Source organism: Neofelis nebulosa, chromosome 4 (genome assembly GCF_028018385.1).
Source record: "Neofelis nebulosa isolate mNeoNeb1 chromosome 4, mNeoNeb1.pri, whole genome shotgun sequence".
NCBI classification, from domain to species: Eukaryota; Metazoa; Chordata; class Mammalia; order Carnivora; family Felidae; genus Neofelis; species Neofelis nebulosa.
The window spans coordinates 64144815-64276369 of NC_080785.1; the positions used below are offsets into that span (position 1 = coordinate 64144815).

The following is a 131555-nucleotide window of genomic DNA, read 5'->3' on the forward strand; positions in this document are numbered from 1 at the left end:
TAGACTCCTGGCTTCCTTTTACATTTCTTACTTTCAATTTTCCTTTGTTTCAATTCTTTCCTTCAAAAAAAAATTCATTAATTTGTTTTATTATTACAGAAGCAATGTAAGTGTGTTCTAACAATTTGATCTAACAATTCTATAAAAAAAATTAAGTCCTTTTCTTTACTCCAATCTCAACTCCTTAAGATACCAAGTATAAAAATTTGATAAGTATCCTTAGACATGTTTCTATTATATATATTATATACGCATACACATAGTGTATCTCTAACTGTTGAGTTTCCTTTTTCTCTTGATATATAATGGACATCTCTAGAAAATAAGCGTGTCAGATCCAATTCATTCTATTACGGAATATTCCACAGTCTCACAATGTTTTCAAGTATCTTAGGAAACCTATATGAGGTAACACATATCATTATATTTGAAATTACCTGGCACAAAGCAAATTCTCAGTAATTTTAGCTGTCATTCAGAACAATATAAGGAGCAACATTTCAAATTTTTACCCTTAAAGTATCTTTAAAATCTGTTCCCTTTTCGGCATTGCTACCATGACCTCCAATTTTATTAGGAAAGTTTATAAAAATCCTCACATACTAAATATATGAGCTCTTAGTGAAATGAGCTCTTAGTGAAATGAGATGACAAACAGCTTAGGCTTTTCCATTGTAGAAGTGTTTATATTTTCTTGTATTAAAATAATGCCAGTTATGGTTTTGCTTTACAGTTGTGTCTTATTGTATTGTGGTAGTTTTAAATCAAACCAAAATTTTTTGATTCTCTTACAACTGATAGGTGGGGGTCTCAGCTCTTGCCTTGAATGTACAGAAGTTTATGGTGGCTTCTATCGTTAACAGTAAAAATAACACTATGTGACTTCTGAGCTAGGTCAGAAAAAGCCATTCAGCTTTCACCTGCTTCTCTTGGGATGCTTGCTCTGAGATAATCCAGCCACCACATAAGAAGGCTGCCTACTCCAACTCTACCAATTTGGAACAAAAGAACATTACAGACAATTGTTATATGTTGAGGGACAAAGCATGATGTAAAAAGGGGGATATAAAAAAGGAAGTGAATAAAGACAATATGGCAACAGTGGTTGCCTCTGGCTGTCGATGTTATAAATCATATTTTCTAGCCCTTAAAATTATATTGGACTTTCCAAAATATTTATTTAAAATTTGTATTTCTATTATTGTTAAAATCAAAGTAAGCCAATAAGAAAAGGGAAAATAAATTATGTTATTCTACATAAGTGTAAACCTTAATATAATGTTGTTACTTATGGTTGGGCAGAGCACCTGGGTAACTCAGTTGGTTAAACACCCAACTCTTGATTTAGGCTCAGGTCATAATCTCATCGTTCATAAATTCAAGCCCCCAGTAGAGCTCTGTGCTGACAGTGAGGAGCCTGCTTGGGATTTTCTCTCTCTCCTTCTCTCTCTGCCCCTCCTCTGCTCTCTCTCTCTCCCTCTGTCTCTCTGTCTCCCTCAAAATAAATTAAAAAATACATACATACATACATACATACATACGCAAGCTTCCCTTTGCTGTTCTCAAAATAGATAGGTATTAACTAAAAATAAAGCAAAATTTAAAAAACTGAGGATAGGTTAACTAATTACATTTATTATTTCTATCTAAAGAATAGACAGATTAAACTTACTCATTGAAACCTCTTTGTGGAAACTATTGACTGAATGAAATGTTTTTATTTATTTTTTTTTTTTCTTTTTTTTTTTTTTTTTTTTTTTTTAATTTTTTTTTCAACGTTTATTTTATTTTTTGGGACAGAGAGAGACAGAGCATGAACGGGGGAGGGACAGAGAGAGAGGGAGACACAGAATTGGAAACAGGCTCCAGGCTCTGAGCCATCAGCCCAGAGCCTGACGCGGGGCTCGAACTCACGGACCGTGAGATCGTGACCTGGCTGAAGTCGGACGCTTAACCGACTGCGCCACCCAGGCGCCCCTAAATGAAATGTTTTTAAATGAATGAGTGATTGGGGTGCCTGGGTGGCTCAGTCGGTTAAGCGGCCCACTTTGGCTCAGGTCATGATCTCGCGGTCCGTGAGTTCAAGCCCCCCGTTGGGCTCTGTGCTGACAGCTCAGAGCCTGGAGCCTGTTTCCGATTCTGTGTCTCCCTCTCTCTCTCTGACCCTCCCCCATTCATGCTCTGTCTCTCTCTGTCTCAAAAATAAATAAACGTTAAAAAAATTAATAAAAAAATGAATGAGTGATTGCTGATCCACAAGTAATATAATAACCAGAGGTGATTTATCGCATGCCGGACTTTAATGAATGATAGAATAAGCTGTATGGTATAAAATAAATTAGAGTATGTCATATGAAAGTCAGATACCAGGTCTGTAAGTTAACATGCTGCATTTAAAACCAAAAGTATTTACAGGAGTCAATTGACACCTGCACACACACAAGTGTACACAAAGATGCGAAGCTGTTTTCTTCTTACCCTGTTCCAGTTGAAACATTCTCAGACTTCATTTTTTTCTTCAGAAAAACTTCATTTTTATTTTATGATTTAAGCAATACGAATACAATCATGTTATTAAATAATGACCATAAACATATAACTATTCAAATTGTATATACAAACCAGTGAGAGGTGATATCACTGCATTAGGTATTTCTTAGTAAAATGATTGGCAATGTTAACTCATATGTCAGAAGGAAAAGTTTAATGCTGATTTATTCAAATAAATAATGTTAATACGTTGTTCTTTCAAATGGTGTTAAGAAAGGAAAAAAAGTGCTGAGTGAGAATTATGTTGTTGTTATTGCTACAGCGCTGCTGTTGTTTACAATGTTGGTTATTACAGAGCCTCACTACCTCGTCAAGTATCAAAGGAGGCAGAAGAAATTTATCAATTTTGTGGATATAAAATTTCCCAATTCATACACTATGCTGATATTGGAGAAAGAGTAGAATCCTAGGATTCCATAATCTCAGTAAATGTTTATTGACTAGATAAAAGATGAAAATTGATTATTTGACAAGTATGATTATCCAGTATGTACTCACTATTAGCAAAGACACTATCACAAATATGAAGTTTCTATTGGAATCAAACAAATACTATCTATGGAACTTTAACAGCATAAAATATTCTGTGCCACTCTCCTCTTTTAGGAGAAGAGAAGGCTCATCACCATCAGATTGCTGTTGTTCCCAAGCTTCTTCATCATCCTTGATCTTCACCTTTAGTAAGCTATCTGTTTTTCTTGGTGGCATCTTCACTTTCTAGCCAGTGTAGATTATTTATTATGGGAAAGTTTTTTTGTTTGATTTCTTTGGAGACTTATAAAAAAGGGTAAAAACATCAAGTTTCTTTATAGATGGCATCTATAATGAAAACAAATCAAAAGTAACAATCAGGTTACTTATGACCTGACTTGTTATACAAAAATTTAATTCTACAAATTACTAACAAGTACCTTTGCCAACAACAATACTATTCAATTAGTTAGAAACAGTACCTAGATTTTGGTACAAAAATTCTGTAGAATATCCTTCCATGAAGAGGAGCTTCCTGCTTTGGGTGGTGGGAACAGATTTTGGGAGCAGAGGGAGAAGACTGATCCTCAGGGACTGACTGGGACACTTGCATTGAACATGACAATTATTGTAGTTCCACATAAGGACCGAAAATTTTGGCTCTCCATTTGAAATGAAAGCAGGGTGCCCTGAAGTACTAGAAGACGTGGCCACGGAGAGATCAATTATGCCGTTTTTGTAATCAGTCAAATCCAAAAGACAGCCTTCAACGACTTCCATGAAAAGAGTGTAAGATTAGGGAAATAGGCTGCTGACACCATGCTCCTTTCTTCATTGCACCCAAAATATATCTTTTTCTATACCTATACCCATACCAGTACCTATACCTACATATACCTGTACCTATACATATATATATATAAACTATATCTATATACTCTATCTATCCTCTATTAATGTTATCTTTTTGGGAAACTAGTATTAAGAACGCTCTCAACTTCTATCCATAGCTATATGGAGTATGTTCATTGACTTTTAAAGGTTTGTGTTTCAAAGGAAAAATAAATGAAGAGAAAACAATATTGTGATACATAGGGAAGATTATCTTGACACTCATAATATTACAAGAGTTCTTACAAACTGATAAGAAAACAAATATAAAAAGAGGGCAAAACAGGGGCACCTGGGTGGCTCAGTCAATTGAGCATCCGACCCTTGATTTCTTGATTTTGGCTCATGATTTCACAGTCCGTGGTTTTGAGTCCCATGTTGGGCTCTGCTATGACAGGGCAAAGCCTGGGGATTCTCCGACTCTTCCTCTCTCTCTCTCTGTCCTTCCCCCCACAAAAATAAATAAATAAAAAAGATGGGCAAAAAATATAAAGAAAACATATGAAGGAAAAATCACAGATGAGGAAACACATGTGGTCAGTAAATATGAAAAAATATTTTCTCTCACCACTGGTTGGAGAAGTGCAAATTGAAGCAATATCATTATTCACCCATCAGATTGTTGATAGTTAATAAGTTTTTCTATTCAGTGTTGTCATTAATGTGAAGAAAGGGAAAGGCTCATGCATTTTTTTTGCCATTTTTAAGTGTACAATTCATGACATTAATTACATTCATAGTGTTGTGCAACCATCACCACTCTTGATTTCTAAAACTTTTATCACCCTAAACAGAAACTCTACAATCATTAAGCACTAACTGTTATAACCCCTTCCATCTAGCCCCTACTTTCTAAATCTATGAACATGCCTATATTAGATATTACATATAAGTGGAATTATGTAATTGTTTTTTGGGGTCTGGCTTATTACACTTAACATAATGCCATCAAAGTTCATTCATGTTGTAGCGTTGATCAAAACTTCATTTTTTATGACTGAAAAACATTCCATTTTATGCACATACCACATTCATTTGTCAATGGACACTTGGATCATTTCCACCTTTTCGCTCTTGTAAATGTGCTGCAATGAACATTGACATACACGTATGTGCTCAGTTCCTGTTTTCAATTCTTTGGAGTGTACACTTAGGAGGAGAATTGCTAGGTCATGTGGCAATTCTCTTTTTAGCTTTTTGATGAATCACCAAACTGCTTTTCACAATGGCTCCACCATTTACACACCCATTAGCAATGAACAAGGATTTCAAATTTCTCCATGTTCTCAGAAACAGTTGTTCTCTGTTGCTTTTCAGGTTTTTACAAATGATTACTATAGGTATCTTAGTAGGTATGAAGTGATATCTCATTGTGCTCTTTATTGTATTTTCCTCACAACCGATATTGTTGAACATCTTTTCAATTATTGACTTACTGCATATTTGCATATCTTCTTTGGAGCAATGTTTATTCAAATTCTTTGCCTTTTAACTGGGCCATCTTTTTGTTGTTAAGTTGTAAGGGTCATTTTTATAATTTGAATATCAAACCTTTATCAGATATATGATATCCAAATATTTCCTCCCATTCTGTAGGTTGTATTTTCACTTCCTTGATAATGTTTTTTGAGACATGAAGATTTTTAATTTTCACGAAGTCCAATTAATCTCTTCTTCACTTTTGTTGCTCATGCTTTTGGTGTCGTACCTAAGAATTTATTGCTCAATTCAAGATCTTGAAGATCTACCTCTCTGTGTTCCTCTAAGAGTTTTATAGTTTTAGCTCTTATAGTTAGGTTGTTGATCCACTTTGAATTAATTTTGGTAGACGGTGTGAAGTAGAGGCCCAATCTAATTCCTTTGCATGTCCAGTTGTCTCAGCATCATTGGTTGACAAGACTGTTCTTTCCCTATTGAATGGACTTTGCCACTTTGTCAAAAATTAATTGACTGTGTGTCGGTATATTGCTGAACTCTCAATTCAATTCCATTGTTCTCTGTCTATTCTAATGCCACTACATACTATTTTGATTACTGTAGCTTTGCAGTAAGTTTTGAAATTGAGTTGTGAGTCCTCCAAGTTTGCTCTTTATTTTAAAATATTTTGATTACTCATATCAATCTAAGAATCAACGTCTCCATTTATGCAAAAAGCTTGCTGAAATTTTGATAGGGATTGCGTTGAATCTATAGATTACTTTGGCTAATACTGACATCTTAATGATATTAAGTCTCCCTATTCAGGAGATGTATTCCATTTATTTAGAGTCTCTTTAATTTCTGTCAGTAATATTTTTTAGTTTTCAGTGTACTAGTCTTACACTCTCTTGATAAATTTATTCCTAGGTATTTAATTCTTTTAGATGCTGTTGTACATAGATTTGCTTCATTAGTTTCCTTTTTGGATTGTTCACTGCAAGTATTTAGAAACATTTGTTCGTGTGTGTGTGTGTGTGTGTGTGTGTGTGTTAGTCTTGCACCCTGCAATGTTGCTGAATTCATTTATTAGCTTTAGTAGCTTTCTCGTGAATTCTTTGAGAATTTCTTTAAAAAAAATTTTTTTTTAATGCTTATTTATTTTTGAGAGAGAGACAGACAGAGCATGAGCGGGGGAGGGGCAGAGAGAGAGGGAGACACAGAATCTGAAGCAGGCTCCAGGCTCTGAGCTGTCAGTCCAGAGCCCGATGCAAGGCTCAAACTCACAAACCGTGAGATCATGACCTAAGCCGAAGCCGGACGCTTAACGACTGAGCCACCCAGGCGCCCCATTGAGAATTTCTATATACAGGATAATATCACCTGCAAATTGAGATAGTTTTACTTTTTCCTTTCCAATTTGGATGTCTTTTATTTCCTTTTGTTGTCTAATTGCTCCTGATAAAGCTACCAGTACATCACAGCGGTGAAAGCAGGCGTCTTGTCTTGCTCCTGATCTTAGGGAGAAAGCTTTCAGTCTTTCACCAATGAGTATGATGTTAGCTATGAGTTTTTCATAAATGGCTTTTATAATGCTGTTGGGATTATTAATTACTTTTGCTTTTCAGGTATTTTTTGGTAATATCAGTAACATTAAATATATTAGTACTTTTGAGTTCCTGTTCATATATGGTTTTCACGGAGACAAAAGGACCATTTCTAAGAGTAAATTATAAAATATCTATAGAGGAGTATTTTGAGGGGAGGCATTATTAAAAGCTGGTATCAACTTAGTTATCCATAAATATTTTCTTTTTTTTTTTTTATTTTTTTTAAAAATTTTTTTTTTCAACGTTTTTTATTTATTTTTGGGACAGAGAGAGACAGAGCATGAACGGGGGAGGGGCAGAGAGAGAGGGAGACACAGAATCGGAAACAGGCTCCAGGCTCCGAGCCATCAGCCCAGAGCCGGACGCGGGGCTCGAACTCACGGACCGCGAGATCGTGACCTGGCTGAAGTCGGACGCTTAACCGACTGCGCCACCCAGGCGCCCCTCCATAAATATTTTCTATATTTTGGTATGTGTGCATTGTGGAATACTTTGAATTTATTAAAAATAATTCAATATGTACATATGGACCTGATCAAATGTACATGATCTGTTTCCAGGTTAAAAAAATATTTTATATATATATATATATATATATATATATATATATATATACAACATAAGCTCACTTTTATAAAAACAAGACCAGAACTACCCTAAATATTATGTGTGTATGCATGTGTGTATGTGTATTTCTGTAAGTATTAAGTATGGAGAAGGATACATACCATGTAGTTAAAATTGTTTACCTAGAAAATAGAAGGATGGAAAAACTTTGCTAATTTTCGTTATTAATCTTTTAAAGATTGTCTTGCACAATGGTATAAATTTTTCAGAATATGTAAGTAATATTTAATTACAAATTAATTGATGAGTACTTCAGGAAGATTCATTAGGGAATGAATAATAAATACTTGAGGAATAGTCAGAAAAAGAGGTTCTTAAGTCAAGGAAAAATATTGTTACAAAAAGAAATTAATCCACTTCATAGTTTTGCTCAATGCCTAACGAACAAAAATGTAGCATGACAGGACTACATAGAATAAACTGGAAGGAGTGAGACAATGAGGTTTTGTAAATGACTCTGGAGATAATGAGTAATTAAGACAGGAAAACACTCACTTCAAGGAGCTTAATAGATTGTGTTCTCTTCTTAGCGCTTCTGTAAAATTAAAGTTTACATAGTTGTTATTCATGTAAAGGCCAAAATATAAAGTAGAGTATGCCATTTTATCTTGTGATCAACTGAATCTATGCACAGACCATTTCCCCCTAATTTTAGAGGCTTGCTGCCACCTATGGATAAGAGTAGAGTATGACAGTCTGCATGAAGACTTCCCAATGTCCAATAGTGAATATCAAATGCACATTTGAGTTTCGTACATTTTAGTTAAGTTCAATTCAGTTAAAATAATATTTAATATCAATATTAAACATCAAATTATGCACTGGACATTCATATATAAATAAGGCTTTGATTGTCAAGGAGCTTATAGTAGCTACTTGACAGATAAACCTAGAAAAAGACATAATTTCAATACCATGAGATAGAAGAAAATGTATTATGGGAAAATAGCAGAGTTCAATTTTGATAATGTGTAAGATGAAGCAGAAATTGTGAGGAGTAAAGGGTGAGACTTACGTCTTTGCCTAATGACAAAGTCCAGATCATGGAAAACTGTGTTTTAAGGTAGAAAAATATTTCATGTAAATTAATACAACGTGTGTGTATGTTGAGTGATATAAAATAGTTACATCCTAGAGATGTTGGATGGAGATGCTGATCATATGAATCTGAAGCTCAGACAAAAGTTCAGGAGTGGATATTCACATTTATGAGCCAGTGGACATGAATAATAGATAAACCATGACAGACAATGAATCATGAAATAATACTATGGACAAAGTGAGACAAACAATGAGGCAAAGAGAAGAGTCAGGAGCACATTTATTAAGAGTCAGAAGAGTTGGGCGCCTGGGTGGCTCAGTCAGTTGAGTGTCCAATTCTTGATTTCGGCTCAGGTCATGATCCTGGAGTCGTGGCATCAAACCCTACATCCAAATCCTTGCTGAGCAGGGAGCCTGCCTAAGATTCTCTTTCTCTGTCTCTCCACCCCTCTCTCTCTCTCTCTCTCCCTCTGCTGTCTCCCCTACGCATGAGTGCACTCACTCTCTTTAAAATAATAAATAAATAAATAAATAAATAATAAATTAATGTTAAAAAAAAAAAAAAGAGAGAGAAGGGCAAAAAAAACCTACCAGGAGATAATTTATAAGGGTATAACCAGAAGACTCCTAGGGCACTGAAAAGGGATTTTTATTTTTTTTCCTGTGTCACAGGAGTCTTTAAAAATGTTTGATAAAAATGTATGGATGCTTTCCCAGAAGAATACAAAAAAACTTGCATAAAGAATAAAGAATAAAATAGGTATTGTGCTTATTTTACTTCCTTTAAATTAATTTAAAATGTAAAATCAATATAAAATAATTTTAAATAGAATATATAATGTTAACAAATAGTACAGTATAACTAATATAATCGCTATCAACTTGTGGAATTTAATATCATTCATACAATCAGTTATGGAACATAAAGCAATATCAACAGATAGTTCCATCCTCGTTACTGTAGTTTTATATTTTCAAGTACAGAAATGAAACTTGGAAACAAAGAAAAAGCATAGTTTAGTAAAGGATGTTATATTTTGAGTCTCAGTTTGCAAAATAGACTTCTGTGTGCAAAATAAATATTATATTTTATATTAAATTAATATTTTACATTAATATTTACTTTTAAGAACTAAAAATGCTGTCTCATAAAACGACATAGCCACATATAAGAAACAGACTATGTAGCCTAATTTGCCAGAAAAGTGTAAACAAGTGTAATACGACACCAGATTTTTCTAAGACCTGACGGAGGATTCATTTCAAAGTCTACTCTACTAAGGACATGTCCTTGCCAGTTGGCAGCTGTCTCAGAACTAGGGAAGGTAACTCAGGACTCCCACTTCATCTTCAACAAAAGCTGTAGACACACACTGACCTAGATGATTTCTCCAATAGATTTGATATGAATTTCAATATAATAAAAAATAAGACCATATAGGTAAAATTAAGGAGACAGCCAGGCAGTCTACGGAAGACATGTGGACAGTTATCAGAGTAATCTGCAAGGAATGTGTTAGCAAACTGTGGCTAGTATGCCCAATAAAGCTGTGTTCTGTACTTGTAAGTAAAATTTTGCTGTAACACAGCTATACCCATTTGTTTACAGATTGTGTATGACTGCTTTTGCCTCACAACAGCAGAGATAAGTAGTTTCTGCAAAAGACTGGTAAGGAAAACCAAAAAATGTTTACTACCTTATCCTTTACAGAAAAAGTTTGCCAAACCTAGAGCAAAAGCTGGACATTACCTATCAAGTGGAAAGATTCTATCTCACTTAGGGAGTACTTAGAAATCCTCGGCTAAGTGTTGACTAACACAGATTCTGCATCCTCTTAGATCTTATATTCTAATTAGCATGTTTACTCTGTCACCAACAATAGAAAAAGATATTCCATTCACCATGTATGTAATAATGACCCAACAACAACAGTACGGTAGGAATCACTGTTAATTTAGTATTAACTAGGTATTATGTTCAACATTGTATATGCATCTTTTTATTTAAATTTTATACTAACTTAATGATAAGTGATTATATATTATTTCCATTTTTAAGAGGATAAAATGAGGCTTAGATTTTTTTTTGTAACATACTTAAGATCACATTTAAACAAACGCAATCAATGTCAAGAGCCTCAGCTCTTGATAATATGATTAGGTGGGGGCACCTGGGTGACTCAGTTGGTCCGGCTCTTTTTTTTTTTAAGTTTATTTATTTTTGATAGAGACACAGAGACACAGTACGAGTAGGGAATAGGCAGAGAGAGAGGGAGACACAGAATCTGAAGCAGGCTCCGGGCTCTGAGCTGTTAGCACAGAGTCCGATGCAGGGCTTGAACTCACGAACTCTGAGATTATGATCTGAGTTGAAGTCGGATGCTTAACCAATTAAGCCATCCAGGTTCCCCAGGGTTGAGTTCCTTTGAGTGTAGCTGATGATGCATGTTATCTTTCAAAATTTTATATAATTCCTAAGAGAGTGATTTCCAAATATAAATGGTTGAAATATAATTCTTATTAATATATTATTTGCATTCCATTGGACCTTCTAGAATTCTATTGTAGAAGTACTGTATTTTTAAAGGAATAAATTGGTCGACAATTACTTTAACGATAATTGAGGTTTGACATGACCAGCTGGAGATATTTGAAACATTAAAGTCTGTTTCTATATAAGATCAAGATCTGTAAAAGTTACTTAATATTTACTTTAATGATTGGTTTAAAGGTAACAGAACCTCCTCTCCCTTCCCCCTCAAAAAAAAACACCCACAAAACAACAACAAAATCCTAGAAAAACTTGTTAGGGTTTTGTTTTTTCATTCTCTTTAAGAATTTTCTTCATTTTTAAGATATGCTTATCTTTTGCAGATGCATCCATTGTCATTTGGTTGAGTTTTCCCCCCTGAGTCCCAGAAAACTATATTAAGTTGTTTATTGGTTTAGTAATAATTTTATAGACCAGTTTAGAGAAGTTGGCTTACATCCACAGGAGAGCATACATATATATTAAAGTAAGACCTCCCTCACAGGGGCACCTGGGTGGCTCAGTAGGTTAAGCATCCAACCTTGGCTCAGGTCTTGACCTCCCAGTCTGTGAGTTCAAGCCCCGCATCAAGCTCTGTGCTGATAGCTCAGAGCCTGGAGCCTGCTTCAGATTCTCTGCCTCCCTCCTTCTCTGCCCCTCCCCCATTCACACCCTGTCTCTCTCTCTCTCTCTCTCTCCCTCAAAGATAAATAAACATTAAAAGAAAAAAGACTCTTTTTATATATTCTTTAGAATTTTTTTATCCATGTGCTGCCTGTTTATTTTTAGACTTGTTTTTAGATATTTTAACTTGTCAATAATTATGAAAATATAATATTTTAAGATGTTAATCTTTGTTTCTTTCATTTGGGGGAAATTTTCTTTCCTTGAACTAGGCTCTTTGTATAATCTCTGAGCGACTAGATACAACAGGAAGATAACAGAAATTTGTCTAGTATGTTCTAGCTTTTTATTTTGAAAAGCTTAAATCTTGGAGGAGGGAATTTGGAGAGTGAATAAAGTATCTTGGGGAAAAAGAAGGTGAGAACAGTATATTCTCCTTCAGTTATCACTCTGTACAAACACAAAGATGTGTGCATACCCTAACCAGGCTCCTCTTGATTTAGAAAAGGGAAAAGAAAGATAGGTAAGGGCAGAGACTTTTAGGGGATGATTGTAGGGCAGGTCTAGGCATAAAGACTAAGATCACCTTTAAGAAAGTTTCCAGTGCCCCAAAAATGGCTGTGAAGCAGTAACAAGCTGGGAGGACCTAAGGATCCATCATGGCTAAGCCAATGTCTGTTGCAGGATGTGCGCAGCACAGCTGAAAATCCCTCCCTGGTGAAACTTTCCAACACTCTAGGGCTCCCTGATGACACCATGGCATTGTACCCACAAAAACAAACAAACAAACAAACAAACAAACAAGACCTCCCCTGTTTTCCAAAAAACTCCTCTGTCACACACACACACACACACACACACAAATGACTTTGTTGTACTGATGGTACGTTTTCTTATTTAGCCCCCCCACACCAGCCTCCCATCATTTTCTAGACTTGTTAGGAATTAGGGCGTGCTATCCCATCTCTCAGCCATTTCAGGTGAGAATACATTGATACATCAGTTGCTGCTATGTTTACTGAATTCTGTGAACTACTCAAAATTTACAGTTACACATGTTATCTCAGAATTTTCTCTTGATTTGTTCCACATTACACTGAACTTGGGATGTAGTTTTTCATGGGTTGATATTTAAGAAAGAAATTATTTGGGGCTTAGATTTTTAAAATTGTATGAGGTTTGTAAATGCCACATATGACACACATAATTGTAAGTAAATCCAAAGTACATAGTGACTGTGTGAGCACAAAGTCCTCTCCCTGTTACAGCACCTTAACCAAGAGAAAGCCAATTGGGATCAAATCTTCCTTAACCTCCTCACCCCTTGCAGTGCTGGGAAGCTGGACTACAAATAAGATTTTGGTTTATGGGCATGAATCACCAATGTGACTGCTGCCCAACGCTTTTATATTTTTCCTTCTAAAATAACAACCTCTATATACTTAATGTACCTTCTTTGTGTAGAGTTCTGAGTATTTTCATAACATGTTCTGTGTGTACCTACCTCTCTCGCAAGATATAAAGCAGGTATCTCACCCCAAAATGTACCTCTTGTTCATTGAAATTCAACAGATCTCCCCGCTCCTGCCCCTGGCAACTGCTAATCTGCTCTCTGACCAGATAGTACTGTCATTGCAGTACTGACACGTAAATGAAATCTAACAGTGTGTAGCCATTTGAATCTGTCTACTTTCACACAGCACAGTGGAACTGAGATTAATCCTTATAAAAATGCCATATTTGCTTTATGGCTCTAGTGCTACCTGTTCGGCAACATTCTTTCCAAACACAGCCTGCCAGTGTTGCTTATTTGCAAGAAATAAATCATTTTTAATGTTGGAGAGAGACATATAAAGTTTATTAAAATACAGCCTGACAATTACTATGCAAGTATGGATGAAGATTAATGGGTGCAACAATGAAGGGGCTTAGAGAGCAATGAATGTGACACTCTGGAGATGACTTACTTTTCCTGGCATGGAATTTACAATGCCTTTATCACTGGATTTATTTCAGCTGAATCATGAAGAGGATCTTGTCAGTAATAAATAGTGGGCAAGTCAGTTTAGGCAAAGAAAACAGTGTGAACAAGGGTATGGCCGTGTGAGGACATGTAGCACATTTTGGTGTCACAATCTAATACAGTGTAATTATAGAAAATGATGTACATCAATCTCAGTTTCCTAATCCAAACACAAGACCTTGCCATCATCTGATATTCTGTAGTCTAAATATAATACCACTGAGTTATATCATGCTAAGCAAGTATATAACTGGAATTATACAGCGACTTGAAAAACAATGGTGGATTTTGTATATGATTAATTACTGAGCGTTGGATCATAAATTGGCCCTTGTGCAATGAGGGCAAAGAGGGAATAAAGACAGAGGCAGACCACTCCAGATTGGGAGGTTTAATAAGCAAGGGAACAAGACTTGTCTTGGGCGGCTGCAAGACAAGTAGATCTCTGCATGTACCTGCTAGAATCTTAAAAGTTTATGCAGAGGCCTTCATTGGATTCAGTCATATATAACATCCATATGGTATCAATAACACACTACGCTCTCCAGGTTGTGTCCTTGAAACAGCCCCAGCTATGGGAATGGTGGGTAGATCACACATTCCACAGGCAGAGGAAGAGATGAGGAGACAGGTGCAGCTCTCAAGTCAAGCAGAGGTCTGGTCCTCTTCATGCTCTCCTCCAACAACTTGGTGGGGCAGGTAGAGCCAATTGGCAGTGATTATGTATCAGCTTGGGTTTTAAATATATGTAGGTGAAAAAAGTGAGAGGACAAAGCAGCTGAGTTTTTAAACAGGTTATTTAACAACTTCATATATCAAAGCTGAGTCTCGCAGCTGATGTTGCAGAAGAAACCATCTTCTGACACCAACAGTGGGCCTATTCCTAACTCTCCCATGAACCTACTTAATAACTGTGTTCTCTCAGACCCTGGACCTACCTTCCCTCATCAGCGCAATTCACAGTGTTACCAGGTTCAATTTAATCAGGCAAGTAATTTTTGGGTGTCATCAATGTCTCATTTACTCAGCAATCCTCTGGAGATAACATGTTGACCCAGACAATCCTTAACTTCAAGGATCTTCCAATTTGGTAGGATAGGCAGATGAGGAAATGGGAAATTTTCAAGCAGAGAAGAACATAGAATATTTAGTACATGGAACTATGGGAGTCTTTCTTTGTGGTTTAAGGAAACACTGGAAAAAGTGATGCCTCAGGTGAAAGTTAAGGCTGAGTAGGTGATAGCCAGGTTACAAAAAAAAAAAAAAAAAAAAAAAAGAAGAAGAAGAAGAAGAAGAAGATGAAGAAGAAGAAGAAGAAGAAGTAGAAGAAGAAGAAGGAGGAGGAATAGAAAAACCTTCAGGTCAGGGACCTATTATATGAAAGAAATGAGGCTGGTCGTATCAGGAAATTGTAAGCTGTTGAATGAGGTGTGTGTGTGGGGGGAGGGTACATGCTGATAAGAGAAAAAGAACAAATAAGGATGGAGGGGAGTCCATGGTGAAGACTCTTGCAGCTTATCTTTTGAACAATGGGAACTTATGCAAAGGACATTGGGTTAATTGACAGATTTAAGTAGAAATACAGGCAAACAAGAAAGCAAGAAGACATATTGTCCATAACACAGGAGAGAGGTGATGGCTGTCTGCACAAGAAGTGTCAGGAATAAAGGAAGAAGATGGACGGAAATGAGTTTTGTTAAAGGAGCAGATAGATAGGTTTCGGGGATTGCGGGCTATAGAACAAAATGAATAGGACCAGGCTTCCAGTTGAGAGGAAGCGAGGGAATCATTCCTAAGACAGGAAATCATGGAAAAGAGAATTTTGAAGCAGGTCTGTGAATCAAGGGAGGGATGGGCCTACTGGATCTGGGGACCATGGGGCAGCTGTTCAATCGGCGTTTGGTTTTCCTGGTACGGAGCCAGCAGAGAGGATATGCTGAAAGAACTCTGGACTCAGCGTCGTACCGTGGTTACTAGTGCCGCGTGTTTGAAGCATGAGTTAGGCTGTTCCTTTCATTTCTTAAATCCTGTGAAAGCTGCAGGGAAAGGAGGGAATGCTGCTATTGCAACCTGAGCCTTCACTGCCTCACTGAGAAGGAAGGTGGCAGAAGCTTCTTCTGAGAAGCTTGGTTTTCGCAAGCAATCCGGCACAAAGGATTGATTGGAGGATCTGTCTGCTGGGACAGTCAGGGGCACTGCCCCTTCCAACGGAACCATCCAGGGCCACATCAATTGGAAGTTCCTCTCTGCAGTTTCTGGAACTACTACGCCCTCCTCAAACAACTGCGCTTGGCGAGGTGCGCGTGCCAAGCCCCACGGGCGAGCCTTCCCTCGGGTTGCGCGCGCCCAGGGGGATGCGAGGGCGGGAAACAGCAGGAGGGATTGGCGCGCGCGCTGCGGGCTGCGCAGCTCCCCCACCTGCGTGACCTCCTGGGCAGGAACCACGCAGGACGCCGCGCAGGCGGACGTAGCTGTCCGCGCCCAGGGGTGGCAGAGGCGCGAGCCGGGACCCGCGTCCCACCCAAAACGTAGCAGGAACAGCTGGGAAGTCCGCCTGCCGCCGCAGCAGCGAGTGGCTGAACCTGGGCCAGGTCATGAGCAAGGTCGGAGAGGTAGGGGGCTGAGTGGGGCGCACGCCGTCGGGTGGTGTGGACGTGGGGGCCTGTCAGGTGACAGGACGAGTGTCACGGGGCATCTTAATGTACGGCGGGGTGTTGTGGTTTGTCGTGACCGGCCGTCGCCCGGCCCCTCCCCTGCCTTTGCCGTGGTCACTTTGCTCCCGGTGGTTTTAGTTTCCCTGTGCGTACTGGCCGCAGTTGTGTCCTGTTCGCGGGCCTGCATTCTACCCGCTGATACCCTCGCTCCTTAAAATCTCTTTAAGTACCTTTGAGAAACTTCAATTCGGTTCTGAAGGCATCCTAGCGGCAGGAAATTGTGCTTAGCAAACAGGAGAATCAGACGCTGAGTCTGTTAGGATCCCTTTTGCTACTGCTGTAAATTAGATCTCCATTGAGGGAAGATTCTAGGCCCCCAACTGCTTTGATTTAGGCAAAGAAAGCGTAGCTTAATACACAGTGCTGTTAAAACAGCAACAGTATTCATTAGCCATCCCGGGTACTGTTCAATACTTACACAGACAGGAATATTAAAGGAAACGTACTTTTTTTCTTATCTTCCAAATACCCTTATGTTTCACAAAAACTACATCTGTCATACATGGGACGTACAACTCTCTACAACTTTAAAAAGGTCACGTGGAAGACTTAATAGCCGTTTAGGATTTTGTCTTTTTATGTCGTACTGATTTTAGTCCGTTTTATTTTGGCTGGTTTGGTTTGTAGAAATGGGAAGCTATTATCTCACCCACCACACGATTTAAAAATGAACATTAGACTCAATTTATTAGGTATGTTCAAAAATAACACACCTGAGTGTAAGTGCTTTCCATTTTTCTCCAGCAGAAATACCATGTCTTCAAAAAGAATGTTTACAAGTGGATTTATGTCATATGTAAAATATGTATTTACTGTAAATACACAAAATATTTTGTAAGGAAATGCTTGACCGACCTTTAAAAAGGCAAGAGACTTCAAAATTTATAATATTTTTACTGTAGACCACATATCCTTTTTTGAGCCTTCAGTAGCCTTGTCGTCTCTCTACTTCAGGCAAGCATTGTCACAGGGTTCAGTGTTCCAGGTATCATTGGTTGGCGCCTCCTTTTTGCAAATGTACCAGGGATTTACCATGTGTTCATGCACATCTTTTAAAAATACATGCATATAATATAGTAAATTGTGCATTAATTTTGTTTAGATGAAATATTTTTTTAAAAACTTGACCAAAGTTTAATAAGGAAAGGTATTTCAATTTTTACTCTAACTACATCTCGTTATCAGCCTTCACATAAATAGTAACGACATCTCTCTAGGACAAATGTTATCACTTACCAGGTTCTAAGCTCCTATAAAAGTGAAGTGGATAATACTTTTGTTTAATCGAGTAGAGACATAAGGGGAAGTGAGAGGAAAGGAATGTTTATGGAATATCTTTCATATTTAGTAAGCACTATAAGGGCATTAAAATAATTAATCTTTATTAAACTGGAATATAGTTTCAGTTGAAGCATGGTTGAGTCATTTACAAGTCGCTAGCACCAGGGGTGCCTGGGTGGTTCAGTCAATTAAGCTTCCATCTCTTGACTTCAGCTCAAGTCATGATCTCACAGATCGTGAGTTCAAGCTCTGCGTTGGGCTGCACACTGATAATGTGGAGCCTGCTTGGGATCCTCTCTCTCGCCCTCTGTCTCTGCCCTTCCCCGACATACATGAGAGCTCTCTCTCTCTCTTTCAAAAGTAAATAAATAAACTTAAAAAAACCCAAGTCACTAACATCAGAAATACAGAAGATTTATCTTTGAGACGTGACATTAGAGAACACCTTAGTTGTATGGTATATGCAAGCAATAATGGAGTCAATGCCTTTTCATATTGTCATAGTTTCTTTACTAGAATATTATCATAGAATTACAGCTGATATTGCATTTTAATATCAAAATAAAACAAGAAAATAGAGCCAGTTTTCATTGAAATCCAAACTCAGGCCATACGGAAACATTTGTATGGGGACTAAGCTATGTTACATCTGTTCTGCAGGAGAAGCTGTAGAGAGGAATTAACTATAAGTCAAAAGATGAGGAGTTTGTTAAAATAGTTAACATATTTCCAATTGTGAGACATATTCTGTAGACATACAGGAAGCACTGGGGAACATTCTCTTATGTATTTTCACTTAAGATTTTGTTTGTCCACATGTAAGGGGGTAATAGTGTCCTTTCCTTATTGTGTGTTTCTTATGGGGTTTTTGAACAGATAGCCCAACAAGAATATATGACATTATTAAGTATTTGCAATCATCACAGTCTCTTAGTTTCCGAACCAATACTACTTTGGAATTTATTCAAACATAGGCAGAACTAACAGAGATTTGAAAGTAATCTTCATCTGTTTTTCTCCTCTCTTGTACACACCCACCACAGCAAAGGTGAAGTGAAAATATCCAAGATCTGATGCTTTACATCAGAAAATGAGTGGAATTAGCACAAAATATTATGTGGCAAATGAGTCTTTTTGTTCATCTTAAAAAAATATTCTAGATGATTTTGTACTATCAACAACAAAAGCGTTTTCTTTCATTTCCAATCTCTTATGTTTACACTTGGGTGCCATTGGTAATAGAATATACATTTAAAGAGCTATTTTTGTTGTATTCCATATTGGGATTTTTTTTGATAACTACAGTTATCAAAAAGAGTTGTACTTTGTACTGTATTATATGATGAAAAGTGGAGTATATTTAATGCTGCAAAGGAATTTTACTTTGGCATTCATTTATTTATATCATTTTAAATAGAGTTTCCTAAAACTTAAAGCAGACTTTGAACTTTTTAAATTTACATTATATTGGGGCGCCTGGGTGGCGCAGTCGGTTAAGCGTCCGACTTCAGCCAGGTCACGATCTTGCGGTCCGTGAGTTCGAGCCCCGCGTCAGGCTCTGGGCTGATGGCTCGGAGCCTGGAGCCTGTTTCCGATTCTGTGTCTCCCTCTCTCTCTGCCCCTCCCCCGTTCGTGCTCTGTCTCTCTCTGTCCCAAAAATAAATAAAAAACGTTGGAAAAAAAATTTAAAAAATAAAAAAATAAATTTACATTATATATCATGAATTTTTTTGATATGTAAGTTTTTCTCAAACTTAACTGAAGAATCTTAACTGGTCTTATCAGAACAAAGTGACAGTGGTTTTGGTTTTGAACTTGTTTTTGTAGGTAGCGCTATGTTTGATACACTTTTTTCTTTATGATTCTTCATGGTATTCTGTTTTGTACATTCAGAGTTTGCATTCATGTCTTCATGAATAACTGAATCAACAAAATGCATTTATTAATTCAACTTGTGTATAAGCACCTGTTGTATGTTAGTTCCAGAGGAAATTTTACATGAATTGGGAAAAAGCAAAGCAATGCAAATTCTCCAAGTACTCTGTTTTCAGGCCAGTGTATATCTAAGTGAAGAAAGCAAAATGATACATGTGACTATTGAAACTTTTGATATTGATGGTTTTGGAGTTTTAATTTGTGTTGCTGTTGTTGCTGCTGCTAGCATTATATCATGATAGAGCCTATTTAGAGATTTAAATGGAATAGGAACTGGAAAGAAACTGGGACAATTTTAGATATAAGAAACATCTCAAATTCATATAGTGTGTTGATGATGGGGAGGGGCTAGAATCATAGGAACCCAGTAGTTTCAGTAAATGGTTGTTGACTGATTAAATGATTAAAATGGTTAATTTACCAAATCTTGTAACTATCCAGGATGTGCCCAATCCAATTTGAGCAAAACAAATGATATATATGGAGTTTTTGCAGGCTAAATTAGGTTAGCCAGTCTACCTTTAGACAAAAAGAATGCTTATCACCATCTTATTACTGTTATTCTAAAACTCCACCATTATCCTTGATCTTCACCTTTAGTAAGTGTTGTTTTTCTACTTAGCTGTCTTACTCTCTAGGTTGTGTGGATTTCTTATAGTGAGTTTTCTTTAAACGTTGGTTTGTGGGTTTAACGAAAAGAATAAGCATCAAGATTCTTTATGGCCTACAATTGTAATGAAAATAAATCAAAAGTAAGAATATGGTTATTTGTGACTTGGTTAATACAAGAATCTACTTCCAAACATTACTTTGAATATAAATTAGATTTGACAATAACAATTAGGCTCATATTACATATAACTGAGGTGTTAATAAATCAATGAGAAGTGAGAACTTACTTTAGAATAGTAACTCAGGGGAAAATGTCTTGAAGGATAGCTTCCTGGTTCTGATGGTGGAAAGAAAAATTAGGAAAAAATACAAGATGAAAAATTAGCAAACAAATACCAATTTGATAGATTTAAATAAAAAAGTGTCAGTAGTTTCATTATATGTAAGTGGTATAAATATTACAATTATGAGGAAAAGATTGTCAGCCGCCTACTTACCTGTCAATAAAATAATATACACTTAAATTATGGTCAGTTCACATGATGAAATTCTATGCTGTAATGCATTATAATGGATAAAGTTTACCAATATAATGTTGAGAGAAACAATGCATAAGTACGTACATAATGAACTATTTCATGTGTATAGTGTTCAAAATCACAAAATAAATAACAAACAGGGAAAGAAATCAGAAGAGCGATTTAGCTTTGGCAGGATCATAAGGGAGGCTTCTGGGAGGTGATCATGTTATAAATTTGAACCTGGTGGTGGTAATACAGGTATGTTTACCTTGAAAAAAATCATCCAGCTGTACATTTAAAATTTGTATTCTTTATGTATACTTAATAGAAATGTTGATAAAAATATAAATTATTAGTGTAGGCCAACAAGAAAGTTGGTTTGGTTTTATTTTAAATGGTAGCACAATGTGGTATTGTGGAAAGTGCTGAGTTAGGAGCCAGAAGTTCTGTGTTCTGTTGTTAGGTCTGGCACTTACAAAATGTTATTCCTTGGGTATGTCATACCCTCCCAGAGTTTCAGTATCTGCATCTGTAAAATGAGTAATATATACCTAATGATACCACTGTATCTTCTGCCCTGGGACATGGGTCCTCCTGGTTCTCCCACCCTTGACTATGGACTGAAACTATACCACCAGCTTTTCTAGGCCTTCATCTTGTAGCCTACAGATTGTGCAACTTCCCAGACTCATAATTGAGTGAGCCAATCCTTCGTATGAATCTCTTTCTAATCTTTCTGCATGTGTGTGTATATATGGTAGCACAGACTAAAATGACCATAAAATGGTATTTGTGAGAGATCTATATGGCAGCATTTTGCGTGAGGGAGCATCTAAAAACTGAAATCACTTTCATTATCCATTGAGAAAGGAATATTGAATAGGCTGTGATAGGTCCACAATGTGGAATATTGTGTAAGCACATGGAGGAATGGATATTATATGTTTTAGTGGAGAAAACAGTTTGCATAGATAACTATAGTGTAATGTCAATTTTGGAGAAACAAAAATAGAAACTCCCAAAAGTTTTTCTCATGTGCCTGTGTGTGTGTGTGTGTGTGTGTGTGTGTGGTTTCTGTGAGAGTGTATGAATATGTAGAAGACATGGTACTACTGGATTACCTAAGAAATAAAAGAAAGATAAAATCCTGTGGTATTTTTGGTTTTATAGAGACATCTTATGATACAAATATTTCAGAGTACATCATCTGTATTTGTATATTTTGTTAGAAATTAATTGATGAATACTCAAGAAAAAGCTATTTGCAATGAAGATAAAGCCTTCAGGGCTGGCCAAAGAGAAGGTTTTCCATTTTGTTTCATCTGTCAGGGGATAGAGAGCAGTTACCAAAATAAATTTAACCAGATTCACAATTTTGCTCAGGTACCATCAAAGAAGAAAGCCTACACATAGATTTTTCTTATAAGGAAATATCCACTGCCCATGACACACTTATCCCCTGAGCTTAACTGTTTGCAGGGTAACAGAAATTTCTTATTTGGTAAGCAGTCATTTTAAAGACCAGATCATTTTGAATGATCTAAGAATTGGTTTTGTTTTGTTTCACAAAACAAATGGTGTTTTCAGGAAGTTGGTAAATTAGGAAACCCAGATGTAATGTGGATGCAATATTGTCTTTGATAACTTTAGTGAAGAACAACTGTGGTCTTTAAGAAGTTGGTGATATGACATTTCATTTCGTGAATCACTTTACTACTTTATGATCATATCTATGTAGACACTGATTCATTGTGTTAAAATGGATTCTTAGGCCAAAAATATTACATTTATATTAATTATATTTAATATAAATTATTAAATTAATTAACTATTTATTATTATAATTATAATTATAATAATATATATTATTATATATTATAATATAATAATATATAATTATATATTATATTATATAATAACTTATATAATAAGTTAACTATTCAAATTAATTTAATGTAAATGCAGTATTTATATTAAATATGAGTATTATATTTGATTATATATTTATATTATATTTATATTTAATTATAGTAGAATTATAATTAATATTTATATTAAATATAATATAATTATAAATATAATTAATAGTTATATTAATTATATTTGCTCAACGTCAGGGAAAAAAGTCAGCTTTTTACCTATCCAAATGCTGTGTATTCTTATTATAGATTATCTAGATAGTGTGGTAAAAGCAGGGATTTTAACTCTCCAATGAACTAAAAGTTTGGGAAACCTCTTCTGATCACTTGGTATGGGCACTGATACTGGCTCTGAGTTTATACTAAAAGGCAGCGTTGGAAAGAGCGAGATAATGAGGTTTTGTAGGTGATTTTGGGATCCTGAGTAATAAGAGAAACACACTTTAGAGAGCTCCGAGTTTGAGCTCTTCTTTTTGCTTAATACTTGTGGTAAATAAAAGCTTATTCAGCTTCTGTTCACATAAAGAGTAAGTTTTATATAAAAAATTATTTTAACCTGTGTGGTAAGTTATATCTAAGGCACATTTAAACCATTCCTCCCTCATTTTAGCCGCTTGCTTCCTTAGATTGATAAGAATAAAGAATTACAGTTTTTACCAGGATATTGTAATTCAGATCAACAATGATTCTGTTATTGATATTAAATACTGAGTTAAGTACTGGACTTTCAAAGATTAATTTAAAAAGGCTCTGATCACCAGGAGCTTGTAGCCTAGTGTGTAAGATAAATCTCGAGAGAGAAAATTTCAACTCCATGAGACAAAAGCAAATGTGCTTGTGACAAGAGCAGAGATCAGTTTTCATAATGTGTGTGAAGCAGGAAGTGTGAGTGATGGACGCTGAGAAATGTGTGTTATAGCTGAGTTTTGCCTTGGTCATTTTGGGAGGAGATGTCAATTATATCAATCTGAAGCTCAGGCAAAATGTCAGGATTAGAGAAACACATTTGTGAGTCAGTGGATGAGAACAGTAGATAAGCTAGGACTGTATATGGGTCATGTAAGAACAGTAAACAGTCAGGGCACCTTGGGGGGATCAGTTGGTTGAGCATCCGACTCTTGATTTTAGCTCAGGTCATGATCTCATGGTTGATGGGATAGAGACCAACATGCTGACAGCGTGGAGCCTACTTGGGATCCTCTCCCTCTCTCTCTGCCCCTCCCCTGCCCCACTCTCTCTCAAAAATAAATAAACATTTAAAAAAAGAATGGCAAACAGGCGAAGTGAGAAGAAAAATGGGCCAAGGGAGGAAGTTAACCACACCACTGATTAATAGGGGAGAAGCAAGAAATCTTTTGGGAAATAGTTTTGGTAAGGAAAAAATAGAATACACCAAGGGCATTTCCAGAGGATCTTGTGTTACAGAATCCTTTTAAGAAGATAGAAAAAAAAAATGTAAGGTTTCTTTCCAGAAAATCTTTATGCAAAAAGCTGCATAAAAAATAAATCGTGGATTATACTTTTATTTATTTGAAGATAACTTCAGAATGCAAAATTAATATATAACAATGTATTTTAATAGGATGTGCATTCAGTATTGACTAATAGTAGTTAATATAGCAAATATAATTAATATTAGTTAATATGGTTTATATAATTAAGTAATATTGCCTTTTAAGTGCTGGTAAAAAAAAAAAAATACATGTCCACAGTCATACTTACCCAGTGAGGTAGTGTGGCCTGTACTTCCTCTGTATTCACTAACTTACATCCAATTTTCATTGGATCTAAAATTTATTAATACCTTTATTTATTGTGATTAACGTATGTAAGAAATGGGGCTCAGTGCATCCCATTAGTCACCTCACCTAATTCTCATCACAAGACTATGAAACACAGTTTACTTCCTTCTCTTATGAATAAGGAAGCTGAGACCCAAACAGAACCCAAAACTGTGACTCCAGGACAAGAAGTCACAGAACTTATGCTACCCAACTGTGCCTTACTCAAGTCATGAAGCTTCCTGTTCTCCCATCCTCTTCTCTGTAGCACCAGAATTCCTGGTGCTTTGTTACTTCTTTTACATCTGCTTTCTTATTTCAGTGCAGATATTCTTTTAAAGTAAGTGCGAGGGGTATGTTAATACTGTACACCATGTTAAAATTGCTAGAACTAGGCTCCACTTAGACTGTGACCTTTTCCTTGTCTTATCTGCTACATGAAAGCATAAGAATAGATGCAATTCTGGTATCTACTTTCATCTAGTTTCATATTATTCTTTAAGAGAACCCCATGTCCACCAGCACCATTGTTGTATTAGAATTTCAAGTGTAACCCTCTTGTGCTGGGCTTCAGAAGCCTTGAGAGCCTGAGAGGCTTCCCACTTGTTTAACAATGTTTCTTTTCCTCAGGGTCCTCTGTTGAGGTCAGTGGCATTCTCTGCATTTCACACTAGCTTGATAGCCTCTTTTCACAGGCTGGAAGTTCAGGCTTAATCCAACTGTATGTTTTTTAAAGGTATAATAGTTTTGCTTTTGAATAAAGGTGATCCACTTAGTGATTTTAACCAGGTTTCTGCAAGTGGTTTTTGGCAGAGACAGTTTGTGACCTGGTTTTTATTGCTATGCCAGGCGTCTCCTATAATGGTAATTGATTTTCACAATCATCCTTGTCTTTCCTGGAGACCAGAAATCACAAACTTGATAATATTTTTGAACAGAGTAGACATGGCTGCTGGGGAGAACACTGTGTCAGCATAGTTTAAAGTGAGGACCCCTCTCCTTTAAGTTGACTAGGTAAAGGACACTTAACTTTTCCAGTTCTGATTAAGGGATAGTACATCCCATATAAAGTTAGGGAGCTTTCTGCCATGTTGTATTAGAGGACACATATTTCTATGATTTCATCAGTTGCAGATTTTTTTTTTTTTTTTTTTAGGTAGGTACATTTTCTGCTAAATTGTAAAGTCAGAATAATACAGTGCATTCCACAGGAGTTATTTGTGATTTCTAGGTTACTGTCTTAGAGGATTTTTTTTTACTTCTTCTTCCTTCCATTGCCATATAGCCAAAAATATTGACTGTATTATTGCTGATAAGTTACAAACACAAGCTATTATTTAAAAAGATGCCCTATTGTAATAATAGAGTGGAACAAATAATGTCCTATTCTGCCATCATTGAAAATGGTGGATTCCAAGTAAAGTGTATTTCATCTGTATCAGTGGACTTGAAAATATTTTATCTTTTTCAAAGTTGTTTGTTATTTAAACTATCTTATATCATTTTAGACATTTTAAGGAAAGCAGATGTCTGTCTTTCTAATTTTTGTAGCTGGTTTTATTTGTCATAGTCACATATGTGGTAGTTCTGTTATTTTAGCACACAGCTAATCTTTTACCCAGGAGAGAGGAAAATCTGTATTTAAGCCACATTAAAAAATAACAATGTATTCATATTTTGTCAGAAAGAGACAGAGAGAGAGAGAGAGAGAGAGAGAGGAAGGAAGGGAAGGAAAGAAAAAAAAGAAAAGAGAACGTTTTATCTCTAGGATAACCTATAAAGTAATAGTAAAAGAATATATAACTATAAACAAAGGAGATGTCGTATTGAAAAATAACTTCATTATTCCAAAAGAAAGAAAAGGAGGGAAAAAAGGGACAACAAAGAGATGAGGAAAACCATAAAACATAGTAATTTGGGAGATTTAAAAAAAAAGATAAGAAATTTCATTCAGTGTAAATGACATAATACTTTAATTAAGCAAAGATTGTGAGAAACAACCCAAATTCCAGTCATCGGAAGAATTCTAATTAAGTTGTGGTTTATTCACACATGGATTTCTAATCTAATGAACTTCTGTCAATACATTGGTAAATCTCACCAATATGATGTTAAATGAGAGTAGCAAGACTGAAGAGAGTACATACTGAATGATTCCATTTGAATAAAATTCAAAACAGGCCAAAACTAATCTATATTTAGAGAAATCAGAATAGTACTTTATTTTGGCAGGGTAGTGATTGAGAGGAGGCATGAGGGAGGCTCCTGGGATGTGATAATGTTCTACATTTGAAACTTAGTGGCAGTTCCACAGGCATGTTTTATTTGTAAAAGTTTATCAAACTGTACATTTAAGATTTATACACTTTAATATATGTATAAATCAACAAAAATATGGAAATATAAATTAGTAGTCTAGGGTATTCTTTGTGAGTTGTTATACCCACTTTGTCTATTTTCTCTCCTAAACCTCCTTTTTTCCTCATAGAGTATAAATGGAGTTGACTGCATATCCTGGACTAAATGAACTACCTACAAGGTGTAAATGAAGTATACTCAGAAAGGTAGTAATATTTTCCACCATAATAGCCTGAATTGTGTCAGTCTTTGTGTCCCCTGATATTTAAAGTTTTAGTATTCAAAGAACAAATGAGAGAAGGAAGGAAAAAAATTGCCTCATATGTGGAAAATAGGACAATACAAAAAAATTGAATATCAGTAATATTCCTATAGGTATTAAAATTGATAAGAAAAGACAACCCATTATAAAAAAGAGTTAACATTAAAGAAATAATAGATTAATAAATCTAAATGATGCATAAATATGAAAAGATGCTCATCCTCTCCAGTGATTGAGAATGTACAAATTTAAGCAACAATGGGATATTATCATTAATTGATAATGTAAAAGTTAAAAAGTTGACAAAAGTTAAAAAGTATACTGTCTGATGCTGCCATGAATGTGAAGAAGGGCAACTCTCATGCATTGTTTGAAGTACAAATTATTATTGCTTTCTGAGGAATTCATTGACAAAATGAGACAAAAATTGTAAATATACCCTTGAGTGAGCACTTCCTCATTTAAATATAAATTCCAGAGACATAAAAAGTCCACATTAAGTGTATCTGGAAGAGATTTTTATGGCAGCATTTTGGGTAGGGAGCATCAAAATGCTGAAATCAACTTGATTATTCATGGAAAGAGGAATGTTGAATATACTGTGATGTGTTCACCATGTGGCTATTAAAATTAGAGTTAGATCTATACATATGGACATGGAGGAATGCACAGCATATGTTTTCAGGAAGAACACAAGTTGCATAGCTGAAACAGCATAACCTCAGTTTGTAAAAACAAAACCAGTAACCCCCAAGCCTCCCTTGTGCCTATAAATGTGTGTGTGTGTGTGTGTGTGTGTGTGTGTGTGTGATTTTAAGTGTATGTGAGTATACAGAATGACATATAAAACATGGTAAAATTGGTTTACCTAAGAAAGAAAGCAAGGGTGAAATCTTGTGGAACTTTTGGTTGTGATTTTTTTTTAATTTTTAATGTTTATTATTTTTGAAACAGAGGGAAAGACAGCACAAGGGGAAAGGGCCAGAGAGAAAGGGAGACAGAGAATCCGAAGCAGGCTCCAGGCTGTGACAAAAAATTTTCTTATTTGGGAAATAATAATTTTGAGGACTAGAAAAAATTTCTTTTAACCATGTAGGAAGATTTTTACAAAAACAGGTATTTTCAGTAAGTCTTGATAAACTGGAAAACCCAGATAAAATGTGAATGCCACATTATTTGATAACTTTAGTAATAAACAATTTTGGTTTTTAATGATTTTGTACTATAACATTTCATTTAATAAGCCACTTGCTACTTTAAGGTCATAGCTAAATAAATAAAGTTTATTCCTATAAATTAGATCTAGGGAGAAATTGTGTTTACATTAAAATAATTATATCAGCATGAAAAAAAGTCAACTTTTCACATCTAATGCTGTGTATCCTTATTAAACATTACCCACAGAATGTGATTTTTTTAAAAAAGAGGGATTTGAGCTGCCTGTACTGAACTTTTATTTTTCCTTAACAGTTGTGGGGCAAGCTCTTCCCATCACATGGTCTGGGTAAAACTAGCACAAAGTTTATATGAAAATGAAAAGGCTGGAAAATGTAAGACAATGAAATGTTGTAGGTAACCCTAGGTATCTTGACTATTTAAGACAGAAAAACTTCACTTCAAAGAGCTCCCACTTTAATAGACTGTCTTCTTTTCTCCTTGCTTACAATTTGCAGCAAATGAAAGTTTATACAGTTACTATTTTATATATAAAATAGACTTAAATTATATATATAAAGTCTTAAATATAATTATAGTTATATGTATGTAATAGATATAAATATAATTTAAAAGTCTTTATATAATTAAGTCTTAGGGTAGACTTAATTTTCAGTTTAAAAATTATAAATTTAATCTTTGTGCTCAATTGTACCTAAAGCCCATTTACACCTTTTGTTTCCTTAGTTTTATGAGTAGAATATTATACCACCTATGGATAGAATAGAGTATTACACTTTTCCTTTAGGATACCCCAGTAAACTTCCAGTAGGCAATAGAGCTGTGAATGTCAGATGTAGGTTTGAAATAGATAAATTTTAGTTGGTCTTATTCAATTCGACAATGTTTTTATCATAAGTATTAAATACTAAGTTAGGCATTGGGATTTCAAAGGTGAATAATAAGGCTTTGCTCCTCAAGGAGCGTAGAGCTTAGTGGGTGGTGAAACTCGGAACGGGTAAAGTCTCAATGCCACTAGATAAAAACAAATGTACTTCAGATTAGAACAGAGTTCAGTTTTACTGAACCAGGTGTCGAAGTGAGAAGCAAGAAGTATGAGGAGCTGAGGCTGAGGAGTTAGTTACACACAGCCCAGACCATGACGAATGCATACATTATGAATGAGCTAAGTCTTGGTCATGTTGGAGGCAGATTCTGATTATATGAAACCGAAGCTCAGGCAAAAAGTCAGGACTAGAGAAACACATTTGTAATTCAGTGCACAAGAAAAATAGATAAACCATGAGAATTGATGGATAATGCAAAAATATTACCAACACACAGAAAGCAAGAACAATGGGCCAAGGAAGGAAGTTAACAACATCATCAAATAAGAATCAGCATAGCAAGATACCTTTCAGGAAAGAGTTAGATAAAGAACAGGAGGGCACTTTGAGACTTTCTTGCTGTACTCTGTTTTAGACTCTTGTAAAAAAAGTTTGATAAAATATAAGGTTCCTGGGGCGCCTGGCTGGCTCAGTTGGAAGAGCTTGTGACTCTTGATCTCAGGGTTGTGAGTTCAAGCCCCACATTGGGTGTAGAAATTACTTAAAAATAAAATCTAAAATAAAACCCCCCAAAACACAAGGTTCTTTTCCAGAAAGTCTTCATGTAAAATTCAGCATACAGAATAGATCACACATTTTATTTTTTATTTATTTGATGATAATTTTCAAAAATTAATATGAAATAATGTAGTATAATGGAACATGGAACATTCAACTAATATGAACTAATAGTACTTAATATAATATAATAAATAAAAACTAATACTAGTTAATATAAGACATATAGTCAGCCTATGTATTAGTGCCTTTATGGAGTTCTGGGAATTTTCTTTGGTAGTTAAAGGGGAAGAAAGAGGTCTATTCAAATGCTTCATTTCATTGAAAATCTATAATTAAAGCCCAGTTCAATGACATTATTTATAATAAGTACCATGTTTCCTCAATATTTTTTAATACTCTTGTAGAGTATTGCATTCATTTGCTTGCTCATTTTGAACTGCAGTTTCCTCTTGTTCTGCATTAAGCAGGTGTTGAATAGGAAGAGTGAAGCTGAGCCATTCAATATGTCATTTGTTACCTGCTAGATGGGTTCTCACGTATGACTTTGGTGTACTTGCATGTTCAATGTTATCTGTGTGGTGAACTGTAGTCTCATCCCATCTCTTTTTAGCAAGATCCACATAAACCTATATTTCTGATCTATGCAGTAAGTTCTGGAGAAATTTATTCTTTAGACCCAAGGGAAAAACAGGTATGTTTCTGTTCATGCTTACCCAGTGGAGCTGATTAGATCTGTAGTTTCTCTTTTCTCACTGAATCACACTCAATTTTTTATTTCTATCTAGAATTTAGTAATAGCTCAGTTTATCAAGTGACTACTGTATACAGGGGTGGGGATAATGCTCTCCACTTACTATCCCATTTCGTCGTCACCACAGCCCTGTGAAGTACGCATTTATAAACATTATGTTAGAAATAGGCAAACTGAGGCACAATAGAATCCAGAGCTGGAATTGTGGAAAGTTCTGTCCAGTTACAAAATCCATGCTCTTAACTACTGCAGGATTAGTTCAAACCTCTTCTCATAAAAAAATAATGTGTTCTTGAACTATCATTTGGATCCTGAGGTCATAGGACTATATGCCAGACTTACTCAAGTCAAGAAGATTTATCTTTTTTTAATGTTTGTTTGTTTATTTATTTAGAGACTGAGAGTGAGTGAATTGGGAAGAGGCAGAGAGGGGGGAGGAAAGAGAGAGAGAGGGAGACAGAAAAAAAATCCCAAGCAGGCTCCATGCTGTCAGCACAGAGCCTGATGCAGAGCTCAATGTCATGAACCGTGAGATCATGACCTGATCTGAGATCAAGAGTCAGACACTCAACCAACTGAGCCACCCAGGGGCCCCAAGTCATGAAGATTTCTGACTCTCCATTCTGTTATCTATACCCTCTTGAGTACAAATTGCTAACTGGCAGCTGACTCAAAAGCTGTTCTTTGTTGTGTCTAATTTTTAAAATTAATTGCAGGTCAAAAATTAAAATACTATAAATAACAAAAAGAAAAGAGTAAAAAGAAAATATTTTTAGTTTTTCTTAAAAAAACAAGCCATCTTGCAAAATAGGGCCACATTCCCTCAGTGCAACAGCCAGTTGGTATGCGCTGCTCCCTTTAAATTGGCAATGCACTTTTGACTTCCTAATTCCTACCACTTTTCATTACCTTGCACTGAACAGAAGTCACCCATTTACATTTCATTCACTGCCTGTGTCGACATCTGAGTATCTATCCTGCCCTTATGTCATGTTTTCCAAACTGCTCTCTGCATAGGTAGTGGGTAGGACTCCAAAACTCCCACACCTCCTTCAACCATAGTCATTGTCACAAGCAATTAACCTTGAATAAATTACTCTTCATCTTAAATAAGCTTAAAAACTATTTCCCCAAATATTTGAAATGTCCTACTTCTTGCTTCTCAAATTCTCTTATGTGTTTAATATTATTTCTCCTTTGTTTTTAAAATTATTACTTCATAATATATTTATAAGTAATTCTGTATAATTACATAACACAAGTTCATGAGTAGAGTCACTCTCCATTCTTTTGAAGAATTTCCCTTATAATTTTAGTATATTTAACTATCCAGAACACATTTTTAGGTTATTTTAGAGGGCTGACTTTAAAAAATGTTGCTTCATATCCACAAAGATGATCATGGTTTTATATACACTTAAATCATTTTTCATATATTCATGTGCAGTCTAGCTCTAATTAAACTCTCTAGAAATAGACATTCCAAGTTTTGTATTTTAATTTAATTTATTGATTTGCCACTTACTTAAACTATAATTGAAATTTTACATGACTAGGTAGTCAGTAAAAAAAAAAATCTGTATTCTGAATGATCTCATGCTCAGAAAGTGTGGTTTGGAAGTGATTATACTGTAACTTAAAAAAAATAACAGATTCTTAAAAATATATTCAATTATTGAATATTTTCTAGGCCTAACAGGGCCTAGAGACAATGCCAGTTTGCAAAGATCACATACATAAATGTAGATTTTCTATTAAGTATTTGAAGGGGACAACTTAACTGAGAAGACAAACCAAGTTTAGTGTGTATGTAGGTAGGTAGTCACACATCTGAAGCCAGACCTCTCAACCTCTCAACAGGCTGCTCTGAGCACTGGAGCCCAGGTTTGAGCTTTATTCCGAATTTTCCTCATAAGCCTGCTGTATAATTTTGTCCACTAAGAATCTTGACCTTCCATTCCACATCAATACAATTAATAGTTTTGCTAGAACTAATTTAATTAGGTGTGTTTGTATTGCCTGTGATGTCTCAGGCGCTGAGCCAACCCTGGGGAAAACATCATGTCTCAAAAACAGTTTTACCTTCAAAGGACCTCCCATACAGCTTTTCTGTACCAGTGCTTAATTCTGGTGCCCCATCTTCAGTTTCTTGAGTGTTTAGGTGCATTATAGTGAGCCTGGTGGTCAGAGTTCCATTTTCCATTTGTCAACATTTTGGCTATTTGGAGGAGTGTTTGTGCTCCTTTGTTTAGAAGGCAATGGGTCCTTAAAGTTGGTATTTCCAAGGTATCCTCGTGATTACTCACATTTCTGACAATGGCAGAGGTACAAGCCACCTTATCAGGGCAGATCTTTGTGCTGCCAGATTCCTGGGACCCAGACTGGAGTCTTTTTCTCAGCCTTTGAAATGATTTCAGGAGCATCCAGTTCCTCCATTAAATCCTTCCTTACCTAACAACATCACAGTGTCATTTGTTCCCAGCCCTGCTACTTGATGGACACAGCTTTATCACTCTTTTTAAGTGGCCCAGGTGTTATTCATACCCATTTCTGCTACAGTACCCAAGAAATCACAGCCAATGTAAGAATTTATTTAAATGAAAAATGTAATAAATATTACTATTTTGATTTCTTAGGAATTTTTCATACAACTAGATTATAAAACACAACTGTGTTGTTGGTTTGATACTTACTCTGTTGTATTGTTTCGAGTGATTATCATTACGAATAGGTCATGATAATTTATTTAAGCGAGCTGATCACTGTTTAAATAATTAGGTTTAAAGAGTACCATAAAAAGAGAGTGTTCTGCCAAGGACTCCGGGGGGTCTTCTTGTTTTATATCCTGCTTCTAATGGTGAGCTATATACTTGATTTTAGGAAATGAAACATGAACATGGTGATTTGTTTTTTGAAACCTTTATTTAATTCAGATAATGTCCTCTATCATCTACAAAATCCTTTTATTACAGTGCTTTGGTGGTATATACCTTTTTCATTACTGCCTGAAGTTGGAATTGCCATTCAATAAAAACAGCTTGTAGCTCTAAGAAATAACAAACAGGAAATTCAGTTCCCTGAAGCAAGACTGGGGATTTTCTTTGGTACTTAAAGGGGAAGAAAGAGGTCTTTTCAAAGGCATTTATTTTATTGGAAGTCTCTCATTAAAACCATTGTTCAACATGACATAATTTACAAGAAACCATATGTTCCCTCAACATGACAGTTTTTTTCAGTCTCCTTTTGTGGTGAAATATAGTCATGTGTCTGCTTATTTTGAGGTGTAGTCCCTTTCTCAACTAGATTAAGCATTACAACATTAAACATGAAACTGAGATACTTCATTTTTCACTGACACTTGACAGATAAGTTCCCCTGAACCACTTTGGTTGCACGTGAATTGTCAATGTTACATATGTGGAGGCCTGGAGTCTCTTTCCATCCCCCTTTGGGAACTTCCAAAAGCACTCACCTTGTTGCAGTTGCTTTCTTTATTAAAAACTAATGTAGCTAGGGGAGCCTGGGTGGCTCAGTCAGTTAAGTGTCCAAATTCGGTTCAGGTCATGATCTCGTGGTTCGTAGGGTCAAGCCCTGCATCCAGCTCTGTGCTGACAGCTCAGAGACTAGATCCTGCTTCAGAATCTGTGTCTCCCTCTCTCTCTGTCCCTCACCCGCTCATGCTCTGTCTCTTTCTTTCTCAAAAATAAAAATAACATTATAAAATTTTAATGCGAGAAGCCTTAAAAAAAAAGAATTAACATAACTAAGCAATTCTGATTGTTAAAATTCTAATAATTTTTAGAAACATTTATTCTATTGACTCAGAAAGATAAAAATGCGTATATGGGCATAGTTACACTTAACCAATGAATTAGACCTATATTTTCACACTAACTCATCAAAAATTTCACTACCTTCTAAATTTTAATACTAGCACCGTTAATCAAGTGCTTCCTGTATGCCAGAAATGGGACTCAGTGCTTTGTACTCACTATCCCATTTAACCCTCACTATGACCCTGGAAAATATGCACTTATCCCTTTATGTTACAAATGAAGAATGAGATATCAAAGGATCCAGAGCTGGGCTTTCTAGAACAAATCTGCCCAGCTGCAAAGTCTGCTCTTACCTACTACATGATCAGCCCAGTTCTCTTCCCAAATCACAAAGTGTTAGTGAAAAATGCATTTGGACACTGAAGTCAAAGAATATATGCCAGCTTTACCCGAGTCATGATTTCAGATCTTCCATATTCTTACCCATAAAATGAGAACCTTTATCCTGAGCAAAAAAATATTTGACTTTTTAGAAAAAAGAGTTTATCCAGCAAAACAGATCCAAATTCTGTTAGTACAACAATCAGCTGGTGTTGGCAGCTGTTGCTTCTGTAATCAATGCATACTTCATGCCCTACTCCTGCCTCCCCCACTTGTCTTGCACTGAACCACTGTCACATATTTATCTCTCCTGCTCTGCCTCTGTGGAATTCTGGGTGTGTACCCTGACTTCAATCCATGTTTCCCAAACTATCCTTGGAGAGCTTCTGGGTAGGGCTTCAAGACTTCCATTCCATCTTTAATCAAAGCCTTTGATACATACTTTTTTTTTTTGACAAATTGTCTTAAAATAAGCTTAAAAATCATTGATCTTGATGACTTTTCCAGTTCTAAAATAGGTAACTTTTATTCAGATATAACTAGAATATCTTTCTTTTTAACTATTTTTATTAGTATAAAGTAAGAAAATATAGAAATTCTAAGGTAGGCTTAAAATGCTCCAAGAAAACAAAAAGCAAGATCGTATATTTAAAAATTAAGGAAGAAAGAAATTCACTGTGTGCAAGGCGAGTAGATAACAATACATATAATCTTCTAACTGTGAGCGATCTGCGAACTATCTGCAATCAGCTCAAATCTGATTGCAGTGTGTTTTGGGGGATAAAGTTTTACTGTTACACAGCCATACCCGACAATTTATGTATCATCTATGACTGTTTTCACTCTACAGTGATGGGAAAGTAGTGTCAACAGAGACCATATTGTCTGAAAATATTTGCTATCTGTCCCTTTACAGAAAAAGTGTGCCAGATCTAGGCAAAATCTGGGCAGCACCCGTAAAGCAGAGTGGTTCCAGGTCAGTTGGGACTAAGTCATTACAAAAGTTTGCTAACATTAAGTGATGGCCAAGACATTGTTCCTCTCCACTTAGATTTCATATTCCGATTGGTACATTTACTCCATCACAAAATACTGATAGGATGTTTCATTAATCATGCTTATAAATAACCTAGAAATATACACAGAGTAGCTCTGTCAATTATTTAGTATTTGACAGGAATTATGCTAAATATTATATGTAAATATATACTTGCAATTTATTTAATATTTATACCATCACAGTGATAAACACAACAATATTATTTCCATTTTCCAGATAGTTTAAGTAACACGCTTAACGTCACATTTAAATCCAGGCATCACTGTAACAAAGTAGTCACAGGAGCATATGGTAGGAAAGGGACTCTTGCCCAGCCTTCAAGCTCAGAAAAATTTACTAGAGGTTTTGTCTCGACTAAATTATAAAAATGTAGCATAGGAGCAAAATAGGATGGAGAGAGTGAGGATTTATGAAGGCCATAGGCAGTCTCTAAGTTCCCTGACAATTTCCTGTAATTTTATCTTCTTCAGGCTGCAGTGACTAGATGTGCTAAGGTAATGGGGTTGCATTGATAGACTACATGAGAAATGACAATATTAACAATAACAAGAGCCTCAGCCATTTGTAGAGCATGTTCAGTACCCCTTATGTGATAACATTCCTCGTATATTGTTTGGTTTAATCCACAGAATAACTTTATTAGGCAAATACTCTTATTATTAAGTCCATTTTATAGATAAAGAAACAGAGGAAAAGATAAGTATCTTATCCAGACTTGCCTAGATGGGAATTGGCAAGACAGTTTTCCAAATGAGGCATTCTCATCCCAGAATCTGAGGTCTTCACCATGCCTCACCTTGTTCTGCCTTCTCAGTACGATGCACTAGCTCTCTGAGCAATGGAGTCCTGGTAATGTCGAGAATTTCAGTTCTCTAAAGGTGTGGACATGATGGGTTCAGAGAATTGGCAGTGACATGGAGATTTTCACTGGACAGACTTGTGATGCCAGGTCCCTTAAGCAGGGATCGCTGGTCCAATCAGCTGCAACCAAGTCACCAAATGCAAAACATTAGGAAGTTGTGGGGCGAATGTAGCTGTCAATTAGAAATTATTGGAGCCCTCTCTGTCTAGGAAGTCTTGGGGTTATGAGCCTCACTTCACAAATCAAGAAATACATTTTATGAGCTATCAAAAAACTTGCCCAAAGCCCTACAGCTTTTAAAGTATCAGATCTTGGGGCACATGGGTGGCTCAGTCGGTTAAGTATCTGACTTTTGGTTTCAGCTCATGTCATGATCTCACTGTTCGTGGGTTTGAGCCCCATGTCAGGCTCCATGCTCACAGTGCAGAGCCTGCTTCAGATTTTTCTCTCTCCCTCTCTTTCTGCCCCTCTCTTATGCTTTCTCTCTCTCTCTCTCTCTCTCTCTCTCAATAAATAAATTTTAGAAAAATTAAAAAAAGAAAGTATCAGATCCCAATTTTGAATCAAATTTGGTCTAATATAATAACATTTGTTCTTTTTTCCCATGTCATGGGAATTCATATGTATGCATAAAATTTAATTTCCCAATACCTAAAATGTCAGGAAATCCAGAAACTTAATTTTTTTCTTCTAACATTTTCAGCATTCTAATTGAAATTGAAATCTAAATTTCAGTCTAATTGAAATCTCAAAGGGTTGCTGATAAACAAATCACTCATGAAAAAAACTGCTAAAAATTTTAGAAATATTGGCAATATAAGAACCTGGGAACCTTTCGGAGATTGACTTCAAAACTTGTCATCCCAATTTTATATGAATAAATCTTTACGAGGTTTTACTTTACCCCATCTAATATCAAATAAAATGCTTTGACATTTTTTAAGTAATTGGTTTTGTTTTTTAAATCATGACTTAAGGTATTATAACAATTTTACCAGTAAAGTTTCAAAATTAAGTTATGTAAAAAGCCAAGAGACTTAATTTTTTGATCCATCTCTGAGGGATTTTTATTTTGGAGAAAAACAAATATAAGCTGAGAACACACATGTGATTACAAATTTGCTTTTGCTCTTAAAACAAGCTTGTCTGGAGAACAATATGGAAATTTCTTTAAAATAAAACATCGATTCATCATATGACCCAGCAATTCCATTCCTACAACTCCACCTAAAATAGTGAGCATATAGGTACCCACACAGACTTACACTCAGATGTTCATGGCAGCATTATTTGCAATGACCAAAAAGTGGAAACAACCCAAAATGTCAATTGATGGCTACCCAAAATAGACTATATCCATACAATGGAATATCATTTGTCAATAAAAAGGAATAAAGTGCTGATAAAACTACAACATAGATAATCTCAAAAAGTGAAAGAACCCAGTTACAAAAGTACACATATGCTCCATTTTTATAGAATGTCCCAAAAAAAGGCAAATGTATAGAAACAGAAAGGAGATTTGTTGTTTAAAATTTGAGGTTTGAATGGAGAACAACCACAAGTTGAGATGAGGTCTATCTTTAGAGCTATGGAAATGTTCAGAAATTAGACTGTGGTGATGTGCGGTTATGTTTTATACAGTAAAAACAGGTGAATATTATGTAAAGTACATCTCAATAGAGCTATGGTAAAAAAAATCATTTTGTATTTTATAAAATCCTGGCTTATTTCAGATTGGATTAGGGTCAGTGGGACAGTTGGGCAAAAACTAAATTTACTGACATTTATTAGATTTTGTTCATAAATCAAACTATCCATTTCCTAAATAATGAAATTCCTTCTCCAATATTATCAAATGTTTCCTCTGTAGTTACAGAATTTAATTACATGTTACAAGTTATAATTGTGAGGCCCAGAATGCTTCATGATTTATGGTAATCATAAATCATATAAACAAAAATAGAAATGTTACATAGCTTGCCCACCTGCTACAACGTTTTATTTAAGTCTTATAGAAGAATCTAAATAACATTTAAGTATAATCATGATGTTTACTAGGCAGACATTTCAGTCATAAAGGCATTTTATAATATATACTTCTGATCCAAACTATTACTTATGTATATGAATGGCTATTGAAAGGGATAATATACACCTTTTCCAACTCCCTTCAAAGGAACTTTAGTATTCCAATTTCATTTTGTAAATCACATTATGGAACATATTATGTTGAAACAAGTTAATTTCTTTATTAAAATAGCTATTCACAAAAGTTGCTTTCATTTTATAAAAATGAAAAATCTTTGAAAAGTAATTTCTCTGAATTCTGTTTTCTGATCTACAAGATAGGAAAACTGCTTAGCTGGTAAATCTTATGCTACCATGTCTCAATTTATGTGGTTTTGCATGACTGATTGACGTGTAATCAATTTGTTAACCTCTGTGAGTTTATGTTCCATAAACTTAATCACAGGTTAAGCCATTTCTACTCTATGGAACATTTCAAGAAATGTCCTTGGAGCTGGTAATGTTGAGATCTGTTTAAATAAAGGGCTTGCTTTCTGGCTGATGGGTGAAAGATTCATTCATTTTATTTAATATTCCCTATTGTGGCAAAATATATATAACATAAAGTTGTCATTTTAACTATTTTTAAATATACAGTTCAGTAGCATAAGTACATTCACAGTATTGTGCAACAGGTATAACCGTCCATCTCTAGAAGTTTATCTTTCCAAATTGATACTCTGTAATCATTAAATAATAACTCCCCATTGCCCCTGCCCCCACCCCCAGCCCTTGGGAACCACCATTCTATTTTCTGTCTCTATGAACTTCACTGCTCTGGGTACTTCACATATGTGGAATCATACAGTATTTATCCTTTTAACTGGTTTATTTCTCTTAGCATAATGTCTTCAAAGTTCATCCATGTTTATATTGTATCAGAATTTCTTTCCTTTTTAAAAGTGAATAATATTCCATTGTATTCATATTCCATACATTGCTTACCATTCATCCATCAGTGGATACTTGGATTTCATCCGTGTTTTAGCTATTATGAGTAATGCTGCTTCAAACATAGACGTGAAAAGATTGATTCTTATAACCAGCATTCATGCCAGGCAGTCAGCTCCACTCTCCCAGCCTTTCCACCTTATTCCCTAGAGGCATGCCATAATAAACATTATAAAATTCACAGTTAATGGATGTTCTCAATAAATTTTCTTTACTGTTTCAAGTCTCTCGTTCATTCCTCATTAAGAAAGGATTTGCTGTTGCTGGGAGCAAAATGTCTATTCCATTTGGTGTGTCTGTTTGGGAGCAATAACTTCCTGAATATAAACTGAGAGCCAAAGCCAAGATATTAATTTATGAAGCTCAAGTATTGATTTGGGGATGCCATTATCTCCCCCTGATGCTATTTCCTGTTAACCCTCTCCCTGGCTAGATAGATAGATAGATAGATAGATAGATAGATAGATAGATAGATAGATAGATAGGTGTATCTGGGAAAGAACCAGACTCTTTTATTTAGTAAAATAAAATACATACTGGCCAAGGAATTCATACGAGCTATAAATGTGTATTTTCAGTAAGTTTACTCCAAATTATCCTGTACACTGTTAAAAGGTAACACTGAGAAACTATGCACCTTTATATAATAACAAGATATAAGAAAAAGTATAATTATGTGGTATTGCACCTTTGTTTTATTAACCATACATTATAATGTACATTCATTTTAGTTACTCTGTGCCAGAACCTAAGTGCTTTCTCTTCAGACTCATCCTCCAGACCATTCCTCACACATATATACACTTTAGTTTCTTAAACTCTGTGGAGTAGGTATTATTATCATCATTCCCATTGTACAGAAAAATGAGGTTAAAAGAGGTTAAGTGTGATGTCCAAGTTACACAGCCAGTAAATAGGTAGCAGATCTAGGATTACAACCCAGGTGTCCTGACCCTAAGGTTTGTGCACTTAATAGCTGTGTCTTTCTGCCCCCTGAATTTGGGGGGGTTTACCCAGACAAGCCCATCATCATTTTGCAAAAGAATCTGACAAGAGCAGAGTTATTTTCTTTAAAAAAAAAAAATCATCATTTGAAAGTTTCTGTTGGTGGGCTTTTTTCTTCATTCAGGTTATATTGTACTTATTAACCCTTGGCTTCATTTCATCTTTCCTCAGACATTCTGTATTATTTCTGTCTCTTGGTGATATCTATTGCATTTTACTAGCGCCATCGATATTTACAGTAAGGGTACCATATATCCATTGTTTTTTTTTCTCCTTTTCAAAAATAAAGTTAAAAATATTTGAATCTTATACCAATTTTGATGTACTTTGCCAGATACATATGAAAACATTATTTTTATTACTTTTTAGTTTTTTCCACAATCTTATAACTAATTTTTATTTGGTATATTTTTCCAGAACCACACCAGTTCAAGTAAATGTTCCATTGAGATTTGAAAAACAATTTAAGAGCACTTTTCTTCCCATTTTAACTCACATGCATCAAGGAAAATTGGTTCTTTGTTAACAAGTCTATTGTAAACTCATCAAATAGTATTCATAAGTCAAAACCTGAAGGGAAAAATAGGACCCACTGTACTTTAAATTGTCTAATCAGGGTTTGTTGGAAATTAGGTAAGTGATGTCCTCCAAGAAAGTATAAAATTGATTGTATTTCTACACATATTGCTGGACAAAAATAAATTATAAAAAGCCTATTGTAATTAAATCTTGATTATAGCCTTTACTTTATTCCTGGTTATTTCACAAATGGTCTGAGACAGTTGATGTTTACTTTTCTGTTTCAGTTTTATTAGGGCTTTATAAGCTGAAGCAAAAAGACATACGTTAAAAATATCTCAGGGTTTTCATTCTGCTCACCTTAAATTATTCTTCCATAATTAGGCCCAAAGATGAAAGTCATCTGTCCAACCCCACCAAAAAATTGTATTTCATTTTTGTTTCACATTGGATGCCTTCATTGCATGTAAAAGGGGGCTACATGTTGCACAACAAAGATGTTTTTTCTCCCCAAATGGGTTAATACTTACACTTTTGGAAACAAAGTTAAAAATTTTTAATTGTAATTTCTCTTTCAAATAAAAATAAATGTATAAACTATTTTTAAAATAACTTCTTTATGCATTTGGACATCTTCTGCCTTTACCACCATGCCTCATCCAAGCCTCAGTCCTCCAGATCTATAGGTGGAACTGTGGCCTGAATCCTGGAGCCCGTCACGGACCTTGGAACTACCTTCTGTTGTCCAGTGTCTTCTTTCCTCTCAAATACCAGCTCTGAAGACAAAGTGCCAGGTGATAGGTAAGGTTCTTGAGAGAATGGAGACTTCCAAAGAAAACCTAGGAAAGTGAGGTTTCATTTAATGACATAGAAGGATGCAGAATCAGGGTGCCTGAGTGTCTCAGTCATTTAAGTGTCCAGTTGATCTCAGCTGGGTCTTGAGCTCAGCATTGTGAGTACTGCGTGTGGAGCCTTCCTAAAAATATCAGTTGTTCCTTTTTTTAAAGGTGGGGGCCTGCTCCCTCTGCAGAACCAACCAGGCATGTGAAGATAACTTCACATTGGACACCATCCACAAGGCAACCTTGGGAATCATGGGACCATATGTTGACCATATCCTGAGTCACTGGGTCACCACTGAGCACCTGAAAAAAAATTTGGGGATCACCAGCAATTACAATGGCTAACTCCACGTGTTTGAAAGTCTCCATGTCCTCCCTCCCACTTCTCAAAACTGTCTTAAAAGCAGAGGAAGAGAGCTACCAGTGTTGTGCCATTAATCTCCACTCCCTCCTCCCATCCTTCATCAATGAGGCCTGAGGTGACAGGAGCAATTTCTGAGAAACATATGCTCCTCTGGGGGCAAACCAGCACCCGCAATTGCGAAGTTAAGAATCCATCTACAGGGATAACTGCAGGCACTGCCCCTTCCAACAGAACCTCACAAAGCTGCTTTTATTGGAGATCCATCTGAACAATTTCTAGGATTATCAGTTTTTCTTAAAGCGTTAAGACAGTGAGACTCGAGGTGCCAAGCTATATCCCGTGAGCTTGCCCTGTATGTACGACTGCCTTTAAGATCCAAGGTGGTGGGTGTGCTACAGCCTGGACCCTGCAGGACCTGGTCTCCCGGGAAAAGGTGGGCGTGGCTTTCCGATGGACAGGCGGGGCTTCTGTGGGAGGAGAGTAGCCGCAGAGGGGCTGCGCGGAAGACTCTCGCTTGTGTCCCAGGAAAGGACAGCTGATTCCCCCGAGCGGGGACATGCAGCGTCCTTGAAGACTGAGCAGGAACGGATTGAGAAAGTCCTGTGGTAGGAGGGCTGAGGTGTCCGCAGCCTGCTTACACCCACGGCCCGGGCCCTGCGACGCCTGGGACCCCAAGTGCGGCGGCAGCGATGCTTGGCCGAGTCTGGCGTCTGGCGCTGACGCTTATGCTCCTGGCCCCGGGACAAGGTTGGCGAGGTAGGGTTCAGGCGGAAGGGAGCGCTGGGGCGCCACTCGGACCTTAGGGAGAAGGGGGCTGACTTCCTGGGTGACACTGGAGCGTCCTTGTGCATCCTATGGCCGCATCTGATACCTGACCCTCACGACCTCTGCCCTGCCCTTCTGCCCTCTTTGGTCAGTTTGCAGCCCTTCGGCTCCGTGTGATTTCTTCGTGCTCAGGAGTTTGTCGCCTCCTCTTCTCCCGCTCTAGGACCCTCAGCCCTGTTAGTGTTCCTCGGTTGTTTCCTGCTGATATCCTGCTCTTTAAGGTCTTTTATTTACTGTAAGAAACTTTTGCTGGATTTGCCAGCATCCTAGTGGCAAGTGGAGCCGAATTACCCGCAAAGAGTTAAGTTCCAAACTGCTGGACATCTACTGCACTCCTACCCCACCGCTGGAAATAAGTAATTGATGAACATTTTATCTCTACAATAAATCAATACGTTAAGTTCTGTGTATGATATTTTAGTATATCTGTTAGAATCCCTCTTGCTGCTGTAGAAGAGATCTCTACGAAGAAAATAGCACCACTCCTGCATCTTTAATCCATTAAAAAGGACAGTTTAGAATACAGGGAAGTTAAAACATTAGTTAGCTCTTCCTGATTGCTTTTTGTGGGCGGATAGATGGGAATGTTAAATGAAAGTGACTTATTATATTGTAAATTTCCTTATATTTTTTCAGAAGTAAATCTGATCTGTGTATATCTGCCCCTTGAAAAAAATACATTTGTAATTGCTTAGGGTATAATTTAGTCTTATCATCTTGTTGATCTCAATGTATGTTACTAAGGTGAATTTGCTTTGTAAAAAGAGGAGGGGGGAGAGAAAGCATTTTCCCATGTAAAATTTTAAAAGGAATATTAAAACCCAATATATTATTTCCTGAAATGATACTTTAACAAGGTATCATTAGTCTGTACCTTCTTTCGTTTGCTTACAGATTCACTAGATTTTCATGAAGAACTGTTAAACATAAAAAGCATTAAATATGCATTTATTATAGTTAGATAAAATATTTCCAGAAAAATGACTAATCTATATAGAGAGTATCTGCTTCAATGTTTGCCATACAGCACAAAACCCCTTGTTGCCTTTATATAATAGCTTTATAATTTCCCTACTGAGGGCAAATATTAACCCTTACCAAGTTCTAAGTTCATATGTTGGTAAAGTTGATAAGTTTTTTATATCTAATAAAGATGGAAGGAGAGAGGAATAGAAAATATTATTTTTTTCAAACAGCTTTATTGAAATACAGTTTATTGTACCATATAAGTCACTCATTTACAGTGTGCAGTAGTTACTGAAGTATGCAGTGGTCTGTTTTTTAGTATATTCACAGATAGGTGCAACCACTACTGTCAGGTATAGAACATTTTTATCATCTGAAAAAGAAATACTGTACTCCAGCTTTCTGTCCCCTCTTCCCTCCATTACCGTCTCACCTTTGCAACCATAGGCAATCTCCGATCTACTTTCTGTTCAATGGATTTGCCTATTCTGGACATTTTAATAAGTGGAATCATATAGCAGCCTGCCTTTTGTGATTGACTTTTTTCACCTAGCATTATGTTTTCAAGGTTCATTCATATTGTACTGTATTTAGTACTTCATCTCTTTTTATGGTGGAGCAATTTTCCACGCTAAGTATTTACATTGTACATTCATCAGTTGATGAACATTTGGGGTGTTTACACATTTGGGCCACGTTTTTAAGTTTTTATTTATTTATTTTGTGGGGGGGAACAGACAGAGGGAGAGAGAGAATCCCAAGCAGGCTCTGCATCATCAGCATAGAGCCTGAATAGGAGGACTCAAACTCTCGAACTGTGAGATCGTGACCTGAGCCAAAATCGGGAGTCGGTGGCTTAACTGACTGAGCCACCTGGGCACCCCCACCTTTGGGCCATTATATGTAATGCTACTGTGAACATCCTGGTACAAGCTTTTGGGTGAACACCTGTTTTCATTTCTCTTAGGCATGGATATACCTAGAAGCATATTTATTACTGGAATTACTGGATCATGGAGTAATTCTGTTTAACCTGTTGAGGAACAGCTAGTTCCAAAGTGGCTGCATGTTTTATAGTCTCATAGAAGTGTGTGAGGGTTCTAATGCATCCACATCCTGGTCGACATTGAGATTTTGATTTTAGCCATCTTATTTCGTATGAAGTGACATTTATTTGTGGTTTGATTTGTGTTTTCCTGGTGGCTAATGATGGCAAGCATTTTTTCATGTGTTTATTGGTACCAGTATATCTTCTTTGAAGAAATACCACTCAGATGCTTTGCTGGTGAGTTGTATGAGTTATTTATGTATTATAAATACAATTATCTTACTAGATATGTGATTTGCAATTTTTTCCCCATTCTCTGACTTGTCTTTTCACTTTCTTGATAATGTCTTTTGAAGCATGGGAGTTTTTAATTTTAATGAAATCCAATTTATCTATCGTTTCTTCTGTTGCTTGTTTTTTGTTGTTATTTCTTGGAACCTATTGCCAAATCTAAAGTCATGGAGATTTACCCCAATGTTTTTTCTAAGAGTTTTATAGGTATATATCTTGTATTTTGGTCTTCGATTATACATTTTGAGTTGATTTTTATATATGGCACAACATAAGGGTCCAAGTTTATTATTTTACATGTGAATATCCAATTTTCCTAGCACCATTTGTTGAAAAAGACTGTTCTTTCCCATGAAATGACCTTAGCACCTAGGCTGAAAATCAGTTGAAAACCATAGACACATACATGGGTTTATTTCTGGACTCTCCATATTATTCACTGATCTGTGCTTATCCTTTTTTTTTTTTTTTAATGTTTATTTATTTTTGAGAGAGAGAGTCAGAGCATGAGCAGGGGAGGAGCAGAGAGAGAGGGAGACACAGAATCCGGTGCAGGCTCCAGGTTCTGAGCTGTCAGCACAGAGCCTGACACGGGGCTTGAACCCACAGAACATGAGGTCATGACCTGAGCTGAGGTCAGATGCTCAATGGACTGGGCCACCCAGGCGCCCGATCTATACTTATCCTTATTCACCGTGATGCTATTTTGATTGCTGATGTTTTGTAGTAAATTATAAAATAGTAAAATATAATTCCTCCTATTTTGTCTTTCTTTTTTAAGATTGGTTTAGCTATTCTGGGTCCCTTGGAATTCCAAATGAATTTTGAATTAGTTTGCCAATTTCTACAAAGGAGTCACATGGCATTCTGATAGGGATTCTGATAGGATGAACCTTCTTGTTAATTTGGGGCAGATTGCAATCTTAACAACATTAAATCTTATGATCTAGGAATGTGGATGTATTTCCATTTACATAGATTTCTAATTTATTTCAACAATGTTTTGTGATATTTAAATTTACACTTTTTTATTAAATTTATCCCTAAGTAATTTGTTCTTTTGAAGCTATGTAAGTGGAATCATTATTTTAAAGTTTATTTATTTTGAGAGAATGAGAACATGCATGCACGTGAGAGGGGAAGGGACAGATAGAGAGGGAGAGAGAGAATCCCAAGCAGGCTCCACACTGTCAGCACAGAGCCCAAAGTGGGGCTCAATGTAGGGCTCAATCTCGCAAACTGTGAGATCATGACCTGAGCCAAAATCAGGAGTCAGATGCTTAACTGACTGAGCCACCCAGGCACCCTCAAATCATTTTTTAAATTGCATTTTCAGTCTATTCTTTGCACATGTGTAGAAGTATAATTAAATTTTGTATCTTGATTTTGTATCCTGAAATCTTTCTAAATGTGTTCATTATAATTTTTGTATGTGTGGGTTTGTTAGGAATTTTTACATAAAAAATCATGTCATATGTGAATAGAGATAGTTTTACTTCTTCTTTTTCAATCTGGATACCTTTTATTTATTTACCTTTTCTAGTTGTCAGAGTTAGAACCTGAAATACCATGTTGAATAGAAGCAGTGAGAGCAGGCATTCCTGATCTTATGAGAAAGCATCCAGTATTTCTTCAAGTATGATGTAACCTGTAGGGTTTTTTGTAGATTCTCTTTATCAGGTGGAGAAGTTGCATTCTACTCCTAGTCTTTTTATGTATGTGTACACACACACACACACACACACACACACACATATATAAAGAGTGTTAGATTTTTCTCAAATGAGTTTTTCTGGATATTGAAAATCACTTATGGATTTTTATTTTTTTATTATATCAATATGGAATATTATGTTGATTAGTTTTTGGATGTTAAATCAACCTTGCACACCTGGTTGAAATTCCACTTGGTCATGGTTTATAATTCTTTGTCTAATTTCTAGATTCATGTTGCCAATATTTTGCTGGGGACATTTGCATCCATATTCAAAAGATACATAGGTCTGTAGTCTTCTTTTCTTGTGATACCTTTTTTCTGGTTTTGGTGTCAGTAATACTGGGCTCTAGAATGAGTCTGGAAGTGTTCCATCCTTTTAATTTTTTTTAATTTTTTTAAACTTTATTATATATAGAGAGAGTGCAAGCAGGGGAGAGAGGCAGAGGGTGAGAGGGAGAGAGAGAGAGAGAGAGAGAGAGAGAGAGAGAGAGAGAGAATCCTAAGCAGGCTCCACACTCAGCATGGAACAGGATTCAGGGCTCGGTCCCAAGACCCTGTGATCATGACTTGAGCTGAAATCAAGACTTGGATGCTCAACTGACTGAGCCACCCAGGTGCCCCTAGTATTCCATCCTTATATATTATTTAGAAGTGTTTCTGAAGAAATGGTTTATTCCTTAAATGTTTGGTAGAATGCAGCATTGATGCCATCTGAATCTGGTCTTTATTGTGTGTGTTGTGTTTTTTTTTGTTGTTTGTTTGTTTGTTTTACTCAGTATTTTACATGATACAAATGTATTTGGATTGCTTATTTCTCTTGAGTAAGTTTTGGTGTTTGTGTCTTTTTAGGAACTTTCCAATCTCATCTAAGTTACCTAATTTATTGACATATACCTGTCTATAATAATATTCCTTAATAAGATCTGTAGTGCTGTCTCTTATTTCATTTCAGATTCTGGTAACTGAGTCTTTTTGTTCTCAGTCTAGTTAGAGATATGCCAGTTGTGTTGATTTTTTTTCAGAGAACCAGCTTTTGATTTCATTGACTTTCTCCATTGTTTTTCTATTCTCAATTTCATTAATTTCCTCTCTAATCTTTAACATTTCCTTTATTCTGCTTTCTTTAGATGTAGTATGCTCTTCTTTTTCCAGTGTCTTAAGGTACATGGCTAGTTTATTACATTGAGATCTTATTCTTATCTAATGTAAGGATATATGTCTATAAATTTCCCTCTAAGTACTACTTTGACAGCATCTCATAAATATACTGTATCTGTTTTAATCTTTTCAGTGTATTTTGTCATTTCCTTCTTAATTTCTTTTTTGAGTCATCAATTATCTGGGTTGTTTAATTTACACATATTTGTAAGCTAATTAAATTTATTTTTGCTGTTTCACAATTTCATTCCATTATGGTCAGAGAACATATTTTGCATGACTTGTGTGTTTTTTTTTTTAATTTATTGAGGTTTATCTTGTGGTGTAGTTTATTGTCCATCCAGGACAATGTTCCATATGCACTTCAGAAGAACTTATATTTGCTGGTTTTGACAGGTATGTCCTATAGATGTCTTTTAGGTCAAGTTGGTTTATAGTACTGCTCTAGCTCTATTTCTTTGTTATCTTCTGCCCAGTTTTGTATTCATATTGAAAGTGGAATATTGAAGTCCCCAACTACTACTGTTGAAGTATGTATTTTTTCCCATTTCTATCAGGTTTAACTTGATATATTTTCATGTTCTCTTATTAGGGGTGTGTGTGTGTGTGTGTGTGTGTGTATTCGTAATTGAATATCTTCCACATGGATTGAACCTTTCATCATTACAAAATGCCCCTCCTTATTTCTGGTAATATTTTTTTAATTTTTTTTTTTTCAACGTTTTTTATTTATTTTTGGGACAGAGAGAGACAGAGCATGAACGGGGGAGGGGCAGAGAGAGAGGGAGACACAGAATCGGAAACAGGCTCCAGGCTCCGAGCCATCAGCCCAGAGCCTGACGCGGGGCTCGAACTCACGGACCGTGAGATCGTGACCTGGCTGAAGTCGGACGCTTAACCGACTGCGCCACCCAGGCGCCCCGTTTCTGGTAATATTTTTAAAGATTTTTTTGTCTGATATTAATACAGACAGTCTAGTTTTCTTGTGGTTGCTGTTTGCATGATATTGCCCATACTTTTACTTTCAATCTATTTGTATTCTTTACAAGAAGCATTCAGTTTGCCTGTTGACGTACAAAGCAGGGCAAGGTAAAGAGATTTAGCAAACTAGACACTCTCTGACCTTGTTTTTCAGCCTTTTGTGTTGTTGCAGAACTCAGTTTTATTGTGAATACCAGAAGCTTTAGGGAAGCTAGCAGATTTTCAAAAATTTACAAATATTTGAAATTCCCATAGGGCAATATACCAAAGGTTTTTTAATTATAAACTCAAATATTATGAAGTCCCTGTTTTCAGGCATTAAGCCTATTCATCTCTTAAAAATACAGTGATTTATCTAGTTTCTTAACAAATTTTTTGTCTACCAATTATGAATCTTAAAGAATCCTGGCCATTGTGTTAAACTAGAAAACAATCTAGTACAGGTTACCTTTTATGTACAAATAAAACTAGAAAAGTTTTTTTATACTGTATCATTATGTATCCTTTATAACTTGACACATTCTCCTACAGTATTTGAAATCCAGGTATTATATCCTATTAAATCCTATTATATGCTGTCTCACTTATTTGAATCCCATTGTGATTCAAATAAATGGATATGTAAATATAAGTGAATATTTTATATGTACTTTTTTATGAGGGAAAAGTTATGTTGGAAGTTTGCTAGAAAGCTTAGCACATCATTCACGTCATGAATAAGTGAGATGGGCTTGTAGAACTATTAGTATTTGGGGAGCTGAGTCCCCACATTTCCAAATGGAAACCAAAACTATCCTTATAATTCTCACTTTGTTAATTGTGTACTGCATTCTAAAGTTAAGGCTGTCATGAGATTTTTAAGAGTGTGGCTTGTTCATTACTAATAAGATTTAAAAATTTTCTACAGAGACCTTGAACATTTTTAAAAAGACAAGTAGATTTTTTAGAAAAAAATGAAATGATCAATATAAAAAATATGGGCTGTTATTATTTATATGATTTAAGAATTTTCCTCTAAAATAAATATTAAATAAAAATAAATACAGGTCTAACAATTTCTGTGTAGATATTATATAGTTCTTTGGTATTGCTGATGTTACACTGTGATTGCTACTATATTTATTACATCTTCAGCTTTGGACTAGAAAACAGTTATTGAGAGTGTAAAATTAGAGAAAATGTGAGAGCTACAGAAGCACTTAGGAAGAAGAAATACCACACAGAATAAAGATGGACTTAGTGACTTTTTTCCGAACACAAAATTCTACTGCAGGAAAGAGAACAGAGAAAACATCTCAATAATTCATGCAAACCTCACTAGGAATCTCTTTTTAAATATTTCCTTAGTTTCTAACCAGGTACAGTGTTCTGGTATTGATAGGACCTTAGAGTTATTTCAAAATTAGATGAAATGATAGCACATCCCCTGAGTTCCATCCATACACATTTTATGAAATATTTATCCAGTGTTGACAGATTGAGATCATTAAAGTCAATAGAGCTTTTTGGATTACATTTTTCTTGGGAAATTTAAAACTTGTATAGCAAGAGATAAAAGGAAGAGGAAACTTTTGTGCTTATTCCTAAATTTTTTTACTCTAAAAATTCTTTAAGAACACTACATTTTGTGCAATTTAATTGTAATATCTACAAACAACAAAATGAACAGCAAAAAATCATAATAAAAATTGTATAAGCTACATTTATGATATCTACTTGCAAATTAGTGTTTCTAGTTTATGCCCTTAAGCTCAGAAATTGATTTTGATTGAAAAACACCTCTGTAACCTAAAATTATGTATATATGTTTGAGAGTTTTGTTCAGTTAGATAAATTTGTCCCACAGTGAGGTACCTTAGTAATGATTGGATTTTCCTTTCCCGTTTCAATTTCATGGATATTATCTTTATAATAGTGCTTTCCTTCAGTGTATGTAATAGCTAATATTTGGAGATTTTCTACCTACTGTGTCAACAAGAAACTCTGGTACCCAAATAAGGGCAGTTCTCTGCTCCCTATCATTCGAGAGTACAGGAAGCTCAAACAAGAGTCATATTTCTAGGACGTCTCTTCTTCTGACATCTGCTTCTCTCTTTTTTTTTATTTAAAAAAAAATTTTTTTTAATGTTTATTTATTTTTGAGACAGAGAGAGACAGAGCATGAATGGGGGAGGTTCAGAGAGAGAGGGAGACACAGAATCTGAAACAGGCTCCAGGCTCTGAGCAGTCAGCACAGAACCCAACACTCTGTGCTCGAACTCACAGACCACGAGATCATGACCTGAGCCAAAGTCGGCCGCTTAACCGACTGAGCCACCCAGGCGCCCCTGATTCTCTCTTCTTCATGGGAAGAGGAGCCTGATGTTCTGCCTCTGTGGGTTTCACAGAAGTATCTCCCAGGCCAAGTGCTGCTAAGACAACTTCCCCAAAAAACTACGGAACTCTTCTTTTTCTCCTTCAAAACTGTACCCCTGAACCCCATTCCTTTTCCTGTGTTTGGTAGTAAAAAGGGATTCCAATACTTTATCTTAAAAAAAAAAAAAAAGAAAAGAAAGAAAAAAGCTTGACAACTTTATATTCTTTCCTGTACTGAAGAATGCAGGAAGCTTCAGTAGGAGGGCATTTTGCAAAAATTAGATTAGCATTAAAAGCTTAATTTACTTTGTTGCCTTTCAGGACTTGGTAGAGATGGATATTGGGGGACATATAGTTACTGGGAAGGAAAGCAGGTCATGGAGGGTCAGTAATGGCATTCAAACCTGGAAGGCCATCCTCAAGAGGAGGCTTATAGGGGCTGTAACTTCAGATGGAAAGAATGAAAAAAAAAACAACAACAACAACAAAAACCTATGTCAACAGTGATAACAACATTGACTGTCCAAATTAAATGAAAATAAAATTCTTGAAGCTCAAGTACCTCAAAAGCACATCCTACAGTTTGCTGACTGGATTACTGCCTTTATGAAAAGTGGAATACATCTTTGACTTACTAAGAGACCCTGACATTTCTGATGGTCCTTATGTGCAGTTGTGGATTATTTGTTTAATTTGGGGAAAGAATCAATTTTAATTGAGGACTAACCCATGTTAATGAAGGAAACGCGTACTTAAGATACTGTCTTTCCCTCCTAGCTCAGGAGTGCTCTCCTGGGGGACACCAGATTCTTCAGAGCCCGTACCGAAGTGTGCATTTTGACTCTTTGCAACTCCAGCATTCTCCCTTTCAAAACCTGGTGTGTGACCGGTCCCTGTCTCCCGGATGGTATCGGTTTCTCATCTTTGACAGACCTGCTGAGATGCCAACCAAATGTGTTGAGGTATTTCAACTCACTAAGAACTGCATGTGCTTTTCCTTATGTATGTTTTCATGAGGGTCGAATCTTGTTACAACCAGTTTATTTCTCACTCTAAAATATTTTTTTGCTTGTGTATCGAGATTGAGTTAATCCAAAGAGGTATCTCCATGTTCCCTGTTCTCATGGTAATAGTAATAACAATGGTTAATGTTATGCTCATGCAGTCCACCAAGAGTTTTTACCTACAATATCTTATGTAGTTTTTATAATGGCTCTACAATGTAACCTGTCATCATTATTTCCATCATATAGCACAGGAAACATAGGTTCCTAGGTGAAACACTCCTACTAGAGTTACCCAGCTACCCAAACACCCAAGTTTTGATCACAGACCACCAGTCTCCGGAGCTCATGTCCTGAACCACACACAAGTAACCTGCTAACAGTAAAATCATGTGTATTCCAAGTACTTCATTTCTGGTCAGTCTTAAATAGAAGGTTCATTCCCCTTATTGTTACTCACCTTTTGTGAATTATGCGGAAGCAGGAATTATTTTCCCTTTTAAACACGCAATGTAAAAAAACTCAGTAAAAATATCCAGATTTTAACAATATTTAATTTTAATTGGTGACATGTGGCTATCTTATTTTTTCCTTTTTGTTTATTTGCTTATCACTTTTGTGGCATTTTGTTTGTGATAAACAAAAAAAATCAGAATTTAAAAGTAAAATTTGAAGAAATTACAGGAAATTTACTACATCCTTAAATATTTGCGTTCTTTTTCTTTGGCTGAACTAACTATAATTGAATCTAGAACCTGACACAAATGTAAAGGTGAGATGATTCCGCTGGGTCTGTGCCCCCATGAGGAAGTGTTCTCTGCCCCCACTCTTTCATCTCCTACTTGAACCAAGGCTTTGCAGCATCGAACTGGAGAAGTGATTTTTTTTTTAACTCTACAGGATAATACATGTCTGTGTAAATAAATGTCTATTATAATGTTTAAAGTAATTTATGTGCACTACAGAAAACTTAGAAAATAAGAGACATTTAATAGAATAACATTCATTCATTCATCATCCACCCACACAGTCATACCTCCATTCACATTTTTCTGTCATTCCCTCTTTTCATATTGTTCTTTAAGGTTCATGCTACATGTTAAACTGCATAACATGCTTTTTTCAGGTACCATTAAAGCATTAACATTTTCCTATGCTGTTGAATATTCTTTAAAATTAATTTTGAACATAATATTCTATCACTAGTGTATTTAGTAAGATTATTTTTATAAGTAAAATTAGTGAAGGTTAGTATCTTTTTGATACATATAATTGTTTTTAGAAAATATGCTAATATTTCATTTCAGTAGCAGTAGATAAAAGTACCTTTTCTAATAATATTTATTTGTTTTGAGAGAGAGGAGAGAGAAGGTGACCGCAGAGAAGGGGGAGAGAGAGAGGGAGAGAATCCCAAGCAGGCTCAGTGCTGTCAGTGCAAAGCCCGACACGGGGCTCAGTTTCATGAACTGCAAGATCATGAACTGAGCCAAAACCAAGAGTCAAATGCTTGACCTACTGAGCCACCCTGGTGCCCTTGTGATCTTAGTTTTTAAGTGGATAATAATATATCATTAAAATAAAATAAGTATAATAATGTGACAATATAATCCTATTAAATAATATTTCCTATTAAATTCTTATTTGTCTTATATTTTTAAAATTACTATTTAAACACAACTATTAGTCTTTTCCTTTATGATTTCCTTTGCTATTAAGCATGGGGATAATAATAATACTGAGTGCTATAATCTGGCTAGTAATTACTGAGTCATTGCTATGTAGAAATTATGTTGTGTACATAATTATGTTTATAGCTCACCATAGTACAGTGTGGTACATTCTGCAATCCACCTAGAACAAAAGGAAAAGATGGATGTTGAGTTCCTGTCCCAAGGTCATGCATTTAGCAAGTGCCTGGGTCCTTCCCAAGTCATATATAGTTTCTTCTTATTTTTCCTGGATTAGTTTTCTGTTTAATTCCATTTTCCATCTGGAAGTGATTTTGCTAATTGGCTTCAAGTGAGGCTTTAACTTCCTTTCTTTCCCCAAATCGCCAACCAGTTGTTTCATCACCAAATTCTGAACAGTCCTTTCCTTCTCCCCTGATTTTTGATACCTCTTGAACCATGCATTAACTTCTTACATATACTATATTTAGTAATTTCAGAAGAAATCTCCAAGGTGAGTTTATCTTTTTGCTCTGTATTAAGATAACTTCAGATTCACCTATCTTACCTTAAAATATATTGCTATGATAGTAAGTTATCTGATACTGAATTTCTCTTGTTCATAATACAAAAGTAACACAGAATAAATTTAAATTGAGTAAGGTTATATTAATTATGAGCAATCTACCTTAAATTTAATATTCCATAAAGTTACTTTTATAGTACAGGTACAAGTTATTAGGTTTTTTTAAATGATAACTTAATATTTTAAAGGTGGTTCAGAAAAAAATGCAAAGTTGATTTATCTATCACATGTGAAAATAACTTGGATTTTCAACTTTTGTTTTCTCTATTGCAAAAGATGAATCACTGTGGAACACAGGCCCCCATCTGGCTATCCCTGAGAGATTCAGAGACACTGCCTTCACCTGGAGAGATCAAGCAACTGACAGCTTGTGCCACATGGCATTTTCTGTTTAACGCTACAAAAGACTGCTGTCTTTTTCAAATCCCAGTGTCTGTAAGAAACTGTGGAAAATTTTTTGTGTACTTACTACAGCCCACTCAAGGATGTATGGGATATTGTGCAGAAGGTAAGAAAACATGAGTAATATCCATGAACTACTAGTCACAGAACTGTGTGTGTTGCTCTGTTTGGGCCATTCTCTGGATAGGTTGTGTTGAGATAATACAAATCTCACTGAGTCTTGGTCTGCCACTATTGCTAGAGTGAAGCTAAATTTCTGGTTTAAATTGGCCAAATCTGTTTAGGATTCTTTACCAAGATCTTAAGATCCTCAGAAATATTTGCTGGTGTGTAAGTATCAAAGCAGATTTCTTGCCATTCCTCCCATTGAACATAACGATTGAGTTTGTTAAAACTTCTTTGGTTTCCTCATGCCCTTTCACCCTTTTTAATTAAAGGATGAGGATGGTGAGTGAAAGATGTCATAGACTCTGGGTCTGGAGTTCTCTCTTGTCCAGCAAGAGAGCAGACGCAGGATTGAAATGCGAGAGAGGCTAATGTCAAGGAAGAGACGAGACACGAGTAAGGGTCCTTGCTTGTTTTTATTAGGATCAGAAGGCTTACAAGCATGATGGACATGCACAAAGAGACTGTGAAACCGTGAACATTAACTCATGGGTGTGAGGGAAAGGGGCTTTTGAATATATTTGGCGTTAGGGGTTTGGGTCAATACAAAACAAAGTCCTGGTGCCAAGCAGATGGTTGTTTACGGCAGGCGTGAGTCTGTTTATCTTAGCTAGCCTAGGGAATAAGACAGAAAGAGCATGCTACCGTCAGGGTCAACAAGGCACCTTTCTTTTGCTAATTAGCTCCGCTCTGGGCAACTTTGCCCTGCTGCCATCCATAGCCCTCTTTACCTGTTTACCTATTTTGGTCCTTCCTTCCTGTGAAAGCAGCTTTCTGCTATTGTACTATGTTGGGGGCTGCTTCCACCCTGAATTCCTAATCTTGTTTACCTCATCTTGGATGTTTTCATCCTGAAATTTCCTATTCCTATACCTTTGTCCTATACTGGGGGCCTTTTCCCTGTTTACCTAATCTTTGATGCTTTCATTCTGTGGCTTCCTATTTATTTATGCCTTGTTAACCCATGGGTGCAAGCTCAAGGAATTCCTAAGCTTATTCCACATAAAAAGATATCATGCAGATGTGTTTTAAGTTATTTCATCTTTCATTCATTAATATTGATTGAATGTTTATCCTTTGCCAGAAATTATTTTAGGCCTTAGGGTTATGGTAATGAACAAGACAAATGAGATATCTTCCCTCATGGAACTCACATTCTAGTGGAGTGCTTCAGACATAGAAAAATAAACTGGATATGACTCAAAGAATAAAATAAATATCCACGAGTCCCTACTACATCAAGACATGATTAGAGAAATAAATTGATGGAAGAAAGGAGACAAACCTTCCTTAAAGAAGAATTGCAAATATTTGTAGTTAGTATCCCACGTAGGATATGGGGCCTAATTCCTTTCATTTTGATTGTGAGCAGTATTTAGTGACTTGTTCCCAAATAATAGTGTATAGAAAGGAAAATACAGTGATTTTTATAAGGGAGAAACGTAGTAGACACTGTATTAACCAAGTGATCAAGGTTAATATCATGAGTGATAATGTATGTTGATATCAGTTACCTGCTGATAACATGCAATAAGATGTACTTCTCCTTTGTGGTATTCTTCCCTAAAAGCCATAACCCCAGTATAATCATGAGAAAATTCATACAAATCCAAAGTGAGAAATATTATACAAAACACCTGGGAAAAATACTCTTCAAAAGTGTCAGAATCATGGAGAGTCATGAGAGAGTGAAAAAACTGTCACAGATTGGAAAAGATTAGGGAAACATGATGAATAATGCAATATGATGATATCCTGGATTGAATACTGGAACAGAAAAGAATGTTAGCAGAAACTGGTAAAATCCAAATAGACTTTTCACTTTAAGAATAGAGTCCTAACTGGGACACCTAGGTGGCTCAGTCGGTTAAGCATCCGACTCTTGATCTTAGCTCAGGTCATGATCACACGGTTGTGAGTTTGAGCCCCACATTGGGCTCTGTGCTGACAGCACAGGGCCTACTTAGGGTTATCTTTCTCTCTGTCTCTACCTCTCTCTCTCTCTCTCTCTCTCTCTCTCTCTCTCTCCCCTTGCCCTGCCAAAATAAATAAACTTAAAAAAAAAAAAAAACGAATAGAGTCCTAAGATCAATTTCTTAGTTTTAACAAATGTATCATGGTTTTGTAATATGTTAACATTAGTGAAAGGGTATTATTACCAGGAAAGCTCCATATTATTTTTGCAACTTTTATGTGCATTTAAAATTACTTTTAAATAAAATTTTTATCACAAACTGAAAATAAAAAATAAAATTGTTTTTGGAAGCAAAATGTGTTATAAATTAGAGAAAACTGGTCAGTGCAATAGTGATTGACTGGCACAAGGATGCTGTCTCACCCAGAGTACCTGAAGAAGGTCTCTCTGACAGTTGATGAACTTGAGCTGAGCTCTGAATGAGGAGAATGAACCATCCATGAAGACATATGGGGAAAGAGCATTCTAAGTAGAAAGAACAACAAATGCCAGTGTCCTTAGACAGATATGAAGATGGCTGTTCAGTGAACTGAAGGAGGAACAACATGGCAGGAAGACTGAATGGATGAGACTTCAGAGATGAGATCAGAGAAGTAGGAAGGGGACAGAATCTGTAGGGTATGTTGACTGTGGTAAGAACTTAGAGTTAGTCATAACTGCAGTTTAAAGCCTTAATGGGATTTAAAATAGGTGAATATGATCTATGGATTGTATTTAAAAGACTCCATTGAAGAGGCTGTGGAAAGACAGTGGTGGCTCAAAGGTTGGGGAAGGAGGAAATGGTTTAGACTAGTGGCAAAGAGAAGAGGTTATTGAGTTGGAATGTCTTTTGGAGGCAGAGCTCATGCACTAGATATGAGAGAAGGTGGAAAGAAAGGAACCAAGGACAAGGCCTAGGTTTGTTGCTTGAGCAGCTGAGATAGGAAAGCAACACATTAGTTGGGGAGAGAAAGGAATGGACAGTTCTGTTTTGGCTTGTTATCTAAGAGAGGACATGAGATATACAGACATAAAATGCACAGTGGATTCGTGAGCCTGCCACTGACCATGTTGTTGACTAAGGATGTTGGAGAAGAGGGTAGTTCCCATAATACACCATCATGGAGCTCACAATAGATAATTGAACTTAATGAGTTTTTTGGGTTTTTTTTCTCTGTGCTCAATTATGACTGTGAACTTTTTGAAGGCAATGTACCCTTTATATCAAGGTCTCATGACCTCATGCCCAGTACCAAGTAAGGACACAACAAATGCACATTAATAGAAGTGTTTAATAGAACTAGTGACCCACCTCCTCAGATACAAGGAGCTCAAAATGGAAAGAAGCTACATAATGGTGATTTTTTACTTGGACTGCTTAGACAGGAATGAAGCTGATAATTGAGGGATTTATTCTTGGTTGGGGATGGAGAAAGTTTGCTGATATGTGACCAAATTATGGGAGGAAACCAATATCCCTCTACTATGTTATCTGGATTCCTCCATATGTAGGAGACTGAAAATGCTAGGAGATACTGTTCTGGATTAGTGCTCTTAAACTAGGCCAAACATTTGATTTAGCAAACAATGACAATCGTGTTAGTAATGCCTATGAATATTTTCATCTTGAGGTTGTTAGATTATCCAAAAACAAAAAACAAAAAAACCTACAAATAATAGATATGGCAAAACAATGGCTAGGAATATACATGGAACCATAAATTGCAATGAGTGGTGTGAATGAGAAGATTAAAAGTTGCTGTAGGTGTGCCTGGGAGGCTCAGTGGGTTGAGTGTCCTATTCTTGGTCTTCACCCAGATCATGGTCCCACGATCATGGGATCAAGCCCCACATTGGGCTCTGTGCTGGGTGTGGATCCTGCTTGGAATTCTCTCTCTCTCGCGCTCTCTCTCTCCCTCCCTCCCTCCTTCCCTCCCTCCCTCTCTCCCCTTCTGCTCCTCTCCCCCACTCATGTTTTCTCTCTCTAAAATGAAAATTAGAAAAAAAAGTTGCTGTAGATGAGAATACCAAAGGTGAAGGAGGGTGAAATTTATAATGAGGAACCACAGAAGAAAGCCTCTTCTGAGAAAAGGGCATTGACATGGAGAGTTTGAGGGTAAACAGTCCTGGGTCAGATAAAAAGTGTGGGGAACAACATCCCAGACAACAACAACAACAGCAGCACGTAAAAGGCCTTAAGGCAATAAGTGTGGTGTTGTTCCCAAGAGTGAAAGTAGCACAGAGATGTTGGATCGCAAAGAGTGAGCAGAGTATTACAAGACATGGGTTGGAAACGCAGCAGGGTCTGCTAGTTAGGGAACTCTTCATTTTATTCTGTGCTTTGAGAAGTCTTAAGAGAATTATCCTGAGAGCTTTAGCCAGTAAGTCTTCACATTTCTTACACAGCTGCTAGCCAGCTAAACCTGGTTGAAAGCAGTATGTTCAGGAAGGACAGCAACTGCTCAGTTAATAGAGCTAATGTTATCCATTAGGAAGGAGAGAATCCAGAGAGATGCATCTTGAGTGGCCAAGGTGAGAGATTTGAAAAATGTCTTTTTAGTATTTTTCAGTATTCTTGTCATCAAAATAGTTAATTTTTACAAAATTTCTAATAATATTACCAAGTATTTGTGGAAAATTGCATAGGTATTTCAATGGGAAAAAACCCAACAACATATCTACATTATTTTTTAAGAAATATTGATTACTATTAAAAATGAAAACAGAACTTTTATATCATGGAATATCATAAAAGCAGTCACTTAGACAAAAATATTGTTTACATTGAATTTAAAAACTCAATACATATAATTTGCATTTTTTGACATGCTGTTAATACTTAAAAAAATATGTCCTGTTAATGCCATTCATTTTCTCAAGTTTGAATATTCAAAAGTATTTCTTTTATTCTTCATATTCATGTCTTCCTACTGGTTTTAAGTAAAGAGAATTTCTGGGAGAAGATTGTTATTTTTTACTTTTTGTAGATAAGTTATTAATCAATATACACATGAATTATCTTCTCTGATGTGCCAATAAGTTTACCTTGAAATACTATTTAAACTTGAATTAGAATTCCTGGATAGCAAACAGAAATGAATCATATAATCCTCTTAAGTGTCTCTTTCTCTTGCTTACCAAGAATCTGAAGCAGATGTTCCGGGCTGATGATGACTTGGCCATTTACAATGTCAGGCTGAGGTCTCTGTGAGTCTCTAGGCTTTTTCTTCACAGTGACGAGATGAAGGTCCAGTTTTTGCTCTTTATGTGCATTTTAGACAGGATAAAAGGGGAAGCCCAAAGGATAAAAAGAGAGCTTGTGCTAACTGGAATTTACCTCCCCTTAAGGAGCTTATTTGGAAGAAGTCTTATCACAACTACTTCAGAAGAATTCTTTGGCTTATCTCTGTCTTCAGAGGCAATCTGTGAAATCTCCTTTTTTACTTGGACATATTTCTGTCACCAGCTAATAGGCTATTGGATAGGCAACAATCCATCAGGTATATTTAACTTAAAAATCATCAAAACAGGGGTGCCTGGGTGGCTCAGTTGGTTAAATGTCCACCTTTGGCTCAGGTCAGGATCTCACAGTTCATGAGTTCTTACAGCCCTGTGTTGGGCTCTGTGCTGACAGCTCGGAGCCTGGATCCTACATCAGATTCTGTGTGTGTCTTTCTCACTGCCCCTCCCCCTGCTAATGCTCTGTGTGTCTCTCTCTCTCTGTCAAAAATGAACAAATATTAAAAAAAAAATTTTGAACATTATCAAAACAGCACAAATTAAAGAAAATTGTCACCATTTTAATAATATATTCTTATGACTTTTGTTTTTTATAACTTACATATAACTTTCATACAATTTATCTACAATTTCTATAAGGCAAAGAAGACAAACGTTAATTCAAGATTATACTTATAATCAATGCCATTCAAGCAAAAAGATTTATATATGTTATTTAATGAGAAAAGTTCATTGGAAAATGTTTTTTCATATTTTCCATGTTTGTACTTAGCAAGGTGGTTATTAGGTCCTTATGCTATACAAAGAGGCATTATATCAATTGGAAGTAGGCCATGAGAAATTGAGGACATATACTATATACCCTACAGCACCCACTAAAATATGTGTGTGTATCTAATAGCCAATAAAATAGATAAGATACACAAAATACACCTTTTAGAGATACAGAAACAAGTGAAAAGTGCCAAAAGGACAAATAGAAAATAGCAACATGATAGATTTAAACCCTAGAATATCAATAATTATATTAAATATATGTGATCTAAATACCCCAATTGAAAGTCAGAAATTTTCAGATTGGATAATAAAAGTAACACCCAACTATAACTATAGGCTTCCCAGAGAAGCCCATGTAAAACATAAAGAAAAATGAGGTTATAAATATGAGGAAAGAAAAGGATTGACTTAGGTACCACAAATGACAAGAAATCTAGAGTGGCATTGTACATATCAGACAAAGTAAATTATTGAGCAAAGAATATCACCTAGAAGAGCAAGGGTCATTTCCTAAAGATAAAAGGATCAATTGAACAACAGGATAAAATGGTTCTAAATACTTATGTACCTAATAACAGAATTCAAAATACAGGAAGCAAAACTTACAGATCTTTAAGAAGAAATAGACAAATTTATGGTTCATGTTGGAGATTAACACTCATCAGTCAATAATTGAGCACATAGAAACAAAAACAAAAAAAATGGAGGAGAGTGGAAAGATTCTATCAATCAACTTGATCTAAATGACATTTAGAGAAGATTCCACAGATGACAGAACAACCCACATTCTTTACAAGTGCACCAGAAACATTTACCAAGATAGATTACATGCTAGGCCCTAGAGTAAGGAAATTAGAATATAAGAAAAAGTTTGATGTTAGTAAAAAAAAAAAAACAACCCCTAAATATACTGTGAAAACAAGAGAGTTTACAGATCTGTGGGATCTGTAAAAAAAAAAAAAAAAAAAAAAAAAAACAACTCAGTTTATATGTTAAGAAACTAGAAGCAGCACAAATGAGACCCAAAGTAAGCAGAAAGGAAATAACGATCAGAGTGAAAATCAATGGAATAATACACAAAATGAAAAAAGTAAAGGCACAGGTTTCCAATATCAGGAATAAGAGAGGTGATAAAATACAGACTCTCCAGATATTAAAAGAATTATAAGAATAAGGAATTATTATGAATAACTGCCAATACATTTGACAACTTAAATGAAGTAGACAAATTTCTTGAAATACATGGATACTAGAGCTCATTCAAAAGAAAAAATAATTTCAATGGCCCTATAATTGTTAAACAAATTGTATTTTTAGTTAAAATCCATTCCACAGATAAAATAAAACAAACAAACAAGAACCCTGGCCCAGATGGTTTGGGAATTCTTCCAAATAATAAAGGAGGAAATAATACCAATTTTACATAACTTTTCCAGAAAAATGAATAGTAGGGACCAAAAAACTTCTGTAGAGCCAACAATACTCTCAAAGTAAAAGCAAGACACAGACACTCAAGAAAACTATATCCCTCATACATATAAATGCAGATGGTATGATCATCTATTTAGAAAATCCAGTGGAATCTACAAAATAGCTATTGGAGCTAGTAAGAAGTAATACTGAAAGAAAAAAGATCAACATATAAAAATCATTTGTATTTCTTTATATACGTACTAGCAGCAATTTTATCTAAAAATACTAATTATAGTACCAACTATATGAAATACTTAGGAATAAATATGGAAAAAGATGCACAAGACCTATAAAGTGAAAACAGTAAAACTTTGCTGAGAAAAATTGGAAAACTTAAAATAATGGAGAGATAAACCATGTTTATGGAACAAAGATCAATGTTAAGAAACCAATTCTCAAGGTAATTTATAGCTCTAAAACAGTCCTAATCAATATCTCAGCAAGTTTTTTTTTTTTTTTGGAGATTGACAAATTTTCCTAAAATTTATATGGAAATTCAAAATATCTACAATACCCCAAACTACCTTGATCAGGAAAAGAGTTGGGCAATTTATAGTGACTTTCAGATTTATCCTAAAGTTAATCTGTAAAGTGTTATGTTTGCATCAAGATAGATCAGTGGATAAGAACAGAGCCCAGAAATAAATCAACACACGTATAATCAACTGATTTTCAACACTAAATATAGTCAATTCTTTAGAAAAAGGACAGTAGTTTCAACAAATCATTTATACACAAATTTTAAAAAATGAACTATGATCAAAATGCATATAAAAATATAACTCACAAAAGGGGTGCCTGTGTGGCTCAGTCAGTTAAGTGTCGGACTTCAGCTCAGGTCAGGATCTCACGGTTTGTGAGTTCAAGCCCTGTGTCGGGCTCTTTGCTAACAGTTCAGAACCTGGAGCCTGCTTCTGATTCTGATTCTCCTCCTCTCTCCCTGTCCCTCCCATGCTCATGCTCTGTCTCTATCTCTCAATAATAAATAAACGTTAAAAAAAAATTTTAAAAAGGTATAACTCACAATGAATCATTAGTTTGAGTTACAAATAACAGAAAACAAGTTGAAATAATGTTTAAAAGTCATGAACTCTAAGGATTTTAGGATGTGTCATTGAATCTGAGAAAGAGTTAAATAAGAAGGCCTCAGAAGATATGAGCATTAGAGCACCTCCCATGAGGTTAGCAATAAGAGTCTATACACATTCCTGTAGAACTTCATCATTGACTTGACTCTGCTCTCAAGTCCTTGTCTCTCAGTTTAAATTCTAAATTCTTCCAAGAAGCAATCTGATGAGCCTGTCTTTGTTCGAGTAGTTACCTTTGTTCCAATGAACCTAGTTTGGCATTGGGTTATAGTTATTACCATGACAGCTGTCAACTCATTTCTGTAACCCTGCACATGATTATAGGGGAAACAAGTTCCACAGAAGTGGTTCAAACCAATTGTTGTATAAATTTATGTAAATTTTAGTTTCATTACTTAATAGCGTAGACTAAAATTTAGGAAACAAGACATGAAAGCTGTAGTTGTTTTAAAATATGATTCTAAATTATCTCTATTTGATCTCATCCTGAAAAGGGAAAATTTTATTATAAATAAAAATGAGAATAAGTAAGTCTTAGTCTATTGAAACATACTTCTCCGAGGAATTGTCATTTCAGATATTTATGTATGTATTTATAACTTTATGCTCAATTGAATAAATATACAAACCTTAACCTTTTGCAGCTATTTCTGATGCAAAATTACACCCATGTGACCCTGATGAAATTGAAATTAGTGGTGACTGTGTTCGTAAGTATCAAATTTTATTTTTTTTAACAATTTATAAACTTACAATTTCAAAGTTGTTTTGTTTATTCATTTATCTTGAGAGAGAGAGAGAGAGAGCATGAGCAGGGGGAGGGGCAGAGAGAAAGAGGGAGAGAGAGAATCCCAAGCAAACTCCGTGCTGTCAGCCGAGAACCTGATTCAGGGCTCAGTCTCACAAACTGTGAGATCATGACCTGAGCTGAAATCAAGAGTTGGACACTTGACTGACTGAGCCACCCAGGTGCCCCCATTTCAATGGGTTTTTATGTTCTGCAACTTACTTAGATGTTAGTTATGCTATTTGACTTCACCTCAGTCTCATGGCTATCAAAAATAAAAATCACTTTATCCTGCCTGTAAGGAATAGTCCTGGAATTAGCAAGTATCTGGAGTTGGGCATGTCATACCCTACAGATATTGGTAGAATTCTTTTAAGGGGAAATATTTGGCAGTATATCACAACAATATTAAAAATGCACATATATTTGTCCTCAACAATTCCATTTTCAAAAGTCTAGCTTATAGAAATATTTAAAGAAGCATGTAAGTACTCTCTTTAAAACAGCATTTTTCTAATAATATGAAAAACTAAATTGCAAATATACAATAACTGCTGATGATTCAATATTTTTGGTGTACCCATGATAAAATATTCTATAAACAATATTAAAATTCAGGAATACATTCTTTGATATTAGTAAATATTAATAGCATGCTGTAGTTAAGAAATCAAAATATGTAGGACAGTCTCATTTTTATTTTCTGAAAGCAATTGCATTTATACCAAATAACTCTTGAAAGATAAACACCAAAAATGTTAATGGTACTTGTAATTTTTCTCCTTCAAATCTTTATTTTTTTTTATTTTCTAAATTAAATTTTTAGAAGTTGTTTACAAACTAAAAAAATCCTATGTCAGTATTTCTTAAAATAACTCTAAATAGATCGTCTAATAAATTTATGATATCTACTTAAAGGATGAGAAGAAATTAAAATTATTATTGAAACCTTAGCGTTTTTGCGGGATATATTGGTCAAGTATATTGATGATGATATGAGAATATCATAAATGAATATGGGATTGTTGACATGTAATTAACTAAGGTGTTTGATAAAATAAACCATAATGACAAAAAACAAATCAAGATAGATTATATAATATTTAGATACCAGTTCTAAAAATTAATGTGTTTTGCCTTTGAAAACTACCCTTATAATAATGCTCAAAATAAGGGGTGCCTGGGTGGCTCTGTCAGTTTAGGATTTGACTCTTGATTTTGGCTCAGATCATGATCTCACAGTTGGGAGGTCAAACCCCAACATGGGCTCTATGCTGGGCATGGAAGCTTCTTAATAGTCTTCTTCCCCCTTGCTCTCTGCCCCTTCCTCACTTGCACTCTCTTTCAAAAAACAAAATAATAGCACTCAAAGTAAATCCCTCTGAGTTGTTTTTCTATGTTTTATTCCAATTGTAAATGGATTTTCCAGCTCCTTTTCCTACTGTTCTTTAAACAAGTTATTATTTTATCTGAAAGTCTCAGTTTAATTAAACACTGTGATTTAAATTCTTAAGAGAACAAAACAATATCCCTAATAATAGTAATATTAAACATAAAGTATATTTGTTATACTTTATATATAGCCTGCATAATAGGTTTGGATTATCTTTCTCATATACATATATTATAGTGAAATCGCTTTTCTTTTCTGAATAAGCAATAAATTTAAGCTATGTATGTATGTTGTACAGAAGGCTTATGCAATTATTGGGAAAAAATGCTATACAAAACCATACACAATCTGGGGAGATAACCCTTGAATGGAAATATTGAATCAAAAGTCAACAGCTTCAGGATAAAGTAGAGAATATGTTAACATATCCAGCAACTGTTAATATCAGAATTGACAAAAAGGTACAAGCAGAAATAATTTATCTCTTGTTTTTGCAAACTTTTCTTTTAAATATATGTTGACAAAGTTTCTTTCATCTACATTGTTGTGAGCAATGATCTGTTTTTTCACCCAGATAGTTGATGCCATTTAAAATAGTGATTCAAAATTTTAATTTTCATGAATTATTTTCTTTTCAGTTATCGGTCATCTCTTACTCTAAATAATCATTTCCATAGACAGTTCTTCCCTGTTTGGAAATAAGTTGAACTTCTTTTTCCTAATTTATGTAAGAGGAAATTTTCCCTCATATATAATTTTTTTAAAAACCAATGTACTAAAGAGTAGTCTATTATTTCTTTCAAATGTGAACATAATGATTTGACCCCATGTTTAAGATGTTTGGCAAGGTATTTGTTACTTAGATTAGGAGTGCCTGGGTGGCTCAGTTAATCATCCAACTCTTGATTTTGGCTCAGGTCATGGCCTCATAGTTTGTGAAATCGAGCCCCGAGTTAGGCTCTGTGCTGACAACACGGACACTGCTTGGTACTCTCTCTGCCCCTTCCCTGCTTGCGTGTTCTCTCGCTCTCTCTTTCTCTTTCTCTCTCTCTCTCTCTCTCTCTCTCTCTCTCTCTCTCTCTCAAAATAAAAAAAAAAAACAACAATATTTATTACTCAGATTAATTTGAAAAAAATTCATTTGCTACTCGGATTTTCTAATTGAATACCTAACAAAATAGCAAGTTAAAATATCTTAAAATACACAAGGTTATTTTTTCCCTTATATTTAGGTTAGAATCCCTCAGAGTTTTCAAAAATCTATGAGAGGACTAAAAAAATTACTTTTGCAACTATTGTAAAATGACCATGTATATCCTAAAAAAAATTTGTACATTTTAACACGTTTTTTAAATCTTGTAAAATTTATCACTTAGATATTTTTCTCTTTTCTAAAACAAAGGAAATTTAAAAAACTCATTTAGAGACATTTTAGATCCCTAAATTTAATCTTACAAATGACCAGAGATGAAAATTGCAAAATCTTCCCAAGTTCCTAGAGAAAATTTCAAACATTTTTAACATCAGATAAGTGAAAAGAGTAAGACTGTTGTTTAACACCTGATGTATTTCACTCAACAGTTTAATCAGTCCTGTAATGAGCTGCTCTTTCAACCCAGAGTAATGATGGGTTGAGTTATAAGAGGAAAATAGTAAGCCTTTTGAGTTTACATTATAATGACTTTTTTTTTTAATTTTTAAATGTTTATTTTTGAGAGAGAGAGAGAGGAAGCAGGGGAGGGGCAGAGAGAGAGGAAGACAGAATCCGAAGCAGGCTCCAGGCTCCGAGCTGTCAGCACAGAGCCCGATGTGGGGCTAGAACTCACAAACCACAAGATCGTGACCTGAGCAGAACGAAGCTGGACATTCAACCGAGTGAGCCACCCAGGCACCCCTATAAATGACTACTTTTTAAGCAAGAAATTATAACGTAAAAAAACCTTAATTTTATTTCTTTGTTCAATCTTTTAGAAAGGGAAATCTTTCATAAATCACTTCGAAGGAGGTGAATTACTTTTATGCTCAAGAGCTAGACTTTTTTCAAGGGTAGACACATCCAAAGTACATTAATATAAGCTTGATGAGCTGATAAGTTTCTCTGCTATCAATATTTCTGTGATTATTGGGTCAAAAATAAAAATGTGCTGCTTTGCTGATTGCTAGATAATAGTTATCTTTCTGAATGTATTTTACTTTTCTTAGTATAAACCCCTGAGCCGCAGTCTCCATGAGCTTTCTGCTTGTCATTATCCATTCTTTAAGATGCCTGATTGATGACAGATTATGCATTTTTTCCCCTCAGGTCAGCGGTTTGTCTCAGTGCCACCACCGCCCCCAGGAAGGCCAGAAGTTGTGGTGGAGCTGATTGAATCCAGGCTTTTCTGTAGGTGTGCTTTTGATGTTTCCCCTACAAGCACTTCGGTGGGATTTCTCATAACTTGGTCTAGGCTTTCTTCTCAAGAAATCAAAGAGGAGCTGAAGCAAGAGACCACAGTTCAGGCATTCTCTCTTTTAGAGCTGGATGGAATAAATCTCAGACTCGGAGATAGGGTATGTTCACATTTTTTTTTTCTTTTCGTGAATGAATTGATTTTAAAAAATGAGTTTTTTAACATATCCTAAAAATACCTTCATCCCCAGAATACCAAGCACTAATGTTTTTCTTTTTCTTTTTTCCTTGGCAATTGTACCAACTCAAATGATACTGGATGAGTCAGTATCTTAATGACTACATATGAATATCTGCTGTTACCATTTGCTGAATTATCAATGAACCCTTATAACTTGATGCCTCTTTCTGGTTTTAAAATGATACGTTTTTATTCTTGAAAAATATTTTTATTTTTTTAATGATGATGTCACTTATCTACTTTTAAATATATCTTAAATACAAAGTCTATAACACTTTGATTTATGTTAGGTTTGAATAGGTAATATTTTTAAATTGTGGAATTTTTCTCGATTTTCAAGCAAGTTTTCAAATTGTTTAGCTTCTTATTATCTTTTATGCACAATCTACTATAAGTTAAGTACTTAATTACAATAGTTTACACATATTTTCTCCATAATTGTATTGCTAAATGATTATTCATAACTGTGTTCATAGATATTCTGTAGTGCTTCCATCTTTTTGTTGGAGAATCCACATGTACAAAGCTTAGCCATCGAAAGCCAAGAATTTTTTGCAGGCATTAAGGTATGTAGCCACGGGGATGGATCAGACAGATTACTTCTCTATCACTGTGTTTTCTATACTGTGATCTGTGGATGCTGGTTCCAAGACCTCATCACAGACTGAACACTGAGATCCGAGAGTCTATATTTTTGAAAAATTACCCAAATAATTCTAATGCACAGCACTGTTCGAGGGCCCCTGTTAATGAACTAAAATTGGAATATACTTGCATATTTTTTGAGAAATAGCTCAAATTAGAATAAAAGTGGGGCACTTGGGTAGCTCGTCAGTTAAATGTCTGACTTTGGCTCAGGTCATGATCTTACACTTCATGAACTGGAGCCCTGCATCGGGCTCTCCACTGACATTGTGGAGCCTGCTTAGAATTCTCTCTCCCTCTCTTTCTCTCTGTCCCTCCCGAATTTGTGCTCTCTCTCTCTTTCTCTCTCTCTGTCAAAATAATTAACTTAAAAAAATTAAAAATGAAAGCTTTATTCCCATAATTCATTCTATCACATGTCTAAAAGTTAGATTATTGATATTTAGTTAGCATGCGGGTCGGAAGACGAGTACCAGGTCAGGTACTGGAGCCTCTGATTAAAGTAAAAATGACCCAGAAATCTGGGCTCTATGAACTGTGAAGATGGAGGTAACTACACAAGGCAATGTCTGTGGTCACTGCTGGTATCATGGGAGGTCCAAGAACAGGATCTGCTGCTATTACAGCAGATGAGCAGTCATCCAGGGAATCCACAAGTGGTGGAATGAATGGGGCAATATCATGAGGTCTAGGCAGACAGGCACTGTACACCCCCTGTGGTCTCAGCCACAGGACTGGAGTTTGACCTGGACTCATCTCTAGTTCAAGGACAAGATGAGACAATCAATAGATTGTGTGAATAGGACTCATAACAGATTGTGAGAGCCAAGACAAAAACTGGTCTGGAGAAAGTCCATTTATACACAGTAGGGACCAAGGAACGAGTGAGAAGAGTAACCATGTTGTCAGAAGAGTATAATCACAGTAGGAGGAGAGAAGAGCTCATACCTCAGGGAGGCAGAACCTTTGGATCTCCATTGGTGAACACTCAGCAAAAAACATCCGGGTCATTGGTCAGCCCCCAGGAGATGTTTCTAATTAGGCTAGTAGGGAGCTAGCCAAGAATTCAGATGGAGTAAAAACTTCCTGCCTCTAAAAAGGATTGGCCCATGAACTGGGATGGGACCAGTCCTAGACTTCAGTAGTTAGTAATCCAACTAAGGAAGACAGAGGCTGCAACATAAGCTTGAGATATTTGAGGTGACAATGATATTTTGATTTATATATGCAAAGATACTTATGTTAAGGGTGATATTAATCTCTCAGAATAAACACACTCATTTGTGAGTCAGTAAATGTTAACAAACAAATGAAAGAATATAGGCTTCTCTCTGTCTGTGCCCATTCCCCGGTGCCCATCCCAGAACCAGAAACATCAAGGCAGACTCCTACCAGACTGCCTGCCATGTTGGGGAACCAAGTTATCCCTCAGCTCAGGGCAGTACAGTGACTCCGTGTACTCTGCTATGTGCTAATGTTTTTAAAGATTTGGTTTTAATCTTATTAAATTGAAAATTTCAGGGCTTAAGTTATTACTCCCAGCTTATTTAGCAAAATAGGAGCTGTTAAGAAAAATGCTCTTGTAAAATTTTATCTTAGGAATAAATTCTATTTTGATATGGCTACATATTTTCTTATACCAGTTACACCCTGAATTAAGCACTATATCAGAAGATGGGAAAGAATATCGCCTGAAGATAGAGAGCACAGTACCTGTCATTTGTTCTGAATTCAGTGAGCTTGACCAGGAATGCAAAATCTCATTAAAACTGAAAACTGTTGATCAAGGTAATACACTAAATTCACTTAATTTTATTACTGGATTTCAAATAATAATTAATGCTATTTTTTTCTTCTAGAAAAAGTCACTGGAGAGTATGCATATAATGAATTATATTGTGTGTTTACATCAAATTATAGCTCAGCCATATTAATGATATGGGTCCATATTATTGACTGTCAAAACAGTCTATGTTGCAATTCACATTTATCCCTCCTGGGCTCATAGCATGTATTAAAAAAAAAAAAACAGTGATGAACAACTCCTCCTCATCATCTTTTTCTTCCTCCTTTTCATTCTCGTCCTCCCACTTACTTTTTTCTTTGCTTTGTTTTCAGAGATGGAGAGACAAACTGCTCTTTAAGATTTTCCAAATATCCCTAACTAGGGAGGTATGATATGTTATATTAACATAAATTCAAGCTTATGCAACATGGGTCTCCTAATACATGGGTCCTAAAACTCCTAATACATGGGTCCTAATACTAAACTCCTAATACATGGGTCCTAAAACTCCTAAAACATGGGTCTCCTATACTTCTCTCCTTAATGTAAGCTTGTGTTTGAGACCTTTTGTTATAAAATTCTATTTAAATTACAAATTACATAGATTGTGTGATGCATGGCTGCACATATGTCACTGTCACAGCCATATAGGAAGAGGTGAAATTCTCCCAAAGGACATGATAGATTATGAGAGGACAAAGCATGGATGGCGGTGATTGGGTTTAGTTGAATTCTGTTTCTCCCTCTAAGACTCTGAGGTAGAAACCAAAGCACATAAGAGATATATAAAATAGAATATGACTTTTAAGAGAGATTCTGTTTACATACCTTTTCACCATAGGACATAAAATTTTATGTAATAAATACACCAACTACGACATGTCTAGGTCTTCAGGTCTCTATTATACCTAATTAAATCAGAGAAGCAAAGGATAAAAATGTTTGAAGAGAGAGTCCCATGGGAATGATACACCCAGAAAAGAGATGGACGTACAAATAGAGAGAAGCATTGGGAGATGCTGTCTCAAGACAGGTGACAGTAAACAGGCTTAGGTAATAAATGCCCAGCCACTCATTCAGATTTCAGGAGCATTGTGAGCAACACTGTGTTTTGAAATTCAGCACAGAAATATGCATTTAAACCCTCTCTCTCAGACTGTTTGACATAATTTTACTTCAAACTACGTGTGAAAAGTATATTTGGTAAATTTTACTACAGCTTATGGGGGAGAATAGGAAGAGGATGATGTTAATATGACCCTTTTCAAACTTGTGTCAGGCAGAGATTTTCTTCAGCTGCAAGTATACTTTAAACTATATTTGTGTGCTCTCAATTCTTGCAGCAAGAAAGGCATTATTATAATAATACAAAAGCAATATATATCTACATTTTAGGAGTTTGCATGTCCCTGCTATTTGTCAGTTGAAAATAATTTCCCTTTTTTTCTGGAGGAGAATTTCTGGATTTCATTCTGGATTTGCTTCATCTTATCTTTTTTAAGTGTATTTTCATTGCATATCTACTTCCACAGAGCTCAAGTGGGTATCTCTTAGTGTATTTCCACAACTACTATGCTGCTTTTTCACAGGCTTATAGAGAGCAATACTTGGCCCTCATACCGTGGACCAGGGGAAATGATGTCAGGGGTTATATCCAAGCCAGATATATTCCACAGTGACTTTAGGGAGCCAGCTAAAAATTTGGATGTTTCTGTTATTTTTTATGTGCATAATAACAGTATGCATTTCCATGGAAAAAAATGCATAAAGAGGAACTTTTTTTTCAGTAATTTTGAATCTAGTGCAGTGTCCTACATCAGACCAATATAATTTTACACCTGAAAATCATGTGTGGAAGAAAAGACGATAGAAAGTTTTCAACAAAGGCTACTTTTTTCTAGATCTCAGAAGGATTTTGTAATTACTAGTAAGATATGATAGCAGACTTCCCTTGTTACCGGTTTTTGAAATAATCTATCCTTTTTGTTTACTTACACAAATTCCTGAAGTTCCTTTCTCTCTTCTGTTACTATTTTTTTTTCTAAATTATTGTTTTCTGTCCTTTTTTCCATAGGAAAGGAAGCTTCTCAAGGTTCTGAATATATTGAGACATTTGGGAGATAAAAAGCAATAGAGAGTTTATTACTTGTGTGGAATTACTTAATTTATTTTAATTTTTCTACTTTTAAGTTGATGATCCAATAATCATCTGTACTAATAACCATTGCTATCACTCAACGATGGATAGAACATGAGTACAAACCCTATGAAATATTACAGTTATATCTGGACCCAAGGCACAATTGTTAGGCAGAAAGACATCAAACTTTGCTTTTTGGTGGTGAAATTATGATTTTTTTGCACAAACAATAAATTTTATATATTGCTTTGAATTTTATGAAGGTGCATATGGATTTATAACCTTATTGAAAATAGTACTATGTATACATATATATTGAAGTTGATTAATTACTTATAAAAATCAAATAGAGTTCAATACCTTTAGACAAAATTTACACATTCAGACAAAATTACAACCATATTTTTTAAATAAGAGAAAATGAGAATAATATCTCGATTCAGTTTTCCATGTTAATCAAGTTATTACATGCTTTTGTTGGTATATTTCCTTACAAAAATTCTCAATGTATTTTTTCACAAAATAGGTACAGAACAGCTAGGTTTAAACTTGGCACTGTCTTCCTGTCACGTGGACCTTCACCAGACATCATCCTGTGCTAATGGATCCTGTAACCATGCTTTTGTGTCCTACACTGCTGTAACAGATTTTTCTCGAGACGGAGATAGAATCACAAACATTGTAGTGGAACCTATAGTTAATGAGGATTTCCTGTGGAACAGCTACATTCCAGACAGCATCCAGGTTGACAAATTACAAAAATATCTTCACAATTGAAGCTTTAAAAAAGATATATTTATTTGAGCAATACATCTCATAAACGTTTCATTTCAAAATTACTTAATAAGTTTTTTCCATTTTAAATGATTCAGTTTTCTATAACTATGATAAAAGCAATTATTTGAAAATTCATTGAGATTGCTAAGCTATTTATTGTATGTCACTAAATACAATTAATGATAATATTTACCAAAAATATCTTTGCTTTTAAGATCAAAGTAAAGGATGTCCCAACTGCTTACTGCTATTCATTTACTGACCCACATATAATTACATTTGATGGCAGGTAATTTCCTGAAAGTTTTTTTCTTTTAATAGTTTTTGCTTCTTTTGGAATTTGCTGTTGTTTTGTTTCTAGTCCTATTCACAAAGATTAGAAAGGAAGGCATGTATAGATAACACTGGCTTGTTTCAAAATACTGATTTATTTGTGTGAAATGTTTTTGCCTTTAACTTTAGCTTTTGGTAAATATACAGATTTGTAGTGAGTCTGTATTTGTAAAAATGAAGATTCTTACAAATATGAATAGTCATTTTAATTTGATCATTCAGTTATTTTTAATAATGATTAAAATATTTGCTCTAGAGATATTTACTATATTGCATTTCTGCAAGATACTGAAATAATCTTTTTGGTTTAGGCAAGATGATTAAACTAACACATAATTATTTAAAAAGCTAAACACTTCTAAAAAACTAAACACTTCTAATTCATGACAATGATACTCAGGGGGGAAACTATTGTGGCTATCATAAATACCTAAATATCTGCTTCTAGAATGCAAATAAAATGGGCTAAATGGCCAAAAAGTAATCTAAGCTATCTTGCTATTAATATCTGCTTATTATAAGGATTTAAACTCAGTTTATACTCTTCTGGGGAATATGTGATTTTAAGATGTCCCTAAGAAAATTTTAAGAACACCTCTTTGGTGAGTCAAAATTTTCTTCATGACATAAGGTAATTTATTCTTTTTAAGATCTTTTTTTTTTTAATTTTTGGGGGGGAGGTTATTTATTTTTGAGAGAGAGAGACACACAGAGTGCGAATGTGGAGGGGCAGAGAGAGTGGAAGACAGAATCTGAAGCGGTTTCCAGACTCTGACCTGTCAGCACAGAGCCCAGCGTGGGCCTCGAACTCATAAACGGTGCATTCAGACCTGAGCTGCAGTCAGACGCTTAACTGACTGAGCCACCGAGGCACCCTTCTTTTTAAGATATTTTTAATGTCATCATCGTCCGTAAAATTATTCAATATGAACAAATAGAGATAGAAATCCTCCATAGCAAGTGATACTCCGAAAGTTTGAACAAGTATTAAAAAGTTGTAGAAATTGATCCCACCTTCAAGAATCCTTTATGATTATGATGAAAACTTAAAACTTTTAGTGGAAAAACCTCCAAGAATAGTGGGATTTATTTAATCAGCTATAATTCAACAAGATTAATTGTGCAAGGAGTGACAATCCCTGTTCTAAATGCTGGGGGTGTGGCAGGGCATAAAACAAACGTGCCCTCTCTCATGCAGCTTACTTCTATAAAGCAAAAGAGAGATATGCATGATTAATAAGTAAAATACATAGTGTATCTGAGTAAACTTATAATAAGTAAGTAAACTTATAAATAAGTTTAACACACATTGTTTGTGCTTCACATATTATTGTGGTATTTTATACCAATTCTTAATGCAGTTGATTTTTATTAATGCCAGGGTATATGATAATTTCAAGACTGGAACATTTGTGCTTTATAAGAGTATGTCACGTGATTTTGAAGTCCATGTACGCCAGTGGGACTGTGGAAGCCTTCACTATCCTGTGTCCTGTAACTGCGGGTTTGTTGCCAAAGAAGAAGGTGATATAGTTACTTTTGATATGTGCAGTGGCCAGCTACATGAATCACAGCCATATTTATCTGTTAAGAGCCAAGATGCAACCAGCAATATCAAGATAAGTGAATCTTACTTAGGAAGAAAAGTCACAGTATGTATGATTCTTCACGGTTGAAAGTATTTTTTCTTTTTTTGTCCTACAGATTTTGGATTGATTTCTGAACTTGTTTTCATCTCTATTAAATTAAGAGTTATCTTTTTTTTTTTTTGCATTAGGGTTTTTTTTCCCCCTAAATAAAGCTTTAGGGGAAGGATCTAAGAAGGAATAATACCTTTTTTCAATTTTCCGTACACATTTAGACACAACATAGTTAAGTCTTTGTCAAATCTAAGCAGCCTTATTTTAAGATTTCAATATGCTAACTTGGTAAGTTATTCCTAAAAAATATTTTTCACCGTGCCTAATAAATCATATATTAGGGATTAAATATATAGTTAAGAATAAATATTTAGGAATAGTTAGAAATATAGAGTTTTCATTCTTGCATCAAGATGTATTGAACATATATAAATAAATTCAACACACTGTTTTGTATTTAATGTGTTATTTTATACCAACTCTTAATGCAGTTGATTTATTTCTGTATTGCAGATCTGGTTTTCTTCTGGAGCATTTATCCGTGCTGATCTTAGTGAATGGGGCATGAGTTTAACAATCCGAGCCCCTAGCTTAGACTATAGAAACACTTTGGGACTTTGTGGCACCTTTGATGAAAACCCAGAAAATGATTTCCATAATAAAAATGGAACCAAAATTAGTTCAACTTTTAATGATTGTGTTGCTTTTATTAATGAATGGAGGTAAGAAAGTAAATTATTTTCATTTGTTATTGTATTCATGTTAGAGTTTAAGTGAGGGTGACATGGGGGCGCCTGGGTGGCTCAGTCACTAAAGCATCTGATTTCATCTCAGGTCATGATCTCATGTTTTGTGAGTTCTAGCCCCTCATTGGGCTCTGTGCTGACAGGTCGGAGCCTGGAGCCTGCTTTGGATTCTGTGTCTCCCCCTATCTGTGCCCCTCCCATGCTCATGCTCTGTTTCTCTCTGTCTCTCAATAAGAAATAAACATTAAAAAAAATTAAAAATAAATAAATGAATGGTGACACAGTATTCTGCGGGTTTTTGTTTTTGTTTTTGTTTGTTTTTCAACACATTACTGAGAAAAAAAATGTTCTTGTCCAAATTACTATTCTTTTCTCTTTTGCACTTGGAAGGATTTTGCCAGGGAAAAGCATGTTTGACACAATGCCAATTTCTCCGCCATCATCTGGAAAACAATCCTATTGTAGCTGCTCACTGACTAATTCATTATATCCTTCTGATCACCTGGACAGTGTTTCTCAACCAGAGATTGTTTCAGGTTGCAGGGATCTCAAACATGTCAAATTCTCTTTCCTGATACCAGAACTAGATGTCACCTCTGAATATATTAATTCAGAAGCTCTTACCAGAGGGATAAATGAGTATGCATTTGAAGAAAATAATTTGAATTTCTTTTCTCAAGAAAAAAAGCACGTGAACCTAACCAAACTGGACTTAGATTTACAAACACATCCTGGAAATGAAAAACAACAGACACCAAACACTTCGGACAATGGGAAACAGACCCAGGACCAGGGTAGCCGCAGCCAAGAGATGAGGTGGGATCCACAAAACAGATGGAAACGGCAAAACATAAATTATGAGTTTCTTCCTATGTTTGCTTTACGAAGTCTCAGCCAAAGTGACCTAGAAGAATTCACTTATTTCTTCCCTGAGGACCATTCTGAGGATGTCCACCAAGAGTTTGTCCCTACGTGGCCCACACCCTCTGGTCTCACTGAATACAGCACCTTGGCACTGTGCCAGCAGACTCTTGGTAACTCCAGCATAGGAAGACACTGTCTTGCCTTTCTGGGCAGGAGCCTAGACAGTGCTATAGATATGTGCATTAAGGATGTTCTCCTAAAAGATGATCTTAGCTGGACAGAAGCAGCTGTGGCTCTTTTAGAAAATGAATGTGAAAGGAGAATTTTGGAAGAGGGGAAATACAACACAGAAGAATATGGCAAGTCAATTGAAGACGTTCTATCAGTACTAAAATGCCCCAATTTATGCAGTGGCAATGGGCAGTGTATGGAATGGGGGTGTGTATGTTCCCCAGGCTTTAGTTCCTATGATTGCAGTGATTCCCATGGTGAGTAAGTACCCTCCAACTTTGATATTGTGTATGTCATTTGATTATGAAAACTTATTTGTTCTCTCTTACCTTCTGTATTTTGACAGGGTTCCTTCAGATTATGTTGGGAAAAGAATGTAAATTATATTAAGCAATACTATTAGTAATAATTCTTCCAAAGTGTCTCATCTTACTTATAGTGAAAGCTGGGGTACTGATAATAGCCTATAAAGCACAATATGTTCAGGCACACCATATATCTTCAAACTCATCCCCTACAACTAAAACCCTCACTTATTTTACTCCACCCACTTTGGTTTCTGTAACACTAGGTTCTCTTGACCTCAGGGCCTTTGCATACAGTTCATCCCTCTACTGGTAGAGAATCATTATTTCTCTAGAACTCACATTCAGTGTATTTTGAGTACTGTGTTTATAATATTTTACTAATTATACCAATTTGCTTGATATTTTCACTAATCCATCTACATGGCACAAACTATTTTGTATCTCAGTATATAAGAGAAAGAAATTTCTAAAAGTCAATTGGATTTCATTAGCTATTAAACCAGTAACTCCTGATTTTCCTTCTACCCCCACCATCCTGCCCTTTTCCATCTCAGTAAATGTAAACTTCACTCCTCTGATTGTTCATGTTAAAAACTTGTAGTCATTTTGGCTTCTCATTTTTTTTTTCATGCCTCGTGTTTTAGTAGCAAATCCAGCTCTAGATTTGAAGAATATCATCTCTTTCCCTGCAATAACTTAGTCCAAGCTACTATTATATCTCACCTGGATTATTATAGATTCTCTCAAAGTTTATTTTGCATATAACAGCTAAAGAGATCCCTTTGAAATGACAGTGAGATCACAGAACTCTTGCTTAAATGCCTCTAATGGCTCTCTCTCTCTCCTTCTGAGTAAAATCCACATTCCCTACCATGGTCTAGAAGACCCTATGCAGTCTGAACCTCCTCTCTCACTGAACTCATCTACCATTCTCACCATAGTCCACTGCTCCCCAGTGTTCTTAAGTGGTTGCTTTGCTGTTTGTCAAAGAGGCCAAGCCTGCTCCCACCTCAGGACCTTTGAATTACTTTCCCTTTCACGGGAGCATTCTTCCAATTTATAGATTCCTGATCAACTTCCTTCTCTTCTCTGTTCAAATATCGTATTATTTCAGACTTCTTCCAAAGTCTTTCAAAATAAAGTAGTTTTCTTCACACAATCACATAGTCTTTATCTCACTTAATATAGTTAGTACATATGTTTTCTCCATAGTCTTGAAAACATTTGTGTGATACACTTTATATTTATTTTTCATTTTTTTTTGTCCTCCCATATTAGAATGTAAATTATATGAAGGCAGGAACTTGTTCTCTTTACATAGAGAAACCTAGTATTCAGTACCTAGAATAACATCTGGAAAAGTAGAAATTCTTCAGTAAACATTTGTTGAATATGAAAGAATAAACAAATGTTTTTTTAATTTCCATAAGCATTTTTAGTGTTCTGAGTATACAGTTTATGATTTTATATTCTCCTGCTAGTAAAGTTATATTCACTTACATTTTGCCAGTACTTAGAGGACTCAGTTACTTTCATATGCTGCATTTATCTATTTTGACAACCAGATCTTGCTGGTACACATGATGTGTGATCTTACCAAGACCAGAACCAAAGATATAACTATGTGAAAATCAGTTAACTCTGACTACTAGGAGAATTTTTTTTCTCCTGTGATTGAAAGTACACTTAAGATTATGGTGGCATGTAAGATAGCAATAATACATAAAAACATTAATAACATTTTCATAAAATTTTGATAATTTTTCTGTTTAAATTAAGACTTTTTTAAATATTAATATATTACATTGCTAATTACACTATTTTATTGCAGAAGTATTTTTCTATAACCCACCTCTATGGCACAAACCAAAATGGCAAAAACAAAACACAGGCCATTGTAGTAGTAATTTGCTAATACTTGTAAATAATTGGTATTAAACATTATTAAAACATCAAATAAATCTGTGTATTTGGGCACTGGTAGTATCTTTAATGCTGTTGTTATTGGCTTGATGGTAAGTGACACTTTTTTAAATACCAGGTTACTCTTAATATTTAATAGTTTAATTAAGGTACTTATATTTGGTTAGACTTCAAAATATTATTTTCCATATGCTTTTAATTTGGACCTTGCAAATAATTAGTTTATTTTTATGGATTTTTGTCCATTTTGTTTTATCACTTTTGTCCAAAGACAAGGCTCCTGAAATTATAGGACTTGGGAATGCTGGATTCTGTAATATTCGAAAATATAATTGTATGACAGTGAGAGTGTTTGGTCAAGGCTTCAAAGAATTACCTTCAACTAAATGTGAAGTTACTAAACTGCAGGTATGTTAATTATAGTGTTGAAAAACAATTAAGTTTATGAGTTATTCAGATTAATTTTTTCTTGGATTAATTTGGTCTATCAGTTAACAACATAATCCCAAAGGATGTCAAATCCACAGAGAGCTCAATAAGAATATGGTTACATTGCTTAACCTTAAAGTTTCTTTCCTATTCATTAACCATATTAAAATATTTTCTATAATTTTTATTACAGTATTGGCTCACTATTCCAGTCATAATAAGAAATTAAAGTAATATTAAGCTTGATATGTAAGCTTCTGCATTTATTAAAATGTAAAACCACAACAAATAGAGATCATTTTTGCCCAAGACAAATCTGTATGACTTAGGGGATGTAGAGATATGAACAATTCCCTTTTACCAAACAAAAAGTGAAGATTAATTGCACTCATCCTTTATATTTCCCTTACTATGGATTTCAAAATAAAAATAGTGTTTTTCTTTCTTGAGGCTACAAACGACAGACGTAAAGACTCAGTTTGAACATTGGTATATCAAGCTATATCTTATTTTGATGATTATTTATCATCAATCATTGGTCTTCCTTTTCTTTATTCAAGTGGATTTTTATTTTAAGGAAAGCCCTTTGAAAATACTGGGGTAAGCTGAAAACTTAAAACAGAAAATCACATTTTAGCATTCTTTATACTTTTTCTCTAAATTGCTAAAGCTAAATGTGATCCTGGGATTAAGAATTTAAGGAGGAAATAACTTTTGTGTCTGTCTTTTTCAAAGAATTATACAAGAAAAATATTCTTATTTCAGGATTTTTTGAGTAGAGCTTTTCTAAATGAGCCATGAAATATTTTAATCCCAATGAAAAAATAAGACACACAATGGAAAATGGAATGTATGCATAATTTTATTCACTTCAGTATTCCTCAAGAGACTAGACATTATACTGTTTGTGGCAGAATAAATCAAATGACATCACAGTACAATTAAGTTATTTGCCAAAAAGTTTTATAGGTCTGTATTCTCTTGGAAAGTACATTTTGTACTTACTTTCAGATGTATTATTTGCTGTGATATTATTCTCATACGACTTTTTTCTAAATACCTGACAAATAAAGAGCACACTATGAAATTCTCTAACACACTATACAGAACTAGAGAAAGAAAATATGTATGTTCACTAGCCAGCGCCAAACTTACTTATATTTTTGCACCCTGTTCAGGATGTTTATTTCATTTGTAATACCATTCAGTTTATTTTTGAGTATTTGTATTCTGCTTTAAATTTCCTCCACAGTTTACTTGATTTTAGTTATTTATTTATTTGGAAAGTAAGCAAAAAAATCATGGTTCTGGGAGTTGGTGCCGTACGGAAGATTCACACAGAAAAATATCACTGTCTTTTCATCTATACTTCTCTGTCCATTACCCTTTCTTTCCATTCCATTCCCATCTATCCCTGGAGGTATCCACTGTCATTATTTTCTGGTTTGTCCTTACTGCATTTCTTTTGCACAAAGGAACAGATGAATCCCTTCTTTTATTACATGAAAGGTAGCATATTATGGCTGCTCTTTTCTACTTTTGCAATAGTAATTTTACATGTTTTTATCTGGAGATCCAAGCACCCAATCCTTTCTTTGACTTTCTGCCTCTACGAAAAGCAGCCAGAACTTTACAGAATCCAGTTTTTAAATACTTGTAAGATTAAATTCAAGTAGCTTTCCTAGAAATGAATGGTCCTTTGTGATCCAGCTCCTGTCTATTTTTGTAACCTTGAACCGCCTGCATACACTATACTAAAATCTCATGCTGTCTCATGCATCCCTCCCTTTTCACTTGCTCCTCCCTCCAGCCTCACTGAAGTGTAGTCTCTCCAATTCTGCTCCAGGTGTCCAAACGGCAGTCTCCTCTTCTACTTTCAGGGAGAAAAGCCTCCCTTGACCGTGATAGACAAAATGGATGCTTTCTCTCTCACTGAACTTAACTTGAATCTTGGTTATAGCAGTATTAAAATTGTTTTCTGTCCTTTCCTCTGTGATCTTTCTTCATCAGGAAATTCTCAGCACATGTAGGTACTCTCAAAATATTGATGAATGGAAAATAAATATAACTCCATTTATTCCTTATTTGGGGTTGGCTTCTCCAAACAGGAGGGGAAATGATTTCTGGACTTGGCTGGAATCTTGTTTCAATACACAAAACGCTGTATCCATCTAAGTGTCCTTATCATGACTACTCTGAAACACTGTTGTCAGTCCCCCTCCGCTAGAGAGAAACCACTGATCTGTTTGGCCAGACTGTACATACCCCCCTCAAACATGGAGATTTGTACTGTGGCCTACTCCTTCAATCCTCAGATCTTAAGATACTTCCCGCTAGCCACAGATGAGCATGTTCTTACCTTCCTTTCCTTTTCCTGCAGACTCACAATACTGAAGCATCAACATGGTCCTTGACCATTTCTGAGCAATTGAAAACATTATACAGTTATAAACTTAAAAGAAAAATCTAAGTCAAAATATTGGCAATAAAATATATCCTTTTAGCTTTCTATGTAGTTACCAGTACCTAGAAAATTCTTCTGGCTTTTCCTCTTTAGATCATTTTAATGCTAAATACATTTTAATACTAAATGTATTTAGTACATTTAGTAATTTAATACATTTAATACCAATACATTTTAATGCTAAAAAATTATACTTTAAGTGTAGATTAAATATGATATGCCACTGAGTTATTAAATAGAGTAAACCAGTTAGAATTTAGTTTCAAGTTATATAGATTCATTTGAATTACCTTAATCAAAAATAGGATTTATTATTAAGGTAGTGTGTTTTTCACAAAATCAGGGTAAGAATGTAATTGCTGAATTCTCAGGAACAACTTGAATTTGGGACTTGAACACCACGAAGACTCAGTATATCTGAATTTATGTGTGTGTGTGTGTGTGTGTGTGTGTGTGTGTGTGTGTGTGTGTATCTGTCTGTCTCAGTTCTGCTTTTCTCTGTGGGCTTCATTTTTCCCTTTTACTATATACTAGCCTCCTACACATAGTGAAAAATACAGCCACCCACATCTCCATTACTTTTTATCTTGCACGTGAAGCTACCAGAAGCATACTGGCCCAGTATCCCCTCTGGTATAAAGTTGAAACATTCCAAATAATCAAAGCATTGACTCAGCTTAGATACACCCCCAGAGCAGTCAAGCATAGCCAGGAAGATGGGTCATGTAAAAACATGAGAAGGTCCTGGGAACCATATGGATGGAGGACCGACAGAGCAATTTCAAGTAAAAGTAGAAGTTTAAGAGCTTTTGCAGAAGAAATGAGAGAGTTTCTGGGCAGAAAATCAAACCACTGTGTGTCAGCTACATAGTCAAATGTGTTTCCTCTTGCTACAAAACTCATTACTTGGTGATTCATTATACATGACCAATATTGATAACTTCTTTGATTTACACCTATAAGAAATGCATGAGGCATTAGAACCAGTTTACGTCTAATTAAGGTATATATGGTTTATATTATTCTGGATAAAATTCACTATTGATGTCAGTTTTATTACTTCATTCATTATATATTCCATTATACCAGCCATGCATTTTTTAAGATTTATATTTTGATTATATGTAGTTTATTAGCAAGGAATTTCCATAATTAAACAGAAGTTAATTGCTTTCTTATTATGCCTTTAGTATAATAGCAGTAATTGGGTCCTTGGAAAAGCTGTCTACACGCATATTGTTTTTCAAAATAGCAGAACTATTGATTGTCAGCTGCCCCCTGATGTTCAGCAGTCTGATACCTTAGATCTGATGGGTGAGAAGCCAATTGCGAAGTGGCAGTTAAAGGTAAAAAAGAAAAGACAGTCTCATATTTATTAATAAAGTAAATATTTATGTATTAAAATTTCATAATGAATTTATGAAGCCACATTTAGAACAAATTATCTTATTATAAAACTGCATCTTACAGGTATCTAATGATGGTTACAGGTTCAGTAATCCCAAAATAATGATCATCTATGATGGGGCTTGTCAACTTTGTGGTCTCTATGGAAAAGACTCATGTACTATAAAGGTAAGCAGTTTTTCACTTATTTTCACATTTACATGGTAAGTATTTTCATTTCCCATGCTATTGGCATATTAAAGGCATATTAGTTTTTTTCACCTTCATATCAGAAATACTAATAGAGAAAAGCCTTCCTCAAGTTTATATGAGGTTAACTGAAATTGTTACTCTGCCAGTAACTCTTGGTGAAATGGCAAGGAGATTTCTACCTCTAATGTTTTCAAGTGGCTGGTTATTTATTTCTTAAAAAAAAAATTAAAAGGGGAGGTTCAGATTGAATTTTAACTCCTACTACATTCCTTTTAAAAAGTAATAAAGATTTTCCAGTTAGATGTCTCTCTGCTCGTGCCTAATCTTCTTTGTGGCAAATGACATGCATTTTGATGGAGCTTGTAAAATGTGTAAGGCTACCACTTTTATAGGGAGTGTGTGTGTGTGTGTGTGTGTGTGGCAAATAAATTCATTGAACCATGCAATTATCTACTTACGAGATTACAGAACACCCCAGCCTGAGCTGAATCCTCACAGCCACACCCTCTTAATCTATGTGCAGTCTGTTGGGTTTATCACCATATCTTTCTCATATGCCAGTTGCTGATTTAATACATACCATGGAAGTAATATTACTTGGCTATTCAAAATTGAGAAGCATATCAAATAATATTTATGTAGATAAAAATGAAAAGTATCATTATTTTGAATTTTAAATCTTTTTTTTTTCCCTTGAGATTAGCAATTAGATCATGTCAGTAAAAAGTTTCTGGGGTTTTTTAATTACTTTTTTAATTTTTTTAATGTTTTATTTAGTTTTTGAGAGAGAGAGAGAGAGAGAGAGAGAGAGAGAGACAGACAGAGCACAAGCAGGGGAGGGACAGAAAGAGATGGAGACACAGAATCTGAACCAGGCTCCAGGATCTGAGCTGCTAGCACAAGCCCAATGCGGGATTCGAACTCAAACCACAAGATGACCTGAGCTGAATTCAGATGCTCAACAGACTGAGCCACCCAAGTGCCCCAGAAGTTTCTGTTTTTACAAAGTTGTTTGATTTTTATTTTCCCCTAAATATTCTGTTTCCACATGTTTTACAGTAAGTACTTTTAAAATTTTGTAATTCAAAATTGTTTTACATTGTTGCGAATGTTCTGTTCTTATTTTTGTGCAGTGTTCCAAGTGACATCAAAGGAGATTACATTAAATGGGCAAAGCTTATATATGCTGAACAAAATTTGGTCTTCTTCCCAGGTTGAAAATTATTGCTACATTTAAAATTATTTTTTTTAGGGGCGCCTGGGTGGCGCAGTCGGTTAAGCGTCCGACTTCAGCCAGGTCACGATCTCGCGGTCCGTGAGTTCGAGCCCCGCGTCAGGCTCTGGGCTGGGCTGATGGCCCAGAGCCTGGAGCCCGTTTCCGATTCTGTGTCTCCCTCTCTCTCTGACCCTTCCCCGTTCATGCTATGTCTCTCTCTGTCCCAAAAATAAATAAAAAAAAAATAAAATAAAATAAAATAAAATAAAATAAAATAAAATTATTTTTTTGCAGATCAGCCTCTCTTTCCACTATTTTGTATAAGGATATCCATTGTCAAGTGTGGATCATTATGCCAAGGTTCTGGTTCAGTTTTGCTCTGTTCAGAGGACATAGTGGGATCCTAGAGGAAGGGAAAATAGCTATAAACATATGTGTTTCTGTAAGATGAGCAAGGGGAAAAATTGTTTCATTTCTTTATAAATAGAGCACTTCAGCCTGACTTAGCAGTAAGAAAGACCAGAAAAAAAGACAGATTGTCTTCCATGTTATTTATAAGCTAAAATTCTACACAGAGATACAGCTATATGTATTTTCTTATTCCTTCCCTATTGATCAGTTCCACGGGCAATTAAACAAAAAGGAAATGATTTGTTTTCTAACATACATTTATGATTAGGACACATGAAAAAATGTTTCCTAAGCAAAACAGACTTATAACATGCTTACCCTGGATTGATCAACATATATGATGCTATCTTTCTATGTACATTTTTTCCTAAACACTATAATGGTATCCTAATTGCTTTCCTCTTTTTAAAACTTCCATTAGGAAAATGTTTGCATTATCGATGGGCTCTGCTACATTGAAGGAGATAAAAATCCTACCAGCCCTTGTTTGATTTGTAGACCAAAAATTTCAAAATTTACTTGGTCATTTTTAGAAAGTAAGTTATTCTTTATTAATACAAATATTTCCTCTACAAGATAATTTTTAAGTGATTTTTAAGACACGAGTTACATAAATGTGTTTAAGATGAACACTGTGCTTTATTTAGCATCTTTCCTAACTGCATGATTTACTTTGCTTGAACGTAATACAAGATGACATGTTATTTTATGTAATTTCCGTGATTAAACTATAATAGGGTATGGGATTTTCCTTTCAGTATTTGATCCTGAAAGCAAATGTGAATTATTAATGGAAGAAATCAGAATGATTAATTCAGCTACACACAGTTTGTACAAGTCATACAGCTACCAGCAGAATGGCCACTATGTAAACACATAAAACGTCCATCACTGAAGGTTGGTGGGTTTAGTGGAAAGAAGACATTACTTTGAGACCAAAAGCAAAGCTCTATATCCTGCTCTTAGCCTTCTTTTCTGTTTTGTGACAAGGCATTTCGCTATTTAAATTCCAAAGGCTATGCATTCATCACCTGTTAAATGAGATTATCTGGATTCAATAATCTATTAAGTGCCTTCCAGCCCTACCATTCTGGGACCTCATGAGTATAATAGTGGGTACAGATAATGTCTGGATACTTTGTTCCACCCCCAAAAACACCCCAAATCATAGTTATGTGTCGTATAACGTCTTCACTTTCTTTTTTTTTTTTCAATATATGAAGTTTATTGTCAAATTGGTTTCCATACAACACCCAGTGCTCATCCCAAAAGGTGCCCTCCTCAATACCCATCACCCACCCTCCCCTACCTCCCACCCCCCATCAACCCTCAATTTGTTCTCAGTTTTTAAGAGTCTCTTATGCTTTGGCTCTCTCCCACTCTAACCTCTTTTTTTTTTTTCCCCTTCCCCTCCCCCATGGGTTTCTGTTAAGTTTCTCAGGATCCACATAAGAGTGAAAACATATGGTATCTGTCTTTCTCTGTATGGCTTATTTCACTTAGCATCACACTCTCCAGTTCCATCCACGTTGCTACAAAAGGCCATATTTCATTTTTTCTCATTGCCACATAGTACTCCATTGTGTATATAAGCCACAATTTCTTTATCCATTCATCAGTTGATGGACATTTAGGCTCTTTCCATAATTTGGCTATTGTTGAGAGTGCTGCTATAAACATTGGGGTACAAGTGCCCCTATGCATCAGCACTCCTGTATCCCTTGGGTAAATTCCTAGCAGTGCTATTGCTGGGTCTAGGGTAGGTCTATTTTTAATTTTTTGAGGAACCTCCACACTGTTTTCCAGAGTGGCTGCACCAATTTGCATTCCCACCAAGAGTGCAAGAGGGTTCCCGTTTCTCCACATCCTCTCCAGCATCTATAGTCTCCTGATTTGTTCATTTTGGCCACTCTGACTGGCGTGAGGTGATATCTGAGTGTGGTTTTGATTTGTATTTCCCTGATGAGGAGCAATGTTGAGCATCTTTTCATGTGCCTGTTGGCCATCCGGATATCTTCTTTAGAGAAGTGTCTATTCATGTTTTCTGCCCATTTATTCACTGGGTTATTTGTTTTTCGGGTGTGGAGTTTGGTGAGCTCTCTATAGATTTTGGATACTAGCCCTTTGTCCGATATGTCATTTGCAAATATCTTTTCCCATTCTGTTGATTGCCTTTTAGTTTTGTTGGTTGTTTCCTTTGCTGTACAGAAGCTTTTTATCTTCATAACGTCCCAGTAGTTCATTTTTGCTTTTAATTCCCTTGCCTTTGGGGATGTGTCAAGTAAGAAATTGCTACAGCTGAGGTCAGAGAGGTCTTTTCCTGCTTTCTCCTCTAGAGTTTTGATGGTTTCCTGTCTCACATTCAGGTCCTTTATCCATTTTGAGTTTATTTTTATGAATGGTGTGAGAAAGTGGTCTAGTTTCAATCTTCTGCATGTTGCTGTCCAGTTCTCCCAGCACCATTTGTTAAAGAGACTGTCTTTTTTCCATTGGATATTCTTTCCTGCTTTGTCAAAGATGAGTTGGCCATACTTTTGTGGGTCTAGTTCTGGGGTTTCTATTCTATTCCATTGGTCTATGTGTCTGTTTTTGTGCCAATACCATGCTGTCTTGATGATTACAGCTTTGTAGTAGAGGCTAAAGCCTGGGATTGTGATGCCTCCTGCTTTGGTCTTCTTCAAAATTACTTTGGCTATTCGGGGCCTTTTGTGGTTCCATATGAATTTTAGGATTGCTTGTTCTAGTTTCGAGAAGAATGCTGGTGCAATTTTGATTGGGATTGCATTGAATGTGTAGATAGCTTTGGGTAGTATTGACATTTTGACAATATTCATTCTTCCAATCCATGAGCACGGAATGTCTTTCCATTTCTTTATATCTTCTTCAATTTCCTTCATAAGCTTTCTATAGTTTTCAGCATACAGATCTTTTACATCTTTGGTTATATTTACTCCTAGGTATTTTATGCTTCTTGGTGCAATTGTGAATGGGATCAGTTTCTTTATTTGTCTTTCTGTTGCTTCATTGCTAGTGTATAAGAATGCAACTGATTTCTGCACATTGATTTTGTATCCTGCAACTTTGCTAAATTCATGTATCAGTTCTAGCAGACTTCTGGTGGAGTCTGTCGGATTTTCCATGTATAATATCATGTCATCTGCAAAAAGTGAAAGTTTAACTTCATCTTGCCAATTTTGATGCCTTTGATTTCCTTTTGTTGTCTGATTGGTGACGCTAGAACTTCCAACACTATGTTAAACAACAGCAGTGAGAGTGGACATCCCTGTCGTGTTCCTGATCTCAGGGAAAAAGCTCTCAGTTTTTCCCCATTGAGCATGATGTGAGCTGTGGGCTTTTCATAAATGGCTTTTATGATGTTTAAGTATGTTCCTTCTATCCCGACTTTCTCTAGGGTTTTTATTAAGAAACGTTGCTGAATTTTGTCAAAGGCCTTTTCTGCATCGATTGACAGGATCATATGGTTCTTATCTTTTCTTTTATTAATGTGCTGTATCACATTGATTGATTTGCGAATGTTGAACCAGCCCTGCATCCCAGGAATGAATCCCACTTGATCATGGTGAATAATTCTTTTTATATGCTGTTGAATTCTATTTGCTAGTATCTTAGTGAGAATTTTTGCATCCATATTCATCAGGGATATTGGCCTGTAGTTCTCTTTTTTTACTGGGTCTCTGGTTTAGGAATCAAAGTAATACTGGCCTCAAAGAATGAGTCTGGAAGTTTTCCTTCCCTTTCTATTTTTTGGGACAGCTTGAGAAGTAGGTATTATCTCTGCTTTAAACATCTGGTATAACTCCTCTAGGAAGCCATCTGGTCCTGGACTCTTATTTGTTGGGAGATTTTTGATGACTGATTCAATTTCTTCACTGGTTATGGGTCTGTTCAAGCTTTCTATTTCCTCCTGATTGAGTTTTGGAAGCGTGTGGGTGTTTAGGAATTTGTCCATTTCTTCCAGGATGTCCAGTTTGTTGGCATATAATTTTTCATGGTATTCCCTGATAATTGCTTGTATCTCTGAGGGATTGGTTATAATAATTCCATTTTCACTCATGATTTTATCTACTTGGGTCATCTCCCTTTTCTTTTTGAGAAGCCTGGCTAGAGGTTTATCAATTTTGTTTATTTTTTCAAAAAACCAACTCTTGGTTTCTTTGATCTGCTCTACAGTTTTTTTACATTCTATATTGTTTATTTCTGCTCTGATCTTTATTATTTCTCTTCTTCTGCTGGATTTAGGCTGTCTTTGCTGTTCTGCTTCTATTTCCTTTAGGTGTACTGTTAGATTTTGTATTTGGGATTTTTCTTGTTTCTTGAGATAGGCCTGGATTGCAATGTATTTTCCTCTCAGGACTGCCTTCGCTGCGTCCCAAAGCATTTGGATTGTTGTATTTTCATTTTCGTTTGTTTCCATATATTTTTTAATTTCTTCTCTAATTGCCTGGTTGACCCACTCATTCTTTAGTAGGGTGTTCTTTAACCTCCATGCTTTTGGAGGTTTTCCAGACTTTTTCCTGTGGTTGATTTCAAGCGTCATAGCATTGTGGTCTGAAAGTATGCATGGTATAATTTCAATTCTTGTAAACTTATGAAGGGCTGTTTTGTGACCCAGTAAGTGATCTATCTTGGAGAATGTTCCATGTGCACTCAAGAAGAAAGTATATTCTGTTGCTTTGGGATGCAGAGTTCTAAATATATCTGTCAAGTCCATCTGATCCAATGTGTCACTCAGGGCCTTTGTTTCTTTATTGACTGTGTGTCTAAATGATCTATCCATTTCTGTAAGTGGGGTGTTAAAGTCCCCTACAATGACCGCATTCTTATCAATAAGGTTGCTTATGTTTATGAGTAATTGTTTTATATATCTGGGGGCTCTGGTATTCGGCGCATAGACATTTATAATTGTTAGCTCTTCCTGATGGATAGACCCTGTAATTATTATATAATGCCCTTCTTCATCTCTTGTTACAGCCTTTAATTTAAAGTCTAATTTGTCTGATATAAGTATGGCTACTCCAGCTTTCTTTTGACTTCCAGTGGCATGATAAATAGTTCTCCATCCCCTCACTCTCAATCTGAAGGTGTCCTCAGGTCTAAAATGAGTCTCTTGTAGACAGCAAATAGATAGGTCTTGTTTTTTTATCCATTCTGATACCCTATGTCTTTTGGTTGGCGCATTTAGTCCATTTACATTCAGTGTTATTATAGAAAGATACGGGTTTAGAGGCATTGTGATGTCCCTAGGTTTCATGCTTGTAGTGATATCTCTGGTACTTTGTCTCACAGGATCCCCGCTAGGATCTCTTGTAGGGCTGGTTTAGTGGTGACGAATTCCTTCAGGCTTTGTTAGTTTGGGAAGACCTTTATCTCTCCTTCTATTCTAAATGACAGACTTGCTGGATAAAGGATTCTCGGCTGCATATTTTTTTCTGTTCATCACATTGAAGATCTCCTGCCATTCCCCTCTGGCCTGTAATGTCTTCACTTTCTTAACTACAGCTATACATAATTCCATATAATTGTTTCTTCATTCTCTTTCCTCATCCCAAAGACCAAGCAGGCATTATAAAATACAAGATATAATTACTCCCTCCTCCTATCCCCACGTAATTTTAGCTAAGGAATCCTAGAACCTTGTATTTATACAGTGCTTTGTAACATCACTATATATATTATTGTGTATACAATTTCATTACTGTATTAGACCATTTTTCAGATAATTTATGGTTCAGGTGCAAGACTCATGGGGTGTTATGGGAAGACAGTACAAATTTGGCGAAGAATTAAGTGCAAAAGATAAGGGAAACACAATATAACTTCTGAATTGGTGTCTATGTTTTTAATGGCTTGAGTATGACTGACTCATAATAGATTTACAATGTTCAGGGATTTAAGGAGGCTGGAAAAATCATCTATCCCAATTTCTCATATTGAGGGGTGAGGAAATTAAAACCAGTAAATTGTACAAAGATATGTGATGGCAGAATGGGAGCCAGAACCACTTTCTCTTGGCATCAGTGCTTTGTCGATGCAAGCAGAAAGTGTTTGTGCCCAGTGTGATGAAAAAGCGTATATCTTCCATGTGTTAAGCCAAGGAAGGGGGACATTTTTTAATATGACAATATAAAAAAAGTGTTTCAAAGCATTACTTGAGCGCAAAGGGAGCTTTCTCTGTCCTCTGAAATAACCACCGTTCCATTATGTGAGCTTGGCAGTGGGAAATGCCTCTGAGGAGCAGAGGATGGCTGTGACTTATATGGCTTCCAGTTCCTACTGGAGAGGCAGGTACAGTGAGGAAAATAAGGTCGGGTGGGGGGGGTGGTTAAATGAACAATCCAGTCATGGAGAGTGAAGGGGAAATAAAAGGAGGTGTTGAGGGGAAAGAAAAGCTGAAAAGGGCAGAGAATGAAGAAGAGAGAGTGAAAGAGCAAGCAATGAGTTGGTCAACACCAAGAAATAATTTCAGACAGAAAAGGAGATGCATCCAGTCTGGGAAATGCAGATAGGTTTATGTATTTTATGCTGTGTTCAAAGTGCTGTTACACCCTTGTAGCAAAGTTTGAAGTCTTGCACCTGTCAGTTACTTTTACATTTTCTAAGAATGCAATTGAATTTATTCAGAATATGAAAAGAAAAGAAAGGAAAAGAAAAGAAAAGAAAAGAAAAGAAAAGAAAAGAAAAGAAAAAAGAAAAAAGAAAAAGAGCCAGCATAGGTAATGGAAGTTTTAGGGGAGTTTGAAATTCATCAAAATGTTTCAGTCTGAGGTCTTTGTATCATACTTTACTTTCCCTTTTCCTTTTTCTTTATACACAAGTACAAAGTAATTGTTTTCTCTTTGACAGACAACCAACCCCCACTGATTCAAATGCCACAAGACAAATTAGAGACATTTTTTGGGGAGAACTTTGTGTTCCAGTTCATGGCTGTCGATCCTGAAGGCTCTGACATCCATTTTGCCTTGGACTCAGGTCCCGAGGGAGCAAATGTTTCTTCTACGGGACTTCTCATGTGGAAAGCAGAGTCCCAAACTCCACAGCAATTCACTCTACTTTTTACCGATGACTGCAATGCTGAAACGAGGCTCACGATTATGGTAATATTTATAATTACGTAAATGCCACTGAATTAATTAACAGTATCAGTAACTATTTGAAACTTAAAATAGAATTCTTCATGAAGAGGAACTAAATTATTCAACATTTTGTGGAAAATTAAACTGCCAAAATGCTATTTTTGTCAGAATTTAAAATCTTCGGTAGAGTCTCAAGTCCAGAGCACGGATCTATGTGACGAATTCCTAGACCATTTGCTCCTGTACTTAAGTTTACTTAAGTAAAGAATGCATTCATGTCCACCTGTCTGAAATATCTATGATAAACCTAAGATTGAGAATTATACCCTTTCCTTCAAGTGAAGTCATTTTTTTATTGGCTATTCTTTTGATATTATCAGTCACGAGCTATTAATACTGTTTTTGTGCCCTGTATTCACTTGAAATTTGGGACACACTCCCAGAGAAGTAATGGTATGAAGGGCAATTGTGTATTATGTCATGCTAACCAGGTAATTCAAATGACTGTTTACTCTCTACAGTCTGGGATAAGTCATGTGACTAACTGCTTTGCACCTTAAGGATTTTTTTCCAGTTGTTCCACTTGCATCATAGAAATTGATTATCTTGTAACATTTTACTTTTTTTTAATGTTTTATTTATTTTTGAGAGAGAGGGAGACAGAGTATGAGCAGGGGAGGGGCAGAGAGAGAGGGAGACAGAATCCACGAAGCAGGCTCCAGGCTCTGAGCTGTCAGCACAGAGCCCGACACAGGGCCCAAACCCATGAACCATGAGATCATGACCTGAGCTGAAGTTGGACACTTAACGGACCGAGCCACCCAGGCACCTGTATCTTGTAACATTTTAAAAAATTATCCATAGCATTTATATTTTGACTATGCTCTTGAAAGTTGGCAAGTTTACCTTATTAAACTATATTTTAAAATACTTTTACATTAAATATATATATATATATTTTTTTTTTTTTTTCTTTTCAAAACTTGTGATCTGGTCCTACTTCCACCTAAATGTACATGCCTAACACAATTTCTAAGGCATAAACTGAAGATTATTTTACTGAAGAATAAAGCATTTACTCTTTGTTTCTTTTGGAGGTGACTGTGAAGTCTTGTGATTGCTTGAATGGTGGATCATGTGTGTCAGATATTAAATTTCCTCCAGGAAGTGGAGTGCACCTGTGTGTCTGCTTGCCTGGCTTTCAGGGCAGTCTTTGTGAAGTGGACGTCACCGAGTGCCAATCAAACCCCTGTGGCCTTGGCAGATGTATTAGTGGTTTTCACAGTTATTCTTGCGTGTGTCCACCTGAACTCAAAGGTAAGTTTTGGTTCTTCATGAACGAAATTAGTATGTGAACAAATTAGAAAGGAAAGTTCCTTGGCTTTCCAAGTAATATACAGGTTATTCAAGCATGTGTATCGTCCTAAAGATTTTAATATATGTTTTAAAATCTAGTAAAAGTCATCACAAATACACTTGCTACTCATATCCTTCTATTATTGTACATTGCTTACATATACTCTTACAATTTTGCCAATTTTTTATAATTTTAATGGCAGTATTCTATGTCTGTATTGTACTTTGCAGGTTCTTAAACATTTCTGTCTATATTTGCTAGGTAGAAATATATTTAAATGTATTACTATTGAAATATAATATGGAAAAATCAAGAAATTTGCCATGAGAAATATAAACATTATCATTTAAGAAAACTTGATAATTCATTAACTTAAAAAGATCATGATACAATGTTAAAGTGAAATGAAAGGAAATATTAGCATGTTTGCTAACTTGTTAATTATCCTGAAAAATTTTATTCTAGAAACTTCAAATAAGTATATGAATGACTTATAATTTCCCAAGGCTTTTTAAGAGTCATACCAATATTTCCTCTAATTTAAACAGATATAAATGTTAAGTAAATATGCAGTTACTGAACTTATATTTTACTTGAAGTCATCTACTTTAACATTATAATTGAACTAAGCAAGACATTTATTATTTTCTTCAGCATTTTAAAATAAAAATTTTATCAGTTGGGACTGTTGTGCTACAGACTTCATTTGAAACAATTCGTGTTGAGTGCTTCATGGATCTTACTGTAATGGGAGCAACACTTCATCTCAAAAAACTTTATTGAGGACATACTGACTTTCCTCACATGCTGGAAAATTTTCATGGGTTTTCACAGCTAATGCAGTCACCGCACTGAATAAGCTGTCCTTAAGCTAATTAAGCAATCATTCTACTAACGTTTTTTTTAAAAAAATCATTGAGTTTTTTTTAACAAAGTGAGAATTGCTGCTATGATATGGTAATTTTTTGCCTTAGAGTACCAAGGGCCTTCTGTCGTCTTTTTTATAAGGAAAATCTTATGCACTTGAAGGGTCTTATTTAATGTTAAATAGAATCTAATTAATGACTTAAAAAAATTTTTTAACGTTTTATTTTATGTTTGAGAGAGACAGACAGAGTGTGAGAGGGGGAGGAACAGAGAGAGAGGGAGACAAAGAATCCAGAGCAGGCTATGTGCTCTGAGCTGTCAGCACAGAACCCGATGTAGGGCTTGAACTCACAAACCGCGAGATCATGACCTGAGCCAAAGTTGGATGCTCAACTGACTGAGCCACCCAGGTGCCCCTCTAATTGGTGACTTTATACATGCATTCCTTTTAATGTATGACAGTTTTTCTGGAGTTTATGTAAAAGAAGTAAATATACTTTAAGTAAAGTAGAAGTAAAGTACTTTAAGTAAAAGAAATAAAATAAGGAGCACTTGATGGGATATACAGTGTTTTTCAAAATAAATAAATTGAACTCTCCATCTGTATTTTGTTTAGGTAAAAATTGCCAGGAAGATGTTGATGAGTGTCAATCCAGACCTTGCTTTCCAGGAGCAGAGTGCTTCAATACCTTTGGCTCCTATCATTGCGGTTCATGTCCAAAAGGATTTTATGGTGATGGAAAGATATGTCATGGTAAAAGTCCCTATTTTCTGCCATGAAATATTTGTTGCTACATTTACTTAGTCAAAATCACTCAGTTCTATTACCTCTTTTACTCATGTGTTCATTCAGTATGTATTCACTAAGTGTCATGTATTAAGCTGGATGCAGAGGATGCAAAAATAGGTAAAACATGTCCTCTGACCTAATAGGTTTGAGTGTAATACCAGTATGACATGTAATCACATAGTTTCATATGGTGTTCTGTGTCTTTCGTGAGAAGTGTCTGTAGAGAATAATAGGAATACTACACAGAGAATCGTGTCTACCTAGAGGGATAATGAAAAGTTTTAAAAAGCGAGTGTCATTACAGCTAAATCTGATGTATCCAATCAAGAGAAAGAAAGGGTTTCTAGGCAGAAGAAACATCATGAACAAAGGTGGAGAGATATGTAACATCACAGCACACTTGGCCACTATAAATAATTCAATGTGCTTAAAATATAGAGGGTAAGAGGAACTGCTATAAGAAATGAAGCTAGAGAACTAGCCAGTGGCCAGATCACTGAGAAACTATGAAAAATTTAATAAGATTTATATCGGAGAAGTCTACTCGAGCATAATGGTGGATGGACCACTTATGGGTAAGAATCTATGCAAGCCTGAAGGTGGGAAGAAAAGCTAAGAGAATATTACGAATAAATAGGAAAGATGTAGGGCACCTGGGTGGCTCAGTCAGTTGAGCATCTGACTCTTGATTTTGCCTTGGATCACAATCCCAGAGTCCTGGGATCATGCCCCACATTGGGCTCTGTGCTGAGTGTGGAGACTGCTTGGGATTCTTAATCTCTGTCTATCTATCCGTCTCTCTCTCTCTCTCTCTCTCTCTCTCTCTCTCTCTCTCTCCCTCTCTCTCTCTTTCTCTGTCTCTCTGCTCCTCTTCCCCCCCACCAAAAGAAAAAAGAAAAAAAAATAGGAAAGATGGGAAGATACTCTGACTTTGGGTAAGGAGGTCATGGTTGAAAGAAACACCAAAGAAGCAAGCTGATTGTCCACGGTCAATGATTGGGATTAGCATGGCGAGGTAAAGAGTTACTAAATTCCAAAAGCTCAGTTTACATGAATGAGTATGTAGAATTGGCATTCACTTTGCTATGCGCTGAATTGTGTGGCCTCAGAATTCATAGGTTGTGTTCCAAACCCCCACTGTGGCTGTATTTGGAGTAAGGAATTAATTGAGGTCATAATAAGGTCATAAGGGAGGATTAGGATCCGATAGCATTAGTATCCTCATAAGAGGAGACACCAGAGAGCTTATCTCTCTCTCTCTCTCTCTCTCTCTCTCTCTCTCTGCCCTATGAGGACACAGGGAAAAAGTGACTGTCTGGGAGCCAGGAAGAGAGCTCTCACCAAGAACTGAATGGCCCTTCACCTTGCTTGATCTTGAACTTGCTACCTGCAGAATAGTAAGAAAATAAATTCCTGTTGTTTAGGACATCCAGTCTGTGGTATTTTGTAATGGCATCCTCAGCTGAGTTAAGACACACACATGAAGAAGAAGTGATTTGCAAGGGGAAAGATAATGAGTTCAGTATGGATACATAGAGATTGAGAAGACTATGGAATATCCAAGTGGAGTTTAGGAGGGAGGATTAAGTTAAAGATACAGGTCTGAGGGTCATCAGTCATGGATGAAATTGCCCAAAGATAACACTAAGAGAAAGAAGGACAAAAAATTGGTGGATATCAACATTTTAAAAGCTTAAAAGAGAAAAGCAAATTATAGAAGACAGTATGAAAGAACTATATTTTGGTATCATTAAGTGAAGAAGACGCCATTTTTTTCCACATAATTTTTTCTTTATTTTCTTTATTTTTCAAAATTTTATTTAAATTCTAATTAGTCAATATACAGTGCAATATTCATTTCAGGAGTAGAATTCAGTGATTCATCACTTAACATACAACACCCACTACTCATCATAACAAATCCCTTCCTTATGCCCATCACCCATCTAGCCCATACTCCACCCACATCCCTCCATCCACCCTCAGTTTGTTCTCTATCTTTACGAGTCTCTTATGGTTTGTTTCCCTCTCTCTTTATTCTTTTCTTACCCACTCGCATATTTTCATCTGTTTTTTTCTTAAATTCCATTTATGAGTGAAATCATATGGTATTTATCTTTCTCTGAGTTATTTCGCTTAGCATAACATACTCTAGCTCCATCCATGTTGTTGCAAATGGCAATATTTTATTTGTTTTGATGGCTGCGTAATATTCCAGTGTGTGTGGTGTGTGTGTGTGTGTGTGTGTGTGTGTGTGTGTGTGTGTGTGTGTGTTATACACCACATCTTCTTTATCCATTCATCAGCTGATGGACATTTAGGCTCTTTCCATAGTTTGGCTATTGTTGACAATGCTTCTGTGAACCTTGGGGTGCATGTACCCCCTTTGAATCTGTATGTTTGTATCCTTTGGGTAAATACCTAGTAATGCAATTGCTGGATCATAGGGTAGTTCTACTTTTAACTTTTTTACTAACCTCCACTCTGTTTTCTAGAGTGGCTGCACCAGTGAATAAGACCCCATTTTGATGAAAAACATATATTAGTGATGTAATGTTACTTTGTGCTTCAGATGGAGGTGGGACTATCTAGCCCTGGAGCTAAGGGACTTGAGGAGCATAGTGCTGGATGGTAAGGGGAATTCATTAGTAGCTCAGCCACTCACATTTCCCCCTCAATATCCAGTTCCAAATACTCAACCATATCACACCCTTCACACCATACACTAAAGTGATCTAACATCTGTCTTTTGCAAACAAAGACTCATTCCCTGAATAAAACCTGTATCAAGTGGAATTTAAGAGGAAAGCAAGTTGAACCAAATCCCATTACACATGAGTGACTAGTAAGTTTCTTAACTCTGTCAGAAGCATTTGTGTATTTTAGGAAGATGCTTGTTAATACAAAATATTTCTTTTATTGTTGGTATTGTTTACTTAGTTCTATAGCAGGCAACAGAGTCACTGACCATTAAAGTAAATGCAGCACAGTTCTTATTCTTGAGGTTGCTAACGAGAAGAGGAAGGAGACACATAAAAATCAATAGCGTGAAGGACAAAGCTCTGTGGGAGAACACAGATAGATGAAGTTGGGTGGTTGGGTGAGTGCGGTACTATAGGAACATCTGTTAGTCAGATCGGGCTGCCATAACAGAATAGCACAGGCAGGGTGACATCAACAACAGTTTGTTTCCTCAGTGTTCTGGAGGCTGGAAATTCAAGATCAGGTTGGTTTCTGACTTCTCTCCTTGGCTGAGATATGGCCACCTTCTCACTGTGTCCTCACATGTGCAATGCCCCTTGTGGCTCCTGCTCTTCTTAAAAGGACACCAGTCCTATTGGATTAGGGCCCCATTCATGACTTCATTTAAGCTTAATTACCTCCTTTAAGGTAATATAGTCACATTTAGAGTTAGGGCTTTAACATAAATAAATTTGGGGGTACCCAATTCAATCCATAACCCAAGGATTTGCTGAAGAGGTGAAATTTAAGCTAGTTCTGTAATCTAATTTGCTAAGAGTTCAATCCAGGTGACTTTTTTTTTTTTTTTTTGAGAGAGAGACAGAGAAAGAGGGAGAGCTCAAAGAGGGGAGGGGGCAGACGAAGAGAGAGAGAGAGAGAAAGAGAGAGAGAGAGAGAGAGAGAGAGAATCTTAAGCAGGCCCCACACTCAACACAGAGCCTTATGCGGGACTTCGAATAATGACCTGAGCGGAAATCAAGAGTTGGATGTTCAACCAACTGAACTACCTAGGTGCTCCCCCCAAGTGACATTTTTATCGTATGTTCTCATTCACAGTGTTTCGGTTTTACAATAGTTTGATCTGTTTTTCATGCATACATTTACAGTTGAAACACAGCTTTTACACAAATCTACGACACATATTGTGGTTCTTACAACTTCTGATGAAAGTGAAACTAAGGAGAATGATAAAAATGCCATGCAGAGAGAGAGGCGTGTTAAGTCAACAAGCAGAAATGCCTCTAGTAAGTAATGGTCTTAGTTAAAAGCTAATGACAAGTAATACCTCCCATTCATTTTCCAGAACACTAACATTATTTATTTCAGGAATTTTTTTTTATAAAGGTCACCTAAGATTATATAATGTGGTTTACAAATTATTCTTTTTCTTGCTAATCCATTGACTTCTTTGGTTTATATTCTAGAAAAATGATTCATGTTGTATAATGAACAAATGATATTTAAGGTGATCTCAGAGAAGCTTATGGTTGGAAGTGACCATTTTAAAGTTACATTTTATAACTCCCTGGTCGTCCAACATCTGCTCAAACTCTAAAAATATTAAGAAGCTCATTATTTCATACAGCCTTTCCTTTTCCATTCTGCTGTCTTTATAAGTCTTGTTTTATTTGATTAATATTCTGATTGTCTTTATAAAGGCCTTACAGATTTTACATTAGCTTTCTTTATGCCTTTGCCTTATGTAACATTAGCTATTCATCTTGTGAGATATCATTGCACTTGTTTATTTTGCAGAATATCATTGTAGATTACTGCAACATAGGAAAGCTGTCTTGATTTTAATTTATTCATACATCCAATTGCCTTACTAAACACTCATATTATGCTATTTTTATAGTTGGGTCTCTTTATTGGTTTTATAAATAGACAATACTTCTTGCCAATTTGTCTCTTCCTCTTTCTCATTATAATAGTATTTACAAGTTAGCCTGTATTTACAACATATCAGCTCTAGACAAATATTATATATTATTCAGTCCTTTCAATAGCTATAGACAGTAACTGTTCTTATTTCCATTTTGCGGAAGTTACTAATCTGTACAGAGCCATAGATGGGTTATCTGTTCAGGCTGATAGACGTTGTAAAAGAAGAGAGATTTGAACCTGAGCAGTCTGACTATAGAGTCTCAGTTCTCAAACTTGGGTCCTCATTGTAATGGCTGGGACCTCCAGTGCAGAGTGTTTAGGCAGGGAATTATTTCTTAATGGTTTTAATGGAAATTCTTTTCATGTTTCACCATTAAGTATGATACCACAGTAGATTTCTGCTAGAAATCCTTCATCCAGTTGAAGAATTTTCCTTTTATTTGTTGATTTCTCAGAATTCTCTTTAGTTTTAAATTAGAAGTAGTTTTTAAATTTTATCAGTTTTTCAGCATTTATTACTTGCTGCCGTTTCTGTTAATGTTTCCTTAGGCTAACTTTTTTAGAATGTTTTCAACAGAAAATGGGATCAGATCATTTTTTAACATTATTTTACACTGCATTCTTTATTATGTAATGTAATTATATAATTATGTAATATAATTCAATTAGTAGAGATACAAGTTTATTTATCCTGATGTAGTAATCTGTAACCACACTGCTGCATTTGATTTGCTAGTATTTCATTAAATGCTTATGTATTTTAATAAATAATATTGACTCGACGATTATGCCACTTCATCAAATGTTTTTAAAACTTTCATCTCTTTCTCTGCATTGCAAGAGTTTTGTAAAACAGTCTTTCCTTGATTATTTGGTAATTTTTTTCCATTAGATCATCCTTCCTGGCATCATTTTTGGGGGCGACTTTGGATTATTTTTTTTTCCTTTCATGGTAATTGTTCTATCAACTCCTCTATTTTTTCTTCCACCAGTTTAATCATTTGTATTTTGCAAAAAAAAAAAAAATTGTTTATCTCATCAAGATCTCAGACTTCTTAGTTTAAAACTATACATAATATGTTTGTGTAGGTTAAATTTTTCTGGGGCACCTGAGTGGCTCAGTTAGTTAAGCATCTAACTCTTGATCTCAGCTCAAGTCTTAATCTCAGGGTCATGCGTTCAAGCCCTGCATTGGACTCCATGCTGGGCATGAAGCCTACTAACATAAAATAAATAAGTAAAATATAATAAAAATTTTCTTCAGATTATCATTATGAGTTGCTCACATGTCCATTATTGACAACACTATGCTTTCTTTGCTGTGAGCCTCAGTGTATGAAGTGGTCAATAATGTTTGTTGGCTATTTCTAACTCTTAAATAAAATTATTATTTATTGTTCTTTAACTTTTATAATGTTTAATATTCTATGTTCCTTGTGTATCCAAAAAGATTACAAATCCCTTGAAGGCAGGGTCTGTATGATGACTTCTTATTACCACATTGCTCCTAGTGTAATGGTATACATGCACCAGACATTAAATTACTTAACGTTAAATATAGTGGGAAGGGCAGAACATTAATAAATGTTACTTACATTTCCTTTTCTTTTTTGGTTGTTAGGTATAAAATTTCCACCACCATCAACAGATCATTCACTGATTGGTGTGAACTTTACCCACGGTCCTCCTACTGTCAAAAAGTTCTTGGACACAACCAGTGACATCTCACGCTTCTCATTAAAATCAGTTACCTCTCAGATGAATAATTCAGAGAAAGTTATTTCCCATCAGATATCAGGTTTTGAACATGCGGATCATACTATCACTACAAATCTCAGTCTGGAGGAACTGGTAGTTTCTGTGAAACACCCAAGTTCCTTAAGCATTAACCCAAACAGTTCCCATGGTAAAGCAAAGGATGTTATACAGAGTACCATCCAAACAGAGGCAGGGGGGCATAATTCTCAAATCAACAGGTCTGCTCAAGGTTACATGCAATTTAAGGATGAGTTTACATCATCAGTTACTAGAGCCATCACTGTTTTGCCGGAAAAGCCTGGATGGACCAAAATACCAACTTGTGCTGAATCACCTTGTTTTCTTGGTGTTTCCTGTGTGCCAACCGCAGATGGTCATTTCCGATGTGGACGATGCCCCTTTGGATATTACGGAGATGGTATCAATTGCAGAGGTAGTATGAAAATTCTTTAGAAGATAGAAAGAAAACTAATTAGTTCACATTTAAGTAATTAAGAAGAGATTCTTTTTTACGTATTAATTTCTATTTACTCCATTTATTTCACCAATTTCTATTTATTTATTTATTGTTTGTGTATCCCCTCTTCACATTTCAAAAAAATTAACATGGGTGTTCCTGCATTATTTTTAGAAAGAAAGTTTCTATTATATAGTACTATAAACTATATAATATAGTATAAATATGTTTTTGGGTATCTACTGTGTTCCAAGGTCTATAGAAACATTCTGTATCAATTATGTCATATAATCCATAAAGACTCCATGTATGGAGTGTTATTTTTCCTATCATCCAGATGAGAACACAGAGCCTTAGAGGGCTAACTGACTTTCCTAGCATTAAGCAGCTAAAGAGATAAAATAAGGATGTGAATAACATTGTTGTCTGGGTTCTTTTCATCTCACAGTGGGCATTTAGTACTTTAAATTACTAATTCTGGCATATTTGCTTATTTGCATAAACTATGTTTCTCTGTATTTCTTCCAGCTTTTGAGGAAAAAACAAGTTGGGCATCACTTTAATTTTGAAAGGAGCGTTTACTTCTTTTCATAATTATCAGTATTGTTTTCCTAGATGCAACTCAGATTTTTAGCAACTTTAGATTTTGTTATTATTGTTTTGTGTTGCTTGTGTTTTGATTTGTTTGAGACCAACTTAAGCAATAGAGCTGTTGGGATATTCCCTTGTTGTCGGTATTACTGAGAGGTATGTTTGTTTGTTTGTTTGTAGGAATAGTGATAATAATGACTTTCAGGACTTATATGTTCATAATATAAAACTCCATATTAACAACCACATACTTTTTGGTCACCTCAGAAAAACATTAAATGCCTAATAGTTAGAATATATCAAGCACTTAAAGAAGCTTAAGGAATACAAACCTGTAAACTTAAGATGTGGTCCTAGTATCTTGCTCTTTGAAATTCTGATTATTTCTGACATTTACCAGCATTTATCTGATCAGTATCTGGAACTTTATTGACCTCTGTGAAAGGACTGGAATCCCATTTCTGGTTAGCAGCCATCTTCAACATCAGGCCTCGCAAAGGGAGTAATTACCACCTATGACACTTATTTCTGACCATATTAATCATGTTCTTCAGTCATTCTAATAGTAAAACAAATATAAGGGGGAAAATAACTTTATGGATAAATGCAATGGTTATTGCTTTAATAAGCAGCATCAAAATTTTCAAATTTCAGAGATTTTTACTTTTCTTACAAGTAAGTCTATGGGCAACATGTATCAACAATTCATCCTTTTTCCTTTGATTTTTGCAGCCATTTGTAGACACCCATGTGGGAAAAGCAGGGAGTGTGTTGCCCCAAACATATGCAAATGTAAACCTGGTTATGCTGGCTCTAACTGCCAAACTGGTAGGTATAGAACTCGTTAGTTTGCATAATGAATTTAATTGATAATTGATATTTCTAAAACCTGAGCTTTATTTTATACAGCTCTATGTCATCCTGATTGCAAAAACCACGGAAAATGTATTAAGCCTAACATTTGTGAATGTCCCCCAGGGCGTGCTGGAGCAACCTGTGATGAAGGTGATAATTCAAATTAAAAATCAAATAATAGAGCCAAGATAAAACACTTTTTTAAAGCTTTTTTTAAAAAGATAATTCCGTTTTACTGTGTCTTTACTGATATATATTCATTAATGTTGGGGAGGATGTCTAAGATTTTTAATGTTTTCTAAAAATAATTTATTTGAAGATTTTAAAAACTTCAATTTCATTAGAAATCCAAAGAGTAATAGCTTATTTGTCCTTGGTAAAATTGTCTTCGGAAATATCTTGGATATTTGGTTTTAAGGTGCCATATCCCTACATATATTTTAGCTTCAAGTAAAGGACACCTGATTTTTGAATGACTTGTCAAACATGACTCCAAGAAAGTGCTAAATACCAAATAATTAGAAGATATTAGATAGTAAAAAGAATCCTAAAAAGTGGTTTTTAAAAACATGTCTGTAGGCACATAATGTTATTACTTTGGTTGAAATCTTAAGAGGGGAGTTTATTAAATGACATTTTTTAAATATTTTAAAGAAACACATTTGTTATTTTTAATATTTTAAAGAATATACTTTGATAGACAGTACAAATAATTATTAATAATCTAAGATCCACACTAAATACTTCCATGGCAAGGCAAGGTACAAAATAACAAATTAAAGTAAATCCAGAGTGAACTAATAGAAACACGTAATATCGATGACATAGGAAAATAATTATGGAAATATAGAAGTATTCTGTTTTTAGGGGAGGAGTGTGTGTCTCACTTTGCAGAAGAAACCTAAGATGGTATATTTCCATTCAGCTAACCAACAGTTTTATAAACCAAAACATGATGATGATTTGTTGGTGTTTTGAGAGTATCAGCTTGTATAGTCAATCCCACAGAACTAAATTTCATAGTAAAAGCAAGCCGAGTTTATCATAAATTGCTTTTACAACACAGTTTATTGTGGCTATGATTCATAAATATAAACAGACATATTCTTAATTAGGATCTGACTTAATAACATAATTTTTGTCTGTAGAACATTGTAGTCCACCTTGTCGACATGGTGGCACCTGCTTGGCTGGAAATCTCTGCACTTGTCCTTATGGTTTTGTAGGAGCAAGGTGTGAAACAAGTAAGCAAAACTCTCTTGCAGCCTAATGTAATGAAACTGCTCCCTTTAATAGTTGATGCCTTTAATACTAAGATAAACCCAAACACTAAAAAATATACATTCCTGGGGCACCTGGGTGGCTCAGTCGATTAAGCATTCGACTTCAGCTCAGATCATGATCTTGTAGTTCATGAGTTCAAGCCTCGTGTCAGGCTCCGTGCTCACAGCTCCGAGCCTGGAGCCTGCTTTGGATTCTGTGTCTCCCTCTTTCTCTGCCCCTCCACCACTCACATTCTGTCTCTCTCTCAAAAATAAATAAACATTAAAAAAACAAACAAACATACATTCATGATTTATTATGACAGTTGTTATTCTGTATGCCACTGGGAACAGTGGATTCCAGTACTAAGATAAAGAAGTTTGTTCTTGTAAACAACTCTCTCCTTACCCTATCCATGACCATTTCTTTGAGATAATAAGAATTCCAGTTTGTTGATTTGCCTATAAGTTTATCTTGTTTATTTATATCTAAAACTATTTTCATTAGTAACTAACAATTTTCTTAAATAGCCAACTCTTATTTACCATTCAGCTCAATGATTTTCTTCTTTCCCCAACTCTAGTACCAAAAAGTAACTGAATGTGACAATTGGAGACTGTTTAAAGCCAAAGAATAGGTTACTTTTATTTTTCTCTCTGAATTTATTTATTAGAGGATATGATTGGCAGTTATGAGCTACCTAGATAATACCCAATAACATGACCAATTCCAAGCCTAATTTAGCTTGCTTTTATTTTTATTCTATGATCTTAGTGATTTGTAACAGGCACTGTGAAAATGGAGGTGAATGTCTTACACCAGATATTTGCCAGTGCAAGCCTGGCTGGTCGGGACCTACTTGTGGTACAGGTAATATCAGAATTTTTTTCAACGAATAAGTCAGTTAAAAAAAAATGTTAAATGCACCAATGTCCTAAACCAGCACCCAAAAGCATTAAACTAATCTGACAAGATTAGTATGAAGTTTTAATAAAAGTATCTTTTATTTTTATTCTTTTTCTTCCTGTATCAGGCCATAGAGTATATTTCAGCTTTAGTGTTATCTAGCCCAACCAGTACTTCTTTTTTTTGTTTTTTATGCCTTTATATTCTCATCATCCACTTGCCTTATAATGGAGAGAAACAAATATGTGTTACATCTCAATCTTCAATCTCTTTCAAGTTTTTTTTTTTATCACAACACAGACATTCTGTTTCAAGAAACATTCAAGCAGTTGAGTTAAATGACACCATCACTCTATTCCATTTCTTTATCAGAGTATCAGGCTTAATTTTTTGCCAGCAATGTTTGCAGTTATCTGTGTTTAATTTAATCCATTGTGATCTAATGACTTTTCTCAACATAAGTTTAACTTAATGTTTATAGCTTGCAAACTATGTGTGAAGCATGATCCAAGGGGAAACAAAGATTAATTTGATTTTTGCTTTGACTTCAAGTAGCATGTCATTAGTGAAGAAGACACAGGATACAATAATTTTAAATGACTGTGGTACAAGTTGGATTATAATAAGTAATGTAATTAATGCACAGTTCCTTGGAAGCAGAGAAGACAGAAATTCATTCTGGCAAGTGCAGTTTGGAAGAAGATAGTATTGAGGTAGACTTTGGAGAATGGGTAAAGTCTGAGTTGGAAAATGGAATTAGGGGTGCCTCTCAAAGGGGAACAAAGGTAAAGAAGCTAAGCAGAATGCTTTTGAGTGTGCTAGGACTTGAGCACAGTGTTCCTATTTGAATTGAGATGGAGGCCTAAAGAAGTGTATTTGAGTGGATTACAGACTGTCCAGTTAGTGCTGCTGAAATGTCTTCTAATTTCCCATCATTGTTTTCAGCTTGCAGAGGGCATTCTGAATTCTAATCATAACCTCCATATTCTTAGCTTGGTAATGTTTGTAAACTTAATGAACACACTTTCGAAGCTATTATCCACTTATTTTATTCCTCTTATGTTTGGCAAAGTCAAATTAATTATAGGTATGGCTTTTCCTTGCAGTAAAAATAAAATATTTCATTAGGCACCATTTTGTACTTCAGTGCAGCTTTCATTTTTTAAATAATAAAACTTTTATGGTCTCTCTTCCCCCTGCTGTTCATTAGCTTTGTGTGACCCTGTTTGCCTCAATGGTGGTTCCTGTGATAAGCCAAACACTTGCTTCTGTCCAAATGGATTCTTTGGTGCGCAGTGTCAGAATGGTAATTATTCTTTCTTTATGAATACAAAGAGAAAGGCATAAACGGAACTCTGAGTAAACACAAGACAAGTCTCAAAGGGGACAGTGCTATATTTTCTCTCTTTCTTGTGATGTTACAGTTGTGGCTGCTTAATGACCAGATCCTGAAAATGTTTGAGTTATTATATAAAATATTTATATTTGGGGTGCCTGGGTGTCTCAGTCGGTTGAGCATCCAACTTCAGCTCAGGTCATGACCTCGCAGCTTGTGAGTTCGAGCCCCGCCTTAGGCTCTGTGCTGACAGCTCAGAGCCTGGAGCCTGCTTCAGAATCTGTGCCTCCCTCTCCCTCTGCCCAAACCCACTCGCATTCTGTCTCTTTCAAAAATAAATAATCATTGGGGCGCCTGGGTGGCGCAGTCGGTTGAGCGTCCGACTTCAGCCAGGTCACGATCTCGCGGTCCGTGAGTTCGAGCCCCGCGTCAGGCTCTGGGCCGATGGCTCGGAGCCTGGAGCCTGTTTCCGATTCTGTGTCTCCCTCTCTCTCTGCCCCTCCCCCGTTCATGCTCTGTCTCTCTCTGTCCCAAAAATAAATAAAAAACGTTGAAAAAAAAAATTAAAAAAAAAAAATAATAAATAAATAAATAAATAAATAATCATTAAAAAAAAATTTAAATAAAATACTTACATTTATTCACTATACATTAGGCTCCCAATTTTGGCACTTGTCCATGCAGTTTTGTAGGATCAAGGTGTGAACCAAATAAGCAAAATTCTCTTGGAGTCTAGTGCATGCAATGGTGTCATTTTTTCTGCCCTCACAGCAAAAATGTTTGATTTATGGTCCACTAATGCCCACTATTACCTCACGATCTCTCAACATTAGTTTTATTAAACACTTGTGAAAAGTTAGCTATGCACAGCATTGGGCAAGGTGATATCAGGTCATACAGATGCATCGTTTACCCCCTTCGTGGCCTGCTATTTCAATACTTTCGCTGGTATAGAAATGTGATGGATTTTTTTCAGAAAAATGAGCATGTCCTGAGGCTGACAGTGTAGGTATGAGTTAATGTCAATAAATGAAATTTAAAATGTATTTTCCACATCTTCGTATCTTTGAACTTTTGCAAAATGCAGAATAGATTTTTTAGTAAAACGTGTCAGAGGCTGTCCTAATTTAATTCCTAAAACGTATTCTTTTTTGGGCATGTTATACTTTGAAGTGATTTAATTTCTTTTATTTGGAGGTTGACTGGGATTCTTAGGTTGCAGACGAGGTAGAGAACAAACTACCACTGAAGTACAGGCATAGCAAATGAGTTCCTCTAGTTAAGATTTCCTTCAAGGAACCACTTTGTGAAATGGGAAGATGTAAAAACCACGTTAAAGCAAACCTTGAAAACCAAGTGACTATGTCTAACCCCATATTTCTGAGTTATAGGTATAGTTTTGACTCAGAATTTAAGAGGGATATAAAAGCTGATATCTCTCATGCTCCTTGCAGTAGATGTAAGATATAGTGAGAAAATGTCTCTAAAACTTATGTGCCAGCAGTATTACTGAGAAAGGAGGAAATCTCTAAATTATTAAGTATTGAACTAAAAAGTATCTGTTGAACATATGTTAAAAGGTTTTGGAATTAGCTAGCCTCTAAAACCTCCTAGCTGGCATGGATTTTGAAATCAAAGTCTCCAGCATCAGCCTTCCTGACTTTTTAGATTTGAACCACACAGTTGCCATAAGGAGCGAGACGTACATACTGTAAGTGCATGGCTGGCTACCATGAATAATAGTACAATTGTTTTTAAGAAATGCTACAGGAGATGCAGAAGAAATAAAAAAAAACATTAGCTTTATTCTTATCAGATCACATCCTCTCATGAGCCTCTGTGAGCCCAAATGGTGGGAAGGGAAAATGGTATACACATTCAAAGTCACTGAATAAAAATAGGCAGAAAATGGATAAAATATTTATCCACACAAGATATTGTGTGTTCTATAGGATTTCAAATGAGGAAGATAAAAATTGAACTAGAGACATAATGAGAGTTAAACTACTCCATTCATAATCAAGGCTTATAAAGTGTCACTGGAGAGTTGTTTAAATACATTTTATATCCTTCAAATCCTTGAATGTCATGAGTCCATTCCACATGGTAGGTGAGGCTGGATTAGTTAGCTCCCTTTGGAGTCTCATGGAATATCTGTGTGAGGCCTAGAGAATATATAGGTATATATGTAGGTGGATTTTCTCCTAAACTTCCTTTTCCTAAAATGGGACTAGATGTGGAGAAGATCAAACCTTTATATTAATATATAATCTCTTTATATTACTTTATTTACATATGTTTTGTTGTGTAAATGTAGTATTTATCTCTACACTCAAGTTTTGTGGTATGGATGAGTATTGATTATAGCAAGGTTACCCATTATATATTGGCTTTTTCTCTTTGTTTTAGTTTTAAATTTCTAACCATAAGTATTTCCTACTGTGTTTTTGGAATAGAACAAATACATTTTTTTTCTAATACTAGAAATGATCGTAAGTTGTAGGAAGCAGAAAATGTACTTTTTATAAAAAGTACCAAATAAACACCAGAGAAAGTAGACTGAAGCATTAATCAGAAAAGGTTCAAACTAAAAGAGTGGAAATTATCCATTTGCTAAAATCATTCAGTTATTTTGTTTTTATACATAAAGTACTAAATTATTTTCAGTTTTGAATCCATTTGAAATTAGTTGATTTCTTTTCTTAGACTGGAAATAAAGTAGCTATTAAAGATGGATCTAATTCAAAACTGGGAATTAGTCTACGATAGCCTTGTTACCAAAATCAGTTAATTTGACATTTGTTTTTAAAATACAAACTAAAATCCATTTAATTATCATTTAGAGAAAAAAATAAATCTCTATTTAGGCGGGTTTGCCTATGTATTATTTTTTTAAATAAAGGCATTTATTGTCATATCTTCAGGAAACATGAAGCAATGTAAATCTTCTCATAAAAGATGATAAATATTAACTTCTGAATTCCATGAAGCAGAAGCATATACATAGAAGATACTAGTACAATGTAGTCAAGGTTATCTGATAAATATTCCTAACAAAGCCAGGGATTTATTGTTAAAAGGATTTTTCACTAACTTTTTATAGGAGTAAGTCACATACTAAGCTCTGCCTTTATGACCTCAGTTAGGTATTCAAAAGTCAACTAAAAATTATTTTCTAAAAATCATATGATATATTGTTGGGATTTTTCTATTTTCCGCAGGAATAGGTACATTTCTTATTTTGAGCTAGGTTATGACTCACTTTCTTGGTTCTGCCTGGATCATTTTACTCTTTACTTCTAAGAAAGGTGAATCATAAGATAAGGTTTGTGATTTAAGCACTATAATATCAAAGATGCCATTTGTTATGAATACTTCATCAATACCTTTCAAATTGTGCTAATCCACTAGCTGCTTAAAGCTATAAGCATTGGATTTTATGATTTAGAAAGGATAGTGTTAATGACTTGCAGATGTGATCTTTTATTTTAATAGCACATTTCTCTGCCTTATGGCCCCATAGATAACAAGCACATGATGCAATATGTAATATATAATAATTGAATATGGAGTATTCTCAGATTGCTGCCATGTGTTCTTTTAGCTATCTGTCACCCTCCCTGTAAGAATGGTGGCCGCTGCATGAGAAATAATGTGTGCGCCTGTCGTGAAGGATACACTGGTAGGAGATGCCAAAAAAGTAAGATACCACTAAATGTGTTTTTTAACTACAGGTAAAGCAAACACATTAAATAGCTAAATTATTGCCATTTGAGGGCTGATATTTCATGCTTTTACCTTAAGGTATCTGTGATCCCATGTGCATGAATGGAGGAAAATGTGTAGGACCAAACATTTGCTCTTGTCCTTCTGGTTGGAGAGGGAAACAATGCAACACACGTAAGAAGAATACTCTTAAAAAAAATTTTTTTATGTTTATTTGCTTTAAACATTAAAGAGAGAGACAGAGTATAAGTGGGGGAAGGTGCAGAGAGAGAGGGACATATAGAATCTGAAGTAGGCTCCAGGCTCTGAGCTGTCAGCACAGAGCCCAAAACGGAACCCAAACTTCACGAACCCGTGAGATCATGACCTGAGCCGAAGTCGGACACTTAACCATCTGAGCCACCCAGGAGCCCCAAGAGGAATACTCTTAAATGCTACAGCCACATGAGAACATCAAGCAGAATTTACTACACAGGGCATTTTCTTTGTTTTTTTTGTTTTGTTTTGTTTTGTTTTTATTTTTGATTCTTTGTTCCTACTTTAGGGGATTTTTTTGTGAACTGGAGTGAAATGCCAACTGCTCTGAATTCATTTCTTCAGGCTAGCAGAGAAAGAGGATATGCTGTATTTTCCAGTCTGTCCACTGTGATTGCCACGATAAATGACAAGTTCTTTAAGTCCTGTCTCCCTCTCTAAGGAAGGGTCAGGGGAAGGTGTAAAAAATTCCTGATTCCGGGGCACCTGCGTGGCTGGGTTGAGCGTCCAGCTTTGACTGAGGTCATGATCTCACGGTTTGTGAGTTCGAGCCCTACCTCGGGCTCTCCACTGTCAGCACAGGGCCAACTTCAGATCTTCTGTTCCCCTCTCTCTCTCTCTGCCCCTCCCCCACTCACGTGCTCTCTCTCTCAAAAATAAAAATAAATCGTTAAAAAAAAAAAATTACAGATTCCATGACTGCATCTCAGACCAACCAGTTCAGAACCTTCCAAGGTGGGTCACACTACTTTAAACTCTGGCTAGTTTTAGAGTTGGTAACAGCTCTCCTCATTCAAATGTTTCGTTTTTTCCCCTTTTTATAAATTACTCTATAAAATTAGCAGCTATTATAATGTGCTGGTCAAGGTGAAAAATAAGACCTAACACCAATGTCCCACAAATTGAGGAAAAGTTAAATCACGATGCATTCGATCAGTGGAACATTATACAACCATTAAAATCACCTTATTCAAGAATCAGCAGTGACGGGGCGCCTGGGTGGCGCAGTCGGTTAAGCGTCCGACTTCAGCCCGGTCATGATCTCGCGGTCCATGAGTTCGAGCCCCGCGTCAGGCTCTGGGCTGATGGCTCGGAGCCTGGAGCCTGTTTCCGATTCTGTGTCTCCCTCTCTCTCTGCCCCTCCCCCGTTCATGCTCTGCCTCTCTCTGTCCCAAAAATAAAAAAAAATAATTAAAAAAAAAAAAAAAGAACCAGCAGTGACATTGGAAAATGTTCTTGATAAAATGTTAAGGGAAAAGCTCCTTTAAGTCATTAACTTTTAACTGTTTCTCTTTTTTTTCTTCAGTGAAATGTTTTGTGTTTTATGTGAGTACTTGACTGGCAAATTAAATTGTTAACTTGTTTGTATTTCTATTTGCAGCTATCTGCTTTCAGAAATGTAAAAATGGTGGTGAATGTATAGCTCCCAGTATATGCCACTGTCCTACCGCATGGGAAGGAGTGCAGTGTCAAATACGTAAGCCTACAAAATTTGTTTTTTACTCTATGTTCTGAGCCTGAATCTGTTACAGTTATTAAACAAAGTGTAATGTGAGGAGAAATCATAGAGAAAAAAAAAATCCCATAATGCTTATACATTAAAAAAAAAGGGTTTTGGAAATAAAAGGAAATCTTCATTCATTGTTATATCCATTTAAAAGAAAACAATTTGGTAAAATATGTTAATATTTTGTGTGACACAGATAACTCCAAATTATGGTCTCTGGGCTGCCTTGGAAGTTCTCTCAGGTGTGAAGAAGGTTTTTAGCATACACTTTAAATATTTTTTCAGATTATGAGAAAAATACATACCACTCATGAAAATCATGGAAAATATGAAAAAGTTCCAAAAACTAAATTGTCCCACATTCTACCATCCAAAAGAAATTCCTGTTGTGATTTTAGTATTTTAATATATTTCCCTTTTGTTTTAGTTAAAAATTTTACATTCATGGGGCCTCAGGGTATTGAGGAAGATCAATGATCTAATATTGAAATTTATGAAAACTTGAAATAACATGTTAAAATATTAACAAAGATTAGCTTCATGAGAAAAACTGGAAGTCTCCCCCTCCAAATATTTTCAATTGATCAATAATTATATCATCTTAAAACTGGTGATCCAAGTGTATTGTAAACTGAAATTATATAGTTGCAAAATGACCATGTGTTTTTACAAAAAATACCTGCCCTGCTTTTTGATGTCTTATGAACCACACTTGTTTCCATATATCACAGATTTCGCATATAATTTTCATGACTTTTAGAGTGTATTTTATTAGTAAGTGCTATTACAATTTATACATTTTTCATCTTAGGAAAATATTATCAAAGAATTCACTTCTAGTACTTACTTAAGATATATGTGCTCAAAAATCACTAATTCTCATTGGGAGTTATATGCGATAAAATGGTAGAAAAAAGAGCCATCACCCTTAATTTGGGCTGCTTATTCTGGAGAGAGGTCTTTGTGGACCATGAAAGAGAATGATGAGATATTAGAAGCACGTTAATGTGGAAACGTGCTCCAGTAAGTGTGGATTGAGGTACTCTGAGTACAGCCTGAAGATGTGCACTTTATTTTTGCACCTTGCAGCACTTCTGTGTGAATTTTTCAAAGTCCTTTTCCTCAAAATACTTAATTTCCAACTTCCAGAAACTCTATATATTGACATTATTTGACCAAGATGTCTGACTGCCGTCTGCTGGAGAGCTATTGTAACAAGTATGCAAATCTATGATGTCTGTGGTGTGAAAAGTTCCCTCAGCTGTGGGGCTTTGTGTATTGCACAGCCTGCCCAGCTACACATGGCATCACTGATAAAAACGTAATCTTTTAATGCTGCACTTCCACCAAAGAGAATATTGTTCTTGAATTTTGCAAGCTTTCCATATGAACTCTGGAAGCAGATACCTCTCTCATGAAAAATAACTGTATTGTATGTAATTTTATATTATACGTATTTTCACTTAATATGTCTTAAAAGCATTTTCTGTGTCCTTCAGCACATAACTTTGAACGAAATATTATGTAATCTATGCCACTGTATGTATACCTATTCTATATATATATAATATATAGATAGATAATTCACTTGACTTTTTCCCTTATGTTGAACATTGTAGTCATTTACAAGTTATTACTATAATAAGCATTTTCTTTCTATAAGATAGATGATGACATAGGTGGATACATTAGGTAGATGATAGATAACTAGATTGATACTGAATTATATTGAGATAGAGATAAGTATTTTTAAATTTCATGAGATTCTGAGGAAGAAATTGCTGGTGTAAAAATCTTTAGGAAGTTTCTAATACAGTTGTTTAACATTAAACTTCCAATGATAGCATATTAAATTGTCAGTTTTCTATACACTGGCCAGTACTGCATTGTGTCTTTTAAATCTTTGCTAAATTATTAAGCAAATTATGAATGCTTATATTACTGATTTGAATCTCCTCTCTAAAGAAAACAAAAACATATAGCCACTGTTTAAAAGGTAGCCAATGAAAATTTTGTTTGCTTTAATAATATCTTTATAGAATTGTGAAACTGTTGTGTTGAGTTTTGGGTGTTTTGTTTTTTGATGTGTATGAGTATGTGTGTCTGTGTGTTTTGGCTGCACAAGAATGGGAGTGCCATTGGTCATTCATAAAATCTTAATGACCATGCTTCAGACCACCAGAAGAGAATATGTCACAAGCATTTGTGTCAAAGAATGGTCATTGTAATTTTTTTTATATTCCAGCAATTTGCAAACAAAAGTGTCTTTATGGAGGCAGATGTGTATTTCCTAATGTGTGTTCTTGTCGCAATGGATATTCTGGACCCAAATGTGAAAAGAAAGTACAGGTATTTTAAATTTTAAATGGAAAATAAATATTAGATATTGCTATCTGCTATCTACTCAGATATTTTGCTTAGCAATTGACATCTATGTGTTATTTGATTTTCATTGATTTCCAAATAAAAAACATGCACAGATTTACTATTTGCCTCTGAAACTAAAAACAGTATCGTTTTTGTGTCATTGTAGAGTTACCTTATTATTCAAAATTCTGATGTTCACTTAAAGGATTTCAATGTGTAGATATGACTTTCAAGTGTAATACTATTCTATTTTATGGCACTGGAACTGAAAGAGAATAATATTCCTCAAAATGGACTTAAGACACCACAAATATTTTTTTATATATAATTTATTGTCACATTGGTTCCATACAATACCCAGTGCTCATCCGAACAGGTGCCCTCCTCAATGCCCATCACCCACTTTCCCCTCCCCCCGACCCCCATCAACCCTCAGTTTGTTCTCAGTATTTAAGAGTCTCTTATGGTTTGCCTCCTTCCCTCTCTGTAACTTGTTTTTTTTCCCCCTTCCCTTCCCCCCTGATCTTCTGTTAAGTTTCTCAAGATCTACATATGAGTGAAAACATATGGTATCTGTCTTTCTCTGTGTGACTTATTTCACTTAGCATAACATTCTCCGGCTCCATCCACGTTGCTACAAAGGGCCATATTTCATTCTTTCTCATTGCCAAGTAGTATTCCATTGTATATATAAACTATATCTTCTTTATCCATTCGTCAGTTGATGGACATTTAGGCTCTTTCCATAACTTGGCTATTGTTGAAAGTGCTGCTATAAACATTGGGGTACAAGTGCCCCTATGCCTCAGTACTCCTGTATCCCTTGGGTAAATTCCTAGCAGTGCTATTGCTGGGTCATAGGGTAGGTCTATTTTTAATTTTCTGAGGAACCTCCACACTGCTTTCCAGAGTGGCTGCACCAATTTGCATTCCCACCAACAGTGCAAGAGGGTTCCCGTCTCTCCACATCCTCTCCAGCATCTATAGTCTCCTGATTTCTTCATTTTGGCCACTCTGACTGGCGTGAGGTGGTATCTGAGTGTGGTTTTGATTTGTATTTCCCTGATGAGGAGTGACGTTGAGCATCTTTTCATGTGCCTGTTGGCCATCTGGATGTCTTCTTTAGGAAAGAAGACACCACAAATATTTGACACCACAGTATTTGACACCACAAATTTGGTCAAATACTAGATAAAAAGACTACCCTCACCCCTCCCTCTAGTTTATTTAAATCCACCACTTTTAAATCCACTGCTTCACTGATCTGAGGATGTGTTGTGTGCCACAAAAGCCTTATCTGTCCTCACTCTTTTCCTAGATAGTAGTTCTTGCTCTTTATTTGCTCCCTGTTAAAATCTGTTTCAGGGAAAGCAATAAAAAACTCTTCATATCATTAGGATTAGGATTTATTTTTACTTAAGAAATCAAGAAAGCAAAGGAAAAATAGACACTTTCTTAGAGTTCCTGAAATTGCCCCACACTTCCTTAGAAGGCTAGTGCTACATAAACATCTTTTTTAAAAGTTTCTGTGATCAAATCTGTGCTAAGATTAAACTGTATTTTATTTTGTCTCCAATCTTAAATTTCTAAATATCAACAGCCAAGGAATTTTTCAGTCCTAATTCCTACATGTACAAGGGTAGTGCTAATCTCTCTCTCTCTCTCTCTCTCTCTCTCTCTCTCTCTCTCTCTCTGTCTCACACACACGCACACACACACACACACACACACACAAATGCAGCAGAACTCTCAAAAATCTCTTAATGTTAATCTGTATTAGGTTTTTGTTTAATGTTTATTTATTTATTTTGAGAAAAAGAGAGGCAGAGAGAGAGAGGGAAAGAGAGAATCCTAAGCAGACTCCACACTGTCAGCACAGTCCTGACATGGGGCCAAAATCCAGAGCCAGATGCTTAACCGACTGAGCCACCCAGGCGCCCCTAATCTGTATTAGTTTTAATTTTAAAAGCAATTATATGCTATTTAGCACTTCAGAAAGCCCAAGGGTTGTGAGTATCAAAGTATCCTGGAGTACAGTAATTTGAAAAATGATAAGGAATTTTCTTTTTGAAGTGTGATACTGGATCAGTCTAGCTTAGAGGCAAAGTGGACGTGCACATGTGTTTCTCTTTGCACTGGTATCCATCCTGGTTGGATATGGCCTCCATTTTGAAAACACAAACAAAAACAAGTTCATAACAGTACTGTGGTTTGAAAGCCAGAAAACAAAAGCTATTGAGTGCCTGTTTGATCAGCTGTTGTTGAGAACAATAAAAACAATAAAAATGTGAATTCCCTGGTTCAAAGGCAGCTTTTACACATGTATTATTTCATTTTATTTGAGATTTTTATGGCACAGAAAGTTCCATGAGCTCAAAAGCTTTCAACTCCACTTTGACATACTAAATTAGGTGATTTCTCTGTAATCTATTTTTATCTATTTCTTTACTACCTGAATCCTTCCTCAGATAATCTTCATCTCCTCTAATGGGGACACTTCTCAGACTGCACCTGGAGCCATTTTAAGGAAGGAAAGAACAGAGAGTCATGGAGAAGGAATAGGAAAACAAAATGAGACTAGCTCAGGGACCACATGTCCTGAATACTATAACCTGTTCGTCCAAATTCTTGACTTCAATTCTCACTTGAGCTTTATTCTGTTGTTCATTGGTGTCATTGCTTTTATTTATTTATTTATTTATTTACTTACTTATTTATTTTTCCTTGGGCTCCAAAACATAGGGTAAAAAACAAATTTTTAGGCAGGAAAAAAATAATAAAACAACTACCGTTTTGGGTATTCAGAACCCTCCCTGGCTCCTCCCAGCTCCCTTCAGGCTTACCTTCCTGGCCCTTCTTCAAGCATCCTGAGGTAGTGAGGGGAAAAAAGAAATGGAAGATAGTGATTAGGTTGGGTTGCTAGAATTTCAATGAAAACAACAGCAGAGAATTATTAGCCAGAAACAAAGAATACAAAGAAAGGAGAAATGGGCAAAAGAGGTGCTAAAGAGGGGTAGGTGGCTTTGAGAGGCCTCAGAACTTGCTGCCCAGCTGCTAATTACATTTAGCATTGGACCTGCCACTTGTTCACTCTGTGACCTTCAGCAAGATATTGAACCCCTCTAAGTCTCAGCTTCTTCATCTGTCATATGGTGCTAATAACACCTAATCATAGGGTTGTTAAAGGACTAACTATGTTAACATATGTGCCTGGTGTGTAGAAAACACTATGTCAGTTTGTTACTGGTTATTACATTGAATAGAGGAATAGAGAGCCATGGAGAAGGAAAAGGATGAGGAAAAAACTGGAGAGAAATGTTGCAACGCATTGAAACAGTCTTTTCCTGAAGGGTATCAGGAAAAAACGTGCTTGGTTATATTGAGCAGGGATGTTTCTTGAATGTAATTTTTCTTCAAGGTGGAGTCATGTAATATCCAAGCTCCATTTAGTCACAACTGTTTTGATACTTAAATATAATCTGGGCGCACCTGGGTGGCTCAGTCGGTTAAGTGTCCAACTTCGGCTCAGGTCATAATCTCACGGTTCGTGGGTTTGAGCTCTGTGTCAGGCTGTGTGCTGACAGCTCAGAGCTTGGAGCCTGCTCTGGATTGTGTGTCTCCCTCTCTGCCCCTCCCCTGCTTGTGTTCTTTCTCTTTCTCAAAAATAAATAAACATTAAAAGAATTAAATAAATAAGTAAGATCTGGATTAGACCTCAGTTTTATGAAAGCAGTATTTAGTCTCTAGTAGCAAATGTAGAACCAAAAGCTTTATGTATCACGTCAGAGAGGAAGAGGTAGCAAACAATGAATAAGGGTCAAGTGGTTTTCCTGTATTCATTGAAACTTGGTTTCCCACTTCTTACTACAGACAAAACGCCATTAATATCAAGTATATCACAAGCCTGTCTTAAGAATGGAAATTTTATTCAGAAAAAGTTGAAGATAACTACTTGAAGTTTAATTGAACATCATTTTTAAAATTATTTTGAAGACTGAAGAAACTAATCAAATGTAGAATGCTGTTATCTGGTCATTGTTAGAGAAAAGCAAAGAAGAAATCCAGGTCATTTGAATTGACTTTGAAATGTGATTTGATATTTACATATTGAGATGATGCATCTGATATTCAAGACATTCACATTATCTAATAAACTGAATATCTCCCAATTCTTACCGTGATGGTTGGTGTCTTTATCATTAGGGATCAGTCAGCATAACAGAAACCATGTGATGTACCCAGATATAAAGTATTTAAAGCAGAATTAGGAAATCTCAGGATTGTTGGAAGGGTTGGGGGTAAGGGTGGGGACAGGAGGAGGTAGAGGTCAGGAAAGCAACTGCTGAAGGTCAGAGAGGTTGTTCTTGAAGATGTTAGCCTAAAGCACCAAGCAGATTTCAGCTTTCTTGGAGCTGCTGCAATACTTGACAATCTTCAAAAACTCCACTGACTGTCTCAAGCTGTCATTACAGAAAATTTGCTGGGAAGCCACTGTGAATCTTTTATCTATCCAAATATCTAGCTGCAAACACCTCTGAAAAAAATGACTTCCCACTTCCATCTTCTCTCTCTCTGGAAAGCTTTTCTCACTGGCAAACCCTAACCCAGAAACACACAGAGAGGGGGGTTCTGGAAAATGTAGTCCTAGCCTTAGAAGTAACTGACAGTAGTACCAGGGAGACCACAGTAAGCTAACAAAAGATATACCCTGCATCTTGTGGCTTTGGACCATATTCCAGAGATCAAGCCATCATTTTTCTGTGATAAAAACACCGTATTTAGTTTTGCCTATTTTCCCCCTCCAGTCTTTCTACTTCTCTGACCTGTACCGTTTCTGGACAAGTTGAAAGGAATAATGAAATCCTGGTTTTAGAAGATTTACTTGCTCATTGTGTTTAGATGTAAAAAGGACATGAAGATGTCTGTTTCACTTTCCATTCTTTTGGTACCATGATCTATTTGGGTGTAGAAGCAAGAGACAAAAGATCACAAAAATCAAGTCTTTCTATAAATAATGAAAGAGGGGTCCCTGGGTGGCTCAGTCAATTAAGCCTCCAACTTCAGCTCAGATCATGATCTCACGGTTCATGGGTTCAAGCCCTACGCCAGGCTCTGTGCTGACAGCTCAGAGCCTGGAGCCTGGTTCACATTCTGTCTCCCCCTCTCTCTGCCCCTCCCATGCTCATGCTCTGTCTCTCTCTCTGTCTCTCAATAATAAATGTTAAAAAAAAAATTTTTAAAAAAAAGAAGTGAATCCTTGATGAAAGCAAAATTTAATGGCATTAACTGTTGGGGAAGTGGGTAAAGTCAACAAGGTATATACATATAATTGAAACATTTGTCTTTGAGATAAAAATAATTATAGGTTATCTACAGTTATAAATCTTTCCTATCTCAGATTTGACCTCAAACTATCTTTTTCAAAAATACTTTACTTTACTTTGAACATATTTATTTTAAATCATACAAGTTTACAGAACTCATTTTGTTATTTTAAGTGGAAATACTGAGCATTCCTAAGCCATGTTTAAACTATAAGACTAAGTAAGACATTATTAGAATAAAATTATGCTAATGTTGAGAAGAACCTTTTAAGTAATAGCATCCAATGTCAGAATTAAAGAGATTTTAATTTATTTCATATTTGGTGAAAGGTAGTTTAAAGAATTATTGAAGAAAACAATGTTTCACTATATTTTATTTCATTACTAAAAATACAGATTATTACAAATGCAAAATAAACCTTTGACACTTAGTGTGTACTTGTATGTTTACACTCTTATGAAAATGTAAGTACTAGAAGGGGTCCTGGGTGGCTCAGTCAGTCGGTTAAGCATCTAACTTCCACTCAGGTCATGATCTCAGAGTTTGTGAGTTCGAGCCTGGCATCGGGCTTTGTGCTGACAGCTCAGAGCCTAGAGCCTGCTTCAGATTCTGTTTCTCTCTGCTCCTCCCCCGCCCATGCTGTCTGTCTGTCTGTCTCTCTCTCTCTCCCTCTCAAAAGAAATATTAAATATATACATACATATATATATATATATATATATATATATATATATATACACACACACATATATATAAAGAAAAATGCACTCTAGATAAAAATACTTTTTAAAATTTAATAATTAGAATTGAAATTCCTACAAAAATAGATGTAATAAAAGTAGATATAATTTTAATATTTGTCTCTTTGTCACCTTTGCTCTGTAACAGCATAGCAACTTTATCAATACCCTTATTAAATTAAATTTCAGTGTATACTTTTTAAGACTAGAAGTTATAATCACTCAAGGATCTATTCTGAAATGTCTAAACTAACACTTTTAAATCTTTCATAAATATTTTCTAGATCCACACCAAGAACCCCATGCTACAATTACAATATTAATCAGTAGACTATCCATTTATAATAGATTTAATGAGCCTGTACATGCTAATAATGAAGAAATGTTATGGTTTACAGATTTTATATAAGAGCACTTCTTATGAAAGCTAATGACTCATGCAAATGAAAGTAATGTTTTAGAAATATAATCTGAGTTTAGAAAAGCAAGTAATTTGATAAATTTATGGAGAAGACATTTAATTTTTCCTTACTTTTTGTTGATATTTTCACATTTATTAACTTTAAAGTGTTTCATTCAAAATCCATTTGGATAATACTTTGAAGATAATGACTGTTAGACAATTTAAGCAAAAGTACTTTAAAATGTGTACCTTTTAATTTTTGCCTTATAAATCATTCTCCAAAAAGAATTCAGATTGTAGACCTTATTTAATATGCTTGGCTTTTTTGTGTTTATTCATGTTAACATTTAAATGAAATTTTTGAGTTGTCCAGTATTCTTATCCTTTCTTTGGTCCAGTATTTAAAATATGAACTTCTCTGTCTAAATTTTAAAATATGTTTACCAGCCCTTTATTCTAAAATATTAAAGTATCATAATCTTTTTGGTAGAATTTTAAATACATCTTATTTTTCACATTCACAAATTATAAAATTTATCCAAACTGCAGCATACATAATAAAATTTTAGATTTCAAGGACAAACTATTTGGAAATATTTGGAGCCTATAATGGAACATATATATATTACACACATTTTACAAATATCATTGAAACTATGTAATTGTTTTTAAAGTATTTATGTGTTAGAGTTTAAACCAGGTATATTTATATTAGTTAAATGAATGTAATATTTTGCTTTTCTTTGTGCAACTTTAATAATTCATTCCTTAGGGTATGTATGCCAGTTATTTCTAAAATGAGATCGAGTGACCTAAATTAATAAACATGTTAAATAGGGAAAAAAAATAAATACAAAAAACTTAAAAAAGAAACACTGTATTATATCTACAATGTTATAAACTATAAGAAGTAAATACTAGGCAGTTATAAGATTGTATTTTTTTAAAAAAGAGGAATAGCCATTTGTTCATATAAAGCTTAGTAGATGATCTCCGTGGAATGTGTTAATTAATACTTCTGTAATTGACTTTGAATAGCCCTGTAGCTGATATTTTCTCAGTCGCTGTTTGCCAATGATACAGAAAACATCAAGTCAATTCTTGTTTTTAGAAAAAGAAAAGCCTGACAGTCTTAACATTGCATAAATCCTCAACACTTTTATTCATCTGATGAAGTGGATGAAATGGTATATTTGTAAACAGCAGCAAAATAGAGTTGTGCCAAAGCCACTAATATTTAATACTGAATAAGAAACATGGGACGCCTGGGTGGCTCAGTCGGTTAAGCATCTGACTTCGGCTCAGGTCATGATCTCACGGTTCATGGGTTCAAGCCCCTCATTGGCTCTGTCCTGACAGCTCAGAGCCTGGAGCTTGATTCAGATTCTGTATCTTCCTCTCTCCCTGCCCTGCCCCGCTCTCACTCTCTCTCTCTCTCAAAAATAAATAAACATTACCAAAAAATGTAAAAAGAAAAGAAACATAAAGCCTTTTCCTAAATACCTTCCATTTTTCATAAAACTCAGCCCTTTAATCCTGAAAATGGGCTGCAAGAACTGACCCTGTTGATTACTTTGTCAGTTTTTTCCCCTAGCTTTCAATTTGCCTCCCAAGGACCTCCTCATATAACTCTTTCTTGATGTTGAAAACAATGGACTGCATCATTGACACTGTGTCTTCTAATCATCTGTTCACAATGGCCTGGAATGCTCTGGAGTTTGCTGTGGACAAGTATGCTGGACTGCCACCCACCCCTGGTGTTGAAAATTGGACAACTGCTTTCAGTTTCCTTCATTTTCTATCTTGTCTCACTTTGGTGAAAACTGCCTCTCCTCTCTAAGGTATGAATCATCAAGTTGAGGTTTAAGTTTGATTGAACTCAATGAAAATGGTGACTTAGTAAAAGGATATAGAGAAATCTCACAGAGCTTTCTGTGAGGCAAGACATGAAGTTGGATTTAATGGGAACCAGAAAGCAATTAAGAAAAGAGATCCACTCTTTTACTGAAGCTGTATAGATTATCTCCTCTTGGCTTTTTTGTCAACCTCTACTTCTCTCTACCCATTGCTGTCTGTCCTTTATTGATCCACCTCAGGATCCAACATGGCCACCAAATCTACATGACAATCTTTCAGTTCCCATAGCAGCCACCCATTGGTTAGAAACCATGTTGTTTAGTTCAAAAATCTTGAGTGAGAAAGACCTCAGAAAGTAATGAACAGTCAGAGGATTGGGTGGGCTTCAGCCAGTGTCCATCCCTGGGCAAACAGGCATGATTACAGCCAGAAAAGTCATATTGTGGGTGGAGCTGCCTGTGTTTAGGCTATGAGGAAGTTCATGTTCTGAGGTGGACATATAACTTCTGAGTACAGGGAGATTCCAGTATGCCAGAATTTTCAGAATTTGATCTTTGTGATGCTGAAATTAATTGAGGTAAATAGGACAGAATAGGCGCCTATTCTTGGGAAGTTAGGGTAATTCTAGGCAAAAAATTGTTGTCAAGGAGGATTTCTTATATTTGTTTCTGTTTTTTTTTTAATTCATGTATTTAAGGCAGGTAAACTAAAGCCCATGTGAACAAATATATCTGCTAAAGGACAGTGCTATGTATGATATTATGTCCAGTCAACATCCACTTTATTTTCGTAAATTATTCAGTAGCACACTATGAGAATTAGAAGTGTTTTCTTGATTTGAAGTAGATCAATTATGTGATTATCAAATTATCAGGCAAATTGAGAGAAAAAAACCTAAAATGTATTGAACACATCAATTTTAACGTGTTTTTAACGGGATTTTAACCCATATTAATTATTTAGAACTCACAAAGCTTTTGAGATAGGAAGATTCTTCCCATTTTACAGATGAAGATCCTAAAGACCAGAATAGTCCATGATCTTGCTGCTCACATATTGCAGTGATTTTATTTGAATGCATATCTATCCGAAACCGAGGCCTATTATTTAACTTCATAGTACCACTTATTTAAACAACAACAACAACAACAAGATTTTTCAATGGCTTCTAATGGCCCAAGACCACCTGATAATTTCAATAAAGGAGTCTATTTGGGCGTCTCTTTCCCTGTATCTTTTCAATTCACAGTATGGTCTGATAACAGAAAACTGTGCATGTTAAAATAAGACGTTTTAATTTATTCACTTATCCACCAAAAATAGGTATATATTTTTTTAATGGTTATTTATTTTTGAGAGAGAGAGTGCACGAGAGGGGGAGGGGCAGAGACAGAAGGGGACAGAGGATCTGAAATGGGCTCTGTGGCTTTGTACTGACAGTAGGGAGCCTGATGTGGGGCTCAAACCCACAAACTGTGAGATCATGACCTGAGCCAAAGTTGTACACTCAACCAACTGAGCCACCCAGGTGCCCCATCTAGCAAAAATATTTTTGAAAGGAACATATTTCAAGAAGACTTTCTAAATTAGCAGCCTGTTTTATTTTAGCTGTGGAATATGCATCCTTATCTAGAAAGGTGTCTGATAAGAAAGAGCTCTTTGCAGAGATAAGACTAAAGGCAGAGAAGTCACAGGACATTGAGCTGAGACTTTCGAACTGGGGGAGACTGACTTTAAATTCAGCCCCAAATCCTCACTCCACCTCTCCCCAGTGATATGGACTTGCACAGAGAGCCTCACCTCCTTCTGTATTTAATTCTTTCATTTATAAGAGGTAAATAATATTTATTTCATGGGATTTTAAATCAAAAGTAAAATTTTTAGAAATGATTTTTCACAATGACTCTCATCTAATAAATGGCAAATATATGGGTTTTATTATTTTTATTTATATTTCTTCTATTCATATTTCTTATTTATTATTTTTGTTGCTAAAAATAAATCTGCGGAACCAGCTGAGAAAGAGACGATAGGTAGACTCCATTATTTAGGTTTTCGGTTTTCTAGGGATTACTGTATATTAGTGTTTCTTGTTCCCTCATTAAAGAATTTACTTTAAAAAAAAAAAAAAAAAGCACTGATGCAACAGTATGTGTGTTGCACACAAGATATAATAAGAGCCTGTGAATTTTTAAATCAAGTCTGACATACAATTAGTAAGAACCAGACTAAAAAGTTTTTAAAATCAGGCACATAATGACTAAAATTTGTGAGCCATGTGTGAGCCAGGCTCTGTTCTAAGTGGTGGACAAGGGTTCAGTTGATTGCTCCTGCTGGCTCGTCTGTGAGCAGTTACTCCTCACTCAACAGTTCTCCAGCCCTGAGCAACAGTCTTCCAGGGAAACCTCTGTGGGCCCTAAGCCCTTATGTCTTCCCGGCCCCTTCCTCCACTTAAATATATTTAAAATGATATTCTACAGGTGGGTTGCTAAAAAGGCCAATATATTAATATTATTTTTTAAAACATTTTCTTTGACCTAGAAGTTTATTTTTTCTTCTGATTTTAAAAGAAATTAAAACATTTTCTTGAGCCTTTAAAAGTACTGTGAACGCTAGTCCCTGTGCCTCTTGTGCCTGATCAGAAATGTGGCCCTGCCTGCCACGGTGTGGTCGCCTGTGGCATACCAAGTCTGAGACCAGAGTACTTCTTAAATAACCACTGCGGATGCTCTGGGCAAATAAAAGAAAAGGAAGACAAACTAGATGGAATTTTCACTTTACATTTTTACTGTAAGGACCGCCTTCTTCATTGGAGAAACACTTTGAGCCTCAGTTAGAAGGCTTTTGTAAAACTTTCTTAGATTTTTGCCTGCAGGTGGTGCCAGATCCTCAGTTCCCAGGAAACACACCAGACATGCAGAAGGACCACTTCGGTAAGAGAGCATATTAAATATTTAATGTAAACATGGCATTCTCCAAAATGGAAATTTTTTAGTAACACAACATCAGCCTTTCATGTGAGCCTTGAAGTCTTAATTACACCTGGTGGGTAATCAATAATAATAGCCCCTTGCCTGAGTGCAGTTAACAATTCATCCAAAGACTTGGTGGTTTACCCAATCTATACTAGAATTAAAATGGTTGTGAGTAGTATTAGTGTAAGAAGAGAACCTTTTATTTTCATATATACATTGAAGTTGGAAAATTCTAGCAATTCAGATTTCAAGTATTTAAAAATTATCCCTTTTTCCCCTTGTCATTAACAAAGAATCATAAGTCAATATATAGCACACCCTGAGAGAAAAAAAAATAATCTTTGTAAAGCGTGCTTTGCTGAAAATGCTCCTACTTGGCATCATCATTTTGCCTGAATTAAGTAGGGTCCCCACAGCTATGTGTCTTGTACATGACAACACCTAAAGAATCTTTGAGCTGACATACTATGAATCTGAGAAAAGTAATAAGCCTTACTGATGCAAATATTGTAGTGAGAATAATCCCAATTTATTTTTCAGTTCCCTCAGATATATACTCAAAATATATAGAGTGGCTTTGGATATCAGACTTCAATCTTCCTCAGCATGGAATTGGTGGTAATCCTTGTTAATGTGGCCAAGAAATACTGTTATTATCTAATTTCAATTCTCATTCTAAGTTCCCACGATCGTCATCTGTGTTTCCTTGACTGCTTTGGCTCAGTGCTACCTAAACTGAGATGTTCCTTTTTTGGTTGAGGGCTCTGATTACAAACCAAAGGAGATTCGTAGGGTTTGCATATTCTCTGGCCCCAAGTTGTATTTTTAGCTATCAAGACCTGTCACTCATTTCTAGAGAAGGACTTGAGGCTGCCTTGATGTTGGTTAATAGAGTTGGCAGCTGAAGGATGCCTCATCCCTCTACGCTGACTGCTTTTTGTCATGTCAGTGTTCAGTGCTGATGCATTCTTACTGCAGATTGACAATTTCTGAGCACTGTAAAAGTGGACAGGATTTTATTTCAAATCCCTTCTTGTGGTAATTGTCAACTCTTTCTTTGGAGTTGACTTATCTCTGCATATCAGAGTGAAGCCATGTCACAAACGTATCCTGCTGCAGTGTTACAAGTGAAATGAATAAAGCATTAATGATGATATATTTAGTCTGACCATTTCCTACACAGTGGCCTACATAGAAGAATAGAATGGTTCAATCCAGGGGGAAAAAAAGTCACAAGACAGCAGCAGAGCTTGGTGGAAAATGTGGGCACCTTTATAGAGAAAATCCATCATGTGTCACATGAGTCACAGACAAGTATTTTGAAAGAATATTTTAGTTTCATCTGTCTCCCCATAAAAGAAGAAATAGCTATAGGAAATGGAAATTTGCATTACCAGAACATAAAGCCTGAATTGCTCATTTTGAGGGTTGGCATATGGCTGTGTGCCTGGCTCTGCCGAGCAAGAGTGGGATTTTTCTAGAGCCATATGGTTGAATCAAGAAGGGCAGCGGGCTAGAGCGGACAGAAGGCAGTTTACAGTTAATGATAAAGTCCTGATGCATAATGTATTCTAAAAAGCTTCCAATGTCAGATTCACATTAAAAAGGGGGAGCCTGCCAAGGAATACGTTGATGTTTTTTTCCACCTGAATTGAGAAAATAAAGATCCCAAACAGAACATTACCTGTGAGCTTTGTTTAGATGACCTAACCTTCCTATCACTGTTAAGCCAAGCAATTAGGAGAAAATTCCTATTTCTAATTGTTTTGAACACCATTATATTCTTCCAAGTGAATAAATATTGAGTTTCCACTAAAACTGACAAATCCTTTACCAACACATGCAGGCAGGCAGATTACAGGCTTGGTCAGTCCCCATTACTAAGCGCCAGTGATACAACTTGCTAGAAAGAGCAAATTGGTAGGCTCCCCACCCCTTGGGGAATATTAAGAAGACAAGAGTGGTTGAAACCAAAATGAATAATCAGCTTGTAACTTCTGATAGAATACTCATGCCAGAAATAATACATGAGAGATTTTAACTAATGAGGCTCCAAGCTTTTTGTAAAAGCCACATTGCAATTAATTAAGATGATTGCTACTCATTATTTTTTTAAAAAGCAAAGTAAGTTCTTTATTATAGGCATAAAACTGTCAGAAAAGAGCAAACAGTCTTATACTACCATATTATAGTTCTTATGCGAAAGCAGATAAAATATTTAAGACTAGCTTTATTATTGTTAAGCTGTGCATGTAGTTGAAATTGGCATGCTATCATGGATACCTTAGCTAATGTATAATAACAATTAACAAATGAAAATTAAAATCAAGATGTGAACTTTTCGTTGAGGATCAAATTTAAGGATTATCACATCTATTTTAAGAGTAGTCCTATGAAATGGGGAACAGTCAGTGAAAATTATGAGAAATACGGCCATTTAAGAAACTGCATGGAGGTTTAAAATAATACCCTCTGATATTTTACTCTTCTGATAATTTATTTTAATTATTAGTATAATTCTACTGCCAAATGTTTATTGTGGGACAGTTCCCAATATGAAAAAATAAAAATTAATAAATATTATTTTAAGTGACTGTCAATATGAAAAGTTAAATTATTACACACTCATCTATACAATTTCTATACACCCAATGAAACTGATTCATGAAGAACTGTATCTTGCATTTTGTGGCTATGTTATATCAAGTGAAAAAGGTGAGGAGGCAAATTTCCAGGCAGTGATTATAGTACATTCTTTTTTTTTTCAACATTTTTTTTTTTTTTTTTTTTTTTTTTTTGGGACAGAGAGAGACAGAGCATGAACGGGGGAGGGGCAGAGAGAGAGGGAGACACAGAATCGGAAACAGGCTCCAGGCTCCGAGCCATCGGCCCAGAGCCTGACGCGGGGCTCGAACTCACGGACCCCGAGATCGTGACCTGGCTGAAGTCGGACGCTTAACCGACTGCGCCACCGAGGCGCCCCTATAGTACATTCTTATTTAAGATGCATATATGTTTGCATCTGTGTAAACACACATGTATATTTTTAATAACAGAAAATTTCTAAAAAGACAAATATTAAATGTTTAAAATTGGCTGCCTCTTAGATAGGATTAGAAGCTGGAGGGTGAGATTTTACTTACTATTTCATATATATTTATACTGCTCCAAATTTTTATCTTATTTGTGATCTTATTAAATAAGTGATCTTATTTTTGTAATTTATATTTTTGTAGAATCTCCAGTTAGCCCCAAACAATGCAGCTTTCTTGAAATAGGAATTGAAAATCAAAGAACCAATATATAGTTTTCTTCAACTGAAAAGGGTAAATAAAAATTAATTAAAAATGTAATGTTTTTTTGTATAAAATTTTAGCCATAGTACTTATACTCTTTTCAGAGAAAAGATTTTGCTAATTCATTATTGCATATGTATTTAACTTGGAAACCATTGTATTTAAATTAGGGAGAATGGTTTACAGTCCCAGGAGTCTTATCATAAGATTAAAATTAATTGCTCAGAATTTTCATATGAGGCCAAACTGGACAGGTAATCAGTCACAGGCTAATGTTATTAGCTTGATTCATGTATCAAACTGTATTTCTAATACTATCAGGCAAGGGGTAGGCAGGAGAGAAATATGCTACATATCAAAATGATGAAACCAAGTTCTTTTGTTTGCATTAGTTCTAATATTTAGAGGTCACATTTACAGCTAAGAGTTGAGCTTATTACCTGAATAATGCAACCAAAGAGCTCCCATTTACCTAAGTTTATGGGAGGAAATACACCACAAAATAATGTTTTATACCTATAAGTTGTAGAGTGCCTATCATGTAAAAAATTTAGAACCTTCAAAGGAATGACTTAATGATATTTAAAATGAATTCATGAACATTTTGCTTTACAGGTAGAATTAAAATGCTCTTTTATTTTATATATATAGT

General features: G+C 35.5%; 1 protein-coding gene across 5 annotated transcripts; it reads left to right on the forward strand.

Annotated features, from left to right (window-relative positions):
- The first annotated feature begins 42337 nt into the window (after nt 1–42337).
- On the forward strand, nt 42338–120476 carry VWDE (von Willebrand factor D and EGF domains). 5 transcript variants are annotated; one of them, XM_058724968.1, is made up of 31 exons: nt 42338–43286; nt 52649–52833; nt 55405–55636; nt 64872–64937; nt 68710–68957; nt 69514–69603; nt 71326–71470; nt 74135–74352; nt 74601–74674; nt 76100–76370; nt 76872–77080; nt 77495–78456; nt 80702–80838; nt 84514–84669; nt 84794–84898; nt 86971–87085; nt 93414–93664; nt 94741–94960; nt 96484–96621; nt 100506–100643; nt 102908–103477; nt 104825–104920; nt 105002–105097; nt 106096–106191; nt 106985–107080; nt 108327–108422; nt 112057–112152; nt 112257–112352; nt 113815–113910; nt 116186–116289; nt 120178–120476. In XM_058724968.1, exons 1-31 carry the CDS (start codon nt 43220–43222, stop codon nt 120190–120192), a joined length of 5484 nt encoding a protein of 1827 aa, XP_058580951.1. In that variant the 5' UTR covers nt 42338–43219; the 3' UTR covers nt 120193–120476. The 5 variants fall into 5 exon arrangements, with proteins under 5 accessions (XP_058580951.1, XP_058580952.1, XP_058580953.1 ...); XM_058724969.1 differs by lacking the exon at nt 112057–112152; XM_058724970.1 differs by lacking the exon at nt 100506–100643.
- The last annotated feature ends 11079 nt before the right edge of the window (nt 120477–131555 follow it).

Bases quoted from the DNA above. Each gene is read 5' to 3' on its own strand.
- VWDE (XM_058724968.1), top strand. From the start codon at position 43,220: ATGCTTGGCCGAGTCTGGCGTCTGGCGCTGACGCTTATGCTCCTGGCC. The intron at 52,834-55,404 runs GTATTTCAACTC...CTATTGCAAAAG, and splicing joins TGCCAACCAAATGTGTTGAG to ATGAATCACTGTGGAACACA. The intron at 69,604-71,325 runs GTATGTAGCCAC...TTCTTATACCAG, and splicing joins AATTTTTTGCAGGCATTAAG to TTACACCCTGAATTAAGCAC.